The sequence below is a fragment of the Peromyscus eremicus genome, chromosome 13, assembly GCF_949786415.1.
Source record: "Peromyscus eremicus chromosome 13, PerEre_H2_v1, whole genome shotgun sequence".
In the NCBI taxonomy this organism is placed as follows: Eukaryota; Metazoa; Chordata; class Mammalia; order Rodentia; family Cricetidae; genus Peromyscus; species Peromyscus eremicus.
In genome coordinates this window covers 31,603,297-31,747,475 of record NC_081429.1, presented here as the reverse complement: position 1 = coordinate 31,747,475, position 144,179 = coordinate 31,603,297, and the positions used below count along the sequence as shown (strand labels likewise).

The window sequence follows — 144,179 nt, the reverse complement described above, 5'->3', positions numbered from 1 at the left end:
CTTGAGGAGGAGGAGGAGGAGGAGGAGGAGGAGGAGGAGGAGGAGGAGGAGGAGGAAGAAGAAGAATTTCTTTGATGTTAGTTTTCCCTTTATCCCCTTTCCCCCATTTTCTCTGGAATTAATGTAGGCATCCAACATCTTAGACCAGCCCTCAATTTTTGTTATTTTTCTTACTTTCTAGTATGCTTCCTTGACTTTATCCTCCAATTCTTTTGTTGAGTCTTTCATTTCAATGACGATATTTTTAATTCTAAAAGTGCATCTTTACTCTTTAGTGCTTTGGGAGAGGGGCTATTGTGCTGCGTTTTATTCTATTTTAGCATGTCTTCTTGTTGCTTCATTTATACTACATATTTTCTTTACAGTTTTTAACTAGATTTACTTACTTGTGTGTGTACTAAGGCATGCATGTGGAGATCAGAGGATAACTTATGGGAGTTTTTAAAAGTTATTTGTTTGTTATTTTTAGAGCAAGCAGTCAAAAGTTTAAGTGAGAGCAATCAACTGTTCTTTGTGTTGATTTCTCAAATGAAAGTTGTCAGGATCAAAATGGAGTCACTGTCAGTTTAAGTAAAAGAAGTAATCACGCCTGAAGGCTCTAAAGGAAGAGATGTTACATATGGTTGCCTGAGAAAAGAAGCTATCACAAGAGACTTTGCCAGAACTACAACCCTGCACAAAAGCCATCACAGCCTTACATAAAAATAATGCTGGCTGGGTGGTGGCACACGCCTGTGATGTCAGCTCCTTAGGAGGCTTTGCTGAAATGCATCTCTCACTGATGCAACTTTCTTCAAAAGCAAAACCTTACTTTAGGTTCATATACTGGCTGTTTTTGTGTGTGTGTCAACCTGACACAAGCTAGAGTCATCAGAGAGGAAGGAGCCTCAGTTGAGGAAATGCCGCCATGAAACTCAGATGTTAAGCATTTTCTCAATTAGTGATCAATGGGGGGCGGGGGGGGGGCGCCTCGCCCATGGTGGGTGGGCCATCCCTGGGTTGGTGGTCTTGGATTCTATAAGAAATATGAGCAAGCCATGGGAAGCAAGCCAGTAAACAACATCTTCCATGGCTTCTGCATCAGCTCTTGACTCCAGGATCCTGCCCTGTTTGAGTTCCTGTCCTGACTTCCTTCGGTGATGAACAGCAATGTGGAAGTGTAAACCAAATAAACCCTTTCGTCCCCAACTTGCTTTTTTGTCATGGTGTTTTGTCACAGCAATAGAAACCCTAAGACAGTCCATAATTTCTTTATCCATTAGTTTATAGTTTTATATTTGTTACATAATTTTCCTGTCTTTTGATTCATTTTGTGGTTATTTTATTACAGGCTTAAAGTGAGTGCTTAATTTGTTTCCTACTTACAAATAAAAGCATTGAATTCAGATTTTCTTCACTGGATAGCTGTGGCCAATTCCATAGTTATTAATAGCTAACAATTCTATTGTATTGAATTCTAAGAAGTATCTTCTGTTCTATTTTCTGACTGTTTTTGCATTTTTGGAAGAGTAATGACATCTTCCTATGCAGAATTCTTGTCACCCTTTCTGTTTATTAATGTGTACCGTTGCTTTACTGCCTCCCCAAAGGAGACCTGTGAGCATTTTACTAAAATATTATTCTTATATTATATTAATCATACATTAAAAATAGCTTTAGCTTTCTGTCAATTTCATAACTACTGTAGGAAAATTATTTTTGATCTACTGTAAGTTTTAAGTGGCATAAAAATATTAAAAAAATTGTACACTTTTCTCTTCTGCCTTCCCACATATATGAGTACCACGTGTTCATCTACCACCAAGAAGAAAAGTGAGGAAATGGGAATTATTAAGATTCCTTTGTAGAAAATCATAGAAGAAAACTTTCCCAACCTAAAGAAGGAAATGCCTATGAAGATACAAGAAGGTTACAGGACATCAAATAGACTAGACCCCCCCCCAAAAAAAAAAGTCCCTTCCCCACATAATAATCAAACCACTAAACATACAGAATAAAGAAAAAAATATTAAGAGAAGCAAAGAAAAATGCCAAGTGACAAGGCAGACCCATCAGAACAACACCCAACTTCTCAATGGAGACTCTGAAAGCCAGAAGGTCCTGGACAGATGTAATGCAGACACTAAGAGACCATGGATGCTAGCCCAGACTACTATACCCAGCAAAACTTTCAATCACCATAGATGGAGTACACAAGATATTTTAAGACAAAACCAGATTTAAACAATACCTATCCACAAATCCAGCCCTACAGAAAGCACTAGAAGGAAAACTCCAACCTAAGGAAGTTAGATGCACCCACGAAAACACAGGCAATAGACAATCCCACAGCAGTAAATCCCAAAGAAGGTAAATAAACACACTACCAACAAAAAAAATAACAGGAATTAACAATCACTGGTCATTAATATCCCTTAACATCAATGGACTCAATTTGCCTATAAAAAGACACAGGCTAACAGAATGGAAAGGAAAACAGGATCCATCCTTCTGCTGCATACAAGAAACACACCTCAACTTCAAAGACAGACACAACCTCAGACTAAAAGTTTGGGAAAGGCTTTCCAATCAAATGGAAAGAAGCAAGTTGGTGTAGCTATCCCGATATCTAACAAAATAGATCTCAAACTAAAATAAATCAAAAGAGATCAGGAAAAACATTACATATTCATCACAGGAAAAATCCATCAAGATGAAGTCTCAATTCTGAATATTTATGCCCCAAATACAAGGGCACCCACATATGTAAAAGAAACATTGCTAAAGCTTAAATTGCACATCAAACCCCACACACTAATAGTGAGAGACAACACTCCACTCTCACCAATGGATAGGTCTGCCAGACAGAAACTTAACAGAGAAATAAGGGATCTAACAGATGTTATGACTCAAATGGATTTAATAGGTATCTACAGAATATTCCACCCTAACATAAGAGAATATACCTTCTTCTCAGCACTCCATGGAACCTTCTCTAAAACTGATCACATACTTGATCACAAAGCAAATCTCAACAGATACAAAAAATTGGAATAACCTCCTGTATCTTATCAGACCACCATAGCTTAAAGTTAGATTTCTTTTTTTTTTCTTTTTTCTTTTTTTTTTTTTTTCTTTTTTTTTTTTTTTTGGTTTTTCGAGACAAGGTTTCTCTGTGTAACTTTGCGCCTTTCCTGGAACTCACTTGGTAGCCCAGGCTGGCCTCGAACTCACAGAGATCCGCCTGGCTCCTTCTCCCGAGTGCTGGGATTAAAGGCGTGCGCCACCACTGCCCGGCTAAAGTTAGATTTCAATAACAACAAAAACTACAGAAAACCTACAAACTCATAGAAACTGAATAACACTCAATTGAATCACCAATGGGTCAAGGAAGAAATAAAGAAAGAAATGAAAGACTTCCTAGAAAATTCAATGAAAATGAATGTACAACATACCCAAACTTATGTGACACTATGAAAGCAGTGCTAAGAGGAAAATTAATAGCACTAAATGCCCACATAAAGAAGTTGGGGAAATCTCAATAATGATTTAACAGCACACCTGAAAGCTCTAGAACAAAAAGAAGCAAACTCACCCAAGAGGAATAGATGCCAGGAAATAATCAAATTGAGGGCTGAAATCAATAAAATAGAAACAAAGGGAACAACACAAAGAATCAATGAAACAAAGAGTTGGTTCTTTGAGAAAATCAACAAGATAGACAATCTCTTATCCAAACTAACAAAAAAGGCAGAGCGAGAACATCCAAATTAACAAAATCAGAAATGAAAAGGGAGACATAACAGAAAAGAAAATCCAGAGAATCATCCGATCATACTTCAAAAACCTGTACTCCACAAAATTGGAAAGAAATGGACAATTTTCTGGATAGGCACCACATACCAAAATTAAACCAAGACCAGATAAACAACTTAAATAGACCTATAACTCCTAAGGAAGTAGAAACAATCATTAAAAGTCTCCCAACCAAAAAAAAGCCCAGAGCCAGATGGTTTCAGCATATAGTTCTACCAGAATTTCAAAGAAGAGCTAATACCAATACTCTTCAAATTGTTCTACACAATAGAAACAGAAGGAACATTACCAAACTCCTTTTATGAGGCTGCACTTACCCTGATACCCCAAACTACACAAAGATGCAACAAAGAAAGAGAATTACAGACCAATCTCCCTCATGAACATTGATGCAAAAACACTCAATAAAATACTGGCAACCAAATCCATGAACACATCAAAAAAAATCATTCACCATGATCAAGTAGGCTTCATCCTAGAGATACATGGATGGCTCAACATATAAAAATCTGTCAATGTAATACACCATATAAGCAAACTGAAAGAAAAAAAACCCACACAATCATCTTATTAGATGCTGAAAAAGCCTTTGACAAAATCCAATACCCCTTCATGATAAAGGTGTTGGAGAGATCAGGAATGCAAGGAACATACCTAAACATAATAAAGGCAATTTACAGCAAGCTGACAGCCAATATCAAATTTAATGGAGAGTAACTCAAAGTGATTCCACTAAAGTCAGGAACAAGACAAGGCTGTCCACTCTCCCCATATTTATTCAATATAGTACTCAAAGTTCTAGTTAGAGCAATAAGACAACAAAAGGAGATCAAGGGGGTACAAATTGGAAAGGAAGAAGTCAAACTTTCGCTACTTGCAGACGATATGATAGTATACATAAGTGACCCCCAAAATTCTACTAGGGAACTCCTACAACTGATAAACATCTTCAGTAATATGGCGGGATACAAGATTAACTAAAAAAAGATCAATATAGCTCTCCTATATACAAATTATAAACAGGCCAAGAAGAAATCAGAGAAACATCACCCTTTACAATAGCCACAAATAATATAAAATATCTTGGAGTAACTCTAACCAAACAGGTAAAAGACCTGTATGATAAGAACTTTAAGTCCTTGAAGAAAGAAATTGAAGAAGATATTTAAAAATGGAAAGATCTCCCATGCTCATGGATAGGTAGAACAAATATAATAAAAATGGCAATCTTACCAAAAGCAATCTACAGATTCAATGCAATCCCCATCAAAGTCCCAACATAATTCTTCACAGACCTGGAAAGAACAATACTCAACTTCATTTGGAAAAACAAAAAACCTGGGATAGCTAAAACAGTCCTGTACAATAAAGCAACTTCTGGAGGCATCACCATCTCTGACCTCAAGCTCTACTATAGAGCTACAGTAACAAAAACAGCTTGGTAGCATAAAAACCGACATGTGGACAACTAGAATTGAAGACCCTGACATTAATCCACACATCTATGAACACCTGATTTTTAACAAAGAAGCCAAAACTATACAATGAAAAAAAGAAAGCATCTTCAACAAATGGTGCTGGCATAACTGGATGTCAACATATAGAATATCGCAAATAGATCCATATCTATCTCCATGCACAAAACTCAAGTCCAAGTGGATTAAAGACCTCAACATAAATCCAGTTACACTGAACCTGATAGAAGAGAAAGTAGGAAGTAGCCTTGAACATACTGGCACAGGAGACCACTTCCTAAATCTAACACCAGTAGCACAAACACTGAGAGCAACAATTAATAAATGGTACCTCCTGAAACTGAGATGCTTCTGTAAGGCATAGGACATGGTCAATAAGACAAAATGACAGCCTACAGAATGGGAAAAGATCTTCGCCAACCCCACAACTGATAGAGGGCTGATCTCCAAAATATATAAAGAACTCAAGAAAGTAGACATCAAAATACCAAACAATTCAATTAAAAAATGGGCTACAGAGCTAAACAGAGAATTCTCAACAGAAGAATCTCAAATGGCGGAAAGACATTTAAGGAATTGCTCAACATTCTTAGTCATTAGGGAAATGCAGATCAAGACGACTCTGAGATACCATCTTACACCTGTCAGAATGGCTAAGATCAAAAACACTGATGACAGCTTATGTTGGAGAGGAAGTGGAGCAAGGGGAAGAACACTCCTCCACTGTTGGTGGGAATGCAATCTTGTACAGCCACTCTGGATATCAGTATGGTGGTTTCTCAGAAAATTGGCAATCAATCTACCTCAAGACCCTATGATACGACTCTTGGGCATATACCCAAGGAATGCTCAATCATACCACAAGGGCACAACTATGTTCACAGCAGCATTATTCGTAATAGAACCTAGATGCCCCTCAACTGAAGAATGGATAAAGAAAATGTGATACATATACACAATGGAGTACTACTCAGCAGTAAAAAACAATGACATCATGAAATTTGCAGGCAAATGGATGGAACTAGAAAATATCATCCTGAGTGAAATAACTCAGACTCAGAAAGACCAACATGGTATGTACTCACGCATAAGTGGATACTAGATGTAAAGCAAAGAATAACTAGACTACAACCCACAGCTCCAGAGAAGCTGGCTAACAAGGAGGACTCTAAGAGAGATGCATGGATCCATCTGGGAAGGGGCAATAGATGAGAGCTCCTGAGTAAACTGGGGATGAGAGGTGGGCAATGGAGGGTAGGGGACGGGGGATGATAACAGGGAACAGGATAGTCGAGCTGGAACAAGGGCTGAGTGGGAGAGCAATGAAAGATATCTTGGTAAAGGGAGACATCATGGGGATAGGGAAAAATCTGGTATTAGGGAACTTCCCAGGAATCCACAAGGATGACCTCAGCTTAGACTACCAGCAATAGTGAAGAACTACCTGAGCTCGCCTACCCAGATAATTAAATTGGTGAATACCATCATCATAGAGCCTTTCTCTAGTAACTGATGGAAGCAGATGCAGAGATCCACAGTCAAGCACTAGGCCAAACTCCAGAAGTCCAGGTGAAGAGAGGGAAGAGGGATTCTATAAGCAAGGGGCATCAAGATCATGATGAGTAAACCTACAGACAATCAAACCAAGCTAGTGGGAACTCACGAACTTTAGATCAACAGCTGTGGAGCCTCCACGGGACTGGACTAGGCCCTCTGCATAAATGAGACAGTTGTGTAGCTTGGTCTGTTTAAGGGGCCCTTGGCAGGAGAATCAGGATTTATTCTTGATACATGAGCTGGCTTTTTGGAGCCGAATATCTATGGTGGGACACCTTGCACAGTCTTGATGCAGGAGGAGGGGCTTGGACCTGCCTCAACTGAATGTACTAGGCTGCTGACTCCCATGGGAGGCCTTACCTTGTCAGAGGAGGAAATGAGGGATAGGTTAGAGGGGAGGCTGTGGGGAGATCAGGAGAAGGCATGAGAGGGGGATCTGTGGTTGGTATGTAAAATTAATAAAAATGTATTAATAAAGAAAAAAAAGACCAAAGGGGGGAAAAGATTCCTTTGTAGAAATGAAATGTAATGATGACAGAGTTTTTCAGTTTCTGACATTTAAATGGGATTTTGCAGTAAGACAATAGGCAAGTATGTGTGAAAGTTAGTTGAAAACAAATGTCTTTGTGTCTGTTTAATGCATCAAATTCCTGGCCCAGAAGTTTGCAGAAATCCTTCTAGAACTCATAGAAAAATCATCCTGCTTGCCAGCAGAGATTAGCCAGGAAGGCTTGACTTCAGAAGGGCAGAGGGGATTAAGCAGAACTAGTATATAAAAAGCCTGCTTGCCCTTTCTGGTCCTGTGAAGATCAAGACAAGGGAGTGGGGCATGAGACCTAAAAGGAGAAAGTCAAAGAGGTTTTGTAGTTCCTCATCTTGGAGCCCTACTTCGGTGAAGGAATCCTATGATGAAATGTTAGTGGGGACTCTATTTCCCATAGGTATGGGAGGAGACTGAGGTGTAGACCACCTGGTTTAACAAAGGAAGGACCAGGGAAGGGAAGATGGATGTGTAGTGACACAACCCGTATTGTGGTCTCAGTCTTGTTCAAATCTAAGAGGACACTGAGGATGCTGAACTGCGCTGGGCTGGTAAAGGAGCAGGTAAAGTCAATACTGTAGCATGAAGTGTGACCTCCAGCCAGCTTCAGTGAAAACAGGAGCAGGGAGGAGCAACTAGAACCTAATAGAGTCTAGTGGGTTTCTCTCCTCCAAAAACCAAAAGTAGGTATCTGCAGTTTGCTCAGAGGAACACGGGCTGCCACAGTTTACCAGGTTCTGGTCAGTGGCACCCAAGGTCTAACTTGAAACCAAGCCATTTCTTTTAGAAGCCAATGAGTCTCTGAGGATCTTGTTATCTGGACCCTGTAGCTGGGGAGTTTCTCTCCAGGTTCTACCAAGTCCCCGCAGTTCCACAGCCCGCTTATAATCAGACGCTTATACTACTTATAAAGTGTATGGCCATGGCAGGCTTCTTGTTATCTAGTTCTTCTATCTTAAATTAACCCATTTCTATTAATCTATATCTTGCCATGTGGCTCGTGGCTTACCAGTACTTTACATCCTGCTCCTCATCACCGCAGCTGGCAGCATCTCTCTGCCTCAGCCTTCCACTTCCCAGACTTCTCCTCTCTTTGTCCTGCCTATACTTCCTGCCTGGCTACTGGCCAATCAGTGTTTTATTTATCAATCAATTATCCACAGCAGGACCCCCGTTCTGGATAGCATGGTAGGCAGAACAAGGGAGGATGGGTGAACCCACAGCCTGCAAACTCTACTCACGCCACTGTCACAAAGTTAAGCCTAGCTATTGCATAAATGATTGTTTCAAACCAAATTGGCATAAAATCAGTTTAACTAAAATTTAAAAGTGCTCCTAGGCTAACTTATTAGAGAGCTTTTCACATATGAATCTGTCAAATCCCACACTCTGATTTAGTCCTTCTGAGTGTGACATGACCTTCACTGTTCTTTGTTATCAAGAGTTTTTACTCAAGTTTTTCAAATTGAAATTAAGATTCACACTTACTTTAGGCTGAAGGACTTCAAAGGAATTCATTTCAGAACATTGTATGCTCTTTTGTCCTCAGTGAGGACCCCTAGATCTTCCAGTATGCAGTTCTGAGATGTCTTAAATTCCTCAAGTGCTGTACCACAGTTCACTCTGAATTGGGATTGCAACAGTAATTCCTGTGCCCGTCTGAGTTTCCATTCCTTGTAAGCAACTCTTTATTACTGTGTTGCTTAGCTTGCAGAACATGTACTTTGTTGAGAGAGGCCAAGTGAGTGATTTCTAATTTGTTTCAACTTTTTAAACAACCATACTCAGCATGTATGATGTGTTTGGAGCAAGTGTTCATTGGTTCTTAAACTTGAAGAGTCTCTTCTAAGTTCTTTTTCCGCTCCAGCCCCCCCCCCCCTGTTGTTTTGGACTCCTGGAGTTTGTTACTCTTTGAACCATTATTTCACTTTTGGGAATATACATTCCTTTCAGTGTCTCTATTGAATTGAGACTATTTTGACAATTTTTTAATTTTCAGAGATAATTTTTGTTGTCAGAGCCTTTTCCCTGACAATATTGGTTTATTGTTCCAATATCCCTGAATCAGTGAGTCTGAAACACAGTTTTTTAAATACTATTCCATTGTTCTCTTGTTGCTGTGTTAATTCTGTCCGGGAGCCATTTGCTGACAATTCAGTTTGTCACTGTTTCACATGGCTAATCCTGCTCAGGGAATTCTTGTCTGTCCCATGCCCACCTAGGATGGTAGAATATAATTGTACTGTAGGAGACATGGACTTTGTAAAGGCCACGGAGGCCAGATTGCAGCAGCCCAGCTCACAGTCTATGTCAGGCCAGGAAATGTGTCTTCTTCCTTCTGAGCTGGCAAGTTCTGCTGTAGGCTTAGGAAGGTAGTATGTTCTTTTTTTTCCCATGATGGCTAGAAGGAAATCACCTCGTAAGTGACCTGTCCTCTCCAAAATGACTGATGAGAAATACATCAGCCCCATTTGTCACGTTCAGTTAGACACTTGGGACCACTGGTTGATACTGGAACCTAGTTCTCATTTTTCAGGATTGAGAGAGTGAGCTTTCTTTACACTGACTGATATACATGGCTAAAGGGCCAGGAGAGGGAGGTCCCATAGTAGGTCCTTAGTCTGAATATATATGTATATCTATCTATCTATCTATCTATCTATCTATCTATCTATCTATCTATAGTTATATAAATATAACATTTTTATATAATACATTCTGATCAGTTTCCCCTCCTCGAAATTCTCAAAGATCCTCCCCACATCCCCACCCACCCAACTCCACACTTTTAGTCATCACAGCTGCTTGACAATTACCAGGCATGGGATGGACTTAGGCTTGTTACACTAGGCACAATAATCTGTTTCATGCAAACAAACACAGGTTAGAGAGAAAGAGAACCTTCTGGGTTTCCTACATAATCATGAAATGTAGCACGATGACATTCACTATGTACATAAAATAATAATACTTTCAAGATGGAACTTCATCTAAATAAATCACTGGTTGAAAACCTCATGTGTAAATTACAGGCCAGATGCCCTGCCTTCAAAACTTGTTATAAACCTCTAACCACAGAGATGACAGAGAATAGACAAGTCAATGGAGCAAAAGTAAGGGTTGAGAAATGAATGCAGTCAAATAAATCCAACTGAAGGAGAAAAGGCAATTCAACAGAAGAGGACAGGCTTTCCAACAACGGGAGCTTTAACAAAAACATCCATGTGGGAAGCAAGGAAGCAAGGAAGGAAGCAGGCAGAAAAAAAAGAAGAAGAAAAACCTTGAACCTTTCACAGAAAAAAACTCAAATGGGTTATATGCCCAAATTTAAATTGAAAACCTTTAGAAAATTACTTGGAAGAAAAGCTCTTTGACCTTCGACTTGGCAATGACCTTTTCAACTGAAAACAAAAACTATTCTATGAAGGGCATGAATGCTGGTGACCATGTCAGAGGAGCAGCAGGTGGCAACTGAAATTCAATGTGTCAGTCCACCAGGAAACTCTGTGATGGGTCAATCTCAGACAGGCAAGGCCCAAGACCACAGACCCTGGAATGTCTTTTGCTTCTGTTGTGCCTTTACGAGTTTGCCCCTGCCATCTTCCTCTGGTATCTGGTATGGTGTGAATGGATGTGGGGAGATCCCCACTGCCTGTAATGTAATGTGTTTATCTCATGGAAATATTCCATTCTACTGGGCATTTTTACTTGTAGATATTATGAAGATGATTTCTTCCTAAGCTATACTTTCTAAATGATAATGTTAGTTTAGTTTAAATAGTTTTGATGATTAAAAATATAAACAAGGAAGTGTCACACTGCTACAACACATGAATTTTTATTAAGGAGCCTATAGACTGTGGCTCAGGTTAATGGTTAAGAAAAACAAGTGAGTCCCAGTTAGCCCAGCTAGCTTAAATTCTTTTAACCTTAATATTAGGAGGTGTGTTCACAGCTTTTAGAGTGTGTCACAACTGAAACAAAGCTTTGAAAATAACTTAAAGTTAGACTAATATGTTTTTGTCAAATAGCTTTGAGGTTAAAAAAAAAACCAAGATGATAATCTAAAGTTTTAGAAAGGCACATAGTTGAATGTATAACTCTTTAAGGTCAGGAAACAAGAACAAAGCAGTCCAATTATTACTAGATGATACGCTTTTTCTTGCTAGGATTGGTTGATGACCAAAGGTGATGATTAATTCCTTATACCCATTTCTGCCCTCAATTTCCTGATATAAAAAAAAAAAACCACAAACTATTGGTGAGTGCGTATGTACCTTAAAGATTTAAAGTAGAGCTGACTGATTTTTTTCATATATAAAAGTTTACATTTGTGATTCCTTTAAGATTCCTTATAAGATTACCTTTCAAGGTAAGTAAGAAAGTAACTGCGAAATGCAGCCTGCCAGCAAAAGACTTGACTGAGAAGAATAATTTACTTGCCCACTGCTTCATCTATGACAAGTTGCTTGGGTATGAATATATGTAGGTTCTTGGGATAATTTGTTTTTCACCTGTAATACATAGAATGTTTCATCATGTAAAGGATTTACATGCTGTTTTTTACTGTTTTGTATTCATTGTAATCATTCACTTGAAAAACAAAATGTAACCACACTGTAATTTTTATATTGCCTGAAAGATTTGTTGGGGTATATAAGCTGTAAGGGAAAGAATAGAGATGGAGTTAAAGAGAGATTTTTAACTCTCAAGAATTAGAGTTAGAAGGAAAACAAGAATGGTTTAAATGAGTTAGAAGGAAAACATCAGGAATGAGAGAAGGAGACCACCAGGACAATAAAGAATAGAGAATGCAAAAGAAGACTAAAGAAAAGGTCTGAAGGAAACTATCAAGACAGTTCGTGTCTTTTTCCCTAATCCCCTCAGACAGAAAAGTCTAGTATGTGCTGATGCTGTGCATTTCCCTTTGATCCTTCAGGTGCCTGGAGGCTGGTCCCTCAGGAAGCAATATATGAAAGTTGGACTTTGCTAACACTGAAAACCCATACAATACTAGAACAATAAAAAGATAAACCACATGCATATGAAAATGGATATATCTAAAATACAGGAAGAAATCTTAAAGGAAACAATCCAATTTTAATTTATTTTATGTGTGTGTGTGTGTGTGTGTGTGTGTGTGTGTGTGTGTGTGTCAGAGGACAACATTTAGGAGTTGGATTTCTCCATTTGCCATAGGCTCCAGGCATCCAACGGACTTTTGTTGTCATGCTTGTGCTATATTAACCACAGTTCCTGGAAAGGACACCTTACAATGAGCCTCCTGCAAGGCTGATTAATCAATGAAGACTTCAAAAACTAGGAAGTTTGGAATATTCCAAGTCCAGAGCCCAATTCTCTTGGGTTAATCTTTTGTGCTCTTACTAACCAGTTACTGCCCTCCTCTGTATGTGTCCTAACATCTTTGTGACTATGTGACTATTATGTAAATCCTTTGAAATGGACAAACAGTTCCCTAGCTTTTACCAACCAAAAGGCTAAGAATGCATTCTGATAGCATCTGAGGCTTATAGCAGGGATTTCCCTGAGTTTCTGGAAGTTGCCTCACTATAATGTTTCCACCTAGGCCACTGAAATGTGCTTGTTTGTTACAATAAAAATTTCATGAAACTGCTACCACGTTGGAACACAGAATTTGGGGTAACCAAAATCTGTGTTCCTGTGCCAATTTCACTAATGTTTAGCTCCAAAATCAACCTATTTCTTAGCCCCTTTAATGTAAGAGTTGTGGTTTCATGCCAATAGTGGCAAATGCTTTTACTAGCCGAGCCATTTCTCTGGCACTAACCCAATTTTAAAATGAGCAAAATATCTCAAGATGACTTACCAAAGCATACAAATGACAAGCACATGAAAAGCTGCCCCACATCGTATGTGATTAGGATACTTTACATTAAAAACCAAGATACATGTCTTTTAGGAAAAAAAACCCATAAATTGATGATAACAAAGGTAGACACAGACACAGAACAAAATGAACTCTCTCATCCAATGCTTTCAGTCACCATGAAAGACAGTTCAGCCGTCTTTTGAAGCTCAAAATATTCTTACCATATGATCCACCCAAATGAGCTGTCATATGATCCTGGACATCCACCCAAATGAGCTGAAAACCTATGTCCACACAAACCCTGCACACTAACACAGCAGCTTTGTCCACAACTGCCAAGCTTGGAAACCACAAGGGTGTCATTTGATGAATAATGAACAGACTGATAGCTCCTTGCTGTGGAGTACAGCAATTTCCAATGACAAAGGAGTGAGCTATCCACACAAGCAAAGTGCATCTTGCTAAGTGAACAGAGGAAGCCTGGGGAGCCACTGGCTGTGTGGGTCCAATGGTATGACAACAGAGGCAGTAAAAAAAAACAACAGTTCTTTGAGTAGACAAGGGGAGGAGTGGAAGACAGGACTACAAGGATTCCACAGGGCAGTGAAGCTGTTCTGCACAACACTGTAACAGTAGGTACACAACAGTACGCACTAGTCAAAAACCATAGCAGAAGCAAGAAGGATGGATTTTTGGGAAGTGATTGAATCATAAGGATTCTGAACTCACCAATGAATTAGTTCACTGACAGGTTCATAATTTGATGGGCTCTTGGATAGAGATAATATTTAGGAAGCAGGATCCTTTCTAGTTGAAAGGAGTGGGGCAGTATTTTGTGAACCATGGCATGTGTTCACAGTCATCCTCAAACACACACACAAATGTAAAATTAAAAAAATTAAGGCTACCCTTTTCTGTAGTTGTACAAGTCATTTAAAGAAGGTCACCAAAAGTATTTGACCACTAGAAAATGAATGTCAAGGTCTAGAGTATAATGTCTTTTTATGTCTTAATATGTTCGTGCTGATGAAACATATGTGACAACTTACCATCTTTGCATTTGAAAAAACAAAAGCAATAAGAATTGAAGTAGATTTAGATTAGTTTAGCAGTAGCTGTTAAGAATCCCTTACATACATGAAGATGCTTACACAACCCTCTTAAGGAATATACCAACTCTGAACCAAAACCACAAATGGAGTTACAATAAAAGCAAAGGAAAAAGTTAAACAAAGGGGGTCAGGCCTGGTGGCACAGGTGGGAGGCAGAGGTACGTAGATCTCTGTGAGTTCAAAGTCAGACTGGTCTACATAATGAGACCCTGTCCAAACCCCCTAAGTTCAGTGAGATGGCTCCACAGATAATAGCCAATCAGCCAAGCCTGATGACCTGATATCTAACCATAGGACCCCAATGGTGGAAAGGGAAAACAGACTCCCACAAGTCCTCCTCCAACTTTCACAGACACAAATGAAGCATATTTCATTTGTGCATAGAAAAGATTTGCAAACTGAGAGATACAAGTCCTATTAGATGCCAGTTGTTCCATTTGAGGTGAGGAATTAAGATCTTTTTTAACAAGAAAAAGGCAACATAGTATATTCAGCTCAGCTGATTTATGGGACGACTGGAAAAGTCCAGCTGTTGGAAAGTTGATACTAATCAGGATAGTGATAAAACTGGAAAATGTTGATCCTGGTGACTGAACTCAGGTCAGACATGGTAGCAAGCATCATTACCCTCTGAACCATCTTGCTGGCCCAAGGATGGTCTTTTAATAGGTCATAATAACACTTCCTGTTATAATGCAACTGGAACAAAGAAACTAATCAATGTGAAGGGAAGAAATGGAATCTACATCTCTCTTGATGTTTTTTTTAATCAACACCTATCACATTATTAAGCAGAAGCTGTTAAATCCCTCAGGTTCCCATTTGAAACAAAAAATAATAAAGTTTGACCTTATTTTAATGTTTATTTTTCATAAAAAGTAAAAGTAATTAATTTACTTGGTATAATATACTATATAATGGTTTCCCCAAAGCACATGACTACTCAGCAGCTGCGATTAATTTAAATAATTTTGAGCAGGAAGAGTATCCTGAGTTACCTAGTTGGAGCTGACATAGTATCTTGGGACTCTTGAGAGAGGACCAGGAAGGGTAGGAGTCAGAGAGAAAGGCACAACAGAAGGAGCAGGAGATGGAGGTGAAGATGCTACATGGCTGCAGGAAGAGGCTGAGGCAAGAGAGGTTGTGAAGGAAAAGGCATGAACTCTCTCCCTCATGCCTTCAAATGTATGAGACAATTCATGGGGTAGTAACTTTCGTGTGGGACACACTGAAAATTAGGAAAAAACAGTAACAGAAGGGTTGTGTGGATTCAGTCCATCCATAGACTCAGGAGACTACCTAGATTTGTGTTCTACATAGGAAGCAACTCATACTTAAGTGTAAGAATAAAATTAATTATAAATTCATATATACATGTATTTTTATAATTGTCATAAAAACAGATTTCTGCTACGATCAAGACCTGCAAATATTTGTGATGACTTATATGTCAGAGTTTTCAGCAGGAATCAGTAATTAATGGATGAACTAAAGTGACTAAGGTACCAGGAGGCTGCATTGGGAAGTGGTTCCCTTTAGACTTCCAAGTTCTTTTTTTTTTTTTTTTTTTTTTTGGTTTTTCGAGACAGGGTTTCTCTGTGTAGCTTTGCACCTTTTCCTGGAACTCACTTGGTAGCCCAGGCTGGCCTCGAACTCACAGAGATCCGCCTGGCTCTGCCTCCCAAGTGCTGGGATTAAAGGCGTGCGCCACCACCGCCCGGCTTAGACTTCCAAGTTCTTATCTTCGTGATGAGAACATGTTTTAGTTTGCTCCAGTTACTATGACAAAATGCCATAAACTGGGGAACTTAGAAACTGTAAAAGAAATTGATTTGTTGAGTTTCTCGGAGGCAGGGAGAACAAAGTGACTGTACAGGCAGGTGTGCTATCTGGAGAGAACTCACGGGAGGCGTCATACAGGACACTTGCGTGCTGTGTCCTTACAGGTTCTGCCCTCACAACTTACCCCCTTTTCAAAGGCTGCAGCAATGCAAACATCTTGGAGATAAGGCTTCAACACAGGAATTTCTAGAGAAGACAAACATGGTAGGATGGATATATTCTGTGGGCATACATTTTCTGTAAAGGAGCACCTCCCTTAAGATGCTTCAGCTTAGCTGGACACACAGGAACACATATAACTGGAAGTAAAACAGGAAGAATAGGGGGATAAGCAGTGAGATAATCTTTAAGCATGAAAGGAAATTCTCATGGGAAAGTTAAAACCAAAAGTGTTGGGTGTGGGGGGTTCATGAAAGGTCACAAAACACGAGCCACATAGGGTCCAGCTTTCTGTCCAAGGCAATAGTTCACCCTCTCTATATATGCCCATCACCCTACCTTCTGTCATTTCCCAGCCACTAATGTTTTCAGTTGTCTTCTCTCTCTGTCAATGGTCTCTACAAAGCCTCTCCTTTTATTTGCTATACAGTCTAGCAAAGACACTCTTTGACCAGTTCTGTTTGCCTCTGTCCATGTTTAGGTTTCAGCCCATATACTATTTCTTCCAAAAGGACTTCCTAACCATTCTAATCTCCTCCTGCCACTCCTGTCATGTCCTTTGCACAACTCCTTCAGAAAACATACTCTTTTATGTACTTCTTTTCATGTTTACTGTGTGTTTCTCCATCCATCATAGGTGCTTTGTGATGATAAGCTCCTTCCTATTCTACTCACTAAACGTTCCAGTTCTTAGAATAACAGTAACATACTAAAGTCATACAAAGAAACATCAGGAGACATCCTGATATCTTACACTTTCTCTGTTTACAAAAACTGATGCTTCCACTGAAAAATCACACAAAACCCAAAGTTTACACAACTTAATTAGTGATATTCCAAAGTTGTCTATTCCTACACATAGGGGGAGGTTTGTCTCTGGAGACCTGGAAAGCAGCATTGCTTTGGGTTACAAGTTGGTTGACTGTCCCAGCTTCCAATTAAGTGCCTCACAGGCCTTCCCCTACCCCTTCTCTCTATTCTCAATTCCTCTGTTAGTCTGGGTATAATAGGAGACAGTTTCGAAACAGTAAATTATCCACAGCTACTTTAACATGGAGAATTACTATTTAAATGATTTAACATAAAGAGTATTTAAGCTGCTATGGGAAAATACTCATAAAACAAGAGAATTTTGCGAGGTACTCTAAGGCTTAGGCAGAGTACTTAAGGACAAACTCACAAGTATGTTGGAATTCACACCTCTCTGTGAAGAGGGGGGAAGAAGCACCTGCTTGTTTCTGCTCACAGACAAGCAGGGGCAATCCTCTGAGAAGCTGGGGAGCCAAGGGTTGTGGGGAGGTATAGAGAAAGAGGTGCCACAATGGGATCAATGTCTGAACAGATGCTCTCCGTGCTGGGAGACCTTGGTGAACCAAGTTCCAGGTTTAGGCCAGTGGAGACAGGTGGCGAGTTAACAGAAGGAACCGAGCCTGCAGAAGGTTGGGGTATCTCTGCAGACATTGCTGGAATCAGGTACTAGAGGCAGCATCCTGCTAATTTAGTGAGCTTGCTCCACATGTGGCCTCACATAGGTAGCTCCAAAAGCTACAAGGGGCAAAGGTCCAGCAGCCATTTGACTATAGCTGCTTAAAATGCCTGCATGCGTGTGTGCGTGCGTGTGTATGTGTGTGTGTGCACGCGCGTGTGTGTGTGTGTGTGTGTGTTGTGTGCATGTGTGAATGCGCCTGTGTGTGTGGCATGCCCAAAAAGGGGTGGGGCAGCAGCTATTTTAGCTGGGGTGCAGGCCTACACTGGCAGTATCTAATAAGCTGCTGAACCAACATTAAGGGCTTAATACCAGAGCTAGGACTGGAGAGAGGGCTCCCAGTTAAGAGCACTGGCTGCTCATCCAAAGGACTTGTGTTCAGCAACTGGAAGTGCACAGAACCATCAACTACAGTGGCTAACAACCATCTGTAACTCTAGTTCCTGGGGATCTGACTCCTGGCCTCTGGTGGCACTGCACATAAATGGTACACAGACACAGAAATAAATCTTTAAAAGAAAAAAGAAATCCATGGCTAGAGAAAGCTATACTTAGTTGGCACCTAGTGCTGGGGAAACTGCCTGACTGAAAGGTAGTTTGTGATCCAGCAGAGCTGGAACCAGACCAGAAGTTTTCCTTGCTTCCCTGTGGTGACTTACTATCTTCCATTAACAAAGCTGAGTGTCTGGTCAGCAGGCAAGAGAGCATCCTCAAGAATGCCGGTGGCCAGTACACTTGGAGAAAGGCAATGCATCATGGGTGTGCAGCACCTTCAAAGGTTCTTCCAGCATGCCCATATGGTGATGGTTCTGTGCACTTCCAGTCCTATTCCCTTTCCCCAGAACCCAGGTGCACAGTGCAGTACTCGGTGTCTCTTTGGCCACAGAAATGGCAAGGATCCACACTGACCTCTTGATTCTTCTCTCTCAAAATGATCAATTTTCCCATGCATTTAAAACTACTCCAAAAGAAAGTCTATAAAAAAAAATAAACAAGTAGGGGCTGCAGAGATGGCTCAGTGGTTAAGAGCACTGACTGCTCTTCCAGAGGACCTGGGCTCAATTCTCAGCATCCACATGGCAGCTCACAACTGTCTGTAACTCCAGGTCCAGGGAATCCAACACCCAACACAGGCATTCATACAGACAGACTACCAATGCACATAAAATAAAAATAAATTGTATTAAAATATGTTGTAGAATATTATTTGCATATTTTTAAAAACTCTGTGAAGCTGTGTTACTGTGCCTGTCTGAAACACTTGACGGTCTAATAAAGAATTGAACAGCCAATAGTGAGGCAGGAGAAAGGATAGGCGTGGTTGGCAGGCAAAAAGGATATAGAAGGAGAAATCTGGGAGGAAGAAAAAAGCAGCAGCAGCCAGAGAAAGAGAACTCCAGGGGCCAGCCAACCAGTTACACAGCAAGCCACAGAGTAAGAAATAATGAAAGGTACACAGAAAGAGAGAAAGGTAAAAGCCTAAAGGCAAAAGCTAGATGGGTTAAGGAAAGCTGGCAAGAAATAAGACAAGCTAAGGATGGACATTCATAATTAAGAATAAGACTCCGTGTGTGATTTATTTGGGAGCCCTTAATGTTGGTTCAGCAGCTTATTAGATACTGCCAGTGTAGGCCTGCACCCCAGCTAAAACACAAACAACAAATATCAGTAATAAATAAATGCAAAAAGAGAAATGAAATAAACCACTTAAAACGTCCTTAAAGATAATGGCAAACTTGTTTACAGCCAATCACACCAAAAGCCTTTAAACGACATCTTTTTCTACCACATCCAGGTACTGTTTGGCAGCGTCCATGTTCTTACAATGGCCACTTCTTGACCTGATGCCAGTATTCATCTGCCGTCAGCTGGAGATTGTGGCAATCGCCATGCCCCAGCAAACAATGGTCTGTGGCACTCTGCTTATAATCTTTGCAATGAACTAAGAGCCGTAGTCCTCCCTGTGGACTTCATAGCCTTGTGCTTTGGAGTTCTTCCTTCTTGTCTGCCTATTCTGCCTCCTTCTTGTATTCTGCACCTGGATGCCAACCTCCCCTAATCCTCTCTAGATGACTCGTCTTTCTCTGCCAGAACTTTCATACCGACAGGACTTACTCAAGGCCCACCCCAAAGTATCATCTTTTCATTCATTAAAGCTCTTGTCATCTTGTCTAAAGTGACAACTTACCCTTTCCACCATGCAGTAACTCCTCACTCCCTTGAGCTCTTCATGTGCCGTAACAGCATGTCCACAGAATTCTATCCCCGTCTGTCATTCTTCTCAGTATGTTCTTCTTGTTCAAGATTTTTTGTCTATTTTGTTCCTGTTGAGTCTCCAGTAGCTAACTTCTAACAGAGAAAGTGCCAAAGTGACAAATAGGGTAACATGAATTCTATGGAAAAACATTAGTCTAATTGGTATTTCATTACACTAACGTCCTTTAAAATTAGGCTATGTACAACACACAAATCAAGTAACAGATTGGAGATGTTTGTTTTATAACAGCGCAGTTACACCTGGGAATTCATACCGCCAACAGAGGCAACTTCCAAAAAAATAGCTGTTTGTATGCACCGTGTCTAGAACGAGTAAAGAATGAACTAGAACTTGATGAGAGCCACTTGTGCTCTAATGTCCTTTTGACTTCACTCCTTTTAGAGTCCCTTGTAAATCTGGATTGAACTTTAAAGGATTAGAATTTAATCCAGAGAGATGATTTTAAATTAGTTATATAGTTGCCTAAAACTAGTATCAGAAATTATGACAGGAATACAAATCATATCAATCTCTGGCTGCAATGGATAAATGGAACAGTTTTTGTAAAGATGTTGATATCTTTTTATATTCATGCATTTGTAGTACATTTTAAGCAAAGGAGGTATAAAACTTGATACAATTAACAATGGGAAATTAACTTACATAATTCCTTAGTAAGTAAATTTACTGTAAAGTTCCAAGTATGTGGGTTTGTATGTTTGTACACATTTTTTCTTTTTCTTTTTGGCCTAGTAGAATTTGTTGGTATTCATAAGGGTTTCTTAGCAAGTTAAAACAAAAAAAAAAAAAAACCCAACTAGGGCTTAAAGTCATTTTATTATGGTCTGATATCCAACTAACTGTATAAGACATAGCAAAAAAAATCCTTTCCCCATCAGTTACCTACTAACCTTTAAGATCTATTCTCTAATCAAACATATACAAATATACTCAGATCTGTGTGTCTCAGTACATAGACATACATGTTCAAAAGCACTTACATGCAACTAGATTTCAGCATAATTGTTTTATAACTATTTTAATATCTCATATTTTGGTCATGATTCTAAAAAGCAGGGGAAATGGGACTTTAGGTAAAATTTAGGAAGTTATACTACCTTAAAAACGGAGAGCCAGGCGGTGGTGGCGTGCACCTTTAATCCCAACACTCGGGAGGCAGAGGCAGGTTGATCTCTGTGATTTTGAGGCCAGCCTGGGCTACAGAGTGAGTTCCAGGAAAGGCGTCAAAACTAGAGAAACCTTGTCTCGGGGAAGAGAGAAAAACTATGAAGGGAGACTTTAATTTAGTGTATAAATAATTTCTAGGTGACAAGGTCAGTTGATCAGAGTATTATAGCAAAGCTAATGGGTAGCTTAGGCTCAGATGCAGAGTTCCTAACTATAGAAGTGGGGGCACTCAACTTGTTTAAGTGTTTCGTAAGTGACTGCTACCATCAATGGGTAGTAGTGAGCAGTTACTGCAAACTGACTGACTAGCAGGTACCATACTAAGAGCTGTTCCAGTGAGAGCATGCTACCAGCTGCCCCTTAGTAGATCAAAGCTTCAATCTTCTAGAAGAGGCGAGATGGAAATTAATCTCCCATGAGAGTTGCAGTGCCACCTACTCCAGACTGCCACTGGATCCAGAGTCTGGAGAATGAAGTCATGAAGTAAGTAAACACCAGGCTGTGCTTTCATGTAGACTGAGAACAGCACTGTCTACTGAGTAGTCTATGAAGGGCAGAAACAATTTGACAACAGTAGGCTGGAAGGTGGTATTAGAGCTAGGGGGAGTCTCCCATTCATTAACCTTGAAAACCGGAAATGGATTTTAATAGCTTGTAGGTTTTATATACTTAGATTATACAATATGTGTACCAATCTGATGAGGGAGCTAACATCTATTTACTTTTACTGGATAATTCTATGAATGCTCATTACTGAAAAAATAACCCAAACCTTACACTGGGGAATTAGGGAATCAAGAGTATTACATTCTTCTGGAAGTTACCTTAATGTTAGATTATATAGACACTCCAAACCAAAGGCTAAAAACAGAATCCCTTCAAGCCATCTTGATTGACAACAACCAGGTTAGTAGTTTATACTTATGGTCATAACTTGCAAACTTGGCTATACAAATTTCAATTTCTGCTACCCAGACTAAGTCACTTCATAACCTATGGTTCTAGTGGAACAAATTCCAAGCCCATTCAGTAGGCACTTGCTTTTTTTTACTTAGTCACTGGTAGAAGTTACTAAGCTGTGGTTTCCAAGCTCACTTTTCTCTTAGTGACAATACTTAATTCAGACACCAATAGGCTGTGTTGCTTTTTGACTATAGAGGTGCCATGACTGACGTTACTCTCTCAATAAGGACTAACAATAGCTTGCTTGTTATGAATGTGACCTGTGACCATGAGCCCATTTTGTTACGAAATTCCTTGAGAAACATGATGTTTTAACCAACTGGTCTAGTAAGAACAAGAAAGATATTAAAGGGTCTTACAACTTATCACATGAATATTCTTAGCTAATGAAACTGGGAGTAATTTTAGTTTAACACAAATAACCTAAACAATGATTCCCAAACATAGTTGTCCCAGAGTCCTCACCTTGTACCTATAAAAACATGAACTTCAGATGGAGGAACCCCTACTCCAAGCTTCTAGAACCTGGTAAGCAATTAGGGTAAAAAGCTTAGGCCTGGCTACTCCCCTTCTTGAACTGCCTGTTAGAGCTTGTGGCTCTCTTCTCTAACCTTGGGGACAACAAACCTTCACTCCCTTGAAATTGACTGTTCCTCTAATGGGCTTGAGTCAGCTGAATATAGAAACAAACGAATAAAAATTTTTGCTTAAAAAATGCTTTTTTAAGGAATATTACAAAAATGCTTTGTGGGCAACCTGAGAGGAATTTCTGAAACTGGATCAAGATCTTCCCCAGCCTCTCCCCCACCCCCTTCATTTAAACATCATAGTCACAATGTCTTGTTTTGTTACACACATGCTGTGCCTCTTGCTAGAGCTGCACTGGAACACACTGAAACTATTTCTTTAGCTAAACTTCTCACTCTTGTTTCATCTATAATTCTACCTTTAAAACATCAGGGTAGTAGTTATTTCATAGACCTAGGCTAACAGAAAACTATTAACTCCATAGGTGTTGCTGACAGTTCTTTTTGCAAATAATAGTAAATATGTACATACCATATATACCAATATGCACATTACACGTTTTTGTACATGTTTCTGTATCAAGGACACTATAAGCCAACAAAAACTTTCACCAAAATATATGCCAAGAAAAGACCCAAATTTAACTTGCAAAGTTCTGCCCACTGGTTCCTGGAGATGGTACTTAACAGTCATTAAAAACACAAGTTTTAGAATGATCGAGACTTGTGTCCAAATTCCAGCACTGCACTATTAGTGGGATGTTACACATTTTTTTTTCAAGCCCTTTCTTATTTTCCTTGTTTTTAAATCAGTAAAAGAAACTGGGACCTAGAAGCCGCAGTGATCTCAGCAGCAAGTTTGTGCATTGGTCTTTTAATACATTTAAACCACCACACTACCAGCACACTTCATTTGCATGAAATTCTGCACCATACACACTAACTGTAGTAAAGTTATTTACCCCCATACCTGGTGGTGGTGGGGAAACTACTTTAGAAGCTTTTCACTGAAACCTATTCAAACAAGATTATAAACAATATAAAAATAACATTTTAACTTTTGACCATCAACCTAAAGCCATTTGCTATATAAATTTTTGCAGTTTTTTCAAAGGTAATACATTCTACCATCATATGGTCCTCAAAATTAAAACATAATGAACAGGAAAGAAGAATGTGGCTCAAGAGCTAGGAAGTAATGAAGATAAAATATATACTGAGTAGACTGCAGAATCCCAGAGCCAACAAGGTGTGTGTACTGTTCACTTATACAAGTCAAGTGGATTTTGTAATTACCAGTTGTGTTAAATACACCAAATAAAGCTAAATCGGTACTCCAAGGCGCCACCCGAAGTTTTCCAGGTGAACTGTCCACATGCTCTTGTATCATGATGCCTGAGTGAGTTTTGTTTCACAAATTTTAACTTAGGAAGCTCAATGCTTCCAAGACCTGAAGCATCTGGGGTTTAGATTGCCATGCACCATACCAGATCCTGCTAAAGCACTCATTCAGAAATCAGAACAGGAAAAGAAGCTGTAGACTTAGGGTTTTAACTTTTCACACTGCAAGAACTGTGCACGTGAAAGTTTTATGCTATATGAGCTGTATGCTATTTAAAATGTTGAAACTTGATTTCATTAACTAGAAACACAGCACACACTACTTGGAGTTTCTCATGTACTTCAAGGCATTTCAATGAGGCAAACTCAAAATCAAGTTAGACCCAAATATCAAGGATGAAATTGCTTATGTCATGTTTACAAATGCACCATTTCTAAGAGTATTAAACGAAGTTTTGTTCAAGTTCTCCCAAGAGCTAGCTTCATGACCAATCATTAAATTCATTGTCATTTTGCATCCTCTACCTTCTGGATAACAAACTGATTTGGTATAAAAAACCATGCAATAAGGAAAGGAGTTTTTAAGTATAGAATTTAAATGAATCACTTACCTTGTAACCTACATACTAGGAATTTGAGTGTATTTTCCTTTAAATGGACATATTCCAAAATAACAGCCATCATTATCCTTGCTTCTGGACTGATGTTGGAATCAGCAAATATGGGCCAACAAAAACGTACACAATTCCATACTGAGATACATTTCCACATTACATCCATTGCTTCATGCAAATGAAGTACACAATGACAGATTTAAATGGAAAACCACATTCCTTTGCATGGGACATGGACAAGCTCCAGAGTCCTGGCTTAGAATTAAACCAAGGTCCAAATCTTGGCTCAGGCATTTTTTTTAGCGATTACTGTGAACAACTCTGGTATAATGGTCATGTCAGCTGATGATGACAACTCAATGAACAGCAAAGAGCTCACACAAGTGTTACCTGTGACTTGACTGTGTCTGCTCTTCGGACTATAAAGAATTTACAATTTCACTCACATCTCCCCTTTTTTACATTTTCCATTCTTATCAATAGAACAGGAAGTACTTACTAAATGAAGTACTACCATATAGTGTAACACATTACAAATGACACACAGAGGCTTTCCTTCTAACACTGTGAGAATCTTTTGTTGTTTAACACATAACACGAATACTTACGCTACTCTCTCAAAGTATAGTAGACAGACAAGGGTAAAATCTTGTATTATTTGTTTAAAGTGAATATCCAAAATTAAACTCAAGAAAGCATTGTATAGACTTAATATCAAACATTAATACTCAATAATAATAGTAATACAGGAAACAGTAAGAGGAATTAGGTATTCAGAAGCCTAAGGTGTCAGTCAGGGTACTAGTTTCTGGATATGTACCCATTATTTGTAAGAACACCGGTTCTTACCTAAGTCTTTCCATCTGTCTAGCATACTGTGAAAACAAAAGTCAACGTTTCTTCACTGTTGTCAAGATTCTCACTACGAAGTACTTTCCAGGTCTCGAAATGGTGCCTTCCTGCACTGTACTTACAATGCCCCATGCATACATCCCTTCAATTCCCTGGTTAAATTCACTGACATAAAGAATCCTTGCAATCACAACCATTTCTTTTATTTTGTAAGGCTGTTTCCTAATTGTAATAAATTTTCAATTTTTAAATGACAATTTAAAAATAAATGCTGTCCCCATGAAAAACAACAGCAAAGAATCACAACATAACAATTAATGAACAGAGGTGACATCATTTTTATAGCTGGAAAAATTATCCATCTTCCCTAAAATTCAAGTCACAAAAAAATTTAGTCACATTATTCTTTCAAAACATTAAAAGTGGGTAAAAATGTCAATGACCTATTGCTGAGGAGAAACCTCAAAATACATCACATGAATTCTGTAAGGTAGCAGAGCCAGAGTTCCCCAGCAAATCTATTTTAACCCAGAAGCAGGCATCTAGAAGCACAAGTATCAAATCTTTATATCTCTACATATATGCTAGATCTGATCTGTACAGCCATACTGAAGATAACAAAAATGGAATTCTAATGGTTTGAGCTAGTACTTCATTGTTTTCAATGTCTGACTTAGGAGACTTCATAATTGAAGCTTTTCATAGCTTTCCTGATTGCTGACAACCTGAAATTTCCTTACTTCCAAAGTGTTAAAGCAGCGGCTTCCTTAGTGAAAATTCAAACTACACCAGAAAGCAACCCTTCAGCATTCGGTGGTATCCATGCAGTACAGCAAAGTATACTAAGAACACTGTCCATATTCATTACATCTTCACTGTCTCATGTAAAGGTAGAAAACACGTAGAAACCAAGATCATAAAATGTAAAATTGTACAGTACAGCTAAAAGCAAATTTCAATGTAGTAAAAGCCTATTTGCAGGCCTAAAAGAAAAATTATAATCCAAGACGCATGGGGAAAATATTTACGTGGAGTTTTTAATCCATATTAGAATTCAGTTATTGTAACTTCACCATAAATTTAAACAGAAACCATCTTCTGAGACATACATTCCAAAAAGTATATCAACAGTATTGATATTAAATGGAGAATTGGTTACTTGAACTCAGTAACATTTTTCTGACAGAAATCTATAGTGGTTTCCCCCAATTACATCTCTAAAATATTAATCTTGTAAGAGAAAAAAAGGAACAAAATTAAATAAAATGGAAGATAAAAATACTCTGAAGTTAAAGCAAACTATAATCCTTGGAGATCAATTAATTGGGTAGAAAACAACTTCAGTGATGGTTGGAAGCACAGAGTAACGGACACAAATCTCCAGCACAAAGCACATCTCTGCAAACATGAAAATGACTCCTCAGAGGACAACGGAGAGCTAAATACCCAAGAATCATCACATTTGAAAAATATTGCTTAATCACTTTCCAAAACACAGCTGCAAGAACTGAAGACTTCCTTCAAACTATCAAGGTAATCTATTTATTGCATCTTTAGATTGCATTTTGAAACAGACAATTAATGGTGTACCACAGCTTCACCAATATATATATTTCAACTGTGTGTGTGTGTGTGTGTGTGTGTGTGTGTCTGTGTGTGTGTGGGGGGGGCGCAAAGGTATTTATAAACGAAGGGTAGAATGTATGTGCTTTTCAAAGGGACTGAATTAAATATAACCAGCTGCCACCTTTGTGCTCTGACATACTTGAGTTACTGTGTATGTGAATACTAAATTCATTCATTTTTTTGTCTACAATAAATGAAATAAAAACACCACCCTATACAATCCACTATTAGCATTAAGTACAACAGCAAAAAATTATTGTACAATTTATACATACTAAAATATTTTCTTTCTCTAGAAATAACTCAGAGCAAAACCTAATCCTCTTAGAACTGAATTTGGAACCCTCAAATTACAACAGGGACAAAACAACTCAGAGTATGTACGCATGTCCAAACAAAGGTTCCTGGTCATAAGGCTGGAAGATTAGTAAGTGCAAGTGATAGGATAAGCATGCGCCAATTGTATGCCTGGATCTTTGTATATTTATCAAACCTTTAAACAATACCAGCTAAGAAAATGTCACAAGCAGAGCAAGATTAACTGGGAATTTTGCATTTCTTTTGCCATTTTTGCTACCCAACTTACACAATGCGCAAAGTGCTAATAAGCAACACTACAGAAACACATTTACATCAACACTGAAGACCTGGGGAAATGAAATCCAACAATTTTATTTTAATGAGCTGTGTTTTCTAAATTTGTTTATTTTTTTCCTGTTTTCATACAATATTGAAAACAAAACGCGGCACATTCACATTTTCCCGAGGAACTGTAAAGATGATCTCTACAGGGATAACGTTGGAAAGCCTGAAGCTCAATCAACTGATGTTGAAAACTCTCAGAGGGAGGAGGCTTGATCTGAGTGGTCTATAACATGTACTGCAATTTAACAGAAGAGATGGTCGTCTTAATAGTAATGATTTAAAAGAACTTCCCAGTCCATGCGAAGAGTACAGTCCAAGAATAAATCAAATTTCTGAATGCATTTTATGCTACGTATGTGTATACTTTGCGATCCTCAGGGGTTCGTGCCAAATATTCTCTCTCAATAAGTCCTTCAATACGTTTCTTAATAACAACTGGACTTGGTAAGAATCGAGCCTTCAATTGTTGAGTTACCTGAAAAGAGAAGCCAAATTTTAACTAAAAGACTTCCACATAATCACAAAAATCCTTTTTACTACAGCTGACATGCCACTTTAAAGCTAAGAATATCAAAATTTAGTTAGTGACTGTGTAACTAAATTAGAAACTATAGGCATGGTGGCTAACGTCTATAATCACAGCACTTAGGAGCGTGAGGCAGAAGGAATACGCTGCGCCTCAATGTAACAGACACATAAAACAGAAAAAGTACAAAAAAAAAAAAATTGAAGCTTTTACTTGAAAATGTTATGGATGGTTAGAACTCACTTCCATGTGTCCAAATGTGAATGATAAAGAGGATTACTTGGATTTCACTAGTCTGACTACATACCAACATATAGTTGAATCATTTTGATGACGATATTACTAACTTCTGGGTTATTTTCCCAGTTCAAAGAATCTGGGTAGCATAGTGTGTTGTGTTCACATGCACAAGCTCTGGACCAGATTGCCTGGGTTCAAATTCCTGATTCATATCCATATCCATCCAGCTTTGGGATCTCAGAGATGAGTTAACATGACTTACAGCAATGGCACCCAATACTATGAGCAACTGCTGTCATTCTTTGCTCCAGTTGAAGTCAGAGCCTAAGTATGGTGCTTCCAGTACTAAATTAACTGTAGCAGCCACAGTCTACTGCTAGCAACACTGTGTGTGTGTGTGTGTGTGTGTGTGTGTGTGTGTGTGTGTGTAATGCTTTTAACCGAAATATAGGCTGTTTCATTTTATAAAAGAAAATAAGAACTTGGTATTAACAATTAGTACCAGAACCAGAGAGATTCTGAATCTATTTGTCCTCAAAGCTCACCAACATTTCAATAATCCACCCTAACTCATCCATTAGGTAGTTCTCCTTTTCTAACCTTAGAATCTCTGCATTCTCACAGTATACTTAATAATAAACCTAATTACAAAAAAAATAAAGTAACAAAAACAAAAATCTTGCTACCACCTACTTGAAATGGCCAATCCTTAATTATCTTCTAGAATGTAAACAGCTACTTTAGACAGTCTCCTTCCTTACAGGGCTTAGACTGCATTCAAGATTCCTTCAACTCTCAAAAGCATCTTTGACTCTAGATTCTTTGGTCCTATTTTATAAGCATTGTTTGATGAAATTGCTATCAGTATAAACTAGAAATCATCAGCTGCACTCACAGGCCAAATATCACCTAATACTTTGTTTTTATAAAATCACTTTTATCTAGTCACACTTGTATGTGCTTCTCACAGCTGCCCTCAGGCTAAACTTGGCCTTTTATAAAGGTTTGTGTTAGGAAATCCTAACACAAATAAAACCACCAGTCTGATGAGCTCCTTGTGTTTCCAACCTTGGTGCTGCAACCTGAGAACCACCACCCTGTTTTACACAGGGACCAAAAGCCATCTCATCTCCCTTTCACAGTCCTCATCTTCCTACCTTACATTGTGTTTCTCTACTTTCATCACTTCTTGGTCAGCACAGACTGTGCACTACTGTGTTCTCAGGAAATGGAACATTTTGTTAGTGCCCACTATTTCTACTACCAGCCACCTTTCCTTTCCCAGACTTCACTACCTTTGTCCTAATCACCTAGCACCTCCTCCCCACAATATAAACAATCGTCCATTTAAAAGAAAAAGCTAAATTCCAGAACTCCTAATTCTACCACTTAGTCCTCTAGAGCTCTTCTTTCTGCCTGTTACCAGGACCCACTGTCTCAAAAGTACAAACAAACTCTTGGTGGTTTCCACCTCCACTTACTTTCTGGGTGATGCATCAACTATCTACTCTTACTAGGCCAGTGAAAATGGATGGCAAAGTTAACTAGTCACATTTGCCGATATAGTCATTCATCTAAGCCTTATGGTTTTTATAATTACTAACCACTCACTCATGGTCACTCTTCTGCTGTGTAAAAACTGTACTTAGGGTTTTTTGTTTTGTTTTGTTTTTTGTTTCTTCTCTTTGGAAGGGCATCAAATTTGAACATACTTCATAATCACCTATGCAGAGCCTGTTAAAGGCCAGATTGCTGACCTGAGAATTTCTGATTTAGTAGGTCTAGGTGGACCAAGAACCTGTATTTTTAAGACTGGTTCAGAAAGAACCCCTTTAAAACCAGTGCTCAAGGGCTTCCCCTCAGTGTCACTGGGCATTCTCATTGTTCCTGAATGTGGCACTGTAAGGCTCTTTCTTGCAGTGTTTTCCTTCTGTTATTTCCCATGTTACCTCTGAGCAATTTAATACCAACCGTTTTGACTATATTCCTATATAATGTGAATTCCCAATTTAACGTCTGGCTTTCACTTTCTGACTTTTAATGCTTCAATGGACTCCTGACCTCACATATGCCAGTGTAAAATAAAGACAAGTGTGCAAACCATTATTAATTAAGATACGGAGCACAGAAGCACACTATTCTCTCTCACTTTATAGTTAGGGAGCCCAACCTCTGTCTGTCTATTCACTCAAGCCAGAAACCCAGGGGGCTAAACTCTTCTCATTTCTCAGTTAAAACTGTCAGCACTACCTCTCAATTCTTACACAAGGCTTTTGTTACTTATGTTAATGGGCCCTCATGGGCCTTAGTTTCCTAACTTGTAAAGGGGCCCTCAAAAAATGGTAACCATTACTAATGTTGAGAAACACAGGTGATTTGTTTACAATTGTATATTGATGTACAGGTGTTTAATTATGCACAGTATCTTGTTTTTAGTAAGCAGTGTGGTGTGATAATGATGTTGACCCGGCCTCAAGCGTCCTTACCTCTGCTACTAAAACATTGTGCTGCATCTTCTTCCTAGACTTCATTATTCGCACTATAGCAGCTTCTATCTCATGTTTTCTGTCATCATCTACTTTCTGTCTTGTTTCTTTCCTTTCTGGGTCAGATTCACCTTGTTTGGCTGCAACTAAAATAGAAATAAAGGCATTTATTAGATATACAAATAAAAATTTGGTTTAAAAGAAAATGTAATATAATTTAATATTATTCAGAGAAAAATCCATCTCAACTAGAGTACGCACATACACAATAAGAAAACATTCTCATTCATCTCAATTATAAATTATTCCTTTGTACAATTAGAAGTTAGTTTTAATGGGGAAAAATAAAAAAATAAAGCGAAAAAACTTTACAGAATCTCACTATGCAGCCCTGGCTGGGCTAGAACTCACTATTTGGACCAGGAAGTCTTCATGTTTCAGAGACATGCCTGGCTGAAATTCAATTATTCATAGACTAGGATAATTCTTATCCTGGAAGAAAAATGGTAGTAGATATCTCCAGTGATAAAATTAGCAGTATACAACTTGCAAGTTGTTTACGGCTTTCAGACCTCAACTCTTACTTTTCTGCCATGTCTTAAGTTTTATTTCAACCAAAATCTTTCAGGCAGTCAAGTATCTGCTATCTCTAACTCCTAACACACTGCAGGAGAGGGACCAGTAGGTACTGTCAAGATTCTATCAGTTAAACAATTAAAAAACACTACTGAGGTATCAGTAAAAGGAATTCTATATAGCACTGAAATACTTCTGTGTAGGCCTTGCCAACTCCTTGAGTCTATTACCTAACAAAATTTTCATAATCTCATCATATATTTACTCTGTATTCCAACCTTTAAGAGAGTCTTACTCTGTATAATGTTAAATATAATCAGCAAGGGTTAAAATAAAGAACTAATGTCCAACTGTGCTATAATTGATGTAGCAAAAAAAAAAAAAAAAAAAAAAAAAAAACCCAAACCATTTTGTTGTGTTATTTGTCCCTTAAAAGGAGATAAGCATGAAACTTTTGGAATCAAACTAGCAAACCTAAAAAAAAAAAAAAAAAAAAAAAAAAAGCTGACATGCACAGACATAGACATGATATAGTAGATTTATAATTTATAATATTATTTTGGTATGCATAAACATTTAGCTACTTGTATGAAAAGTTCCTTGATAATACTGCTTTCTGCTGGGGACATGGCTCAGTGTTAGAAGTACGTGGCCTAGCATATGTGAGGTCCTGGATTATAGCCCTGGTATCTTATCTAATCTCATCCATGCATCTATCTGATCAAAATCAAATCAAATAATATATCTTTTTCACTCAAAAACACACAGGGAGACACATGCACAAGAGAAACTGCATTCAGTATCATTTGTTAAGAAAAAACAATAGCAAAAAAAAAAGTAAAAGCAAATAAAAATAATCTATACAAAGAATCTACCTCCCCCATGAGGTCAATGAAAAAAGGGTATGGGTTTAGATTAAGAGAAACAAAAGAAATATAGTAAGTGATAACATGGAAATCCTGAAAGAACCCTAGTTCCAAAAGGTAAGACACAAAAGGAACCTTCAAGACAACCTGAGAACACACAATGGACACAATATGAAATCATTTTTCCCATGTGATATCATATTTAGAATGATGGAGAAAAACATCTTACTTCAAGGAGACATGTATGCTGAGGTATGTCTTTCTGTACTAATATTAACCTTGAAACCAAGTAGCAGAATGCTTTAATTCTAAACACTTTTAGAAGGGATTGGCTTTTTGCCATTTACAAACAGAAAATAAAAACCTTATACAGATTATATATATACTGAATAGTATTTTCAGTATCAACATAGAAGGCGGTACTAAAACTTGTTCACAATGGTGCCATCCATGCTTTTAAATTAAAGGTAATACTGGTTTTACAATTTCAAAACTTAGAAAATATCTGAAGACCAATCCTTCTGTAAGTAACAACCAATTTTGAAAAATCTGTAATACAGCTTTGAAAGACTTCTGACTACTAGTTTAAAACAATTACCCTGTCAGTGCTAAGAAGTCTGTAGGACTGTCTCTCATTTGCATTTGGGTTCAGCTGCATTTTGTATATGCAGGTATCCCTTCTCAGGACCAAGCACAATCATACTTTAGGCATTATTTTGTTAACAATGAAAATATTACTTTTTAAAAGGAAGAAATCCAGCAGATGAGGCATTTTTTTTCTATATAAAATATACATAATTTTTAGAGGAAAACTTGAATTGCAGGTACCTGTTTGAATCTTGACTCTGTGTAGTTTGGATGTGAACTGATCATTAACTGTAAATATGTGGCCACTTTCTATCTCCTTTGACTTGGGTTCTTTTGTGAGGACCCGCTGTGTTGGTTTACCACAGGCGAGGGACTGGAGGGCTCTAACAAGTTCTCTTTCAGGGATATCTGTCTCTTGTTGAATTTCCTGAAATTTCATTAGATTTGACATGATTAGATTTCCCCCCCAACAAAGATTAAAAGTACATTAGTTAATCAGCAAATAAATAGACCAAGCAGTGGCTAGAGAAAGGTAATTCTATTAAAGAATTAATTTACAATAAAAAAAATCTCCTGAATATGACTTGCTACTAATATCTCATTATTGGAATAAACTATAAAACTGTTAAAGGCAAGGGCATTTCTGCTTAAGGAAATACAATGTGCTCTCAAAAAATGCCATCTGCAGACACCACTAGGAAATTGATGGCATTTGGATAATATTGCTACATAGTCAGTCTCAGGAATATTTACTATGTTCCTTCCAAGTATATTTTCAAGATCACTTTGTTCAAGCTTTCATTATGAAAACAAACATTAGAACCTGAATTTGACCATATTTACTGCCTCTGGGATCAAAATAAGATTTGACTACTGGAAATTAACATTAACCACAAAAATCAGTAAGACATATATTCTGAGGTCTAGGTAATAGCTTTTGTATATGTTATGATAAGAATATAATGTTATACTGAAACAAATAAAAACACCTGGGGGTAAGAGCAGTAAATTTTAACCCACTATTCTCATGTCAATAGGATAACTAAAAGAACTGTACACTCACATGACTTAGTACACATATATCTATATGGAAACATGAATTAGGTAAAAGTCAAGAGTCTCTGAAATGCTATTTTACATGTCTTTCCTTCAAATAATTACATGTTTACTACTATTGTAGACATTACAAATACTATATGAATTAATAGAAAGCTAAATAGGTTTTATTATTACATCACAGATAATTATAACATATTTAAAGTTATACTGAAGGAACTGAAAAATATTTTTAAGTGGTATCTTTATTTATACTTACATATCAATTTTCAAATTTATGCATTTACCCAGAATCTATCTTCATATTTGATGTGATATAATGGCACCAAAGTCCTCCTACTGTCCTCTAACACCCCAAAAATATTTAGATTGACTTAAAATGATAAATTTACCACATCTCAAGTATCGAAAGATATAAATCAATTTGCTTCTGGGTTCTTATTTTATTCAAACAAATTCTTCATCTATGACTTTTATTATAATACCAGCACTTAGGAGAAAAAGGCAGGAGCATTATGAATTTAGATGCCAACCTGGGATACATGATAAATCATCTTGAAGGAATACATTTAAAACATAATAATTTTATGTTTTGTTATTAAGACTCCCCACCACCAATCAAGACCCATTTCCTTCCAATAAAAAGTTTTGTTTATGGCCTGGGCAGTGGTGGTGCACACCTTTACTCCCAGCACTTGGGAGCTAGAGGCAGGAGGGTCTCTAAGTTGGAGATCAGCCTGCTCTACAGAGTGAGCTCTAGGATGGCCAGGGATATACAAGAAACTCTCAAAAAAACAAGAAAGGAAAAAAGAAAAAAAAAAAGTTTTGTTTAATCTTACACACTTTCTTATCCACATAAATTCTGGGATCAGTATATCAAGTTCATAAAAGAATACTGAGTTTTAAAGTTCTTTTGAACTTATAGGTGACTTAAAAAAATGATCATATAATATGGAGTCCTCCCCTTCTGGTAATCATTTTCTCTTTTAAAAGCAAAGTTGATTAATCTGGTATAAATCCTCTATTTCTTGCTACAATGAGTATAAGTAAGGTTATGATTCTTGGTAATTCTTTTCTTAATGTCACAAACTATGAAAAGCTTGCTAACAGAAAGTGTAATTTTTCCACACAACTATTTTGAGAACACTTTCTCAAGTGATTGTCACACACTGTCAAGCTCACAATTACATAATGTCCATAAATGTAAATGCATTGGTTAATTCTTTCATGGTATTTATCACTTTTACTTCTTTTTCTTTTGTTAATAAACCTGAACAGAAACTGTGGTAGCAAAGGTAGGCATCTGTATCAGTTTCCGTTGGAGCAGGAAAATGTCTAGTGTTGGGGAATATTACTTTAAGGAGTGTTCCTTCTGTTTATGTTGCATTTGTTTAACTCTGTGAAGCTGTGTCACTGAGCCTGTCGTCTAAAACACCTGATGCTCTAATAAAGAGCTGAATAGTCAATAGCAAGGCAGGAGAAAATAGAGGAGGGACGGGCAGGCAGAGAGAATACAGAGAAGGACGAGCTACTTTTTGGGAGACACGAACAAAGAGAGAGGAGCTACTTGCTATTCAGACTCTCTACGGAGCAGACTTTGACTTCAACCTTTGAGTCTTGAGTTCTTTAAAGAGGTAGATTTAGAAAAATTCCCTTTGTAGCTTTCAAAGAGTCAGTGCCTCAAGGAATAGAACCCCCTCAGGTTAAGAGCCTTGCAGCCTAACAGCTGTTGGGTTACCAGCGGAGTTGCTGTTGCTAACTAGGACAGCCACTGCTTAAAAGGCAGCAACAGTCTAGTGCTGTCCTGTGTGTTTAGAACTCTCCTTAAATATAACCTTATGACAACTAAGAAAACTTTCATTCTACTTAGGTGGCTAAAACACCTACATTTCAGGAGTAAATATGAAAACTGACTTTTAAGCAAATACTTTCAGTGTATCTGTAGAGATCACCAACTGCTTTTTGTGTTAAAATGGTTTGTGGCAACTAAAAATCTGTTTAATATCCTACAATTACAATTTAACTGTCTTTTAAAACATTATCCTCATCATGCAGATTCTTCTTTGTATTCCAAGGAAAGAATTACATAGACACTGTACATCATTCTTTCAACAGATATATAATATTCATCTGTAACAGAGTTAACATCTTTTTCTTTTTGGTAACACAGTTGTGTCAGGTACAAATTTACTTCTATTTATTTCTATTTTGCTGAGTCTAAATTCTTTAACCAAGTTTCAATTGCACCTTCTGTTGTATCATGTAATCTTCTATATCCCTTTTAATTATTTTATTAGTTAATACATATATAGGGAATTACTAACCAGTGGATTCTCTAGGCTCAACCTGACCATTAATTGTAGCCTTTCCAAGGACCTTAAGATAAAAGGTACTTAAGCCAGGCGATGGTGGTGCACGCCTTTAATCCCAGCACTTGGGAAACCAGCCTGGGCTACACAGAGAAAGGCGCAAAGCTATACAGAGAAACCCTGCCTCGTAAAACAAACAAATAAAATAAAATAAATAAAAGGTACTTAAGCCACAGCTACCCAAGTGAGCTCCAGCTAAACACTCAACACAGAGAAACCAAGAGATAATAGATTGTTAGTGGGTATTTTAAGTCACATCAATTTGAGATTTGATATGTGGCTAAGGCATCCACCTTCCTAAACTCAAAGTATTTAATAATTTTAAAGGAAGATGACTTTCTATCTCCTCTAATTTCTGTAAAGAGCTGGTTAATGGAATTTAATCAACAGATGTAACACACAGTGTAAAAACCCAAGTCAACTGTCATGTATCTTTTCACAATGCCTTCGTCAGATTTCGAGGTAGAGGGAACCCAAAGGTTTTGAGGCCCATTATACTGCATGGAATTCTACACAGAAAACTCAATGTGTATGAAATAGCTAAAAGTAGCAATGGCAGAACAATATTCTACTTAACTTCTACCTAAAACTTGCTCATTAGCATCAATGGATCCCACGTTGATTGGGAAAGGGAAACTGCCTTCAATCATTACAGTTAAAACAGCAATTCCATAGTAGCTCTGGAAAATGAATTTGAACTGTTCTTATCCTGTCATACTTCTTAGTTCTTTAATAAATTAGAGCTCTCAAAAATCAACCTTAGTATTTATTAAGTATGACATACTCTTCATAAAATATTCATAAAAAAAATCTCAATTAAAGAGTATGTATTGGAGCTAGGCAGCAGTGACGCACACCTTTAATCCCAGCACTCAGGAGGCCAAAGCAGGTAGATCTCTGTGAGTTCGAGACCAACTTGGTCTACAGAGCAAGTTCCAGGACAGCCAGGAGAACACATAGAAACCCTGTCTTGAAAAAAACACACACAGGCCAGCCTGGTCTACAAATCAAGTCCCAGGATAGGCTCCCAAGCTAAAAGGAAACCCTGTCTCAAAAAATGGAAAAAACAAATAACTAAATAAACAACGGAGCGGTGGTGACGCACACCTTTAATCCCAGCACTCGGGAGGCAGAGCCAGGCGGATGGATCTCTTTGAGTTCGAGGCCAGCCTGGTCTCCAAAGCGAGTTCCAGGAAAGGCACAAAGCTACACAAGAAACCCTGTCTCAAAAAAAAAAACCAAAATAAATAAATAAAATAAAAATAAACAAACAAATAAAACACACACACACACACACACACACACACACACACACACACACACGATTCTAGGATAGCCAGATTTACATAAGAGAACAACCCTGTCTCAATTCTGTTCTTCAAAACAAGTAAATATAAACTGAAACAAACCTAAGAGAACTGGGGATATAGTTTAGTTGGCAGAATACTTGCCTAGCATGCAGGATGCCCCCCCTCCCCCCGGTCCGTCCCCGTCCCCCGTTTGATCCCCAGCACAACATAAAACTTGAAACACACCTGCAATCCCAGCATATCTAAAATATGACAACTGAATTCCTCCTCTGTAGAAAAGCTTTATGTACATTGCTTGACTAAGGTATACTCCATGTTTGCTTCATCAATATTATTAGGACTCAATTCCATATAATTTGTGCATGAAAATTCGTGTTATTCTTGAGTAGAATTTATTTGTTAAATATAAAGGAAAAAACTTCTTGCCTTGGCCACTGAACTAAAACATCTAAGTTTAGAAGCTTTCTTTTAACATATCATATAAAAATGCTCTCTTTTAATGTTTGCCAGAAAACAGAGGCATGACGGCGGGAGTACCAAAATAGATGTAGAATTTAACCTTCTTAATTTCAAACTCATACTCCTTCCTTCCTGTCACCTATAGCTAAAAATTGGCTTTCAATAAATATGAAGGCAATTTTAAAGCCTTTCAAAACACTTAATACCTTACTTTAAAAATTAAGATCCCACTCATTTCAATACCAAGTAACTCTTCACAGGTATAGAAAAGACTAGTACAATTTAATGTAACTGGGTTTAGAGATGGCTTGGCAGTAAAGGTGCTTGCTACCAAGTCTGGTGACTAGAATTCCATCCTTGATCCTCAGAGCCTACATGATAGGAAAAGAAACCTGCAAATTGTTCTTTTTCACACACAGATCCTAGCATGTATATACACACACACACCCCGCCACATACCCATTTAAAAAAGTTAATGTAACCAAATCATAAAGAGACAGGTGAAAAAAGAAAAATAAGTATGTACATTATAATAATAATAAAGGTTTGCCAAAGATGGAAAAAAAATCACCACTTTTAATAAATGATGATAGAATAAACTGCTTGAAGAGAAATAACTATTCAAACTTACTTTATTATTTTGTGTCTGCATGTACACCTCTGCATCAAATGAATGTCTAGTGCTGGCAGAGGCCAGAAGAGGGTGTCAGATCCCTTGGAATTTGAGTTACCGACTGCTGTGAACTGCCATGTGGGTGCTAGGAATTGAGAAAGTCCTTCTGAAGAGTACCCAATGCTTTTAAACAGCTGAGCCATCTCTTCAGCTCTAGAAAAATCAATTTTAATCCTTACCTCATACCATACATAAATTAACCTGAAAATTACCATATCTAAATATAAAAACTAAATTTATAAACTACTTAAAGAGCTAGAAGTAAATCTCTACATCTCATGGTAGAAAATAATTTCTTAGGACATCAAAATAATAAACCATAATGAGCCAGCAAGATGGCACATGCCTTTAACCCCAGCACTCGGGAGGCAGAAGCAGGCAAATCTCTGAGTTCTATCTAGGCCAGCCTGGTCTACAGAGCAAGTTCTAGGATAACCAGAGCTACATACAGAAACCCTGTCTCAAAAAAGAAAAAAGGAAAAAGTTACTAACTGGATTTTAAATATTAAAGAGTTTTCTTCTTCTGAAGATTTTTGAAAAAGCAAGCAACAAATTGAAAAAATATTTGTAGCATATTCATATGTGGTGTTTGGAATGACAATGTCACTATAAGCTCTTATGTTTGAATACGTGGTCCTCAGTTGATGGAACTGTCTGGGAAGTGTGGCCTTGTTGGAGGAGGGCTTTCCCTAGGGGTAGGCTCTGAGGTTTTGAGAGACTAGTACTTTCTGCCTCCTAGTTGTGGATCTGGAGCTCAGCTATTCCTGACATCATGCCTTTGCTCTGCCTTCACAGACTAAATTTGCTGAAACTCCAAGTCCAATTAAATACTTTCTTTTATAAGTTTCCTTGGTAATGGTGTTTTTGTCACAGAAATATAAGACAATGTGACATACATACATACACACACATCTCAAGATAATGTATTTACGTAGCTTACAAACACATAAAGGATGTGTAATATCATTAGTCATTAAAGGAAGATTAAATCCGTGATACAACTGAACACAAACTAAACTGACCAAAACTTAGACTGCAGAAGACATGGAGCGATTGGAGCTCTTGCTTTAGGGCAGTTTGGGTAGCTTCTTAAAAGTCAAGCACATAGTGCTTCTCTCTTCTCTTCTCTCCCTGTCCTTTCTCCTCCCCCCTCTTCTCTTCTCTCTTCCCCTCCTCTTCTCTTTCTTCTCTCTCTCTCTCTCTCTCTCTCTCTCTCTCTCTCTCTCTCTGTTTGTGTGTGTGTGTGTGTGTGTGTGTTTGTGTGTGTACACAGGTGAGTGTGTATGTGGATGTTAGAATGTGGATGTTATAGGACAACCTTAGGTGTAGTTTCCCAGGGGGTAGTCACCTTTCTCTTTCTTTCCCTCCCTCTCAATGGTCTCTCACAGGCTTGGGGCTCATCTCTCCAGTTCTGGGATTATATGTAAATGGCACCATGCCTGGCCTTTCTTTTTTTTTAAAAAAAAACATGGTGGTGGTTCAGGTGATCAAACTCAGGCAATTCAATGCCAACTGAGTTATCTTTCTAGTTCCATGGTTCTATTCTTAACAGATCAAGTCTGGTACAAACCCCAAAGCTTATCATCAACAAGAGAACTGATAAAGAAAATGTAGCAAATCTACATGCAGTAAAAAGAACCGGCTACTGATACTACACATCCTAGATGAATCTAAAAAAACACTGAACCATGAAACTTCAACACAAATAATACATATAATTATATTTATATAAAATTCTATATAAGGCAAAACCACCCACAGAAATAAAACATTAATCATTAGTTACCTGGCACAAAGAGTGGTTGGGGGAACTGACTACAGACAGATACAAAGAAATATAGAAGGTAGTATTCATGATTGCAATAATGGACAGAAAGGTGCCTTACTTTTAAAGCTTAGCAAGCTATGCACTCATATAATATGAAAACTATACCTAAATAATGTCAATTTAAAACAACAAAAATAAAACATGCCCCTGTAATGAATGATACTCACATAGGTCAATGGCTGAATTTTATGCAGTTTCTCCTAATGGTATTCAAAGAGTGTTTCTTAAGTTTACTCCATCAAGAAAGACTCAAGTAATAATAAGTAATAACAGTTAGAAACAACAGCATTGGTCAAAGCATTTATTACTATAAGCCATACCTCAAACGTGTATTTCTCTCTATTATTAAAGAGCATTAATATGGTCATCTGGAAAGTGGAGACTTGCAATATGTGCTTCCGGGTATTAGAACCAGTTACTTGTGCACCGCCAACACCAACCTCAGATCCATCTTCCTGTTGTATTTTTTCAAAAAATAAAAAAGACATTATCTCCTAACAACTTTAATCACAATCTCCTCCCCTATAAATATAAATAAATATACCTCATTCCTATATAATAGAAAACCTGCTTAACCCACATGCACTCACAGACACACACCCACCCCTTTACTAAGGACTGTCCCCATTTCCCCTACACAGTGAATACTTCAATGTAGCCAAGAAAAGTGTTTATATACCTAAGGAGTTAACAGTGCCAAGTATTTTTCAACTAAATAAATTATAAAGTTCTTCATCTTTGTTAATTATATAAAAATGCAACAATATTTACACATGTATTTAACAACACTAAAAATGCTTTGGTGTCATAGCAACTCATCGCATGAAGTCTAGGTTACAATCTAGATTAAGGCACCTAAGTTGATTAATTTTCAATTTTAAGTCAAATGACCTTGGCTTGATTAAAACCAAGTAGTAAGAATAAATCTAGACCTCAAAATTTTAAAAATTACTTTATGAAAAAGAAACAAATTATTTGTACATCATTTAAAAAATGATTCTACAAATATTTGCATGTCTTACAAGTATTAAGTGTTAATCTCCTGGTTTTGATTGATCAGAAGAACTAAAAGAACTTTAAAAAGGGGTACTTTGCTTTGTATGCCCTCAAATCAACTTATATTATGCTAGACTTGGCAACAGGGTCTCTGGCTTAATCTTATAAATAAAATCCGTAATTTCTCTATTATTTTATTCTTTAAAGAAGACATGATCTTCCTGTTTTGAAATGCAGTTAGCAAATAACACATAATAAATAAAAGCACAGATTTTAAGCTTTCCAACTTATGAGATGGAAGTAACAGCTATACTCAGGTCAACCAAAATGACAAATTCTGTACATGAATTTTAAGTTACTCTGCATATTGAAAGTGTCAATATTTACCTTTTTAACTGGACCATAAAAGGTAGCATTGAGATCTGCAGAACCCATGTGATGCTGGAGCGTGAGCTGTCGACCACTGTGTTTGGCTAAGTAGAACCTGTAGCAAAGCAAAGCAAGTTTTAAAAAAAATTATACAATTTACGCATTTGAAATTACAAATCGTAAGACAACAATCCTTAGCAAACATAGAGATAAGAGACATTAGAAGATGAAGGAGGCCCTCAGGAATTAAGTTCTGTTCCTGCTTTTTATCAGAAGAGGAAAGTAAGGGTTGGGTACAGGGTGTCGATGTAGGATCAATGCAACTTAACGAGGTACCAACACACTAAATCATCTCTCTTGTACACTCTAAGGCAGCTCTTCAAAAGACCTTCTCCACAGTCTATCCTAATCCAGTGATCGACACTAACAGTACAAAACAACCCTACTAACATGGCCCAATGCCAAAGGAAGGACATTGACACTCTTCTGAAGTTTTATTTAATCTGTTCTTACACGCTACAAGTTACTAACAAATTCTTCTGAATATGAGGTTTAAAGTGGAATATATTTACCATCAATAAGAAATACGACTAATGTGAAAACAAAATTCATTATTTGGTTATTTATATTCAGAAAGTGTCTTATTAAGGTGTTACCTTCTAAATATCTCAAAAGCATGTCTTGGTGCTGGTGGGATGTTGCACTTTGGTGTGGCTGACTGAGTGGGCCAATATCCCGTTGTGAGAACCCGGACTGTGAGATCAACACCACCTAAAGATACCTAAACAAACAGAAAGCAATGAACTACAACAGACTAGATTCATTATCTACCCATACAGTCTATTACAATTAGCAAAGTAGTTGTAAAGTGGATATCTTCACATCTAGAATGAAAGAGAGAGAGAGAGAGAGAGAGAGACAGAGAGACAGAGAGAGAGAGAGAGAGAGAGATATCTTCGTAAGAATTGATGTTTAATGTTTTCCAAGTAATAATAACTATTGTCTAAGCTGTTAACTTTAATGAACACAAGATAATTCTTACATGTGAGTAGAATCATTTTAGACAAAACTGTATCTTTCATGTCTGCTTTTAACATTTTTACCACATTAGATAACTAACTTTAGCTGTAGGTCCAGTGTTATGTATCTGCTTTCAATAAACATCTATCTACAGATATCAACTTCAACAGAATATATACTAGCATGACTGTAACCGTTAGGCTTTTTGCCCTCTTAAAAACAAACAGGAGAGAATGAACAAACACTTGTAACATTTTATAATACTGTAAACAATCATAGGTAGTATATTTTTTGTTTGTTTGTTTGTTTTTCGAGACAGGGTTTCTCTGTGTAGCTTTGCGCCTTTCCTGGAACTCACTTGGTAGCCCAGGCTGGCCTCGAACTCACAGAGATCCGCCTGCCTCTGCCTCCCAAGTACTGGGATTAAAGGCGTGCGCCACCACCGCCCGGCTAGATAGTATATTTTTTAAGAGCAAAATATTTGTTGTATGACTCTTGAAAGTAAATACAAGAACCCCTGTGCCTTCAACAGGTTCTAAATCTTAGCAGAGTTGTGTTCAGCATGAACATCCACAATATTTTAATAGAATTCAAAGACCTCAGGATGCTCACGTTTGCTTTGCAGATTCTGCTGCTGTCCTTCAACTGTTTCCAACACAGGGAAAAGCTTAGGAGATTTAAAGCTTATGATCTGCAGCATAAACAGTTACTTCAAAAGATTTCTTAAATTATTAGTTTTAATTATGTTTATATGTGTGTCTGTCTGTGTGAATTTGTGCACATAAGTGCAGTTACACTCACAATACAGAGAGGGTTTCAGAGCCCTTGGAGGTAGAGTTATAGGCAGTTGTAAGCTGGGAACCAATAAAAACTCTTATCCACTGAGCCACCTATCTGTCCAGCCCCAACAACTACTTTTAAATACACGTGTAGAGTGGCCTGAAAGTAAATGAACTGCCAAAGATATTATTTAAAATTAAGGAAGAGACTTCTGAAATATAAAAGCAAAGATCCAACATTTGAGAAAAGAAATTAATGCACACTCTTACCCCTGTTGCCTGTAGATGTTGCCTGAACTCATCCATAGTTGTGTTTGAGATGCTCATATCCCTAAACATTCCTTCCAGTTTCGATGTGAATTGACATCCACACTCAGTCTATGGAGACAGAGCACAAATACGTACAAATAAATAGTGGACTTTCCTATGAAAAGTGCAGAAACAAAGTCTTTCACGTTACTGCCATCCCTGATTATCTCCTCTGAAAGTCTTTTCTCTGGTTGCTATATGTGTATGGCTATTAAACTTCAAAGTGTTTAAGAATAACTTAAAGATTTTAGATATCATATCAGAGATTTAAATACACTCCAGAGAAAGTAGGGTCTAAACTGACACTTCTCCAAACAGCTCAGGGGATTCTGGTACAGTTTAGTTTAGAAACCACTCTATGTAGCAATACTCAGGAACTCTGACGTTCTGTACCTTGAACAAAGGAAAGCAAAGCCTCCTGCTGTAAACCAGACTACCTTGAGTAAGTCTGGAAGTAAACATTTAAAATCCAACAATTTCTAAATATAAGTTGATGTTGCTGGTGTTCAACCACACAATCAACATTGTTAAGCATACTACATTCATTTTTAAATACAGCTTACCTTTAATTTAGAAATCATATTTTTTTCAGAATCATCGGAAACACTTTTATTCGTGAGCAGTCTCCTTGCCAGGTGTTGTTTATAGTAACGTTCAAATACATCTTTTTCTTGCATAAACCTAAAAAGGACCATTGCCTTATCCAATATTGTTTCTACTTCTTGTTCTGTTAGCTGCAACAGTAATCAAAAGACAATTTAGTTTAAAAACAACCATATTTGGTTAAGAGAAAGGATGTGATTTGAGAATGTTCCCCTACTTTATCCATTCCTATACTCTCTAGTGCATTTTTAAAGAGCTACTACTACTCAGATGGGTCATTAATTATTACAGGGCTGGACTAAGAATAGATGAAATTTCATTAACAAGGCGTATATTAAAACTTTCTGCAGAAATTTACATAGCGATAGATTTTTTTTTAAAGGGTTCATTAAAAACCTCAAAATTGGCAAACAAATGGGTAAATTTTTGTTAAGTCCAAAGGATAAAAAGGCTTCTTTATCTTGTATCTTTAATAATGGAGGGAAAAAACACTGCAGGGGTTGTATTATGCTTGTGATTTTAGGAATGAGAGATTAAGCTGAATGTGGTTTCTTTGCAGCCAGTGACTTTATTTTCTTACTCAGCTACTGCCTCTGCCATCTGCAGCCAATTGCTGCTTTCTCCTTTGTCGCAGAATTTCTAACATGAGGTTTAAAAAGACCACTTGTCATCAAAATAGCTTAATTTAATTTTCTAGGGTTCCAAGTGAGCTCCCAAGGTCCCAGAGATGAAACTTAAAATTGAGCTTCAGTATACGGAACTTTCAAAGTATTTCAGAGAACTGTTCTTCCAAGTATGCCTTCAAATTCCTCCAAAATCAAGCCCTGCTTGATATCCTACATCCAGAACCAGATAAAAGCGAGCAACAATCTACAACTGCTAGCAAATTTTCCAGTTTTATCATCCTTCACTCAACTAACTCTTAGCTACAAAGGCAATCATTTTTAAAACTGTGTGGCACTAGTGTTTTTTCTTTAAAGTGAAAACTATACAACAAAACTGTTTAGTAGACCATAGCATATAAGCTCAGTAAAGAACCCTGCTTCATTTTTATCTGTAAAACTTAAGTTTATTTCCGAACTTTAGATCAGGAGGTAAAAGCTAAGGTACTTTCCAATGTATTAGTACTTACCCCTTTGACTCCCTTTTTCAGCTTATCATCAATAAATAATGAGAGGTATTCAGGAGACCTGGAGTTGAGGTTTAGAAAATACTCAAAGTCCCCAGCAATAGTCTGTTTAAAGAGCCGGTCATTATTGAAGGACTCTTGGAGGAAGCGGTCAAACCTACTCTTCAGGTCCAATAAACCCTTACAAATAAAAACAATTGAGGAAACATCATTGAAATGTTCTTCGAAGTAAAGTAATTATAAGTAAAATACCTTAACTTTGTTGGTAATTATGTGTTCAGGATTTGTGTATAAGCTCACATGTTAGTCATGGTGAGCATTCTACCTTTCACTTATGTGTAATAGATCAAAAATCAAACAGGGCCCAAAGATGGATCAGCAGATAAATGTACTTGTCAGCCCCACAGGACAGGAGGAGAGAAATGACTCTGTCCTCTGACATCTATATAAGGCATGCATGTGTGTGCATCCACTGCCACCTCAACTACATACAAATAAATGAAATATAAACATTTTAAAACAAACAAAAAAACCTTGCTACTGCTTCTCCTCACCCCCTTGTCTGGACCAAATGGGGTAGCCAAAGAGAATAAAGTTTAAAAAAAACACACAAAAACACTGATTATTCATATTAAAACAACACCTTAGATTTAGTCAAAGTACTGCTTAAAAACATTTTGAGATTAAATCATTTAAAACACAACTTGGGTTTTCCTGCATTTAAACACTAACACACAACAAAATACAGTTTTTTATTATTGAGATTAAACAAATCTTGACTAGGTTACTAAAATCAACAACAAACAACAACTGAGTAATATTCTAAAATCCTTAGCTCAGGTATTTAACACATACACTTAGTAAAAGTAATCCATAAAGTACTTGCAAAATGCTTACTGTGAATGTAAAACTTTTATCTACCTGGATATAGTCAACAGGGTTCTTCCCTTCTCCTTCCTCAGAAACAAGGGCTTTTCCTTGTTCCCTCAAGTAAGAACTCATACATTCACACATTGTCTTCAAACCATTTGGCACACGACTAAATAATTTGTACATGCAAGCAAGGTCTGGAATTAGAAAACAGACAAGACAGACTTGTTACATTCAAGATTAAGGTAAAAACCAAGAAAGATTATTTATCAATTATCATTGTCCACATGACAAATAAAAATCAGAGGTTAGCTGAAAGCTCCAACAATTTGTGAGCTACAGCGCTGACGAGATGTGGTGAAAGCTCCAATCAACTGTCTTCGCACATTTTCACTTCTAAGGAGGACACAGACAGCATACTAAAAAATGCCACCAAAGTGACAAATACTTGAATTTGTACATAATTCATCCTGTTACTCGAATGTAGAAAACAACAGATACTACAAATGTTTGCTAAAAGGTGTAATTCAAAGTCACAAGGAAGAAATTTAGAACCTATTAATATCTTAAAGATGAAGTGACAACCACTGTAATAAATGAAATGTATTAAAACAGGACTTATTATTTCACTGTATCTCATGGTAAATTTTGCATAAAATTTACAACCTAAAAATTTTTAAAAACATTATTTAAAAATGTTCTTACCGAGTAATTCTGGGCTATTATTAGTTATTTCCCAGTGGCACTGTCTATATCTCTACTTTAAATACTGGGCCCACCACACTACACTGTTTCAATTTAGACTCTGGTCTTCACCCACTTTTTTATACCATTTTCAACACCACCACAATGTGGAAATGACGCAATTTTCTTCCACGTGCCCAATTTTTCTCCAAAGAGCCGCTTACGGGAGACTGTAGTCAGAACTTTATGATGATAAAAAAATTTTTTTACTGTCAGTAACTTTTGAAAATGGCATGAGAGCAGCAACTCTTAGGTCAAGGTTGGCTAACAACAGTCTTCTATTCAGTACTAGGCAATAGATATTTAGACTAATAGGTCATAAGATCTTAGACACGCCTGTAAACAGTGGCACACGCCTTTAATCCCAGCACTGGGAGGCAGAGCCAGGCAGATCTCTGTGAGTGCGAGGCCAGCCTGGTCTACAGGGCCATCCAGGACAGGCACCAAAAAACTATAGAGAAACCCTGTCTCGAAAAACAAAACAAAACAAAACAAAACAAAACAAAACAAAAGGATGTTAGACACAAAATCAGTTTTGTCATTACAAGAAGCAAGCATTTAAAGAAAAAGCATGAATGATTGACAGTGGCTGTTCAATTAAAACTTCATGAATATTGAAAATTTATATAAATCCTCACATACTATAATCATTCTGTAATTTCTTTATTTTTAAAAAACTGTTAAGAAGCCAGATTTGATAGATGAACCATGATTGTCTATCTTGGGCCTTATTCACAAAAGCAAATAAATTAGTACCTAAAATTAAAGCTGGTGTATTTTAAAGATGAGAAGCACAGCTTACACAAGGTCAGTATTATTTGATTCACTGACTTAATCAAGTTACATTAACACTTTTTTTTTTTCTTTTTTTTTTTTTTTTTTGGGGTTTTTCGAGACAGGGTTTCTCTGTGTAGCTTTGCGCCTTTCCTGGAACTCACTTGGTAGCCCAGGCTGGCCTCGAACTCACAGAGATCCGCCTGCCTCTGCCTCCCGAGTACTGGGATTAAAGGCGTGCGCCACCACTGCCTGGCTAACACATGTTCTTATCTGTAATATATTCCCAGGGTAACCTATATATGGCAAATCGTGTGTTTGTTAATAAAATATAACCAAAATTTCCCGTATTAAAGTCATTATAAAATACAATAGCAATATACAAACTGCAGCAAGCTCTGCATGCCAAATACCTTCAGTAAACTCTTTCTAAAATCTATTTTGTTCATACATTTTAAATTTTACTTATCTGTACATTTAAGTTGTGTATAAATTAATATAATCTTACTGTATTATTTGATTCACTGTAGTTAATTACATGGAATAGTAGAAAACGTGAAAAAGTAACTGAAAAATGTTTGGCATTAAAAATTATGCATTATAATAATTATTATATTATTATAAGCCAATAATACAATACCATTTGAACTTACCAGTTCACACTGCTTTTACGTATCTAATGATTAATGAACATTTATTTTTCATTCACATTAAGCAAACTAGACTTTCTGATTTGTGAAAATTAATGATGAAATTGTGTCTGATTAACAATTGCTCATCAACAAGGCCCACCACAATCAATACATTCTTTGATTAAGCTTCTAATGGTAGGGAAGTTAAAGACAATTTAAAAATCTAACTCAGAATCACAGGTAGCTAGTTACCTGCTAACAACATTAAGAACTAAACAGAGCAAAACCATGGTAAGTAGCTTTTCTGCTATTCAGAGTGCTTGCCATAATGGGTATAGCTAACATATTCACGACACATGTCTCCATAAAACTTACAGAATTATTGTCATTCAAGCATGTCCAACGATTTCAAACACCTTCCAGCCCCTAACCTCAATTTCCATAAATGTAATTGTTTATACAAACAGCTAGGCTCTTTCCTTTGGTATCACTGTCAGTGGTTACTTTTTCAAGGTAGCAGCACATAAGCCTGAAATATCTGTTATCTATTCCTTTGCAAGAGGCTTGTTAGGAGCCTGTGAGATGGCTCAGGAGTTAAAAGCACCTGTCAAGCCTGATGACCTGAATTCAATTCCCAGGGCTCACATGATGGCATAACCAACTCCACAAGTTGTTCTCTTGACTTCCATGCATGTATATAATGCACACAATAAATAAATGCAGTAAAACTGTTTTTGAAAAATGTTATCATCTGATTTAGACAAGTATCCAAGAGTACTGTATTTTAGAAGACACGGCAAATAAACCAGAAAACTTGTTTTCTGAAAAAAAAAATAAATAAAAACAAAAACAAAACAATGAACAGTTCCACTAAAAAAAAAGGGCATCCTTGCTAATAAAAACCAGTAACTTTGTGTGTGTGTGTGTGTGTGTGTGTATATATATATATATATATATATAATATATTTATAATCTACCACATAGTTAAATCTATAACTAAAATATAAGCCAAGGATTCCATTAGAGATTAAGAGGTTAAGTCTTTTCCTGACAGTATTTATCTAAAACCCGCCAACCCCTTCTGGGTCTTGTCTTGATAATTCTGTTTTTAAAAAGCAAACAAAACTTTTTTCATTCCTTATCTAGCTCATACAAATAGACAGTATGTCTCCTTTCACTAATAGTAAGCAGCTAGAATACTAAGATTTTTTTTTTTCAATCAAGGAAGCAGGAAAACAATGGCTATTGAAAAAAAAAATCACCATTGTCATGTAAAAGGAAACTTCAAAGCAAAGCACCAGAAACCAAGAGTTTCTTAAAGAACACCAATCATTTACATAACCTTTCAAGCGCAAATACGGTAAATTAAAGTTAACAATGACTGCTATAGTTAATGCATTATCTTAAAAAAAAATGCTAACTTTTTTTTAACTTGTCTACTAGTTTTTCTAAATATTCTCAAACACAGACACAGGAAAGCAGGCAGACAGATGGACACAGACACAACAACCTTGTAAGAATGTATGTGAGACTAGAGAGCTCTCACACTAACTGGTATTTAAGAAAGCATACAAGGAGAAAGCCACTGGCCTATGGTTAAACATTAAACTTCTTTTGCACTAGTGAGAATGAAATGAGGAAACAAAATGTAAAAAGCATGGGAAACCCACTGAATTCACTAGAAATATGTTAACATTTTCATATATAATACAACGTAAAGCTCTATCATTAATTCTACCCTACTGCTAACTGGGATAAATTATTATTATAAAGCATAGCCTTTTGAAAACTGACATTTTTAAGTTAGAATTAAAAACGACTGATAGGGTAGAATAAAGATTTATTTTTAATTGATAGCACTTACCTTCTGTCTTTCCATTTTTCAACATATGCACTAGCCCAGAATTTTCCATTTCTACAATTGTCTTCATGTGCTTGGAAATGAGTTCCCTTTCAACCACCTTCACAATCGGCTCTTCTGTGGATTTGTCAAGGCAGTGCATCACCCGCTCTATTTCCTCATTAATTCTAGCTTCTACTTTCTTTATATATACCGAAGCACTGTTTTCTGCTAAAAATTTCTGGCTTTCCATCTGCAATTAAGAATTTTAAAAGCACAATAGAAAAACGTTTCTATTCTAACAGGATTTCTATAGCATTACAATGAAACATATTAAGCAGTATAACAGCTAAATATAGTTCATGCAATTTCTTACTACAGATTAAGTCTAAATTAGCGTTTAAAACATTTATTTACATAAAACATTAATAAATTACCTGTAAGCAGAGTGTTTTAAAGATCTGCTAATGTACTACATACAAATTTATGCATCTGACCCAAGTCAGCAGGGGAACTTCTTCCATTATATTGTAAACTGTAACTAGAAAGATTCACTGCGTTCGTCATATGCTTTGCTGACAGACCATTGTTACTGAAGTTCTCCTGCCACTCCACTCCCAACCTTAAAGTACACATATATGCAATGTGAAAAAAAGAGCATTTAAATAACTATTAATCTTGTCTATCAAACACTAGCCTTACTGCTTTCAGAATTACTAGTGTCATCCCAATAAGATTTTAATGTACCTGATAGTAACATTAATCAATATATCTAAGAATTGCATAGTAAGACATGTTGATATATGTTATACAAAAATGTACTAACATTCTCAACCTAGCAAAAGTTCCTAAGAACACTTATACTAAACAAAAATCCTGGCAAGACCATCTCCATTCATAACCGTGTGCATGTGTTTCTAAGTACACTTGTTATACACACATATGCTCATTACAGCATATTTTGGAGATGAAAAAAATTAGCACTAAAACCAGCTGATACATTATTTAAAAATAAGCACTGCTTCCAAGATTATAAACTTGTAAAGCATGACCCAGCCTCTTCAATGTGGCCAAAGACTTTTCTAATGGCTAACTACAAACCAATTAGAAAAAAGGCAGCAATTCCATTTTTGTTTGTTTGTGTATAGATAAATTATCAAGTTCTAATTTAATACACATCTAATGACTCTTATGAATGAATTACTGAACTTTTCTAAGATAACAGTAATTTCCTATTGACTTATTTTTAAAGCATATTATCAGAGTAAAAACTTAGTATTGTAGTAAGATGTCTAAAATTTGGGCACCATTACATTTTCTCTGTAAAACACAGTTACTGTATAAGGGAAGAATGCCTGGTTAATCAATAACACTCAGTGTTATTATCATACTTCATTATTAATTTATTCTAATATAGCCTTGCTTTTAGAATTTAATTGGTTTGGGGTAGCATTCAATTTTTAATCATTTTACTTTCTTGAAGTCAGCTTTTAATTTCTTAATCAGTAACCTTAAAGTTAGGCAAATATGCCATATGGAATCACACACATTGCTAATATTTATTATATTGATAACTGATAGAAAAAGCCTGTAGAGAGATTTCATTAGTGATATGTGTCTGTGAATTTACTGTAATGAAATAAATGCAATAAAATCTTAAGGGCACTTACCTCTAAGCTTAGTTTTTTAAACATACAATTTTAAAGTGGAAACTTCTTGATTATTAAATCAATGAGCAGCTCAATAGTGTGTAGGAACATAAAGTAGGGGTTCTAAAGAGTTTTTTGATGTGTGTGTGTGTGTGTGTGTGTGTGTGTGTGTGTGTGTGTGTGTGTGTTGTATCATCCTCTCTCCAATGGGTTCTAGCCAAAACATGTTAAAATGTTCAGGTTGGTTAACTACATTGAATGATGCTATGATCATCATAAAAGAGTATTTATCTATACAATCATGGATTACCTGAAAAAATTCTGCAGACATTTCCAAAAAAGGAGCCTCAAAATCTTCCTCATAGACTGATCTTCCTTCAAGGCCTAAAATCATTAACATCTGGCAAGCATTTCTTATTGCTCCTCTGTCAAAAGAAGTTTCATTAATTGATAATTGAATATATTAAAGACATGTAAAATATACAAAAATTTAATAGAAGTACCTTTATAACATTTAGCTTTTATCAAAGTGAACAGTTTTCCATAGGAAACTCATTAAGAATGGATATGGAATAATTTTAATCAAAAAGCCCATCTTTACTATGAAGCTCTTTATCAAGTCATCCTTACCCTGTCATACAAAAATTTTAAAGAAAGTATGCTTAAGAAAAATTTTTTTATTTACTTAAAAATACAGAGGTAGTTTAACGGGATATGACTGGAGAGGAAAAGGTACACAGGTAAGGTAGAGTAAGCTGGACAGCAGGACAACCTATGCTAAAACCAAAGAAATACAACATTTTTTACTAAATGACTTTAGGACAATCCTGATTAAATACCAAGTTCAATCAGTAAGAACTCTGCTAGTTCACTGCTCCTCTGAAACCAAAGAGAGAAGGAATCCCACAGGTTTCAAACCACTCCAGCAACAATATCACAAAATGGTCCTGTCATGTCAAGAAAAGTGATAGGTAAGACATGGAAGTGGTTCTAGGATATTTTAGGGTACATTCAATATTTTTCTATCAAAAAAAGAAAGAAAGAAAAAGACTCAAAGTTAAACAAAAGTCCACCAAGGCACAATGGTATATACCTATAGTTTAGGCTTTTTGGGAGACTGGAGAGGAAACACCTGTGTTCAGGAGTTCCAACATTGGTCTGTGTTCATAGTGAGACCCTGCTACTAAAATACGATGGGGTAGGCTATAGATGCAACATTGGCATAAGCAAGGTCCTAGGTTCAATTCCCAGGAATGCAAAGAAAACAAAATATTAAATAGGAGGAAGGAGAAAATTATTTAAAAAGAGCCCTTAAAAGGAAAAAAATCTAAGAGACTAAAAAGTTTATTACATAGTAAAAACAAACAAATGATGGTTTGTTTCTTCCAAGATGGAAAACCAACTATTTTAAAAAATAAAAAAGCTTAAGATAACTATCCTGAAATTCTGGGTAACTGAAAACAGTGAAAGTCTTTGAAGATTTTAATAAATCCTAAACATTGAAGTTTTTAATTGTTAATTAAATTATTACATCAATCAGTTCTTAAGATATAAACACTAAAAAGCCAAAACCAACAGGATAAATGGTATACCTGTCTACAACTTCTCCTTTCCGTTCTCTGGCAATCATATCCAACAAAGTTTGCCGAAGATGATCCCTAATACACCCATAACGTACAACTTGATCTCGAAAAATTATTAATCCCAAATTGTAGACATTTTCTACATTATTTTGTTGTACATATACACGGTCCTGCAGTTAAAACAAAATAGTATTAATCAAAATTGATGCAAATATAAAATAATCATAACCTATAATAAAAATTATTTTAAGCATGTCAGAACTTCTAATCTTCAAGTTATGTAAAAGTAAATCTTTACAATTTACCATGGTTAATCAAACAAATTTAAAATAATTTCTGTCTACTATACACCTAAAATGGATAAAATGGGAAGTCCTGGTAATTGTAACAAGTTTTTTTTGTTTGTTTCGGCTACATTATAAGCCTATGGAACATTAAACAATTATTATAAGAAGACACACCATAGAGCCAATGAAAGTATAAAAAACATACCAGAAACTTAAGTGTAGCTATATAAAATTAGTAGTACTCATTTATGGCAAATGCTTGACATGTATGGCTAATTATTATCAAGTAAGACAAAGTCTGCAATTTGTAACACTTATCAAAGGCTTACATGTGTTAAACTAGTTCACAAGACCTTAGTGTAAAAGGGTAGATAGTAAGGTAAGATACACTGAAATATTTGCTGAGTGGAAATACCAAGTGCTTTGTTTACTGCTTATTAGCACTGAGAAGGAATTAAACCTGAAGGTAAAGAGCATTTTCACAACTTACCCCAATAGGAATCTCCTTTTGTTACTACATTGTTGATTTTATGTAATACAGTAAATAATGTAGTTCTAATCATTTAAATCCCTGCAAGATTTCTATGTTTTTGCAGATGTTTCCATTAATTTAAAAAGACTCTTTACTAATCTTAAAAGGGGCCAAGACTTAAAAAGTCATCCCTAAGAGATAATACATTAAGGACTAATTTTAAATGTTGTAATCTCAGGATTAGACCAAAGTGCAATTATGTTTAAGCCCAACATTAGTAACCATCTACTGCAAAGAGTGCAAACAAAATTGTCTTGCTTTTAGCTTGCCTTTCAAAATCCAAAATTCAGGTATTTTAAATATAAAATATTATGAAAAGTATCTGAAAGTTCCATAAAGGAATGTGCATTTTATCAGCATAGAGATAAACCCCATTTTAAATCTATTTATAGTTTTCCCCCAGGAGTTACTCCTTGCACAAGCAGTCTATAGTAGACATGAACCTTCCTAGGCTTGGGAGGCAGACCGTGGGGGTAAAAGGAGGAATCAAAACATGGTTACCATCTCATACCTGTCCTTTCACAGAACTGGGCATCGAGTCAGATCTTGCTACTTACTTTGCTCATAGCTCACTTCATAAACCAACTTGTAAACACAGCATCTTTAATACAGTATCTTAGAAAGAATAGTTTTTCAGACCTTGCTAAGAACAACTATAAAGACTGGCTAGCAATTTTTAAGAAAGCACTACTGTGGGAGTTGGGTAGAGAGATACAGTCTATCTACAGCTTTAATCGAGTGATTTTCAAGCCAAATTCCTTCCTTCAATGTCTAATTAAGGCCTAGTGGGTACTTATTATTTACAACAGATAAGTACTTTGCTTTATCCACAGATATTAAAGCTTCTATCATTTTAGCAAAATTTATCCTTTTCCTCCTGATGGCTCAAATGCACCAAGACACCTGTTTACTATGATATAAAAGATCAAACTCAGAATACAAAAGCATGTCTAAAAGTGCCAAAACATACATGCCAAAGTAGTTTTTGAGAAAGCTAACCTAAAGAGAGTAAAGGAATACCTCCAAAAGTGAGCCAAATGGTTTTATTACTCAAAGAATGGTATTAGAAGTCATGCTACAAAAAAAGTCAGGGTAAGTGGCTACAGACTCAAAATCAGTGTACAAAAGGAGGGAAATTTCAGTTCTGCTATTCCTATCTAGTGTTCATTTGAAACAATGTTTGCTTTCAAGATTAAAAACAGTGGGGGTGGTGGCATAAACCCAGCACTCAGTAGGCTAAGGAGGGAGAATCCCAAGCTCTAGGTCAGTTTGGGCTATGAAAAAAAAAAAAAAAAAAGCAACCCATATTTACAAAAACAAACAAAACCAAAGGCGCGGCCTTGGCGATGGCGCAGTGGGCAAGGGTGCTTGCTGCCAAGCCTACCGACTGTGGAGTTCCACTCCCAGAACACAGGGAGGGAAGAGAGACACCCACACCCCCAAGTTTTCCTCTGACTCCACACATAGACAAAATAAATTAATATCATAACAATTTAAAAGCTCCAAAGGAAAGAATGACTTTACTGAAAGACCAATAGTTCTACAACCTAACTTAACAATCCCCTCCTGAGCCAGAGCAGTCATGTGTTACTCACCTACACTTTCCCAGCTGACCTCACTCATGGCCAAAGTTATAATGCTCTAAATAGTCTCTGTGAAAGGTGATGAATCAAGCTGTCAAGTGGGTTAATTAAACTCAATTTCTCACTTGAGAATCTATAACAATGTTTTCATTCATTTCTTATAATAGGAAAAAAACAAAAACATTAAAAAACTTTACAAATATTAAATATTTATCCTGCTAGTAAACAAGAAATAAACACTAAAAAACTTAAAACTCACACTTTTATTAAAAAGCCCCCAACAACAACAAAATACTCCCAAACTAAGCACTGGATAACTAGTCTGTCAGAACATGTTCAAACGAGCCTCAAATAAGCTTAATCATAAGGCAATCGTGTTTAATAAAAAGTAATATAAAAGTATTTTCAAATAAGGTTCCTTTCAAGCCATGAAGTAGAGGTTAAAAAGGCCTAACTCGGTGAAGACAGAAATAATAGTAAAAAGTCAAAGCACAAAAAAAAGGTTCTTCTACAGAGTCAGAAAAAATCTAATTTTAGCTCATAGTTTACAAAATGAACCAAGTATTTCATTCTGTACAAAGGGTACCAGGTCAGGTGTAAAGTCGTAAGCTGCACACTTACTGTGTGAATACATAGCACTACCTACTGATAAACTTAGAAGAAAAGCATAGGGTGCAGCATTACCAAAAACCTGGTGTGGAGACTTGAATGCCTTAAACTCGGCCATGGTTTCAACCACTGCAAAGTGAGCTCAAAATCTTTCACAAGGATGTAAATACTTTAAAATAAACAACATTCTAGTTATTAAGAAAAAATTCTGTAATTTTCACTCAGGAACTGTCTACCAAAATATAAGATAAATGAAAACCAGGTTTGTGTAAAGCTATATAAATTATACCAATTCATACTAAAATATACTGTTCTCCACTGTAAAATTTTATAATCTATGAGCAGAAGAAAAAAGATATCACTAGGAAATCATCTCTATTAGACCCATGTGAGTTCAGAAGACATGTATTCAAGTGACTTAATTCAGTGGTTAGGAACACTGGGTCAGGGGCTGGAGAGATGGCTTAGTGGTTAAACTAGCTGCTCTTCCAGAGGATCCAGATTCAATCCCAGCACCCACATGGTGGCTAGCAGTGAGTGGTCTCTAACGCCACACCTGGGCACTCTCGGGGATCTGATGCCCTCTTCTGGTTTTGGCAAGCACTGCACAAATGTGAGGCACAGACATCCTTGCAGGCACAACCAACCAACCAACCCAAGGAGCATAAACTATTTCTTTCCATCAGTCCTATTTCTGCCACTTAAATATGATCTTCATATCTGTTTCCTTATCCATAACATCTACCTCAAATAGCAACCATATGTAATATTGACAACAACAGAAAGAACTGCCAAAGCTATCACTTAGCCTTAAAATAAAAACCCACTATTAAAATAAAAACTAAGCCAGGTGGAATGGTACACTTTGAATCCCAACACTCAGGATGCACAGGCAGGTAGATCTCTGAGTTTGAGGCCAGCTTGGGAGTTCTAGGAAAGCCAGGGATACATGGAAATTCTGACCACCCCCCTCAACAAACAAACAAATAAAAACTCAAACAGAACAAGAACAAGTAAATAACAGATAGTAAGTGGTGGTCAGGATACAATAAAAATCAGCATCAATTACTGTCAAAATTAAAATCAGGGTTCGCCTATGACTGAGCAGTTGTACTTCTAGGTACACACCCTATCAGGTATAGAAAGCAGGGTCCTGGAGGGGTATGTGTATTCCAATGTTCACAGCAGCAACTTCCAATTAAAAAATGACTATTGATGAGTGGATAGGATAAACAAAATGTGGTGTATATATAAAATGGAGTATTATTTAGACTTAAAAAGAGAACATATTCTATAGCATGGAGGAGAAGGTGCTAAGTGAAAAAAAACAAATTCTGTATTGATTCACTTACAGAGGGTACCACAGTAATCAAATTCATTGATGCAAACAAAGATCAAAATTGGAGACTGGGGAGGTTAGTAACGGGTTAAGAGTTCCAGTTTTGCAAGAAGAATTCTACAGGATGGTGTTTGCCATATCTTAAAAATCCAAACCACCACCACCACCACCACCACCCACCCACCCCACACACCAACTCCAGTGTTTAAAATCACCATGGCAACTTGGACTTTTGGGGCCAAGAAAAGCAAGTACAGTTAGAGCAGCACTACATACTAGCACTAACACACTTACTGTCACTTAGTGTCCCGAGAGGTCAGGCACAATGTCACAGGTTAGATTATGGGGGCTGGCTATCAAACAGACAAGGGTTCTGAAGAGGAAAGAAAGAACCAAACTCGGTCAATCACGAGATGGTTACTGGAATGTGTGCTGCTGCTGACACAAGCACAGCCATGTCAAGTCACCAGGACTTCAGACCCATGGGAATTGACAACACCTTCCTCTGGTTCAAGTGTGGAAGTTGACGGGGTAACAACACAGCTTCCTGATCTGGGACAACTACAGCCCAGACTTCTCCCCTAGCCAGATGAGAGAAGCTAAACCACCCGCCTCCTCACTCAGCTGTGTACTATCAACCTGCCCTCTCCACTCAGATACATAAAATCAAAGTGCTCCGTTTCTAGATGGCTGCTGCTGCTGGGTCTCCATCAGAGAGCACAAGGCCCATCCTGTCTCAGCTTTTCTACAACTGTGGCTGTGTCCTTTCTGCATTCCCTCTTGGCCCCAGTCAAGTTTCCAGAACTAAGCCATGCAGGTCTTGGGCAGTTACTGACATAGACAAAAAAACAAACCAAACCAAAATAAAACATCCAAACACAACAGAACAAATCTCAGGCTTTCAGCTGAGATCTCAAAGGGGATACAGCCACTGTATAGAGAGCTATGGCCTAGAAAAAAAAAGAAAGAAACTAAAAACAGGTCAACACTAATAATTCTTTCAAGTAGTTTCCACTAGAACATGTTTTATTTTGTCAGCCTACTAAAACAAAATTAAATTTTCTTTAGAAGAAGGTATCACAGCCTTCAGTTTTTCACATACAGTAGTACTAGCACTCAATTCACAACTATCAACGCTGCCCTCCCCCAACACAAAACAAGTAACTCAGACACCACTATCTGAATACTATCTATAAGGGGGGGATGAGTGGGGAGGCCGCGACACAACCCAGGAAGCCAGTGTTCTAAGACCCTTATCTTACTCAAAAAAGTGGCTTCAAAAAACCAAAAACTTAAGGTGACAAGGATGCTCTAACTGCTCTAGTAACCACTAAATTAACAACTGACTATATAAATCTTAGCTAAACGAGTCTAAAACAAGGCCAAAAAAAAAAATCAATAAAAAACAATATAAAATATGAAATATATCAATAATTACTTTAAGTGTAAATGAATAGTAAATATTTAAAATTAAGACCAAATGCTGTCCTATGGCTGTGGTGGTCAGTGCTACCTGTCAACTTGACAGAATCTAGAATCATCTGGGAAACAGGCCTCTGGCCATGCCTGTTGGGATCAAGTTCACTGAGGATCCTGGACTGTGCAAACAAGAAGAAAACTGAGCAGCCACACCCACTTCCCATTCAGCTTTCTCTCTCCTGACTGTGGACGTTAAGTGATCAGCTGCTTCAAGCTCCTCTGCTCCCTGGACTTGGTGCTACAGTGTACCTTCAACTGCAAGCTAAAGCAAACCTTTCTGAAGTTGCTTTTGCAAAAGCAATTTATTACAGCAATGGAAAAAGAAACTAAGAGAGAAGGGGTTAGAAAGCATGCTACTACATGGTACAAATGATACACTTCAAATAGAAAGCAGCAAAGAAAATATAAGTTTGCCACGCAGATGCACTAACCAAAAAGCTAACAGCAGCATCAGACAACACAGGCTTATGATGTGTCAATAAATGACAGCATAACTGCCAAGGTGCCAATGGTTTCAGAGCTTAAGTATTCCCATGAAATGCTCATAACTGATCTTAGAAAGTGACTTACTTCTTCAGTGAGATTTTACTATCACTTTCAACATAAAAAGCAAGAAAACAATTTTCAATGTTTTCATAGCTTTAGTCATCATTCCCAAGTTAGGTATGTGAAACCAGAATTAACTGTTTTAAAACAATTGAAGAGAAGGAGCATGAAAACAGAGCCAGTTATTACTGAATCACAACACAAAGGAGAATGTTAGTTCAACTTGGGGTTTACCACCAATTCTACCAGACAGAGATGATTTGTATGACTGACTATAACATTCTAAGGTGGTATAGCAAAAGTGGTTAAGACCACAAGCACAGAATGAAAAAGACTGGGAATCAGCTCACTACTCTGTTGTTGTTGGTTGTTTTTTTACTCTTCCACCCAGCTCTCAAATCACTCACGGAAGCATATTCTTAATTATAAATGCCCGGCTTTAGCTTGGCTTGTTTCTTGCCAGCTTTCCTTAAATTATTCCATCTACTTTATGCCCCAGGGCTTTCCCCATTCTCTTCTGTAAATCTTACTCTTACTCTGCGGCTTACTGTGTAGCTTAGCTGGGTGGCTGGCTCCTAGAATCCTCCTCATTCTCTGGCTACTTCTTTTTTCTTTCCTCCCAGATTTCTCCTTCTATATATTTTCTCTGCCTGCCAGCCCCGCCTATCCTTTTCCTACCTTGCTATTGGCCATTAAGTTCCATCAGGTGTTTTAGACAAAATAGCGCTTCACAGAGTTAAACAAATGCAACATAAACAAAAGTAACACACCTTAAAATAATATCCTACAATACCCTGGATATAACTAAATAATCTTCTAAATCAATCCCTCTAACCCCAACTCTTAATTACTATACCTTAAATTTCTTTACCCACAACTTACTATCCAGGTATAATAAAGTAAAGAATAGAGAGCTATGTAATAAGAGATATTTACTGTCATATACTCAGTCAAGTATTTTATTTTTATTGCTTAACTACTTTTAATGCTATAACTACCTAAAAACGGTGATTAAACCATACATTATGAAGACTAAACCATAAAGTGCTTAAAATTAGTGCCTGTCCCCATACAGTTAAAGTGTTGTCATACAAGGTTGCTATCAGTCTACTTTTAAGAGTTCCTAAAGAAACTGTGATCCACTTAATACCAATCTACCTACGCTGCCTGTTTCCTTCCTTTTTCTCCTCCCTCCAGATATAATATCTTGCTGTTCATTTTCAGTATTAAATAGTTCAAAGCCTTAGAGCTGAAAGAACCCTAAAATTTTAATGATCTAACCAACACATCCTTACTATATTCTACAGATGGCTTCATGCCCCTTGCCATGAAAATAAAAGCAAGTTTTGTGTGGTACATAAACAAATACATGCCTATTTCTAGGAGAGGATCCAGGAATTCCAACCATGCACTAAGAATTCTCTGGCTCCCAGAAAGTACCAGGGCCCTTATACAATAAATCTGGTTCATAGATAAGGAAAAGCAGGCTCACTCAGAGGGTTAAATAAGTAAATTAACTTACACCAAGGAACTAACACCAACCAAGCCTCTCTTAATTCATCATTAAGCATTTTCTCTCTGCTTCAAACTTCCCACATAAATTGGCAGCACTCCACTCCAAAGTTAGCTTTATTCCACGTATTTTATCAAGAAATCTGTGCTATAAGCACAAGTCCCACACACAGTTTCAAACCAGACAAAATCCCAGTACTGAACTGGGAAGGGCACACCAAGTGCCATCCTTAGCAAAGCTATTTGCAATTGATATTCTGCTAGGAAGAGGGAAACTAGTTTTTTTCAATGGAGTGTCATTTATCACTTATATCAACCACACTCCAGGGGAAGGCCCCATGCCCAGGGGTAGTTGGCCAACACAAAATATACTCCAGGGTTTTTTGCACATTTTTTCTTCGTTATTTTTTGTCTTATTGGGTTTATTTTTTATTTTCTTTTAAGTGAGAGAGAGCATGAAGTCAGGTGGGTAGATCTGGGAGGAGTAAAAACATGATCAAAATGTGTGGAAATTTTAGAAAAGTTATAAATATAATACAAAATCCAGTTCTTAATACTCTAGTGAGGTCCAGACAAAGTGTAAAGGAAGGTTACTGTGATCCATGTGAGCCAAATTTCTTCTGCTCCTTGGAGGATAAAGACAAAGTCATCTGGAAGATTCTATCAACACTTTTTTCAAAGATCAACAGAATGTATTTGTTAGGATTAATGGCCATGGTTTCTGAGCACATTAATGTATTTTTGTCTTCCCACTAATTCCTTTATATACTCCCTAATCCCTTATGTGTTGTTTCCTCTTCCTCACCTCTGCCTTGATACATCTTTAAGAGGTCATATTAAATATGTTACATAGGGCATGGTATTTATAAATAAAATTCTCCCTTATTTATTTCCATAGTATATAGAAAAAAGTAAACCAAATATTAATAGTTACAATTAACACAAATAACTAAAACTGTTAATATAATATTATTCTATAAAACACTCAAATATGGTTAGAAATGTAGCTCAGTTGGTAGAGTACCTGCCTACCATGCAGTTAAACCTTAGGTTTCCTCCTCACTACCACAGGTATGATGGCACACTCTTGCAATTCCAGAACCCAGGAGGTGGGGACAAGAGGATCAGACATTCACGGTCATCTTCTGTCACACAGTGTGTTTCAGGTCAACCTGGATTACATCAGATTCTGCATCAAAAGAATTTCTTAATTTTTTCTCACTCAGTTTTTTAGATAATCCAAGCTGAAAATGAAACTTCCTCCAACCCCAAACTATCTTAAAAGCTACACATAAGGACACAATGAATGTGGAGCTGGAATGAAAGCTCAGCACATAAGTGTACTTGCTCACAACAGAAGGCTTAGGTCCCAGCACCCATAACAACAAACTCTAACTCCAGTTACAGGTGACCTCATGCCCTCTTCTGATCTCCAAGGGCAGTAGGCACAAATACATACATGCAGGCAACTGAAACACAAGAAGAAATAAATCTAAAACAAAACAAAAAACAACAAAATAAAAAGTGAATTTAACTAAAGTGGTTACAAACTCTTAACGCCTTCACCTGCCAAATAAGTAATGCGAATCTCACACCTCCCTGCAAAGACAGAAGGATCTATGTGAAAGAGAGAGTGGAAAGATTTTAAGAGCCAAAGGTAGTGGATGACTTCAAGGAAACTGTTTTCCAGATACAACAAAGATATATATCAAAGCAGTATGCACAAGACCTGAATGAGCTCAAACGGGGTGGGGGTGGGGGGGACTGGACATGGACTAGCTCAGGAGAGAATGTAGGCATGAAGTCCCATCCTGAACTGGTATTTGATGGCTGCTAGGAGAGAAAACTCAAGTCATCTTTAATGGTATATATGGATACATACACCAACACCCGGTGTATCGACAACTACTCACACCCAGGAGTACTTGGCCAACAGACTGGACTTAATACATAGAGAGAACATAAAGTTGGGTAGGTAAGGAGGTGGGGGGGGAATATGGGAGGAGTTGAGGAAGGGGATAAATACAGTCAAAATATATTATATGAAATTCTCAAAGAATTAATAAAATATAAATACATATTAATATTTCAAAAATTACTTCATTTCAACATACACATTTTTCTCAGTTTTAAAATGTCATTTCTGATATATCTGAATTAAAACCAGAACAGTACATATATTTAAAAAGTGTGAAATAGGAAAATGAAAGACATAAAGATAAAAAAATTGGCTATGGAATGGAGTTTTTTTTTTTTTACTGAATTTAAATAAGATTTTAAAAAGGCACTCAATTCAAAAAGATCAGGTACTATACTGCTTGTCTGTGTCTAGCTTGCACAAGGAGCTGCATTAGGTTTTATGACATATAATGGTTGTACAGGCATTCACTGTCCATGTCCTCAGTTCAGTATAAGTAGAAATCACACAGTACAGTTAGAATAATACCACCTTTTCTGAAGGTTTGTTTTGGTGGCTCCAAATATTAAATGTAAAATTTTGGAAATAAACAATTCCTAAGTTTAAAATAATACAGCGTTTCAAGGACATGAAACCTCACCGTCTCACTCTGACCTACTAGACTGAATCAATGCCCTGTCTAGAATTTCCAAACTGCATTAGCCAGCACCCTATCCCCAACCTCCACTCATGAACTCAGTTTTCAGATCCACAAGTAAGTCTTTTATTCAAATAATTCTTATACTAAATCGCAGCTCCAAATTTCAGTAAGTGATGGGATAATGACTGCTATGAATGTTGCTAACCACTAGAGCAAAACCCATCAGAGACCACTAATAAGAACTGGTCATTTTCCTTAAGACACGGTTTCAGGTAGCCTAGGCTGGCATCTAACTCACTCTGTGGCTGAAGATGATCTTCAACTCCTGATCCTCTTGACTATGTCTTCCAAGTGCAGGAATCATAGGTAGGTCACCACAAATTCCACCCCAGCTTTGACAAGAAATTTCAAAATTTCTAAGTCGGAACAATCAGACTTTGTCAAAACAGAGAATATGAGAACTGTCAGAGAATTTAAGTGATATGGTTTTTTTTTGTACCAAGGAGAAAACAACAAAAACAAAAAACAAAACAACAAAGGAACACCTGTGGGAGAAATACAGAAAACAGAATAGAGTGGTGCCTAGTGGATGCTTTAGGACTAGTATACACACACACATATACTTCTAAGATTAGTGCACTTTTTAATTTCAAGAAAGAAATGCAAGAGGATCAGTCTTGGCCAATAGACAGGAACGTAAGAAGATGTAGGGAGAAAAGAAGTGCCAGGTCTCTATATGAGCAACTAGAATACAATTCTAGTTCATTTGGAGATGCCAAGTCTGAGTGCCGTGCAGACAGACAATGAAGGGTGCCACAGACAAGGAAGGGAGCCATCAACTAAATAGACAACGTAACCGAACCTCTGAGAATAGTTGTTGTCATTTAGGCATCTGTACTGGCCTGCCCTTAGGGTCCTGACAGGATATATCCTCAGCTGCAGCCACTAAGAGCACGCACTGTGCGTATTTGCTTTTTCCTCATACAAGGCGGGCCTTGCCCACCTCCCGGCTGTCTCTTTCTTCCTTTGCTCTCGTCCCCAGGGACCAGTCTCTGCCCCCTTCTCTGCTCCTTTTCTCTCTTCCCCTCAATAAACCTCTCTTGTGGGCCCTGTTGTATGGTGTGACTCCTTCCTGCCGTTTTAAAAATACAACCAAAGTGAGATATATATATTTGGGAATCATGTACTGAAGCACAAAGAGTTGTAAGAGTAGTGCAGTATGAGAAGAAAAATCAAAAGTCCCAAATCCCTTGATTTACAGAGGAGGAAAAGGGGGATGTGGAGGAAGAGTAGTAGCTGAGGAAAAGGCAGAAGGTAGGAGGCATAAAGTGCTTTGTCACAGTAACCAGGGCCCAATATACTGAAAGACAAGTGCAGCCAGCTGTGCCAAATGCTGCTGAAAAGTAACAAAGACGAGGATTAGCAGTGCTGTGTTTAGCTGTGTTTAGAGAGTGTGGATATAAAAAAGAGAGCAAGTTTCCACATTTGCTAATGAGACATTTACCTGAGAGGTAGGTAAGAACTCTAGGAGATGGCGGTCCATCAGAAAAATTTAGTTGAACAAAAACAAAAACATTAGAACTCCCAAAACTTAAGGGTACAAAGTTCTAATGTTTTTGGTTTTGTTTTTAATTGATCTTATCAGCATTGGGTGTGTTTAAGCCACTCATGCTCAGGATAAAATTCAACTAGGTTTTCCTGGTCCCTAATACAAGTAAAAAAAAAAAAAAAAAAAACCTGGCCTATGACTAAGTAAATGCCTTCCTGCATTAACACAGGTGGGGAGACAAGAATACAAGTCCACAGGTCCTCCTACCTGATTCTTTCCCTTTTCTGAGAGGGAGATGGTAGTCTTTTACTAGGAGAAGAAGCCAGAGAGAGGGCAGAGCTAGAAGAGCAAAAAGCATTAGCCAGGAGAGCACTCTCACCAGAAAAGGAGTCTACAACTCGTTAAGCCAATGAAGAGGGCTACTAGGTCTGTGACAGTGGACAAATCCTGACACAGACCCATCTAGTATGAGGTTTCCTCCAGCAGAGCATAGGAAAGGGTAGCATAAGTCACTGATCAAGCCAGCATTGTGCTACTACTATATGGGTTAACAAAAGCATTAAGAGATTAGAAATATTAATACTAGCTAATTTTTACTGAGCTTATTACTATGGCCATGCTTTTCATAAATGGTTCATATAAGCCCTATCACTACCCAATTCGTGTTTTGTTTTTTGTTTTTTCATTTTAATGAGTAACATGTGACAGGAAGTAATACACTGACATGGTCATGTAAGAAGCAATCATAGACAAACCTTGAGATTTCATTAATTTGTAAACAGAAATTAAACAATTTTTAAAAATGAGAACACATAATTTTAAAATAGTTCATTAAGAGACAACGAAAATAAAATTCCAATTCCAAGTTGCTTTACAACTGTTAGCAACTGTACTGAATTTAAAGGCTCCCCCCTGTTAAAACTGTAATGGGGGGGCTGGAGAGATGGCTCAGAGGTTAAGAGCACTGACTGCTCTTCCCGAGGTCCTGAGTTCAATTCCCAGCAACCACATGGTGGCTCACAACCATTTGTAATGAGATCTGGCGCCCTCTTCTGTATACATAATAAATAAATAAATAAATCTTAAAAAAAAATAAAAAAATAAAAACTGTAATGGGAATGAGAGTGGCAAGCTTCCTTTACACTTGTGTATCATTTGGTTTTCATGTGCTATCTCATATATCCTAAAACTGTTATCACAAGGTGGACCCTAACCTAACAAAGAAAACAATGCTCAGAAAGCAGTTACTTTGGTAGACCTCTTATTTCATCCCAGAAAAATAAGACGGTCTCTCTCTTACCCTTTTGCCACTAAGCCCTCACAAAATCAGGGGAAAAGGCTTGCTTGCTTGAATTCACTCAGCAGAACATCAACAACAAAAACCAACTCTGGTTGCTTGTTCTCCCTGGAAATACTTTCCGAACGCAGCTTTCCTCTATTAGGTAAAGGAAACTAGGCAAGCTTTTGTTGCTGTACTGCAACTAAGGAACTGAAAACTGAAGAGAGTAAAGGGTTGAACTAAAATCACTATGTCCAGTTCTCCAACATAAACACTGATATCAACGGCTGGAGAGATAGCTCAGTGGTTAAGAGCACTGGCTGCTCTTCAGAGGCCCTAGGTTCAATTTCCAGCACCAACACTGTGGTTTACAACTGTAACTCCTGTTCCACAGGATTCAATGCTCTTCTTTTCTGGCTTCCATAGGCAGTGCATGTACATGGTATACAGACATACATGCAGGCAAAACACTCATGCACATAAGCAAAGAAACAAAAAACATGGATAACAAGTCATTAGACTTACTAATTTTGCAGTGATACAATAAATTAAATTGAAATAATTTAGTTTCATTCTATAAGTTCACAGGTATTTTTTAATTAAGAGTAAAATCAGAGGCTAGATGAATGCCTTTAATCTGAGCACTCGGGACACAAAGTTTGAGGCCAGCCTAGTCTAAAGAGTGAGTTTGAGGACAGCCAGGGCTACAAGAAGAGAAACCCTGTCTCGAAAAATAAAAAATGCCAAACCAAACCAAACCAAAAACCAAAGGGGGTTAAAAGGAAGAAGAGAGAAAAACCCAAGGTTTCTCAAGCCATCTCACTAAACACTATCTTTTTCTTGAATGATTAAGAAATGAAAAACAACAATACCAAGTGAAATAGATTATGTATCCAATGAAACTCGTAAGACCAACTGCAGTAATACACTGCCAGGAATTTACAGAAGAGATGGACAGCAGCTATGAAGAATATACCTATGAGAAATTGTTTATATTAATAAGACATTTTTGTCACTGTAAATATTTATAGTTAGCTTTCATAAACTTAGAGCATTCAGCTTTCAATTCATGCTGTAATTTAGCTACCTCTACCTCAGGAAGAGGTATTAAATAAGGCTTTTTAATACTTTTTATTTTGAAGCACAAGCGCTTGGTTTATTTTTTTCTTTCTTATGTATGCTCCCACCTGTGAATGCAGGGACATATGCATGTGCCTCTTGCTTCTTATTCTTTCGGAGGCAGAGTCTCAATCAAACCCAGAATTTGCCAATACAGGCAGCATAGCTAGACTAGCTAGCCAGATTTCTCTGGGGACCTGAACTCCACCTTTCAAGGCTGGACATACAGATGAGCCACTGCACCCACTCAGTCCTGGTATGAGTTCTAGGGATGCAACCCCAGCCCTCTTGCTTGCTTGGCAAGTATTTTACCAATGAGCTGTCTCATCTCTCAAACCCAACAAAACACTTTTTAAAGTTATGCCTTTTCAGTGTTTTAATATTAAATGAATGTGAATGATTAAAATTTCATTTACATAGGCTGACGATGGCCTTTACAAAGGAAGTATTTTTACTTAAGAAACTAAACCTGGGCCTAGAGAGATGGCTCAGTGGTAAAGAGCACTTGCTGTTCTTGCAGGTGACCCAGTCCAGTTCGTATTACCCACATGGTGATTCACAACTACCTGTAACTCTAGTTCCTGGGGACACAATGTCCTCCTCTGACCTCTAAAGGCACTGCAGCAAGTGGTGCAATACAAGCATGCAGGCAACAACACTCACACATAAAATAGCATTTGAAAGAAACAAAAACAAAAATACAAGCATGCAGGCAACAACACTCATACATAAAATAACATTCAAATAAAATAAAAACAAAAACCATCTTCTACAAAGATTTAGCCAGTATCCAACTAAAATTGACAGAAAGTCACTGCTTTGAAACGTTTGATTTTTTTTTTAAGGGAAAGACAGGAAAACCGTACTTACCATATACATTAGTATGTCTCTAATCATCACCATGGCTGTTTGATGATCATTCCAAGCTTGATTTAATGTTTGAAGAAAGTTGTTATTCAATGAATTTAGTACATCTTCTCGCACCTATTAATAGAACAATTCATTAGTTTATGCACATAACAACACTTACATATACATTCATGTATCAATCGTTCAATAAAGTAATCAAGTAGAATCTTTAGATTTAAATCAAAGAAGTTAATCTGTAACCTGCACACAGCAGACTACCAAATGTGCTTATAAAATCCAGATTTCTCTCCTGAACTCTAGAATCAAAAGCAACCTCCTAGGTAAAATAAAATCCCAAATGCTTATAGTGAACAAGGCTTTATTCTTGGCCCCAGGCTTCCAGGCCCAATATCCTCGTACACTTTCCCCGGGTATGAAGCTGAAGACCACTGATAAGGAGTCAAGCTGCCTGAGGGCCTGCCAATGCTAGGTCTCAGAGGAGCACTGTGACTTTGGAAACGTTACTTCACCTACAGAACTTGATTTCCTTACATATAAAATAGTATCCTTTTGCAGGATTGAAATGAGGAATATACTAAGAACAGTGCCTGTAAATTTCTAAACACAATAAATGTAAACCTCCAGCAGCAACCATAATTGGCCATTATCCTACTCACTCAAATCACAGGGTCTCACTTCACTTTCTTCTACTCAAAGCTCACCCCTAGTCTTCCCTGTCCTCCCTCTCCCACCCATACTACTTCAAAATCTCTCTGTATACATGTTCGTTTTATTTCCAGCTCTCTACTTCTTTACCTTCTGCTTCATTTTTCTTCCTACTACTCATTGCTCTCTGACTACATTACATAGTTATTTATTGCTTCTTCCACTAAAATCTAAATGCCTGTACGGTGGCAGAGTATTTCTTTAGCTGTTCCTCCTTTACAAATAGTACAGTGCCTGGTATACAGAAGATCGTATCAACTGTGAGTCACTTTCAACAAGTTAAATATTTTCATCAAGATTCCGTGTGTCTGATATGCCTTCTTACTTCAATCTCAGTAAAAGACCACTCAACCTGACAAAGTCTTTCCAAACTTACAAGCTTGCTACCACTTTCTCCAGTTTCCTACTGTGCTATCAGCCCAATGGTTATTTATTTGCCTAGAAAACAAACTTTCTCCACTTCTAACTTTAGAATGAAGAAGTAATGTGGTTGTGTGCCAAGGTCATATAATTCTTTGAAATTACAACTGGACCTTCATATCCATGTGTCTCACATCCACATATTCAAGCAACAATCAAAATATTTGGGAGAAAAAGCCCATTTCCTACTGAAAATATACACATCTTTTGTTCTTGTCATCATCCCCAAACACAACAGAAAAGCCTTTTCAGAGATTTGCACTGTACTTGCTATATGTGACTTAGAGATGGGTTCAAGTACAGAGGAGTATGTACATGCAGATTCCACACACAAGAACCAACTGAACACTTATGAAGTTTGGTTGCTATGGGGATCTGGGGATCTGGAACCAATACTAGAGGACAAAAAATGAATACTATGCTGCACACCTCTACAAATAAAATGCCTTCAACACACAACAGACTAAGTTAAAACCAAGAGAATTGTGTCTGATGTACTTTTTTAACTTTTGAAGTAACATTTATTTATTTAGAGTGTGCGTGTGTGCGCATAGATGCGTATGTGTATGGATGGGAGTGTGAGTGACACCCTGTCCATGTAAAGGTCACAGATAACCTGTGGGAATTGGTTCTCTTGATCAAGTAGGTCCTATGTATTGAACTCAGACTGACTTGACAGAAAATACTACTTCATTTTTTCTTATATGCTGGATAAATGTAAGTTATTATATTTCAATAGTGGGATCATAACCTACAATGTGTAATATGAAAAATAACAGCCTATATCATAAACCCAGAATATGACATATTTTAGCTTTTAAGACTGAGCACCTTAATTGTAAGGTATAGCTCCTGGAGTTGCTCCATCAATACACTGTGTGTGTGTGTTTGTGTGTGTGTGTGTGTATGTGTGTGTGTGTGTGTGTGTGTCGATAAGTTATGTTAATCAATTACTTTCACATACAATAGACATAATTGTAAAATTATTAATGAGTAATTAAATAATTTCAATCTATATATTTAAATATTAAGTGTGGGGCTTGTCAGTTGCAAATATCAAAGGTACGTAACACCCCCCCCCCCAAAAAAAAGCATCTTGAAAACATGCCCATTTACAAATGCATTCATCAAGCTCCATATACCTCACTGGATCACTATGTTTTGAGTAATAATTAAATGAGAACATGACAATGCAGGGCAGGTGTGGTAGTAAACAACTGGAACACAAGCACTGGGAGGAGATGGAGGCAGAGGATCCTAAGTTCCAAAGATAGCAAGACTCTCAAAAGTAAAGACCTCAGACAATCTACACATGAAACTCATGTATCCCAAATACCAAAACATCTAGCCAATTATTACTAAGAACTGAACTTTCATAACAATTATAAAATTGAGTTAAATGTAAACTGTATTAAATCACTCCAATCTGGGAAAACATTTCAAATCAGGAAATTATTTCTAAATGTACATGACACATTTGTTGAATAAATGAAAAACTGACCAATCAAGTAAGTTAGTATTACAAAGTATGTTGTCTAAAATGTACTGATTATACACTTTAATATATCAACAAATATTTCACCTAGTATAATGTTTACAATTTATATCAGTGTGGTAGTTTGATTGAGATGTTGGGCATTGAATACTTGGTTCCTAGTTGGTGGCTGTAAGATTAGGAGGCGTGTCCTTGCTGGAGGGAGTATATTGCTGGGGCTGCTTGTGAGGATTCAAAAGCCATGTGTTGTTTCTAATGAGCTCTTCCATGTCGGACATCTGTTGGTACACCGTCCCATCATTATCGACCCTAAACCTCTGAAACTGTAAGCCACAAATAAACCCTTCCTTCTATGTGTTGTTTTGGTCATGGTGTTTTACTACAGTAACAGAAAACCATGACAACCAGCCTCTAGGTAAAATTAAAAAGACATCACCCAGCACACATTGCAAATGATGCTATTTGCATCATTTTTCAAAGAACTATGCTATCAGTTAAATAGTGAGCTTTTACCAGGTAGAAAAATCTGACTAAAAGTTGTTTTATTTGTTAATTACTTATTTATATATATGAATAGTTGTCTGCATGTATGTATGTGCATTATGTACATGCAGTTCCCACAGGAGCCAAGAGAGGGTGTTTGAATCCCTAGAACCATTCATTGTGAGCCTCCTGCAGTGGGTGAAGGGAAACAAACCTAAGCCCTCTGCAAGAGCAGCCAAGTGCTCTTAACTCCTGCCTAACCTTTCCCCCCCAAGTCCCACGATTATTCTAACAAACTGGGCATACACACAAAACCTAACAGAAAATGAAGTCTCTTAGACATAGCTGTTATACTATTCTTAATTATTCAAGACTATACTATGAGAAACTTTTTAACAATTTCCTACAGAAACCTTTCTACCATTAAGAAGTAAAAGTGAAAATATTAATCCAAACACAATAAAAAGTAAAAATAAGATGAAAATTCAACCTTTATAAAAATTAACACATTTTTAAGAGAGAGTAAGTTGGCACACAGAAACTAAATTGTATGTAAGTTAATAAGAAATAACCGACCTACTTTTAAAATTAACACAAAAACGGAAAGTAACAGAGCAATGTGTACCTGTGCAGTAACACTGTTAATCATTACTTTTTTTTTCACCAGCAGGGCCAATGACCAGAACCTGCTGTAGAGGCAGTCCTACAATAAAGGGACTGCACACACCAAGTACTGAACGAAAACTTACATTAAGTTCTTCCAGGTGAGCTGGCATTTGAAGAGCAACACAAGAAGAAGCATGGAAGAAGTGATCGCATCGGAAATTAAGAGTAAGATGGAACCAACTGTGATAAGAAGGATAGAGGCAGTGGAGAACTAATAGCTGTGCAGTACTTGGGCTTGCAAAAGAATGAGAAAGTCTCACAGAACAGTGAATCAGTCTGCAGAAAATTAAAACCACTTAAAAACTTTGGAAAAATAGATAACAGTCAAGAGAACAAGAAAGAAGACCACTGCCAGCTAGAAGAACCTATTTACAAAGACCTATCTGATAAAAGACCAAAGCATACAAGAAAATTTTCAAATTTAATGAAAAACTAAGTAATCTTATTTTTAAAGGGGGCAACAAAAGGTGCCTAACTAATGATAAACTGACAGCAAGTAACTATGAAAAATGTTCAACACAATACTATCAGGATGGCTAAAACAAAACATAGACAAAACCAAACCAAACGTTGATAAATATGTGTAACAGGGGATCTTCTTATTCACTGCTGGCAGGAATGCAAACTTATTTGAAGAGAGAGAGAGACAGAGAGACAGAGAGAGACACAGAGAGAGACCTCTTTCCCTGCACCACAAAAATTGACAGACAGCATATGCAAACAGTGACGTACTACTAAGCACTAAAAGGAAATACAGAACCAGGCTGTGAAGAAGAAGAGACTTAAATGCATCACTCAAGCAAACACAGTCAATGTGAGCAGGCTACATGCTGTGTGATTCCAATTACATGATACTCTGGGAAGGACAAAATTAAGAAATCAGTGAAATATTGGATTGTTGGTTAAGGGAAAGGATGAATAGGCAGAACACAGAAGGATTTTTAGGGCAGTCAAAGTATTCAGAAGACTATAATGGTTACATACAAGCCCAAAATTATATCTTTAATGCAACAGAATCAACACACACTAAAGACTTATGTACGCTATGGGCTTTGGGTGGTGATGAGGCATCAACCAGTGTGGGTTAACAAACAAATGTACCATTCTGTAAGGGATGTTGGTCGAAGGGGAGACAGTGAGAGCCAATGGGAAATCGCTGTACCTTCCATTCCATTTTGCTAGAAATCTAAGATTTCTCTGGAAAACAAAGGATATTTAAACAAATTTTAGGACCACCCTTAATCCAAAGGCAGACAATCCATATAAAAGTCAAATGCTGCCTAGGCAGTTCTCCTATAAGGCCCAGGTACAGGAGACCACTGGCTTAAAGAGCCATGTCAGCCTTTCTGGCTTTTAACCCACTTCAACATCATCGTACTTACACTGCTGTAAAACGATGTACACAATTCTGACTCCTGGTTAAGACAATGGTTAATATTTTACATTATCCCTCACTTTAAATAATAGTCGTGGTTGTATTTGCAAAGCAATCAAAGAAAGAGACTTTATTATAATGAAAATACATCACTTGAGAATTAAAAGTAACTGTCACCCTGATTTGTAAAGGCATGGCTTAAAAGAGGGAAAAAAAGATATAAACTGAACTCCATCAGAAAATTTAAGTTTTGTTCTATAGACGCTGTTAAAATGAGAAAAGACTACAGAGAAGCAGAAAAATCAAAGAAAACAAAATACAAACAAAAAAATTCACACATCTCAGTACAGAATTCAATTTTAAAAATGGGTATCTTAGACACTTCACAAAGAAAAGCAAAAGGCAAATTTTCAAGAATATAGATTAAAACCAGGATGAGAAATTACTAACCATGCTAGAATTGCTAAAGTAAGCTGACAGGATCAAGTGCTGGCAAAGATTTGTAGCAAATGGAAGCAAATTAGTATAGCCACATAGGACGTTAAGCATTTTATAAAGTAATACATACATATCTAACATATGCCCCAGCAATCTCACTTCTAAATATTTATCCCAGAGAAATTAAAATTTATCAACACAAAGTTTGTACACATACATTTATAAGCTTTAATCACAATCTCAAAAAGCTGTATATAAGAATCATCTTTCATTAAGCACACAGGTAAATCGATGAGCAAATGGTGATTCTCTTGAGACAAAAAGAGTATGAGTTGGTCATCAACAAAAGGGATCAACTAATGCTGCTTCTAACCTGACTCAGTAGAAATAATTACACTCAAAGAAGCCAGTCACCAAAGGTAATCAACTGACTCCAGTTACAGGACATTCTTGAAAATACAACTACAGTGAAAAGAGAACTGATCAGTAGTTGCTAGAGATGAGAGGACAAGGAGGGCATAACTATGAAGGGGTACCACAGAGTTTTGGGGAGTAAAAGAACTGTTCCACATTTAAGGTAGTGGTGGTTGCATCAGAATCAAAAAAATGTGTGTGGAAATAAAGGCCCATGTTTATATAATCATTAAAAACTGGCAATACAATTCTCAAGTTGGACCTGTTTAACATAAACTACAATTCCACAAGTGTTAAAAGAACTTAAATGCCAAAAATTACTGGAGTTGTTAAATAACTTCAACATATTAAACCAATACTATTTATTTCTGTGAATCCAGCTTTTGCTTACATCTTAAAAAAATTTCAACTTTAGCTAAGACTGAAGGAGAATTACTGAGTCAAAGGAAATCTCTATTTTTCAATAATAAAACTTGTTTATGCACAAACTATGTTCAGGCTGTAACTGACATACTCTCAAGTCAATAAACTACTGGCAAAGAGCAGGACAGGGACCTGACAAGACAGCCAACAACACAAGAACCAGTCTTTGTTCTGGAATTTCCACATCCAAGAGTTCCTGCAGATGGACAAGAAAAAAAGGCTGAGGCTGGGCCACAACTCTTGAGTAGGAGATAATCTGCCGGGTCACAACTCTTGAGTAGGAGATAATCTGCCAGAATATTCCACCCTCCAATACACAAAATTTTAACCATCAATTAAACTCTCACTTTTAAAATTTTAATGCTTAAGGCAAAAATTCCAAAGAGCCAATTTCATTAAAATGTTTAGGTAAAAAAGAAATCATTACCCAAAACAATATAATTCTAAAGTTTACCAAAAGTATAACAAAGCCATAACTAGTAAGAAAATGGAAGTGAAAACTAAGGACTTGAAGATTCAAAATTCCGGGCGGTGGTGGCGCACGCCTTTAATCCCAGCACTGGGGAGGCAGAACCAGGCAGATATCTGTGAGTTCGAGGCCAGCCTGATCTACAGAGCGAGATCCAGGACAGGCACCAAAACTACACAGAAAAACCGTCTTGAAAAAACAAAAACAAAAAATTCAAGTCAATATTTACTCTAAATATAGACAAATCTCTTCCAATATTTCTATTCACCCACCCACCTATCCATCCATCATGAGACTATACATAGCTAAAATCCCCAGTACTCCAAATACTCTTAAATTTTTGTTAACCCACATTAGAGATTGTGATTTCTAAGTACATTACCATGAAAGAAAAGGAAGCTATATATAATATATAAGACAATACACCTATAATATATAAGACAATACACCTATAGTATGTAAGATACATATATATTATATATAAGATATTTATATGCTTGGCATTAAATTACATTGAAAATATAAGCATGTAATTAAAATGGGTCATGAATTATGTGGAATACATGCTAATTATAGCAAAAATATTAATACAACAGAGGCATAACTCTGGGCGTACTGTCCTTCTAGAAATTTGTGGTATATAAATCTTCACCAAGAAACCCAAATAACCAAAACCATCATTTTCAGACAAATTTAAGTAGGGTCTCTGACCAAATCACTTAACTGGTCTGCAGCCCCTTTCTCACATCAAGTGTGACTGTGACTGATCACACCTGTGACTTCATAGCATGCCTGACTGAGATGCCTTACTAATCAGATTTCCCTTTACCAAGTATGATTTTTGTGTATGTTTTTTTACAGGGGTTTCCTAGAATTTTGAAATAATAGACAGTAGATGCCTTTCTGCTTCTGAACTCTAGGACATGATCATTTTATCTGATGACATCAGTGTTATGATGACATCAGTAATAAATATGACGGCTAACATACAGCTGTATACCATATTCTTGCATTATGAGCCATGTCAGCACTTCAAATTACAGATGTAATCAGTAGCCCTCCTATATACAAATGATGAAAGGGCTGAGAAAGAAATCAGAGAAACATCACCCTTTACAATAGCCACAAATATAAAATACCTTGGAGTAACACTAACTAAATATGTGAAGGACCTGTATGATAAGAACTTTAAGTCTCTGAACAAAGAAATTGAAGAAGATATCAGAAAATGGAAAGAACTCCCATGCTAATGGACAGGTAGGAGTAACATAGTAAAAACGGCAATCTTACCAAAAGCAATCTACAGATTCAATACAACCCATCAAAATCCCCACACAATTCTTCACAGACTTGGAAAGAAGAATACTCAACTTCATACGGAGAAACAAAAAACCCAGGATAGCTAAAAAGAATCCTGTACAATAAAGCAACCTCTGGAGGCATCACCATCCCTGACCTTAAGCTCTACTATAGAGCTATAGTAATAAAAACAGCTTGGTACTGGCATAAAAACAACATGTGGACCAATGGAATCGAACTGAAGACCCTGACATTAATCCACACACATATGAACACCTGATTTTTGACAAAGAAGCCAAAACTATACAATGGAAAAAAGAAAGTATCTTCAACAAATGGTGCTGGCATAACTGGATGTCAACATGTAAAAGATTACAAATAGATCCATATCTGTCACCATGCACAAAACTCAAGTCCAAGTGGATCAAGGACCTCAATATAAATCCAGTTACACAGAACTTGATAGAAGAGAAAGTAGGACGTAGCCTTGAACACACTGGCACAGGAGAACACTTCCTAAATCTAACACCAGTAGCACAAACACTGAGAGCAACAATTAATAAATGGGACCTGTTGAAACTGAGAAGCTCTGGTAGGGCAAAAGACACAGTTAATAAGACAAAGATCTTCACTAACCCCACATCTGACAAGAGGACTGATGTCCAAAGGTATAAAGAACTCAAACTAGACATCAAAATACTGAGCAATCCAATTAAAAAATGGGCTACAGAGCTAAACAGAGAATTATCAAAAGAAGAATCTCAAATGGCTGAAACACATTTAAGGAAATGCTCAACATCCTTAGTTGTCAGAGAAATGGAAATCAAAACGACTCTGAGATCTGAGATCCTACCTTACACTTGTCAGAATGGCTAAGATCAAAAAACACTGTAGACAGCTTATGTTGGAGAGGATGTCGAGCAAGGGGAACACTCCTCCACTGTTGGTGGGAGTACAAACTTATACAGCCACTTTGGAAATCAGTATAGCAGTTTCTCAGAATCAATCGACCTTGAGACCCAGCTATACCACTCTTGGGCATATACCTAAGGAATGCTCAATCATACCACAAGGACACATGCTCAATTATGTTCAAAGCAGCATTATTTGTAGTAGCCAAAACCTAGAAACATCTACATGCCCCTCAACTGAAGAATGGATTGAGAAAATGCGGTACATATACACAATGGAGTACTACTCAGCAGAGAAAAACAATGACATCATGAAATTTGCAGGCAAGTGGATGAAACTAGAAAATGTCATCCTGAGTGAGGTAACCCAGACTCAGAAGGACAAACATGGTAGGTACTCACTCATAAGTGGATACTAGATGTAAAGCAAAGGACAATCAGACTGCAACTCACAGATCCAGGGAGGCTACCTAGCATGGGGAGACCCTAGGATGACTGTGGCTTATAGTAAGTTTTGGTTTTGACCAATCAATCACTGGGCAAGCTTTAGTGAAACATTTCACTATTAGGATAAGAATTTGTACTGTATCAAGCTGATGAAAGAATATGCTGGCTGTACTTTCAGGAGGGGAGGCTAAAATCTTTTCATTTTATGGATTACCCATAGAAAAATGTCTGCCATAAATCAAACAGTGAAGGGGAAGATGAATAGGAATCTCAATTATACAACTTAAGTAAAAAATAGCTCTGTGAACAGATGAAGATACGTTTCTTCTGTGTCCCAGAACCAAATCGATATTTATATGTATAATTCAGCTATTATTTGGCTTAAAAGGGCTTATTGGGAAATGTATTCATTTTTACTATTTTTTACAGAGAAAATATTTTCCAGTTTCAAATAACCCTGGACTTTTGAATTATAACCTGTTTTTATATTCAAGCTATCTGTGTATTATTTCTCCTGTAGTTGTACATAAAATGTTTTTACATTCAAAAAAGGACAAATACTATAAAATTGTATTACACAAAATATACAGAATATACAAATTCATAGAGACAGAAAGATTAGACGTTATCTCAAGATGGAGAAGAAAGGAATATAGAGCAATGGTTTCCTAAATACAGAGTTTCTGTTTTGTGTGATGGAAAAGCCCCACAGACAGTACTATCAGAACATAGTATCATAAATGTAAAAAAAAAAAAAAAAAAAAAAAAAAATCAATACAATTAATGTAATTAATATCATAAATATAGTTACTGAATGAATACTGCTAATATAATCGATGAATACCACAAATGTAATTCATATCATGAGTGTAATCAATGAATATCATGAGTGTAATTAATATCTTGAATGTAATTCATGCCACTAAATTGTGAATTTAAAAATGGTAAAAATTGCAAATATTAGGTTCACTTAAAAAAATAAGGTGGAATGTAATCACCATACATTATATGTGTGTATGAAACTGAAGACAGTGATGTTCTAAAATAGAAAGTGGTAAGGATGTCATGGGCCTATGAGGATGCTGGACTAAAGTCTATCAAATTGTGCAAACAGGCAAATTGTATACTACGTGAATTATTTGTCAATAAAGATTTTATAAAAAGTTAAAAAAAAAAGATTACAGGTATTGCTATCCTTCCCTCTAAAGAACAGAAATGCTAACATGACTAATTTTCATACTTTGTGGAGTTAATGCACAATAATGCCAAAACTCCAATCAATTGCATTTCATACTTTGTGGAGTTAATGCACAATAATGCCAAAACTCCAATCAATTGCATCTTCAACATGAACTTGGTGAATTGATGTTGCTATTGCTCTCTTCTTGCTTCAGATTTCTGTATCTCAAAACAAACATCTATCAAGGCTAAGAGAATAAAATGTACATTACGTAGCTATTTACGCTTTTCAAAACTCCATGAGTGAGCTTCCTGAACATCTGTCATAAAACTCAATGATTATTAGGTAGGTTACCATATTACTCTAATTACTTTTCATTAATTTAAAAATAAAGGTAGGAATCAAAGATACACCATAATTTAAAAAACACTACTATATTCACTACAAAAAATTTTTTCCGATGCCAGATTTTTCTAGAAGTAATTTTACTAACACAGTTAGTAAAACATCTTTTATGACTTCACAAAGACCACACAAACTTTGAAATATTTTAAATTTCAAACTGAAAATTTCAATCACTAGTTGTCTAAAAGCTTCCCCAAAAAACCACTAAGTCATAACATCAGATATCAAGTACTATTGAAAAGAATATACCACAATCCTTCCTTTTACTGACAGACTTATGCTGGCTTCTACTAGGCAAAGCAAGATGCTACAACACTGTAGTGGGATACAAAATGCATTCAATCACTTTATAATCTCTACAGTAGTAGGAGTCTAATAATTAGGATCAATTAGAGATCAAAGTAGAGATACAGAAATGTTTTGGGTAGTATATTTTCATAGTTTCACACATTAAGGTAATCTGTTGCATGCTAGGGCAATGAAACTTGCTTGGTATTTCTTTAGGAGCATTTTTTGGGGGGTGGGGAATTACATCTATTGTGTGCATGGGATAGTCAGAGAATTCTTGTCAAAGCCAGTTCTCCTTCCACCCTATGGGTCTCAGGGGCTGAATGTAGGCTATCAGAATTCAGGTTGTCAGGCTTGGCAGATGAACACCTTTACCGGAAAAGCCCATCTCGTCTGTCCTAAAAGCTTTCTTTTTCATTTTTCACTTTCTTCACTTTTCGTGTATATAGTTGTTTTGTCTGCATGTATGTTTGTGCATTACATATGTGCAGTATATGCACAAGCCAGAAGAGGGTGTCAGATACCCTGGGACTGGAGTTATAACTGTGAGTCACCATAATGGGTACTGGGAATCAAAAGTAGGTCCCCTAGAAGACCACCTAGTGCTTACTGAATCAATCTCTCTAGTCCCCTAAAAACAATCTTATTTTCAAATATTTTTTCAACTCTGGGGACACAACTCAATGGTAGAGCATTTGCCTAGCATGTATGCAAGAAACATCTACAATGCCCAGTTCAGCAAATATTCTTTTAAACTTGTGTTAACCCACGTTAGAGAATCATAATTTCTAAGTACATTACAGTACCATGAAAGAAAAGGAAGGGATTTTTTTGGGGGGGGTGGGGGTGGGGACTAAAGGAGATATACAAGGCCTGTAAGATGGTTCAGTGGATAGGCAACTGATGCCAAGCCGATATGAGTTCAATCCCAGAGACCCACACGATGAAAGTAAGAGAACTGACTCCCAGAAGTTGTTCTCTGACTTCCACATGCACGTCTTCATACACATGTACCCCATACATATACCTACACACACACAAAAATGTATAAATTTATTTTCAAAAGGATGCAGACTTTAAAAAAAATCTCCCACAGAGGGATTCCACTAAGATCTAACATTTTAAAAGCAATCATTTCCAATGGCTGAGATATCAAGAGAGGTGTTAAAAGCTATCACATCGCCGGGTGGTGGTGGCGCACGCCTTTAATCCCAGCACTGGGGAGGCAGAAGCAGGCAGATCTCTGTGAGTTTGAGGCCAGCCTGGGCTACAGAGTGAGTTCCAGGACAGGCTCCAAAGTTACACAGAGAAACCCTGTCTCAGAGAAAAAAAAAAAAAAAACAAACAAACTATCACATCACAAGTATATAACTAAAGTATGAACACTGTGATTGTCAGGTAACAATCTGTCTCCAGAAGATACATTCAAATCTCAGAACAAAAAAACAAAACAAAAAAAAAACTGAAAAGCTGAGAGACACAATGCCTCCAAGTCATATGATGCACTTATGTGGTTACTTAGTAATAATCTGAGTGGATAGAGGTGTAAGCCCCATCATATAAGGAACTGGTGGCTATAAAAAACATGGTTGTTTCCACTTTGCCAATTCCTTTCAACAGAGTCACAGAGATGAACAAAGGGGCTTAACTTACCTACTATTATTCATTCACTGAAAAGGTCACTTATTCACATATCTACTATTATTGAAAGACCACCACCACCACAACAGAAATGAGAGAAAGGTGTTAACTGCCTGACTGTGGTAGTTTACTTAACAAGTTATACAACAGCTGATGGGTACTAGAAGAAATGTTAAACATCATTTTAAACCTGGCTCTTCTGACAGCTCTTTTCTGAATCCTTCAAAGCAGTAGCTATTCAACTTCTTAAGTGTCTCATATCCTACAGTTTACTCTATACTCAATTCTCTAATAATCCTTTCCCTACCCTAGCTCCAAACACCACTTTGGGGTTACCTTTTTGTGTTCAGGTTACTGTCACCATGCAATGTATCAAGAGATTTTACTGCCTAGCAGGCAGCCTTTTCTCTGATCCTATTATCACCTTAAGTAACTCCAATATCAAACAAAATAGGTTCTTAGTTTCTCCCCAAAAACTTGAAGTTAAAGAAAAGTGTAAGATGGCACAAGAATTTAAGGTAAATGTCAAGGAAGCACTGAAACGAGTTGACACTAAGCATTTTATAATGTTAGCTCCATCTAAAGTCAAACTCTTAAAGTTCTCACAGTACTTTTCAGAGTCCAACCCACAGTGTCATTGCTACAGAGGTCTCTGCAGACCTTTTCTACTCCAGCCACCTACACAAATGCCTACCTGACTTCTTTCCCATGGAGTAGTTTCCTACTGCAAGTGTTATTTTGTCTTTGTTCTCATGGTAAATCTTTAATAATCTTTTAAGGATTGCCCAAAATTGACCTCCTTTTTGTATCTTGCCTTCCCAAGGGAAAGTATTTTCTCCTTCAATTCTGATTACCCCATTAGAGCTTCTTATTGGAAGGTACCCTTTCTCATTTAGGGTGGCTGAGAAGAAACAGGAAAAACTTCTGTGGGTATCTGAACTAAAATGAATGAAAATGAGGTAATGAACCTACAGATCAGCTAATGGAAATCTTTCCTCCATTGTTCCTACCAATAGTCCTCTTAAGAGTTGCTATCACTATATTTTAATCATAAATGCAATTAAAATTTCTCTCTACATTGATTTTCATTTGCCTAAAAATGACAGAACTCAGAAAGTTTTAATATGAAAGCTAAGTCTTCTCAACTGACCTACAAAACAGTTCAAAGCTTAAAGGTTACCAATTTCATTTCCACTAGTACCCTTACATAAAAATAACCTAAGTCATCTATAGACAACATTTAGTACAGTAGTTGTTCATCTCTCCTCTCCTAAATGAAGTGAGAAAAATCAAGAAAAATCAAAAACTGGTTTACACAGATACAATTTTCTACTACAGGATAACGAATTAAAAAAAAAATGGAAACAAGCAATTTGTTTCACAAGTAAGACTGCATTTACAAAGTAATTCAAAAAAGAAAGTCACCTAAAATTTTAAACTATGCCCTCTTCCAGGTTCCAATTTCCCTATCTGTAAGGTGAATCATCAAGAAAGTCAGATTTACAACCCACCGATCGATCCAAGTATGTGAATCTAGAGCTTCTAATGCACACAAAGGCAGTAAGGTCTGCTTGACAGAGTATAACTGCCTGAACCAGGGCCTGGAACATACAAGGTCCTCAATTAGCAGTTCTCTGAATGATGAAAAATGAGCAAGATAAATCTCCTCTTAGTCTCTTTCTTCGCATTCAAAGTAAAATAGCATTCAAAGAACAAGATGCTTACATTAAAAAAAAAAAACAAAAAACAAAAAACAAAACAAAAAAAAAACCACCACCGGAGTAAATGCTCTATATAGCAGTAAAAATCTAGATTTTAAAAGTTAACCCCTTTTTCTTCAGCTATAACCAATCCAAAGCTTTCACGGGTTCATTCATAAAATACATTATTCAATTATATTATTCAAGAATATTTAATACTAGAGGGTATTAATGAAAGTATTGCTGCCAATAATAAATAAACCAAACCCAAGAAATACATTGAGTATTAAAAACAGACAATAATAAAGTCACACCAAAACTAGTTTCTTCTTGGACTTACTGGAAAAGATCTTATTCTAAACACATTTGTGGTTCAAATATGAGTAGTAAGCATCACAAATTGTGTTTCCAAGTCTTAACCTAAATGTGCCAAACGTGGTGGCTCATGACTACTGTCCTAACACAGGAGGCTTAGATCAGCCAGTCTGAGGCCAACCTGGATTATACAGGGTGACTCTATTGTCAAAGCAAAGGAACAGCCCAGCATGATGATGCATGCCTTTAATCCCAGCACTTAGGAAGCAGAGAAGTGGAGCCAGAGGCAGGTGGATCTCTGTGGGTTCTACACAGCAAGTTCCAAGCCAGTCAGGGTTATACAGTCAACTCTGTCTCAACAAATAAATACGTAAATAAAGGATAAAATTTTAAAGAAAAATTGAAACAAGCCAAAGAAACAAACAACAAAACACTAGATTTATCATACAACCCTTATTTAACTAAAGGGTTAAGATTTAAAAAGTGCAAATTCTAACCTTGGCTTCATTTGTTCAAGATGAATAGCAGAAGAATTAGGCTTCTAAGTGCAGTTCTCATTTCTACTTAGTACTTTCCCAATGCAGCTACATGTAAGTTACTTATTCAATAGATGCTGAGAAGGCAGAAGGGTAATTTCCTTACTGCAGGACAATACTAGAGACTTGTCAGTTACACTTAGCATCCCAAATAGGAAGCATCTAAGGAAATTGGCTTCATCCTGATCCTATCTACAATTGCGGAAACTAATGATCACTAATTCTAAACACAAAGCAAAGCTGACGTTTAACATTTTTCTAAATTCCTTACACACCAACCAACAGCAGGTAACATTGCTTTTACATGTGAGATACTTTGGATCTGACAACTGTGCTGTGTAACTCTTACTATATTATTAGTATATAATATTACCATCACTGGTATAAATCAACTTCTGGATTACTTTGTTCTAGTCCTCTTCATTTCAACTCTTAAGCCCTCTAAATTCAGCACAAGTAGGACTTTAATAACCTATATAACAGCATGTCACCATTTTACTTAAACCACAACTGGCTCCAACATACATATAATTAAGAACCAAGCCATTCTGCCACAGCTTCAAAGCCTGGCATGGTGGCTTCTGACTCTCCAACTTCATCTTGTCCTGTTCCCAGCAACTACCAAATCTTAGACTTCTCCATTCTCACAGCAGATTGTCAGTATCTTTACTCTAGGAATTGATAAAGGATGTCATGCTGCCTATTAAAATGAAGTCTCACTGGAATCCCGCCGTAAGTATTTGCTTACATATGATATCTGCTGCTTTATGCCTTAGGAGAAGAGCTAAGGAGTGTGACAGAGACTGGCTGAGAAAAACAAAAATACTATTTTTTTTTATACCGAAAGACATGACACCTAAGCATTCTCTTTGTCTGGAGTGCTCTTCAACCCTCTCTTCTTTTGAGGACCTGCTCATTCTTTAAGTCCCAATTTAAACATCACCACTTCCTCGAAAAGCCCAACTTGACTCATACAGCTCCTCTTATTACTCTTCTTCTATCATGCTTTTATTGTATTTATTAACTAAGCATGCTTCATTCATGACTGGAGATCAAACATGTTCTGTTTATCAATACATTCCTTACACCCAACTCAGAGCCTGACAAATAAGAAATACCTCGTATGTTGAGTTCTGTCATGACAAACTATAAGGGTACTTCTGAGGCACTCACATATTGGTATGTAAAACTTCTTGAATACAAAGCATCAAGAATATTTTTCAGCCATGCTTCAAACTTATTTTCTTTAGAAAAGACGGGGAGAGAACAAACCTGTTTTCATGCCTACTAAAATAAGACAGTATTTTTCATATGTGAAGGCACAAAGACCTCATACCCAGTGTTCTGTTATGTTCTCAAGCATTTCACTAATTTCTTTGGGTTTCAGTTTCCTAACAGGAAATATTCTAGAGACGATACGCTACCAACACTAGACGAGAAATAGCACTTGGATTATTTGGACTTTCTTAAATCCTCACTCCATATAAAAATTCAATTTTCTTTTAACTCTTCAGTCTGAAAAGATGGGTCTTGATTACTTATACAACGGTACTAAAAGCTTACCTATCTTATGTAGATAATTCAGGTAACTATAAGCAGTAAGAAAAGGAAATGCAATGCAACAAGTAACACTGGTTTCCATTAAGGATATATTGTATATTACATCATATTTAGCATTACTGAAAAACACCTTCACTGAACCAGCTGATACTTCCGACATCCAGGGACAAACATTTTGAGCTACTATGTGCTGACCTCCCCTATCAATTAACATTTCTCTCTTGGTAGTGGTCCATTTGTATAACACTATTTGCAGCTATTTTTTTTTTCTCTAGGAACAAAAATGAATATAAATAGAAAGGACAAAAAACAAAAAAAAGCAAAGATACTAGCAGAGGCTCAAAACTGAATTCATTTGACATACAGAATGACAGATGTGCGGAATCAGTAGACTTCCTCACTAAAAAGAGCTGGTTAAGTGGGGGGGGGGGGGAGAGAATCATAACATTTCAGATGCTGGAGACATAAAGATTGTGTATAGAAAAAAATCAGAATAGGGTGTACACGCTTTCAAGTTTTAAATTTAAACTTTAGATCAACATGAATGCATGCCTTTAAGAACATACTGAGGGTAGAGCCCTCGTGAACATGATTCAAAGACTCTCTGCCATGTGAAGATATAGCAAGGAAGCAGCTATGTGCAAACCAGGCAAACAGCTCTCCCCAGGAAATGAATCTATGGATATCTTGGTCTTGGACTATATGGCATTGGCACCTAGAGCTGTGAAAAGTTGTTTAAAGCCATCTGGGCCATGATATTTGTGACTGCAGCCCAAGCTGAGACACGTTAGAAGATCGCATTAAGCCTAAAATCTCTTAACATTTCTCATGGCAGGAATACTCTAATGACTTCATTATGTACTTAATCACGTTTCAGATTCCAAAAAGTATTCACTTAAACGGGGACCTCATACTCTTCACTTCTCTCCTTACTTTTTCCATGAGCCAATTTTCAACAACACATGATTGCAGATTTTTTTCTGAGTCTGTGGCCAAGTTACAAAGCGTTGTTTAAAATAATAGTAATACTACAAATTACACCTTTTAACCAACTCCTACTAAAACCCTTCAGCAATTCTTTTTTTTTTTTCTCTATTTTTTTTGGAAGCTGAGGATCAAACCCAGGGCCTTGCGCAGCGCTCTACCACTGAGCTAAATACCCAACCCCTCATCAATTCTTTAGTATCGTCTCCACAAGGACCCTGTCAAGTACCTTTTCTCATTTTCAAAAGTCAGATTATTTATTTAATTCTTACATTCAACTAACCTGAAAGCCCCACCCACTATGGCTGGGCCTAACATACAGTAAATGCTGGTGGGGTGGGGGGGGGAAGTTAGGATCAGCTGGGTGGTGGCCGCGCACACCTTTAATCCCAGCGCTTGGGAGGCAGAGGCAGGCGGATCTCTGTGAGTTCAAGGCCAGCCTGGGCTACAGAGTGAGTTCCAGGAAAGGTGCAAAGCTACATGGAGAAACCCTGTCTTGGGGGTGGGGGTAGGGGTGGGTGTTAGGATCATTACTGTCATTCCCTGACAAATGTGAACATAACTTTCTTAATTTATTTCTCCATCATTCTGATCCCACATCTAAGAACTGGTATTCCAATCCTCCACACTTCAGTACCTTTAAGCAAAACACTCATCTTTCCTCTTTCTTTTAATGTCTACCTTCTTGAATTAATCTTCCTTATTCCGACAACTACCTATGAGTTTCCTCCTCCACATCTATCCCTTGACTCTGTCACTTCATTCTCTGAAACCTAATGCTTACTCCTCAGTACATACTACCAACCACCAAATCTTCATGTCTAGTTCTGAGTTTTCAATTATATCTACAAACATGTGCTTGTATTGAGTATATTATACGGGGATAATGACTTCTAAGGGATTTTCCAATAATAAAAACTGTCAGTAACCTAAAACAAAACTTACCCTTTCCTTTACCTGCTGCAAATCACGTTCTATTCTGACATCACAGTACTCCTACTGAATGCACCACAATTTGAGAAAACTAATTTTGCCTGCCTTTTTTCCAAATCTCCGCCATCATTCACTCTTTTCTAGTCTATCCTTTTACTTAGGTTTTGCAAGATTTTCTTCTGATTCTAATAAACATCTGCCCAATTCTAATTTTGTTTCTCCTCATTTTAGTAATCTCCAAATATTGTTACATTGTCATCCACTTGTACCTTTTAAACCCTTCCACTGTTTAAAATCCCTTTGTGAGGCATTCAAATTTTTTAATCTTTTCCTATGCTCTTTGCTATATAATAATTCAATAATCCAGTAATTATTATGCTCCTTAATTAACAACTCCTTTTGTCCTAAGAGTAACCAGTTTATGAAAGAATAAAAAAAAAAAAAGAGTAACCAGTTTTCTTTTTTAATACTATATACTAGTTGCTATACTGGAGTGCCCCCCACTGTTTTTTAATAAATTCCCCAATCATTTTTTTTAAAGACTTGATTTAATTTCCTCCTTTCTTATGAAATCTTATAGCTTACATTAACTTTTCCTCCACATAGTCCCTAAGCTATTATCACCTACACAACTCATTTGCCACTTAATGTCTGGGGTTTCACACTATTACTAAAAGTGTACCATCTCTCACATCAAAGTAAAAACAACTCCAGAAAGGGATAGTATACACTATCTCTGCATCTACTGCACTTGTATTGAAAAGAAAGAAGAGGTATTTAACAAAAATCTGACTACATGATGAACATAATGCTCTTAACGTCAGGAAATACTAAACTACCTAGCTCATGTAATCTCCCCAGCGCACCTTCCAGAGAAAGAAATTCTAGAAGATGGACAAGAAGACAAAGTTATTTTGCAACCCTACAGTGATGACTCAAAGAACCATCAATGACCGCTGAAACCACCACATAGAAGTTTCTAGAAGACTAGGACATTCATACAGTATCAAAATATCACTGAACAGATACTTAGGAATTACAAAGGGAAAAATGGTACCTTCACAGTGAAGAAATCTGGCGGACACCAAGTGATCAAAGTTAACATCACCAATAATGGGATAAACTGACAGCATGTGCCTCCTGATGTGATGCACTGAGGACACAACATCACTTATGTATTATTCCTGCCAAAAATGCACAACCTGAAACTAGTCATGAGGAAACAATCAGACAAACCAAACACTGAGGGACAATCTGTAAATCAACTGACCTACAACCTTCAAAATTGCCAATGTGCAGGCAGACGAAAAGTCTGAGGAACTCAGCATGTGATCCTGGATCAGATCATGGATCAGAAAAAGATTACTATAGAAGACATCACTGCTACATAGGACAACCAGTAAAATCTGAATATGGACGGCAGCATGGTACTACACTAATGTTAAACTTTCAGGTTTTCCTTATACCGCTTTGGTTACATAAGAGAACTTCCTTATTCACAGGAGAAATGCTACCAAATAATTTAGGGTAAATGAAATGTAAACCTTATTCGCTAATTGTTTGATAACAACCTAATAAATAAAAATCAGTAATAGAACGATTTGCAAAAAAATGTAGCAAAATGTATAGGTTAGAAATGTGAGTTCATTTTACTATCCACAAAACATTTCTGGCTTTTCTCCCCAAAATATTTAAGAAATGAATATCACATAAAAGTATCAATGAATCTGTGATATGTCACATTGTATTTGACAATCTTAAAGCAAGACACTGTAGTAAGGATATTTCATAAATGAAATTAGTTTTGCAGTCTGTTCAATGAAAATACTTTATAATGTTAACCACTAATTTATCTTTTTTTTTTTTTTTTTGGTTTTTCGAGACAGGGTTTCTCTGTGTAGCTTTGCGCCTTTCCTGGAACTCGCTTTGGAGACCAGGTTGGCCTTGAACTCACAGAGATCCGCCTCCCAGTGCTGGGATTAAAGGCGTGCGCCACCACCGCCCGGCCACTAATTTATCTTTAAAGATTTCACATTTACCACAAACTTAGCTAAAATGATTAGTCTACTTCAATTACTGAAAGTCTTAAAGAATATTTTTAAATAATATAGTTTTCTTATTTTCAAATATACAGAAGATAAAGCTAAAAAGGCTAGTTGAAATATTTAAAAAAGAATTATAACATTTAATAAGCATTTGTAATTCACTAATGTTTTCTTCATTATGATTATATATTCATTACAGACTACAAACTTCCTTTTTTTCTCAACTATCATAAATTGTGATTTAGTCAATTATAGGTTTTCAGTAAGGTTTTACAATACAGTGATATGTTAAATATAGGCTTCCTGTAGCCTTGAAAAGAATGTTAAACACAGCACAGTATATGGATTCTCTATAGTCAAAATTGTATTAGCAACAGTCCTTTAAATTGGGTACCTTATTTATGAGATGTTCAGTAACAACTTCTCTTAGTCCAGTGTAGAGCTTTTCTCCATGTTTATGCAAAACCATTGTATATGCATTTCTATAGAGCTCCTCAAAACTAAGACCACTGTTATTCTTACGCTGGATTTCTTGAATTGCATTTTTCAGAAGGTCCCAAATGCTGTTTACATATTTTTCATCCATGGTCATCTGCAATATCCAAAAGAGAGAAGGGGAAAAATCGTTAAGAATATTTCTGTATTTGTTCATATCATAAATGTTTCGACTATGACTACAAACTTGTTCGAATCTGAGATGGTGTTATAATAAAACACCCAGAGCCAGATATTGGGGTGAAAGTTGAAAGATCAGAGAAGCAGAGCAAGCCACAGACAACCTCACCTCGCCAACTCAACTGATCCTGTTTTCTCAGACTGAAAGCCTCTGAGTCCTCACCCAAAAGGATATCAGCTGAACTGCCTAAGTTCCTGTTTCCTCATGCCTTATATATCTTCCTGGGATTAAAGGCGTGTGTGCTTCCTATTCCTAGTACTAGGATTAAAGGTGTGTGCCACCACTGTCTGGCCTCTATGTCCTCTGATCCTCTGGCAAGCTTTATTGGCGTACACACTACATCACCACAGAAACCTGTATGATTTATAAAGGCATTAACAACTATTTTATTTTAGCAAACAAAATAAGATACATCTGAAGTTAGTTGAGCTAAAAGAAACATTCTTATTTATTCTTCTATAACCTCTTCCTCTATCCCTAAGTATATCAAAACTCTCTACTTTAAAATCACATTTACATAAGGTTATCACTTAACCCTTTATTGCTCCCTGCAAAATATTTGCCATGCTAAATTCCAACAGCCCATCCACTCCTTCACATGAACTCATGTAGTTAAAAATACTAGCCAGGCGGTGGTGGCCTTTAATCCCAGCACTCTGGAAGCAGAGGCAGGTGGATCTCTGAGTTCGAGGCCAGCCTGGGCTACAGAGTGAGTTCCAGGACAGGCACTGAAACTATGTGGAGAAACCCTGTCTCGAAAAAACAAAATTAACATACTACTTATATTTGACCTGTTTAAATTCATACCAACTAACTCTAAGTGTGACCTTCCTGCAACCCTACAAGCCCAATTTTCTAGTCTACTATTATTATACTTTTCTAGATAATTTTTTACACCATATCCTCACTTGAATGCTTCCGTTGCACTGAAAAATAGAAATAATTGGGAGGCACTATACAAACTGATCATATCCACCAACATTTTTGTTTCTATGCCAACATAATAATCTGTTAGTTCTTACACTACAAGTACAGAAGAGGAGCCAGAAGCAAACACCACAAATGCAAGATGTCAGGCTCCACCCCAGGCCTTCAGAAACAACCTGCATTTTAACAGGAAGTCTAAGCAAAATCTATACAGAACGAAGTCTTTCGTGTCCAGTCTCCCACTAAAGGAGATCCTTTTTAGTAGGACCATTGCTAATTTTCCCTCTCTACTAAATCATTCCTATTTACATGTAAAATTATTACTTTCCCATTTTAAAAACAAATCTTCACAATCCTTTAACTTCTTTACATTTACAATGAAATAATTAAATAGCAAGGGGTTGGAATGATCCTTTATATTTAGTGTCTCCAAATTCCATTTTCCCATTATATCTTTAATCCACAACAATAACTTTCATCCCTACCATTTCACTATAACTGTGAAAGTCACCAGTGACTTCTATATTCATAAATCTAATGTTCAAAGTTCCAGATCTCATTTTACTAGACTTATCTAGGAATATTTTGAAAGAGCTCACCAATTCTATGTTTAAAACAAAAATTTCACTTGCCTTCCAAGCACCACAGCCACTTATTTTTCTTCCCATTTCATTGGTTCCTACTTGTCAGTTTGCTTCTGGTTCTTACCATTATCTCCAATCCTAGACTTATGTGCTAGGGATTGCATTTATTTCTATGACATTAAATCACTCTCAAATTTCCAATACCCTATCTGGCCCTGCCTCTTGCACACTACTGGTATTTCAAGTGTATATTAAATGTTCCCACTAAGCATATCAAACTCCTCAAGTTTCAAAGACAACTCCTAATCTTTTCCCCATTCCACTTGCCCTGCAGTCTTTTCCAAATGAATAAATGTCTGCCTCTTTCTTCCAGGTATTAAGGGCAAAAATCACCATCTTTGGCTATTCCCTCACTTCAATTCCAACTCAAAATAGAAATCTTATTCTCTACCTTCAAAATACAAGCAGAGAGCACAACCCCTTCACAATAGTCCCATTAGTACAATCATGGTAAAAACCACCATCTCTCAGATAGTTCTAACAGCTACTTCACAATTCTTGGCTTGTCTCCAGAAAATGATCTCCTGAAAACATAAATCAAATCATGTCACTTATCTGTTCCCAACTCTCCGATGACTTTTCATTTCCCTTGGAGTTAAAGTCAAAAGCTTATACAGTTCTCCCACAAAGCCTTATTATTTATCTCATTCATCTCTCAACTTCATCTTTTCCCCCTTGTTCACTCTGCTCTGTGCACCTAGTTCCCAACTCTTCTTTGGAATACATAAATAAACTTACTTTATGTGTTTCTCAAATTCTCTGTCTGAAATGTTTTTCCCTCAGACATACCTGAATGTCTCAAACCTGGCAGCTGACAAGGAACTGTTAAGTACCCATCCTATTTACAGTACTAGCCTCCACTCACTACTAAACCACCCCACCCCAAATCTACCTCTATTTTTTTCTTTTTTCATGTTAGCTTTATGAAGGTAGAAATTTTATAACAGCCCCTAAATAATACTTGGTATATAACAGGTATTTGTAGTTGCTGACTGAGCAATCCTTCTGCTATACTTTTGTATTACATAAATCTACTTACTCAGCTCAGTATTTACAAGCTGAGAAACACTAGTCAGTCAGCACCATTCTGCCCTAACTGGGCTAGAATTACTGAGTTAGTGGAATTTTTTTACCAAGTCATATTTATGCAAAAAAGTGTTGAAAAGGAAGTACAGAAACTAACTATTTCACTTACCCTAGCTGAAAATAGCAGCTAAACTGAATCAAAAGGATCCTTAAGATGACTCAAACTCAGTCTAACAATTTGGGGTAAGCTTCAAAATGTGAAATGTTAACACAATATTTCCTTCCATCCACCAAATCCTTCCCATATACAAGGTCTAGAGACTTTAAAAGAATCTACCTCTATACCTAAACTACTATCTATTTTTATCAGATATCCTGATAGACAAAAAAGGCATGTTTGGAAAATGTAAAGGTGTGGTGATACGTAACTTTACACACGCAAAAAAAAAAAAAAGGTACAAATCAACACAGAAAATGATAGCTTCAAATACTTCACTCCCGTGCAATGAGATTTTAAGTCTATTGATACCTATGAGCACTGTAGTAAAACAAAGATATCTCATGGCATTAAATAATAAATATACAAGGCAGAATATAAAGAACAATTTCAATGAAAGGGAAAAAATGAACTTATTAACTCCAGAAATACTTCTATCAAAAAATATCTGTCAAAGGATCTTTTCAGGCTCTTTACTATCTAATATAAGGTAGACAAAGCACAAAGACAGATCTACACGGCACAAATTACTAAAGAAGCTTCCAATATTACCTAAATATTCTCACGCTATTACGACAAACTACTTTTAAAAACTATATATCTAAGAGTTGTTTTTTAATACCATAGTAGAATTTTCTATGTCATGCCTTATAAGTACAGCAAGGATTAGAGTTAGAGGACAAACATTACTTCTAGCGATTACTATGGCAAAAATATTAACAATCAATCAAATAAGCAAAAATAAACTAAGATCAATCACCAAATACTACAATATTCAAACCACTGGACTCACTTCACATTTCACATGTAGGGTAAATCAGACTGTGAGTCATTGATTATTATCTCGACCAACGTTAATATGCTACACTAGTAAAGAACATAGGTTTTGATATCAAGGGGGGGTCTTGATTTGTACCATGGCTTTCTCACTGTCAAGCTTAGGACCTTAAATCATTTAACTCCTTTAGATCTTGATTACTCATTTCAAAAGGAGGTCTAGTAACACTATTTATCTCAAAGACTGTCATAAAAAGTAAATGAGAATGTCAGTAAATTTAACACTGAAAACAAGAGTGTTTGCTGACAGAATCTCTTGAATTCTCCTGTGTTCTTGAAACAAAATTCAGAAATAGCTTTCAAACTCTCTGTATGTAAACAGGTAGGAGCTAAGACAAAAGTCCTTAAGAGCATGACTATGAAAAATGCCTATCGCCAGGCTGTGGTGGTGCACGCCTTTAATCCTATCGGTGTTAAGCAGCTTTTTTTTAAAAGCAGTATTTCTCTATACACTGTCTCTCAATACTACCAGTCATGTAAGTAATTCCTATCCCCATCACTCTTTGGCTTATGTCACTCTCTATAATGTGTCCCTTACATACCTTTACTCGTCATTTAGACTACAATTACTATCCATACATAGGGTTCAGATTCGATTGTTGCAAAAAGTATGAAGTTTCCCAAACTGTATACAATATTTTGCAAATATAACTTGTATGTATTTCTTTTCTGGAGGGCAAGTACCTAGAGTTTTTAATCAGAATTCCCAATCTGGGTTTATTTTTGTTTCACATGATTGTTAATATTTTTACCTTAATAAAATCATAAAGAAGACACTTGATTGGCTTATGTGGCCCAAATCCAGATTGCCAGCTCAGACTTTGCCCCAAAGCCTAAAACTCCAATGCTCAACTACCTGCTGCATATCTCCAACCAGCTCCAGAAACAAATCTAATCACGTGCATATTCCATGTAAAATCACCACTACACACATGCCCAAATCTTTGTCTTCTTTTTGTTAGTCATAGCATTATAAATCACTTAATTTTACAAACCAGAAGTATAAACTTGATCTTTTAAAACATTCTTTCCTATCAAAACCCTTCTCTGAGGTAAGATGGAAGAGGAGCACTTTAAAGAGCACAGACAGGCTGGGCGGTGGCGGCGGCGGACGCCTTTAATCTTCTTTTTAAAAATCAACATATTTGCTGGGTGGTGGTAGCCCATGCCTTTAATCCCAGCACTAGGGGAGGCAGAGCCAGGTGGATCTCTGTGAGTTCAAGGCCAGCCTGGTCTACAGAGCGAGATCCAGGACAGGCGCAAAACTACACAGAGAAACCCTGTCTCGAAAAACAAAAACAAACAAACAAACAAAAGAGCACAGACACATCCTTCTAGATCTAGTTAAGGATTCTCAGTGTATTTATAGTCAGTGGGTTTTGTTTGTTTACATTTTACTTACTTTATTTGTGTGTGCATGTCTGGAGGGTGGAAATGAACATCACAGCATATGTGTAATCAGAGAACAACTTGCAAGAATCAGTTCTCTCCTACCATGTGGGTCCCAGGGATTGAATTCAGGCCATGAGGCTTGGTAGCAAGCAGGAAGGAGTCTTTAACCACTGAGCCATCTCACTGGCCCTACTTCCCCCTTTCTTAATCTAATTCTTACATGATTCTGAATGCAGTACAGGTACCAAACTCTCCTGGATTTTTTTTTTTCCCTCACCATACCAAAATTCAACATTCTTCTTCAGATCTTCCCTAACACTTAGGGCCTATCTATCACTACAATCCCATATTGCTTTGTAACTATTATTTTGTTTCTTCCACTGGACCCTAAGAATCCCAAGAAACTTCCTAAGAAGTGTTTTTCTTCAATGTCACTTTAGTGGTAGTAAACCAATGATTGTCAAATAAAGATTATTTTACCCATTATTACACGAATGAATTTTGAAAATGTGAACCAGTACTAGGCACAAGGATAACGGGAGGACATTAAAGGTGCTTATCTGGAGAAATTAATCAAATTCTTTAAATATTCAAATGTCTTTTTAAAATGGAAATAAAGAATAGTAAGGGAGAAACAACAGATTCTAGAATCTACCAGGCACTATTTTCATATTTACTCATTTATCTTACCCATTATCAAAGACACTAGAAATCTGCTTAATTACTGCTTTCATTATTAAGTGTTAGCTGGGAAGAACTAGTGGACTGAATAAGCCATTCAGAAAAGGATCAACAAACTATAATTTTGCTTTCCCTAAGTAAACAAGTCTAAGAATAATACAACAAATGAAACAGGCAGTCACTACAGATTCCTCCATGATTTAGTCCTGGCACTAAGCACATCAACCCTGGCAAAATAATGTTTTACCAGTAAGCTTTATCTTTCACTCACTCATTTCATCAAATTTAACCATAGAAACATTTATTTTCTACACTTTACACAGGATGAGAAAAAAAACCCTTAAGGTTCTACCCTATGTACATAAAAAAAAATCCTTTAAAGTAACAATCTAAACTATCTGAGCAGAATTTCAGTAGTCTCATTGATAACACTTATTTGCCCTAAATTTGTTATAATAAACTTAGGAGTTTTTTGCAACCAAGGCTTTAGGGGGACAATGTACATGCGTGCATGAGTGCGCGCAAACACACACACAATTGCATTTAATGCCTACTATGTAATTATAAATACATACCATATCCCACCCCAAGTTCAAGCTACAGAAAATAAATTCCTTCAACAAAAAAAGCTTATTTTTAAAGGAAAGATATATAATTATTCTTAAGTAGTTTATGATTCTCTCATTAGGTAATAGCAATAGAAATTAGTGTCTTCAAAAAACTGTAATACTCATCTATACTATTTCAAATGGTGTAACCTCTGAAGGCCTGAGTTTGAGAAGATGTCTATTACATATTTAACACATGTTCTGGAAAGTGCTACAATTATTAAAAGCTTGAGTAGAACTGTATCATAAAACAAGTTAAAATTAAGATGAAGAGAAGTGTATTCTTTGTGTCCACTATGTACAAAGTACAAGTTTTTAGTCTCTTGTGAATGTTCTACCAGAAATATGCAACAGGGTGGTTGTGTGTGTAAAAATCTGAAATTCCAAGCAATGCCACAGATACACAAACACACACACACACACACACACACACACACACACACACACACACACAGGAAAATGTTTGAGCTTAGTTGTAAGCTTCAACCTCAATAAGGCTTCCTTAAGGAAATCACAGCATTCTTACCATTTACAACAGAAGCATTAATTACTAAGGTACCTCCCACTCAGGCTACAAAGAACTCAGACTAGTAAGGTGGTCTCTCCTCCTTTGTTATTGTATGCCCCATAATACACACACACACACACACACACACACACACACACACACACACACACACACACGGCATGATGACTAGGTGACATTAGCTAATACTGGTAAAGGATCTTGGCGACAAGATTCAATGACATACAGTATCAGCAATAACCTCAATTTTTTTTTAGCACTAATCCCTTAAATAATGTCAACCATTCAAAACATAGTCAAAGATCCAAGTTTTGAGGCAAACAGCATAGTGAAAAGACACTGAGCAAACAAGTTAATAAAATTTCCAAACTTGGCTTTCCTCATCTGTTTGTGGTGAAGAAAAGAGAGATGGTGTACTGAATGGCAATTAAGAACATTTATGAAAGCACGCAGAACCACAGCATTTGCTTAATAAATATAAATTTGTTTCTCCCATTACTGAACAAGACAGCATTGCTTAGTGACTTTGAGTATAAAATCACTGATGTTTGCTTAAATGCTTTCGTTTTAAAATAGAGAACATTTGGGAATAAAAGTGTGCTACCAAGCCAAAAATAAAACAACAACAAAAGAAAATTACCCCAATAACAAATGTCATGAAGGAAAAAAAATTATCAGAAAGCACAGCAGCCTGGGACAATTCCATGAAAGCACAAAACATGCCTATCTACACCCAACTGGCATCTACTATTAACTTATAGGACAGCTACATTTATAATGAAAAAGTTCAATCAATAGGAGGTTCAATTATGCCCAGGATTTCAATCTTCAACACATGAGTAGGATGCTCAGGTATCATGCTGAACATTTGGAAAATGTGCAACTTTTCAAAAACAGAAGATTAAGTTTCTATATTAGTCTATCAAAGCCCATTTGTTTATAGATCTTATTACTTTCATAACTCTACTTCAATTACATTCCTTGAATGATTTTTATACATGAGAAACATTTCATAATCCAACATGACCATAGCAAGATGCAACCATGTAAGTACATTCGTCTCTAGCATCTGTGGAAGACTGATTCCAGAAATCAATCTTGGGGATACCAAAATTTGAGACTATTCAAGCCTCTTTTCTAAAATTGTGTACATACATTCTCCCAATACTTTTAAGTCATTTCTAGATTACTTGTAATATTAATGCAATATAAATGTTATTATATGAATAACTATAACTGCACTATTTATGGACTACAAGTAAAGTCTGTAGAGATTTAATAAAGATGCTTCGGGTGAACAGACTGTCTTACCACTGAAGCACAAATCTGGCTAGTATCTCACCAATGGTCTTGTTTTCATAGTTGATACAGAAAAGATAGAATCTCAAAGTAGTTGTTAGGAAAAAAATACATGAACGCATGACTTAAATTCATACTTCTATAATCTAAAATTAGTTGTTTTAATAACAATGATATTACCATTATCATTTTCCCCTTTAGCTGAAATCACTATTTTTTTAAATAAATACAACAGCGTTTCCAAATAAAACCTCTATAAACTATAAGACAATACCAAATTGTAGTTACACAGGAGAATCAATTATGTAAACAAAGGGAGAAACAAATGAAAGTATAATTTGCCACAGCTATTAGCTTTGTCTTTGAACAGTCCTAACTGTAATCAGTTATGACAGCAAAAGACCCACCACATACATTTATTACAAAGGTGGATTCTGCTTAACCTTACCTAAAATGGTTAGCTATTTTTCCCACTGCTTCATATGGCAACTTAGCCACCATCAGTGGAAAACAGCATTCCCACTGTTGAGAAAAATTGAATTCTGAAAGGCTAAGTAATGTCTGCAATGTGAGACAAAATGTTTTACACAAATTCCAAGAGCACACAAGCATTGTTTCCTAGATTTACACAGAAAAGGAGCCAGAATGTGCCTAAGGTAAACCCCAAAGTAAAACCTCTTCATTTTACAAAACAGGAAATAGACTAAGTAGATTATCAAAGATCATAAAACTAGTTAGAGCAATGAAGGAGCCCAAGAGTCCCTCTATAGTATTATGTCAGCCCTAATTATCAAGCCTCTCCAAACTGAGAAAAATTTGTAATTATGAATTCTATTAAAAATTATGAATTCTATTAAAAAAATTCAATATTAACAATGAATTACTGTGGCTACATACTTATTTCAGTCTGGTCCACAGAAACAAGCTTTTAACAAAAAAATCAGATGTTAGTAGTTGTTCTTCCATAATTCAAGTAAAGTGCAAATTCCTAGGTAAAATCACCTTGTCTAAGTCTTCAATTTTTCTCATCTGTTAAATTAATAACCAATTTTCTCTAAAGTCTTTGGTATGGTTTGAGTATTTGTGTCGGCTCCAAAGCTCTTAATTCAATGAATACACCAATACTAAGAACTGAGGCCTATAACTGATGTAGGTTAGAGGGGTGGAACCCTCATGGGTAGAATGAGGTAACCTTATGAAAGGGCTTGATGAAGGGAGTTAGCCCCCCTTGGCCCTTCTTTTGGCCAAAAGAGGAAAGAGCATTCCTCTCCTCTGGAGTATGTGGGATCAAAGTGTCATCTTGGGAACAACGAACAGCCTGCCAAAGAACTGAACTTAGGAATATCATGATCATGGACTTTCCAGCCTCCAATTTGTTCTTTGTAAGTTGTCCAGTCTATGGTCCATTGCTACAGTTATTAAGACAGTCCTACCTAGCTTTTTAAAATCAGGAGCTAGGGAGATGGCTCAGTCCATAAAACGCATTAGGACCTAAGTCTGGATCCAGTGTGCATGATGATGTGTACCCCAGAGCTAGGAAGGTAGAAACACAAGTATCTCTGGAGCTCCCTGGCCAAGTCAATACAGCTTCATCAGGGAACTCCAGGTTCAATGAGAACACCTGGGTACTGGCTATTTTTATGTCAACTTGACATAAGCTAGAGTTAGAAGAGGGAGCCTCAGTTGAAAAAATACCTCCATAAAAATGGGCTGTAGGCAAGCATGTAGAGGATTTTATTAATTAGTGATTGATGGGGAGGGCCCAGCCCATTATGGGTGCTAAACCTTGGCTGGTAGGTCTGGGTTCTGTAAGAAAGCAGGCTGAGCAAACTATGAGGAGCAAGCCCTCTATGGCTTCTCCATCAGCTCCTGCTTCCACGTTCATGCTCTGCTGTCTTGAGTTCCTGTCCTGACTTCCTTTGATGAGGAACAGTGATAAGAAAGTATAAGTCAAGGGGCTGGAGAGATGGCTCAGGGGTTAAGAGCACTGGCTGCTCTTCCAGAGGTCCTGAGTTCAATTCCCAGCAACCACATGGTGGCTCACAACCATCTGTAATAGGATCAGATTCATTCTGGTCTGCATGAAGACAGAGCACTAGGGCTGGAGAGATGGCTCAGTGGTTAAGAGCACTGGCTGCTCTTCCAGAGGACCCAGGTTCAATTCCCAGCACCAAAGTGGCAGCTCACAACTGTCTGTAACTCCAGTTCCAGGAGATCTGGCATCCTCACACATACATGCAGGCAAAACACCATTGCACATCAAATAAAAATAAATTAATTAATTAAACACACACACACTCACTCATTCTCTCTCTGAAAAAATCGTTTAATTTGGCTAATTGAGTTAATTTAAAAACTATTTCATGTTTCATTTACATATACCAAGAGAAATATTAACTGAACTCTCTAATCCTTGTGCTTTAAACTTTTTTCACTGTTTACTACTTTAGCATACTCTACATTTCTTTAGAAGTAATTAAACATGTTAACTTCAAGGAATAGTCTAAGTACATACTTAAGATACACTGCACTGTGCTGCATACTCTGTACGAGCCCCTGGGCTCCGAAATCTGTCATCAGCCTATACATACATATATATATATGTATGTATGTATATATTTTTGTTTTTTGAGACAGGGTTTGTCTGTGTAGACCTGGCTGTACTGGAACTTGCTTTGTAGACTAAGCTAGCCTCGAACTCAGAGATCATCAGCATGCCTTTGCCTCCTGAGCCACCACCCGGCTATCAGTCAATAATTTAAACCCACCTTAGAATTATTTTTCCAATATATTTCTATTAAGAAAGCATATTATTCCAGAATCTAGAAAATATTTAACAACATAAGTACGTAGTATAGCATGCAGGATCAACCTATGTCCCATGGACTGTATGAAAGCATGCTAGGATAGCTATGAATATGACCCAGTCTTTTACAGATGACAATGCCATGAGGCAAAGTCCAAATGTTGGACATGCCTGGTAGTCTAATGAAAACAACATTGTTTTTCAGTTAGACATTTGGATATGAATCCTGCCTCTACCCTTTTCTATGTGTATATGTAGTATTACATACTTTTAGTGAGTCTCTCAGAATTCCCAACTAATTTTAAACAAGAGGAAAAAAAATGTCTCAACTAAAACTTGCCTTTAGGATTTGAGATCAGTCAAAATACTTCAAACAAAATCCAGAATTAAAGTAGGTGTAGGAAAACAAGGTTCATTACTTGGAGAGGATATAGCAGTGTAAGAGGGTAAAAGTTCAAGAGCTACTTTAGACACTAACTTGCAAGCAGTGTGTCTCTCTTAGTGATGCTGCCTTGCTGTTTGAGGGTATCTAACAAGAAATCTTGTATTTTCCAAAGGTAAAGACTCCCCTTTCAAGTTTTTGTCCACTTGCTCAGCAGCAACATTTCTCATTTAAAAAGTAAAATAGGTCCTCTCCTTTTTCTCTAGATTCTAAGTCTTAAATGTACACAACACAAAACAAGTTTTACTTAATTACTTCAGAATTTCAGTTAGCTTTAAAACAGCAAAAGCTATGGGCTAGTTAAGACTACTACAGGGCAGCCGGGCGGTGGTGGCACACGCCTTTAATCCCAGCACTCAGGAGGCAGAGCCAGGCGGATCTCTCTGAGTTCGAGGCCAGCCTGGGCTACCAAGCAAGTTCCAGGAAAGAGGCAAAGCTACACAGAGAAACCCTGTCTCGAAACAACAAAAAAATAAAATAAAATAAAAATACTACTACAGGGCTAGTTCTCAATTTACTATTATTACCTAGTTGGGCAAGTAGGGCCCTGTTAAGCAGGCTGGTGATTAGTGATATTAAGGCAGTGGCTAAGCTTTTTAAGGGAACTCTGTTACAGAATCTCCTATAAATAGCAATATAGAAGCAGTTCTAAATGACCATGGAGGTCAACTATGAGGATACCTTTCTACTACAAACCCTCCAGTCTGCTGCAATCTGTATCTGACTGTGACTACCCTACAGAAAAGACTAAACATTTTAAAATGAAAATTATGGCTTTACAATTAGCAACTCTTTCTTTAGAAATCTCCCAGTTACACCACTATTAGAATGTAATTTTTTATACTATCTCATTTACTCCTTATAATTAGAATCTGAAAAACCATCCTTTGGTGTACCATTTTATGTGAAGAAATGGACTAAAGAATACTGGCTGTATTATTTCACTTATTGAATATTGCCTACTCTGTGTTGTGTACTATTATATAACTAGACTGACAAAATCAATAGTACACAATACTGACTTGATGCTTCCTCAAAGAGAAAATTATACTTCTAAATAAAGAGATATAGACCATTCTATCAGGTGGTTTTTCAAGACAGAGTTTCTCTATGTAACAGCTTTGGCTCTTCTGGAACTCATTTTGTAGACCAGGTTGGCCAAAACTCACAGAGAGACCCTGCATCTATCTGCCTCCTGTGTGGTAGGATTAAAAGTGTGTGCCACCATTCCCAGCTGAGAATTTCTAATAAACAGTTTTATTTATGTACAGTGATTGAAATTTTGAAGCTGGAGAGATGGCTCAGCAGTTAAGAACACTGGCTGCTCTTCCAGGGGACCCAGGTTCAATTCCCAGCACCCACATGGCAGGTCACAACTGTAACTCCAGTTCCAGGGGATTCAACACCCTCATACATGCAGGCAAAACACCAATGCACATAAAATAAAATAAATAACAGCTGAGCAGGAAAGGTGAGAACGTACTAGCTAGATACACACACAAAATGCTTCAAGTCACCAAGTGTCTGTCTAATTTAGTGACCATTGTCTTTCAGTTTCTTCTGTACATCACAGTCTAGATAACATGAGCAACGAAAGAAAATAGGTGGTATCATTCAAGATGGGTTTTGCTGATACTTGTCTTTGTTCTGCAGAAGAAGAGAATAATGGGACAACTGGTAGCAGAGGAGATAGTGACAATACCATAGCTTGGTCTCCTTGAGGTCATGAACACAACTTGAGAAGCAACCAAGCAAAAAACAGGGCAGAATAATGAAATAACAGCTTACATCTGTTTATAATGCTTATTCTGCCTCCAGTACTATTCTAAAAGTTTTATGTGTATGAACTTTTTACAAGGGATAGAGAAAAGGTTCAACAGTTTACAGCACTTGCTGTTCGGTCATCAGGACTGGAATTTGCATCCCAGTACCCATGCCAAGTGGCTCACAATTACCTATAATTCTAGCTCCAAGGGATCTAACATCCTCTTCTGACCTCCATGGGCTCACACATGTGCAGATACACAGAAAATAAAATCTTTATAAAAATATCTTATGATGTAGTAATATTCTCTAGAAGTCCTATATCTAGTAAATGGAAGAGCCATGATGACACAATGTTAGGTGTTTTAAGATTTCTAACAGCTAACATAGTCCAAGAAAGGATGAAGTTCACTGTAATTCACGAGGCCAGGATCAATGAGTTATTAATGTAGATCCATTATTTGATTCACACCAGGAACACAATATAAGCATTTTTAATGGATAAAATTAAGACTTGAACTAGAGATAATTTATGTCTATGAAGGAGACACTAAGTTACTCAAAGTCTGAGTGATCAAGAACGAAAAGATGGTCAGAAAGGAAAATAATAGTTCTCAAGAGCCTGAGCCTAGAATGATGATGGCTATGGCAATAACTGCATTCTGGGCCCAGAATGAGCAGAAAGAATTCAAGATAAGCCTATCCCCTCAGAGCAAAGCCATGTCTCAGAAGGTGAGAAAAACAAGAAAATCCTGAGGACACTACAGAGTTAGTCCATCTAAGGTTAAAGCAGTGGCTTAGACTGTACAAAGAGAGCTGAGAGGAAGAGGACATGCAAGGGTGGGTGTCCTGGGAGAGGTGTTCTGGTGGAGTAGTGTGGAGTTCATTTGGATACAGAAAATACTGAACCACAGATTAAGACTCCTAATGCTGAATTTAGAGAGACCTTGGTAACCCATCATACTATTTACTTTCAAGTAATTTCTCTTCCAAACACTAAGACTGCCCTTCTAATAAAAATGATACAGGATCATTAATGATCTACTACTTCACTTACAGACCCAAACATTTCAAACATCAATTTGCACTAAATCAATCAATTACTATTGTTTGGCTTAAAGAACCAGTTTCTCATTTAATCAATCATTCACTACCCATACACACTCTGTGGTTCAAAGCTGTCTGGTATAAGCACTGGGCAGACCCACAATTTAATTGAAGAGTAATACCAAAAAAGGGAGGAGACAGGAAATAATAAACAAACAAAAAACTGTAAGTAGTTTTAGATCTGTAGTTCTCAACCTTCCTAATGCTGTGACCCTTTAATACAGTTCATGTTGTGGTGACCCCCAACCATAGTATTATTTTCATTGCTACTCCATAACTGTAAATTTTGCTACTGCTATGAATCATTAACGTAAACATCTGACATGCAGGCAACCCCTGTGAAAGGGTTGCTTGACCCTCATAGGGGCCAAACCCCACAGGTTGAGAACTGTTGCTTTAGTTGAGCATTTTAATTTGTGTGTGTTAGGGTATACACACACAGCAAATGAGTGTTTACATACTTGTATGAGAGTGACTACTGGAAATTCTCTCTTGAAGCCACATCCCAAGAACCAGTAGCATTCCTGTGCAGAGAACCACAGAGGTACTAACCCTATATTCTTCAGAATGCATTCTTGGGTGGTTCACAAATTGGTTCTACAGGCTTTCAGAAATGCTAACCTAGAGCTTGTATAAAATAGGGAGAGAGAGAGCACATCACTAAATAAGTATGTAGAATTTCAATCTAACTACCTACAAAAACATCACAATTTCAATACTCAAATTTTGGCAAAATCATGACTCTCTATTGACATAATTATAGTTAACGGTGTGCTAGGTAGCGTCTAAGTTTTACTTTATCACACAAGATGGTAAGGCAGGTCTTTTTAGTATTCTCATTTCATAGAGCAAACAGGCTAATTTAGGAGGCAGTGTAACTATAAAGAAGTAGGCCTGCTGGTCAAACCACAGAAGTACAGAGCCCACACTCATTACTGCTTGCTATTCTCTCAGCCTCTTTACTTTTTAGCCACACAACACATATGTTGAATGCTGCAAAACTAAAGTTCCCCAGGGTCTACACATAGTTCTATCCTTACTAATTAATAGTGAAAAATAAAACAAGACAAAAAATGTTCAAGTACTATTTTTTAACCTATTAAATAAAAAGATATATCTGGCCAAGATTCAACAAACTCAAACACCCTTAAAGTGTATACTTCCTATTCACATTCACACAGAACCAGTTATAACCTGGTTCTCATATTTACAGACTAACCTCAAGCAAATTAAACTCTCAAGCCCTCACTTCTAAAACAGATAATACTAAGATAGTATAAAACGGTAGTTCTCAATCTTCCTAATGCTGTGACTCCTTAATACAGTTCCTCATGTTGGGGTGACCCCCAACTATAAAATTATTTTCATTGTTACTTCATAAGTGTAATTTTGCTACTGCTATGAATCTTAATGTAAATATCTGACATGCAGATGCTCTGTGAAGGGCTGTTCGAGACCTAAAAGGGTCACGACCACCATAGGTTGAGAACCACTGGCATAGAGCTTCAAGAATTAAGTTTAGACTGTCCAGCACATGGAAAGCATTCAACAAGTTATAGCTATAATTCTACCTTTCTGAATACTCATTACATAATATATTTGAACTATTCAGCCCAGTAATTCTACAATCATAGATGGATTATGCAGATTCCAAGCTGCATTCTGTACAGAGAAAACAGGAATTTCCTAGAGTCAATCAAAATATGTGACAGTAGGTGAATGATTAAGCAAATGTGGGAATTTTAAGATACCAGTGACTAAAAATGTTTTCAAAAATATAACCATTATGTGCTGAAGGAACCATTATTAAAAAGGAATACAGGGAGCTGGAGACTTAGCTGTTAAGAGCACTTGTTGTCAAAGACCTGGGCTCAATTCTCACCTCCTCCAGCACCAAGCACAATGTGCTGCACAGATACACATGCAGGTAAAACACTAATACACATAAAATAATAAAAATAAAAATAAAAACATTTCAAAAGGAATACAGGATGGGGATATAATAGCTCAGTGTTAAGGGTGCTTGTTTAGCTTATCTGTGGCCCTGGGTTCAAACTCCAACACCACAACAAGAATCCAAACCACAAAGAGGCAATATACAAAAAAAAAAAAAACTGAGTTGAATTATGTAATCACACAGTGACATGAAACATTAAAAAAAAACACATCAAAATGTTAAAATTCTTTGTTTCCAAGTGGTACGATTATTGGAATTGTAAGCATGGATACTTATCAACTCTTCTTTCATTAGCCTAGTATCACTTTCATGACTGGAAAATCTCCTAAACTGTCAAACCATAATAAATCTATTAATTACATACCATACTTTATTTCAGTGATTCTTTCTACTAATATTTTTGGGTTCATTTTACAAAAGGCAAACAATAATTATATTAACTTATTTTAAAATAAATTATTCAGGAACATACAACATACAAGTCTATCTACTAAAGACCCTTCTGAGAATCCTGAAAGTAACAAAAATCTGTTCTAAGTTCTCCATATTTATAATATAAAGAAAGGTGATAATATTTCTAGTCATAATTCTATATTCTTCTATACAAATGTTATTGCTACCACCACTAAGCTACATTTAATGAATGAATGATCTTCAAATAAATGACTACTTTATGTGAATGATTCAACTTCCTGATTAATGTACTATACACAAAAGGCCAAATTTTCACATTATAGACTATTCTACTGTGTAACTAGGCTTTAAAATTTATGGGGCAGGAGGGATGAGATGTCTCAGTGGCCAAGAGTGCTTGCTTCATAAGGATCTGAACTCAGACCCCAGTACCTATGTAAAAAGCTGAGCATAGTTGTGTGAATAACTAACTATCTGTAACCCCAGCTCTATGGAAGGGTAGAGACAGGAGGCTCCCTGGGATGTACTTGCTGGCTGCCAGCCCATCTTCAGGTTCAGTGAGAGAACATAACACAAGGGAATAAGGTAATGATAGACGAGGACATCCAAAGTCCTCTGGCCTCAAACATACCCACAGACACATGTGCCCACACCACACACATATTCCACACTTACACAAGTAAATAACAGACACCATTTTCTCTTTCTCATACACAAACAAATAAAATTCAGCACAGGTACTAATTTTTCCAACTCTTCTGGACTGCTGTTATATGCAAACTGGAGCAAGACAGCTGACTCAGGAGTTACAGAGTGTGTACTGCCCTTGCAGAAGATCCTAGCTTGGTTCCCAACACCCAAGTCCTGGGTGCTCAACTTCCCATAACTCTAATTCTAGGGGATCCAACACCCTCTTCTGGCTTCAATGGGCACCTGCACTCATAGGCACAAGCATACACGTATAATTAAAAACCAAAGTAAGGAGCCCAGAGAGATGACTCAATGGTTAAGAACACTTGCTACTACTGCAGAGGATTCAGAGTTCAGTGTCCAGAATCCACATGGTGGCTAGCAACTGTCTGCAATTCCAGTTCCGGTGGATCCGATGCTCTCTTCTGACCTCTGAGGGCAACAGGCACACAGGCACACACGTGGTACAGACATACAAGCAGACAAAACATTCATTCACATACAATAAGAATGTTTTTAAAAAGACAATGAAAACATTATGCCTCTTTTTATTTTCTCTTCATTTTAAAGCAAAGATGCACTAACTCCTAACTACAAACGCTGTTCCACAACTACAAAGTAGAAAGCATAAGTCTAAGTGTAAGCAGCATTTTGATATACATTCCTCCATCATTTCTCTGTAAGAAAATAACACAGAGGGGCTATTGAGATGGCTCAGCGGTTAAGAGCACTGAGAGCTCTTCCAGAGGACCCGGGTTCAATACCCCACCTACACTGCGGCTCACAACTGTCTGTAACTCCAGTTGTAGGAGACCCAACACTCTCACAGACATATGTGCAGGCAAAACTCCAATGCACATAAATTTTAAAAAAGAAAAGAAAAACTAACACAGAATCTGCATTAGATAACTCCTGGCTTTGTGTGATTAAGACTGTTTTTCACTTTTCCTAAATACACAGTCCAGCTAGTTCACTGTAAAAAGTAAAAATCTGGCAAATATTTCTGTAACTAGAAATTAAAAAAAAAAAAAAAAAGACATTAACTCTCGCCAAGTCCTTATCTTATCTCTCCACGCTCTCGTTTGTCATGAATGATCTTAGCATTTCTGTCAGTCACTTTGTGGGCACCATCTGCTGACCATGTTGCACAGGTAAGACTCATCTGCAATCACAGAGCAGATTGCATCCAGAGTTGTCCCTGTGATGATTTAACATGCTTCATAAACTATTAACTGAAGGCACTTCCAGGACCTATGGGTGCTTTCTAGAGAGATGGGTCACATCATAGGAGAGACTTTCAGTGTCTTGTAATCCTCTAAGTGAAGCCAATGGCAAATGACAGAGGACAGCATTTTCATTCAGGAATCACATCTCCAATTCCAACCAAGATGTTAAAGCCCATGTTTTTTAACCAAAATGGTTTTTCAGAGAAAAGTTAACCCAAGAGAGTAGCTGAGCAGACAATACAAATAACAGCAGGAAAGAATCTCTGCCAGAATAATTACTGGCCCAAATCCCTTCTTAATAATACTCAAATTCGGACTGAGTTCAAGGCCAGTCTGGTCTACAGAGTGAGATCCAGGACAGCTAGGGCTGTTACACACAGTAAACCCTGCCTAGATAGACAGACAGACAGACAGGTAGGTAGATAGATAGGTAAATAAACAGATGAATGAAAAAAAAATAAACAGATGAATGAACATATAAATGAATGAATGAATAAGCAAATAAATAAAATAAATAAATAAATAATGCTCAAGTTCTGTGGCCCCGGCTGATATTTTGTGTATACTTTCTACAAAATTTTATCAACAGGGGCTAGATCAGTGGCTCAGTGGTTCAAAATGCCCACTGCTCTTGCAGAGGACCAGGACTTGGGTTCCCAGCACTGAAATGGGTAGTTCAAGACAGCTCCAAAGTATCTGACTCCTCTGTCCCCTGCAGCAATCTACACTCATGCACAAACCCAAACACATTATTTAAAAAGAATCTTAAAAAAATTACCAACAAAAAGATGTAAAATAAGCTGTATTTTATATAATGAAGCAGAGTCTAAATATTAAGAGTCAACATTTTTTCTGTCAACAATAAAAGCACAGAAATTTATCTTAAAATTTGTAGGTAAACTTATGTAAACTGGGCAGGGAGCAGAAAAAATTTAAACTGCATTAAGTTAGTGTGGTGTAACTTTCACTCTGCTAAATAAATGTAAAGGCAAACTTAAAATACGCACTAAACATATAAGAGAACCTGATTTATCTGGTTAAACTGTATTTGAAATACTCTTGTGTGTATATGAAATATTCTGTAAGGTAACTTACCACTACTGTACAGTGGAAATCAAACAAGTCTAAACCTACTCATTCCTTTTACACATCAATTTGGAAAAAAACCAAAACCTGAAAGGAGCAACTGATTAACCACAGTCTGCCATAACTTACAGCTAACTATATATCCACATGGTGTTAACATACACCAGTTGTAGGAATACACATATATATGAGCATAAATGGTATTTGTGTGTGTGAAATACTATTTACAACTTCTAACTAGCAGTTCATGTGGGCTGTGGTTATACAAGACCACTGATCTGAATGAAAGGAATTCTGACAGTCTAAGAACTTGGTTCCCACAAGTCAATGAAGTATCTATCACTGGAACATTAGCTATCCTCAACAATGCTGACTATTTTCAATGGGAACTGCGACTGTTATTTACTTATGAACTAGGAAAAAAAAACCAAAAGAGCAAACAAAACAAAAATCTCAGTTCCAGGAAGATGTATTATCACACACTATTATCATCTTCAGCTAATGGAATAAAATTCTCTCCTGCTTTTAATCCCTAATACTAGTTCCAGAAAACAAAGATCTTTGCCTTTCCATATCTATTGATAAATCCTAAAGCTCTAGGAACAAACAAACAGTACCTGCATATAATACTCAGTGTATCTTGGATCAATGAAGGAATGGGAGAGGAAAACAGGTTCTAGTAGGGAAATGTGGAGGTCAAAGAGGTGCGGAACACAGATAAGGAGAAAACTGGTTACTCTGAAAAATATTAACTCCTCAGATATAAGCTCTTCCACATTTTACCAAACAACAAAGACTTCAAGAAAGAATAGCACCAAGAGCAAACATTTCCTAGAAAACCAGTGTCACTGTTGATTTTAAAAACAAAACAAAAATCTAAAAAAAAAAAAAAAAGCAGGGGGAGGGAGTATCAGATTTGACAATCACTTGGATGGTTGATTCAGCAAGAAAGTTGTATCACTCAAATTCGTAAGTCCAGTTCATTACCCAATTACAAAGGAAAACACAGTGAACTTTATTAGTGCTGTCTTACCAGCATTTCTCATTTTCTCATGTAGTCTTTTTAAAAACCCATTCACAATGCAATTAATATCAAGTAAGTCATTCTCCTGATTATACCCTCCCAGTTTACATAGACCCCTTTTGTTTACATACAGGTGCAAATGGCTACACACTGACAATAATATGTTCCTTGCAAATCACAATTCTGCATCAGTTGCATACTTTTCGATATTAAGAATTCAGAGGCCCTCAAGTTCTCCAGGACAAAGCTACTAACTCGGACAATACTGTGGTCTGTCCTTTCCTCACTGCAAAGGGTACTTCAGGAAAAGCCTGTAAGAAAGTGATGACAGCCGGGCGGTGGTGGCGCATGCCTTTAATCCCAGCACTCGGGAGGCCGAGCCTGGAGGATCTCTGTGAGTTCAAGGCCAGCCTAGGCTACAGAGTGAGTTCCAGGAAAGGCACAAAACTACACAGAGAAACCCTGTCTCGAAAAACCCAAAAAAAAAAAAAAAAAAAAAAAAGTGATGACGAAACCCCCTTCCTCTCCCACATGACAGAATGCTTATGAACCTTAGAAGAGAAAACAACTTTCCTTGGTCTTAACTTTTAAAAACCTGCTCCACTGCCGGTGTGTATCTGACTGTTACCTGTTACTGTAGCGACATGAGCAAGTACGTCCAGTTTGTTACAACAGATTTTAATTGCCTGCCACTGGCTGGCTGTCTGATCGAGGCATGACATCCAAAGTTATACTCCATCTACTAAACACCGCAAGCCAATGACTCAACGTAACGCCAAGAGAAAAAGTTTCTCAAGAGAAAACCTTTGCTTGTCGCTAAAACACGTACAAGGTAAAACAAGCCGGCGTGGCGACTGTTCTTGGGGACTTCCTTGGCTAAGAAATGAAAGACCTGAGAGTGCAATTCATTCTCTGCCTGGGGACCACTCCGAACACGAGTGGGCAAAGGGCTCAGGAGGCTTTGCAGGTTCAAAGATGCTATAAATATTAGGTTCGCTGCTAGTGCTGTTTTGCCACCGGGCTATTTCGTGGCCTTTCTGTCACCGAGAGGGGCAGGCGGCTAGCAAGACCGCTGCTGATTGAGGAGGGAGGGCAGAGGCGGACAGTCCCCCCCTCCCCAGCGTCCAAGCCAAGCCGGGTCGCTCTGGAAACCACAAGCTAAAAGTTAGACACACGCCCCACGCCAGGGGTGCGGCGGCGGCGGCGGCGGCAGCAACGCGCATCCCCTCTGGGCCGCGGCACCGAGGCCGGCGCGAAGGAGGGCCCCGGGGCGGCCCGGGCTCAGGGAACGGCCCGGGAAGCGACGGCGCCGGCCCGCGCCGCCCCGTTGCCGGGAAGCCTCGCGCCCCGCCACCGGCGGCCGTGGGGGGGGGGGGGGAGGGGAAGCGGCCGCGGCCTGTTGGAGGAGTTCAGCCCCGGCCTCGCGTGCGGCTCCCGGCCGCGGCTCCGGGTCCCGGGCGCCGAGGACCGACTCACCGGAAAGGCCCGGATCCGCATCTTGGTGTCCTTCCGGCTGCCCGTGCCTTTGCTCAGATTCGACATGGTGCTCGGCCCCTCCCCGGTGGCGGCGGAGGCTGCTGCTGCGGCGGCGGCGGCGGCGGCGGCGGCTGCGGCTCGCACTCCGAGGCGCCGGTGTCACATTGAAGGCGGGAGGGCGGCCGCGGGGCTCGGCGGGGGGCGGCGGCGGCGCGGCCCCCGGGCTGGGCTGGGCAGCGGGCCGGCCCCTGGGCGGCCGCGGCGGCGGGGGCGGCGGCGGCTCGGGCTCGGGCGGCTCGGGCTCGGGCTGCGCTGGCGCGGCGGCTCCGCGGGCTTCCCCTCGCGCCGGGCTCGGCTCCCTTTATCGCGCTCCTCCGCGATGGCGGCGGCGGCGGCGACGGACAAACATCTCACTGCGCAGGCCGAACGTCCTCCTCCTCCTCCTCCTCCTTCTCCTCCTCCGCCTCAGCGAGACGAGATCCGGCCCAGAGGGTGGAGGGGGGAGGAGGGAGGGAGGAGAGCGGAGAGTGGAGAGATGGGGGAGGGGGCAGGAGGACGGGAGGGGAGGCGGGAGGCCGCGGCGGGCACGTCAGATCTCGCGAGATCCGGGGGCGGGCGCGCGGCCCGGGGCGGGGCGGGGCGAAGCCCGGGAAGGGAGGGCGGGCGGGGGAAGAGGGGGAAGAGTTGAGTGTGGGCGTGGTCAGCGTCCTGGGGGCGGGGGAAGGGGCGGGGCCGGAGGCTGGAGGCCTAGGCTGCGTTTTCAAAAGAGGAGCGTCCGAGACCCCGGTAGGCGGAGGTGGCCGCTGATTGGTGGAGGGCGAAGATGCTGTGTCACGTGGGCAGTGGGCGGGGGAAGTTCCGGGAGCCAAGCTGGGAGTGTTCTGCGGTGGGCTGGCCCGGCTGAGCTTGGCTGGGGAGGCTTGCAGGTAGTGTTGGGAGAGGGCGTGGGTTGCGAGTGGGACGGGTGTACGTCCTAGAACTGTTCCTGTGTTTTTCTAGGGCACGTGGCCTAGGGATGGGTGCTGGAGCCCCAGCCGGAAACTTGAAAGCCGGGTTTGTGCCTGAGTTACCTGCGGAATAAGAAGCTAGCGCCCTGTGTTTAGCGAAGTGTTGCAACGCCTCTGAGCTGAGGCAACCAGGCTTCCTTACACAGGGTTTGCTGGCTAATTGATATTTCCTGGAGGATCCAGAGCCCACCAATGTTAAAAGCCGGTTTTTGTTTCTATTGAAATAAAACAAGTGCCTAATGTAGTGCAATAATTTGTGTTAAATATGATAGACACCTGCCAAACAAATCTTTGGTACCATTACCAAGAGCAATGTGGATCATTAAAACAAAACTCACCGCGGAATTCAGTCTTCTGTAGATTTGGAAGCGTTTTTTTTAATTTATTTGTTCGGGGACTCTTATCATCCTATAGTGGAAATGTCTAACTTGAGTGCCTTTTGCCTTTAATTTAGTATGAATCCTACTTCCTAATTTATCTGCTTGTTCAATTGCTGTTTCCAACTCCTCAGAGAAATCTGAGTTTATCCCACAGTTTCAGATCTTACCATTTTGAATGAACTGTTGTTGGGATGTGCATCTACGTCTGAAAGCTGAGCTCTAAATACTTTTTAAAATAGAAAACAATAAAACTTGTTTATTTATGGTTGAATTCGCCCTAAATTATTTCTAATGTCTAAGGTTACAGTGCTATGCTGTCAACTCTTCTTGGTTGAAAAGCCCCTATTGAAAAATAAACATTAACCGGGCGGTGGTGGCGCACGCCTTTAATCCCAGCACTCTGGAGGCAGAGGAAGGCGGATCTTTGTGAGTTCCAGGCCAGCCTGGTCTACAGAGCGAGATCCAGGAAAGGCACAAAGCTACAGAGAAACCCTGTCTCAGAAAAAAAAAAAAAAGAAGAAGAAAAATAAACATTAAAAAGGGGTGGTGGCACACGCCCTAGAGAGGCAGACAGGAGGATCTGAGTTCAAGTCCAGCTTGATCTACAAAGTGAGTTCCATGACAGTCAGGGTGGTTACACAGAGAAACCCTGTCTTGAAAAACAAACAAGCAACAAAATATCTATATATTTACTAATCAAAACAGAAGCTTAAGGAGAATGTTGCTTACACTGAGCTAAAAATAAGACATCAAGAATGGGTTAAGAAAAACCAGGAAGGGCTCTGATAAATATAAGAAATGTTGTGTATAAGTTTATAATTTGTATGCTAATTGATCTCCATTTTCATAATTATCAGAATATAAAACTTGTATTGACTGTCCTGTCACATAGCTCAATTTCTTTTTTCTTTTTTTATTATTTTTTTATTTTTATTTATTTATTTATTTATTTTGGTTTTCCAAGACAGGGCTTCTCCGTGTAGTTTTGGTTCCTGTCCTGGATCTCGATCTGTAGACAAGGCTGGCCTCAAACTCAGAGATCCACCTGGCTCTGCCTCCGAGTGCTGGGATTAAAGGCGTGTGCTACCACCGCCGGCCATAGCTCCATTTCTTAGTAAAAATTTAATATATGTTCTGGAGCCATTGGTTTGATTCTAAGCTCTGCCACTCTATTAACTATGTAATAAATGTCTTTGTGGGCAAAGACTTGGCTGTTTTGCCTGGAAGACTTCATCTTTGAAATGGAGACAACACTTCCTCCTGAGTTGCTATCAAATTTGAATGGGTGAATACATTTATAAACCATCCAAGGGTTGACCAGATGGCTCAGCAGGTAGAAGTACATATGCTTGCTCTACACAAGTCTAATGAACCTCAGGTCTATCCCTGGTGCCTACCTAATGGTTAGAATAAAAAGAGAACCAGCTCCCGAAAAAAAATTTTTTCTGACCGCACACAAACACACAGAGGATGTCAACATCCACATATTTACAACAATAATAAACTTTAAAAATAATATGAAAGCCATCACAGGAGACATGCAATGCCTGCTGGCTATCACTGTAATATTCATTACAGCCAAAGTTATACTACTTACTTCCTTTTTTTCTCGTCTCATAGTCGTCGCTGTTGTTGTTTGGAGACAAAGTTTCTTTGTGTAGCTTTGGCTGCCCTGGGACTCACTCTGTAGACCAGACTGGCCTGGAACTCAGAGATCTGCCTGCCTCTGCCTCCCCTAGTGCTGGGATTAAAGGTGTGTGCCACCACCGCCCAGCTTGCTCCGAATGGCTATACTACTTCCTAAAAACAAGTAAATAAATAAATACTGGTATGCTTTTATAGAATGGATCATATCTGAAAACCAGCCTGCAGCTCAGATTCCACAAACCAGGGAAATGTTTTCAGAAAGCTGGAGAGCCCTTATAAAGTTATCAATTTTACTTTGTCAAATAAAAAGGTACAACCAGATAGATGAGTGAGATGGCTAGACAGATATCCATCAAGCTGAGCTTGATCTCCAGTGCCTGTAGGTGGAAGAAGAGTTTATTTTGTTTTATTTTAGTTTTATTTTTTTACTACTCAGCTTGAAAAGTGACATTAAATTTGCAGAAAATTAGATGGGCTTAGAATGTATGGTATTAAGTGGGGGTCACACAATCTCAAAAAGAAGGAAACTGCATGTTCTCTCTCATAAGGAGAATCCAGCAAATAATATATATAATATATATGTAATATGTAGACACATGTGCTTGTGGATATGAAGAAAGAGAACAAGAAAAGGCAGCCAGGTGGTGGTGGTACACGCCTTTAATCCCAGCACTCGGGAGGCAGAGCCAGGCAGATATCTGTGAGCTGGAAGCCAGCCTGGTCTACAGAGCGAGATCCAGGACAGGCACCAAAAAAAAAAAAAAAAGAAAAAAAAAGATAAGGCTGAATATAATGGGATCAAGAAGTACTGAATGCAGGTAATGGACACGTTTGGAGGGAGGCTAAGGAGGCTAGGAAACTAGTTTGGTTTTTTGTTTTTGTTTTGCTTTTGGTGGTAAATAAGTGCATAAAATATATTCAGTAGTAAAAAGTATAAAATTTAATATGAAGCTCCACAGCTTCCATTCTGAATGTCAATTCTAACTTTTGAGTCCATGTATGTGATGTTCTTCTTTCTTTGCAAGGGTTTTTTAAATAACAAAAAATATTTTATTTAAATTAAAAAATTTATAAGAACAACCATCTTCACAATTTTAATAAACAAGAGATATTTTTGACTCAGAAATTGGGAAGATTTAAGTTTTGAATAAAGACTAGTTCTTTCAGGAAGAGGGGTCTGGGATACCTCTCAAGCCTGTTCACTGCTCTGCCAGTTAAACTGGAGGTGCCAGGAGATGAAGCAGTACTGGGGGGCAGGCTTTGGGGCCAGCTCTCAGCCTGCTCTGCCACCTACCTTCTCCACTGCTTCCTGGCTATGCATAATGTCTCTTTCTCTGCACAGCCAAGCTAGATTCTCTTCAGTTTAGGGACCTTTGTATAGAATGAGGCAGGTAGAAAACAGGCATTGGTGGCCTCCGAATCTCTCTCTCTCTCTCTCTCTCTCTCTCTCTTTTGAGACAGAGTTTCTCAATGTAACAGCCCTGGCTGTCCTGGAACTCACTTTGTAGATCACGCTGGCCTTGAACTCACAGAGATCCACCTGCCTCTGCTGGGATTAAAGGTGTGCACCACCAAAAAAATAAAGAATAGTTCTTTATATTGATTGATTGATTTAGCCTTATGAAAAACAGTACATTGACCTTTCTCAGTTTTCCATGAACTTGGGAAAATACAAAAGGCCAGACTAGAGGAATTAACTATACCTTAAGACCTATCTCAGCCGAGTGTGGTGGTACACACCTTTAGTTCCAGCACTTGGGAGGCAGAGACAGACAGATGTTTGTGAGTTTGAGGCCAGCCTGGTCTACAGAGCGAGATCCAGGACAGCCAGGGCTGTTACACAAAGAAACCCTGTCTTGCAAAACAAAAAAACACAAAAACAAAGAAAAAGAAAAGAAAAAAGACCTAACTCTATTATCTATTCAATTGTAAATTTTTTTCAAACATAGATACTCATGTTTGTGTTACTTAAAATTTAAGTGCATTTAAAGGAATCACTATCAACTGTTTCACAGATTTTTTTGCATTCCACCCCCACCCAGGGTTTCTCTGTGTAGCCTCGCTGTCCTAGAAGTTGCTCTGTAGACCAGGCTGGCCTCAAACTCACAGAGATCTGCCTGCCTCTGCCTCTGGAGTGCTGGGATTAAAGGCATGTGCTGCCACCACCACCCAACCCTGTTTCTTAGATTTTAACTACCAGGAAAATACAAAAATGCTTCAAAAGGAATTGCATAAAAAAAATTGATTTGGAGGTAGAGAGAGATGGTTCAGTGGTTAAGAGCACTGGGTGTTCTTCCAAAGGACCTGGGTTCAATTCCCAGCTGCCTGTAACCCTACCTTCAGGGGATCCCACACCTTCACACAGACATACATGCAGGCAGAACACTAATGCACATAAAATAAAAACAAATAAATCATTTTAAAGAAAGTTTGATTTATTTGTTCATTCATTTCTTGATTCAAGTATTTACTGAATGGCTACTATATATGTGAGATACTAGAGTGAACAAATGAATTGAGAGCCAGCATCACAGAACATAAAACTTCTTTTTTATATCTCAAAATTAGAAACCACAAACCCAGGTTGAATTGAGTAGTAACTTCCTGTATATTTCAGTCCAGAAATCAGAGATTTTTTTTTCTTTCCAGGGAAGCAGCATCCTCAAAATATATATGAAAAAACTTCTAAGCCTCTGCAGACTATTGTATGCCTCATGGTGGCCCCTGACTTGCAAATAAAAGATGACCTTTCAGGATATTATCTTTTGTGCAAGCAGCTAGCTACCTTCCCAACAGAGCAAGCACGCTGCAATAGGAACACACTAGATCTTGCACGCCTGACAGTTATTATCTCTACTCCTGCTGACAGTGTCCTGACACAGGGAAACGGTGGCCCCGTTTCCATTATCCACACGGAGGAGGACGTGCAGTCAGACAGGTCAGGCCAGGCAGCTGGGTGGGCCAGCCCCGCTTCTAAGTCCCAGTCTGTAAAAAGCACCACAAGGTGTGAAGAGCCCGTAAAAGGGAATAATAGCCTCTTCTTGGCCATGAGTTTCTAGTATCCAGGAAACCAAGCCCCGCTAATCACCACTGCAGACGCACCTTGTTTGATTGTAAAGATATTGGTTATTAAATCAGCTCACAGCCTACCAATTCAATTAGAATGTAATGGTTTTGAACAGACCAAGACCACGGTAAGGGAAGTTGTATGCTTTTCAGATTAGAAGACAGATGTAGAGAGTCCCAGCTCCTTACATGAAAGGGCTAGATCTTTTCCCTAATAAGTATCACAAGTCAGTAGACGTGGAGTTGCTCAGATGCCTGGTAACAGCATGTATACCTGCATTGTACGACGCCATGTTATTAAAGGAAACGAGAATAGACTGACCATCAACAAACTAACCGCTTAAACATGCAACAACTATACATCTTTTCTGTGTACTTTTTCTTATGTCCTGAGACAAGAAGTGTATGAGACCTTCAAGTTACAGCTTGAACTAAAGAAAATTTCTAAATGCCTGATTACTTCATCAAAACACATCTCCATTTTTCCATCACACTGTCATTGCTAAATATCGTCTTATGGACAATTCTAGAAACTGTCATTGACTTAGACAGTGTTCTGTTTATTTCACTTTTACCCAGGAAGTGTGTAGCACGAATCTAAAAAGGTCTTATTAATAAAAACAAACCTGGGTATTGGGGTAAATTCTGAAAGATCAGAGAGACAGAATAAACCACAGCTTCCTCACCTTGCCAGTTCCTCAGCTCAGCTGATCCTGTTTCCTCAGACTGGAAGCCTCTGAGTCCTCATCCAAATGAATCTCAGCCAAACTGCTGCTCAAAAGCCTAAAAGCTTAACCAGGCTCTAGTTCCTGGTTTTCACGCCTTATATACCTTTCTGCTTTCTGCCATCACTTCCTGGGATTAAAGGCGTGAATCACCATGCCTGGCTGTTTCCAGTATGGCTTTGAACTCACAGAGATCCGCATGGATCTCTGCCTTCAGAATGCTAGGATTAAAGGTGTGTGTGCCACCATTTTCTGGCCTCTGTATCTAGTGGCTGTTCTGTGCTCTGACCCCAGATAAGTTTATTAGGGTGCACAGTATTTAGGGAACACAATATCACCACAGAAATGAATATTTTAGAAATAAAAATATGTATACATTATCTTGGCAGAATATAAATTCACAATTAAAAATCACAGGCATTGCAGCCATCTGCTTTTTTTGTTTTTGTTTTTGTTTTGTTTGTTTGGTTGGTTGGTTGGTTTTTCGAGACAGGGTTTTTCTGTGTAGTTTTGCACCTTTTCCTGGAACTCACTTGGTAGCCCAGGCTAGCCTTGAACTCACAGAGATCCGCCTGGCTCTGCCTCCCGAGTGCTGGAATTAAAGGCGTGTGCCCCCACCGCCCAGCAGCCACCCGTTTTTTTTAAAAAAAACTTACTTATTAGCATGTGAGGGATGGACATATGCTATAGTGTATATGTGGAGATGAGGACAACTTATTGAGTCAGCTCTCTCCTTCACCTTTACGTGGATTCTGGGGTTCAAACTCAGATCACCAGGCTTGTATGGCAGGTGCTCTTTTACCTGTTGAACCATCATGCTAGCTTCCACATGATTTTATTTTGAAGGAAAATAATTTTCTCTTACCGATAGCATTTTAACAGTAACCATCCCAAGAAGCCTCCGGGGGACAATTATATTCTGCACTATTTTCATTCATGACAGCTAAAGTATATGTTGAAATTTGTAATTCATCAGCTCATTGTTTGTAAGGTAATTTTGGAGTTGAAGATAGAGCACGGTGCCAGAGAGCCATAAAAGCAAATAGTATAAATTTTATGCTACATTTAGTAATTGTATAAACTAGCCCACCAATAAGTGTAATAAAATAGCATTATCTTTAGACTTCTTCAAGCTCTTGTCTGTCTTGTTCAGAGTGAAGCCGTATGCTGAATTCTTCTTTGTAGACCTGGTAGAAGTCGTGAGTGAATGAATGAAAGCAGCCCTGGTAGAAAAGAATTAACAGGAATGGATGAAAACACATCAAGACCAACAGAGCCACGTCTAGCCCCAGTTAGTACAATGAAACAGAGAGAAAAGGTGACTTTATGCCACCACATTCTGGATCCTGTCATTCTTTCGTGGCTGGTTTTGGAATAAAGGATCCTCTGAATGGGCTGTTCTGAGATGGTGGCAACATGGACATCTTTTTAAGATGAATCAGACTTTACATTTAACGGGGTTAAAAAAAAAACACAAGAATTTTTATGTATGAGTCTATCAACAGTGGCATTTCTCTGTGGCTGACATTCTCATTGAAAAGTACCTATCCCTATATGAACCTACAGTTTTCTTAGAAAAACTACTTCAGATGATTGGATTGTTAAGGTGGCTACACGTTTGCTTAAATTAATTATGACAGTGATAACAGTGGTATTTGTTCTTGGGGGAAGGGCATGTTTCTTTTTTTTTCTTGGGTGGGGGGTGTTGAGACAGGGTTTCTCTGTGTAGTTTTGGTGCCTGTCTTGGCTCTCTCTCTGCAGACCAGGCTGGCCTCAAACTCACAGAGATCCGCCTGGCTCTGTCTCCTGAGTGCTGGGATTAAAGGCGTGCACCACCACTGCCCATGGGCATGTTTCTTATTAGCTTACCAGTCTTTTGTTCTAAGGGGAATTTCTGACTGGGGGCGGTCTTAGTGGATAGCAGTTATCATTTCCAACCATGTTAACCACAGTGGCTTGACTGGTGCTTCTGTATAAGGATGTATATAGATGATACAGGTAATCAGATCCATTCCTCAAATCGTGAGTAGATGACTAAAGGACACAGGTAGTCGAACATTCAGGGGCAGCGGCAGTAATGAAGTGGATGACCTTCATTCATTGTCACCTGCTCCTCAGCTTCTCAGGTTATCACGACTGCACAGCAAGTTCTCTTACCCGCTGAGCCATATCTCCAGCACCCTAAAGTACTTTCCATCTCTATTGTGAAGAAGATAGCTCAGTCTGACCTATCTTCCTTCCTTCTCTCCTTCCTTCCTTCTTTGCTCCCTTTCTCCCTTCCTCTCTTCTTCCCTTCCTTCTTTTTGTTTGAGCAACTTATCCACCTCTGTTTTAGATGAAGTTACACAGCTACCACTTCATGTTATGTCGCTATGGGTAGGTATGGAGAAGGTTTGAAAATAAAACAAGCCAACAAACTCTTTTATGTATAACTGGTGTTTCTGGGAACACAAAGAAAATGATCAATTATATGGTTATATAACAGCTATAGAGTAGATGAGTACCCATAGACAATACATCAAATTAGATGATTATTTTTTAAAGATTTATTTATTTATTTATTTATTTATTATGTATACAGTGTTCTGCCTGCATGCCAGAAGAGGACGCCAGATCTCATTACAGATGGTTGTGAGCTGCCATGTGGTTGCTGGGAATTGAACTCAGGACCTCTGGAAGAACAGCCAGTGCTCTTAACTGCTGAGCCATCTCACCAGCCCCCTAGATGATTCTTAACTATTAATATTGTCTTTGAAAAGTATAATGTAGCTGGGCGGTGGTGGCGCACGCCTTTAATCCCAGCACTCGGGAGGCAGAGCCAGGCGGATCTCTGTGAGTTCAAGGCCAACCTGGGCTACCAAGTGAGTTCCAGGGAAGGCGCAAAGCTACACAGAGAAAACCTGTCTCGAAAAACCAAAAAAAAAAAAAAAAAAAAAAAAAAAAGAAAAGAAAAGAAAAGTATAATGTATCTGAATCAGCTAAACTGTTTTTCACAGCAAGGAAGAAAACCCATCTTTGTCTCATGTAAGAACAACCAGATCATTGCCTTGCATAAAAGAAGCCCAGAGTTAGCTTGCAACCCAGATGTAGTACATTGAGGTTCTAGGTCAAGTTTGTGGCAGTTTTGGGAGCCTTAGCCTCCTCCATTGGCTGGAGGCAAGGCAGCTATAGTCACGATATGTAACATTTATAAGCTAGAGCCCAGTATGTTTCATTTGAAGCTAGAGCAGTGGTTCTCAAGCTGTGGGTCACAACCCCTTTGGGGGTCAAAAATCACATATTCTGCATATCAGATATTTACATTACTATTCATAACAGTAGCAAAATTACAGCTTTGAAGTAGCAACAAAATAACTGTATGGTTGGAGTCACCATGACATGAGGAACTGTATTAAAGGGTCAAAGCATTAGGAAGGTTGAGAACCACTGGGCTAAAAGGAAGAAAAGCAACAAACTTTTTTTTTTAATCTTTTGTTTGTTTGTTTGTTTTTGAGACAGGGTTTCGCTGTGTAGCTTTGTGCCTTTCCTGGAACTCACTCTGCAGCCCAGGCTGGCCTCGAACTCACAGAGATCCACCTGCCTCTGCCTCCCAAGTGCTGGGATTCAGGGAGGAGGTCTTAAATACAGGCTTACAGCACAATGGGAGAACCCCAGAGGGCAGAAGTTCGCTACCGATGTTTTACAATCTTGCATCTAAGCTGTTAACACCCATTATGCAGGATACACAGACAAGGAACTTCCCTTAAGCATTCAGGAGGTTGAAACCTGGTAGGGAATTAACATAGGGAGGATATCAAGGTCACGGTCAGCAAGCAAGGCAACAGTTACCCAAAACGGGGGCCAGGGACCTACAGGTCCCCTTTTTACTAATAAATGAGCTTCTGACTTAGGTTGCGTGGGACATCAGCAGGTCACCTTACCCGTCATGGAGACGCCTGCCCAGGCCACACAGGCGCTCTGTCTTAGGTTGATGAGCGCCCCCCAGGCATTACCTGTCTTTGAATACTCATTATCATACAGGCTTAATCGTGTGTGAGCTGCAGAATTAACTGCTGCCAAAGATCTCAAAGTGGCGCTGGGCTTGCAATCTGTGTGTTTGACACATAAAAGACCAACAAAAGTCCTAACCTACCCATAGCCAGTAGGCTAAAGGCAACTGAGCCATTCCCTTCCTTAACGAGCCTTACTGCAAATTGGAGTCCTTGTAAGATAGTATCCCAAAAGCAAATGGAACTTGAGTTTATAAATTTATAATTTTCAAAGCCAATCGAATTGTGTATAACTATTGAATTAAATTTATCATGCCCAATAGAATGAAAGATTAACTAACTGTGGTAGCTACTTTTGCTGCCAGGGTCTCCACTGTGCTAGCTGTAGTAGCCAATTATGAAATGGTAATCCCAGAAACAGTAGCAGTGGTGGCCGCCACTGCTATAACAGCAACAACGGCAGCAGCAATGTTAAAAAGAAACAAACTCTTAGAGGTGCTGTGAGCAGGGAATCGTTCCCAGAGGCAGACTGTGGAGACAGTGCCATGGTTCATTGGCCAAGAATAGGTTACATGCCTATCTATCTCATTAGGTGGCAGGGGGAATGAACATGGCTAATTCTAGTCATTGGAGAAGAATAGGTCTTATAAGTAAACCAGTTTCACCTATTTAGTACAGCACACATTTATATTTATCTCTTTTTGAAAAGATTTCACATGGCAATCAATGCGTTGAAGGGTTATAGGTAAGAGGTATATGTGTATTAAACTAAGTGGTTAGCTAATGAAAATGCATGAGCTTGGGCCCAACCACACTGAAAGGAAAGCTGTCATACAGAAATGATAAGACCAAAGAGCCATAACACATAACAGCCACAAACCCATGGAGAGGTGAATCCTACTGCGACATAGGTATCCATGTTTTCACAAACACCTTCACTCTCTGGGCTTCAGAGGCACTTAGCAAATCCTTATTCCCTGTTTCCTTTTGTCATGTGGCCTATAGACTAGAGTAGCCAGAGGCAAATGGAAGCAAAGTGATTGCTCACACACTGGATTTGGAAGATGATGAAGTAGCCTCTTTGCCTACTTCTTCTTTTTAAAAATCAACATATTTGCTGGGTGGTGGTAGCCCACGCCTTTAATCCCAGCACTCGGGGAGGCAGAGCCAGGTGGATCTCTGTGAGTTCAAGGCCAGCCTGGTCTACAGAGCAAGATCCAGGACAGGCACCAAAACTACACAGAGAAACCCTGTCTCGAAAAAACAATATATATATATATATTATATATATTATATATATTAAATAACTTGTAAATTAAAAATAAAACAGCCGGGTGGCGGCGCACGCCTTTAATCCCAGCACTCGGGAAGCAGAGGCAGGCGGATCTCTGTGAGTTCGAGGCCAGCCTGGGCTACCAAGTGAGTCCCAGGAAAGGCGCAAAGCTACACAGAGAAACCCTGTCTCGAAAAACCAAAAACAAACAAACAAAAAAAAAAAATCGAGGATCAAAAAAATGAGGGATTATCTCAAAAATTCTGTACCTACAAGTCACATTCTAGATGTTGCATCATAAACAGAAGAAGAGGAGGAGCAAGAGGATGAAGAGGCAGCATTGGCAGAGGCAGCTGCTATATCTAAGACACTAATGGAGTCCTTTGCACTTTTGAGTGATGGGTTCAAAATAGTGTAATAGACATAACTCAGCAAAGTGAAGGAGTTTGCCCAGGCTCATACAATGGACAGATGGTTTGGAACCCCAGCAGGAAGCATGCAAGTGGCCTTCACCAAGCTCTTGACCTCTCTAATAAATAGATCATCCCCTTGCTCTGAAAAAAGACTCTCTGATCCAGAGTGAACTTAGCATTAATACACGGTATAGCCAAATCTTAAATGGCCAGAACCTCAGAAACAGGATAAGTTAATCTTGTGAGATAAATGTCATGATTGTGAATGGATAAAGTCAACGAGATGCCACAGCAGACCAAACTAATATGCTATCAGCTAAAGAAAACACTCTTGTGGTCCTGGCTTGGGACTGGGATGTGTTTTGTGCAGCCGGTCCATTTTCATATTATTTGCATCCTTGTGCATTTCCGTTCACTGTTAGGATTTTTATTCACAAAGACCATCTCTGGAAGGTGTAGTTTTATTGAATATATTCTCAGCATATTAGAGAGAAGAAGTAAGTTTTCATGTTTTGGAGCAAGCTGAATTTAATTTGCCAGAAAAAGTAGGTACATCTGAGCATATATGTTTAATTGATGTTTTTCTCACTAACTACAGTGGCACTTCTTTTTACTGAAGAGTGTGCATTTTATGGATTTGGATAAGCTGCATGTGCCCCGATGGGAAAATTACAAAAGAGAATCTTGATGTGGTTTAGCTAACCTGTGAGATTGCCATTCAACATCAGAATTTTAATTCTCCCTCCCTCCCTCCCTCTCTCTCGCTCTGTGTGTGACAGAGAGAGAGAGAGAGAGAGAGAGAGAGAGAGAGAGAGAGAGAGAGAGAGAAGAAAGAGATATGTGTGCACATACATTTGTGTGAGTATAGGCATATGCATGCCACAGCATGTGTACTGAGGTCGGAGGACAACCTTGGGTATCAGTCCTCACTTTTCGCCTTGTTTGAGTCATGGTCTTGTTAGCTGCTGTGTATGCCAGATTTAATGGTCTGTAGGCTTCTGGGGGTTCCCTTGTCTTCAGCTCCTATATTCCAGTAGGATTCTTGGGGTTACAGATGCACACTGCTCTGTCTGGGTTTATGTGGGTCTCAGGGTATAGCAAGCAAGATGCCCACTGAACCATCTTTCCAGTCTAACAATGAAATTTTAAAGGCATTCTGAAATATTGTATAGCCAATATATTTTTGAATTGTTAAATAACAAACTCTGAAATACAAAAATAAATACATGATTTTTGTATCTTAAAATTATCTTCAAAGGAAGAAAAAGAACCACAAATGAATTATAAAATCTCTTTAACATGTGCAAGTCAAAACCAAAACCTTAATATTCAACGCTGTTAAGCACTGTGTTCTAGAAGGGGGACATTTCTCCATGCCTTGTTACAAATGACACACACAATCCATTATCACTAGGATCCCAGAGTTTCTAGAAAGTCTCTCACCAGGACTTTTTCCACTCATTGGGGCATTTATTTATTTATTTATTTATTTGTTTGTTTGTTTATTTATTTATTTTGGTTTTTCAGACAGGGTTTCTCTGTGTAGCATTGGAGCCTGTCCTGGAACTTGCTCTGCAGACCAGGCTGGCCTCGAACTCACAGAGATTCATCGGAGCATTTATTTAAGTGCAGTTTTATTGTTGTTTCTCTCCAAATGGATTCGCTTTAGGATTTCTTAACATAACAAGTTCACAAGGCACTTTCACTATAATTTGATGGAGTAGAACTTCGTCTATATCCTTTCTCAGTTAGCAATCATGCCATAAACAGCCATCCTGCTGCTATCCACAGTGTGTCTGGAAGTGTAACATTAGCTCAAGCTTTCAAATGTGTTCAAATTATGCATATTTTTCTCCTGGAAAATGTATGAAATTCTGAAATAAATGTATATTACCCCTATGTGAGTGAAAATGCTATAACCCTGATAATTCTCAGAGGCTTATTTGAATCCGAATTCTAAGACCATAGCTTTCCTTTGTCTTCGGCTTCAACTGATTTACATCATGCAAACCACCCTAAAAAGACAGAAAAGGGGAAATTGAACATTAAAAAATGAGTAGCATATTTCTGAGGTATTCCCCTGAATTATAAAGGTCTAACCTTTATTGCAGTTGTTAACAGGTTTACTGTGAGCATTAAAGAAAAGTCTGGTTTTTTAATTAAAATCATAAAACCTAAGAACAATAAACACTCTTAAACTTTTGCAGTTTGTTTTCCCATTTCCATCATGCACAGTATATGGCTTTACTTTGTCATAAAACCCTGAACATATTTCTTGATTTTAGTGTTGAAGGACAATTTTCCACGAGTCTGGATATTGCCCTGCACTTTCTTCTTTCTTTTTCTTCTTTCCTTCCCTCCCTCCCTCAGTCCCTCACTCTTCCCTCCCTCCCTTCTTTCTTTTTTCCTCTTTTTTTATTAAGTATTTATTGCTTGTATATATTGTATATAGTTATTGTACTTTTTTATTATTTATTTATTTTTCTATTATCAGCTTGATACAATATAAATTCTTATCTTAATAGTGAAATGTTTCATTGAGGTTTGCCCAGTAATTGAATAAAACCAAAACTTATTATAAGCCACAGTCATCCTAGGGTCTCCCCTGCTATATAGCCTCCCTGGTTCTGTGGGTCACAGTCTGATTGTTCTTTGCTTTATATCTAGAATCCTCTTTTTCCCTCTGACTGTATCTCAGGTATCCCAGGCTAGCCTCACGCTTACTGTGTTGCCAAAGATGACCTTGAACTTCTGTTTGGTTTGTTTTTATTTTTGGAGACAGGGTTTCTCTGTGTAGCCCTGGCTGTCCCGGAAATCCAGTTGTAGACCAGGCTGACCTTGAACTCACAGTCACAGAGTTCTGCCTGCCTCTGCCTCCCGTTTGTTGGGATTAAAGGCATGTGTCACCACGCCTGGCAACCTTGAATTTCTGATCCTCCTGCTTTTCCTTCCTGGTGATAACAGTTGTGTATAAGCACTCCCAGTTCTATTTGGTGCTTGTGATCAAGCCTAGGCTTTGTGCATGCTACATCACTAGCTCATGGACATCTTTCAAGAGGAGGGACTGACTGCTTTTATTACAGGTGGTCTTTGTATGAATTTATGAATAACAGTCTTGAAAAATGAACGGTCTCTTGTGCTCGCTTCGGCAGCACGCATACTAAAATTGGAACGATACGGAGAAGATTAGCATGGTCCCTGCGCAAGGATGACACGCAAATTCGTGAAGCGTTCCATATTAAAAAAAAAAAAAGAAAGAAAGAAAGAAAAGAAAAGAAGAACGGTGTCTCCAGAGCAAAGAACAGCTATACCTGTTCATATATGGAGTGAGATTGGCTCTCTCAGAGGCACATATGTTTGAATGCTTGGTCCCCAGTTAATAGAACTATTTGGGAAGGATTAGGAGCAGTGGCCTTTTTAGATGAGGACTGTCACTAGGAGTGGGCTTTGTGGTTTCCAAAGCCCACACCAAGCCCCGTCTCTCTCTCTCTCTCTCTGCCTGCAACTTGAAGATCAGTCATGAGCTCTCAGCTACTTCTTCAGTACCATGCCTGCTGCCTGCTGCCATGCTCCCCACCATGATGGTCATGTACCATCTGAAACTGTAAGCAAGGTCCTACTTAAATGCTTTCTCTTATAAGTTGCTTTGGCCATGGTGTCTCTTCACAGCAATAGAATACTCACCATACACTCTATTAAAGAGTTAGGTTCCTTAGCTTAGGATTTCTTACCAGTTACACAATATTACATATCCAGCTGTCTACACTCATTTGCAATGCCCTGCATTACCCTATTGAAAGTAGGTGTTGGGGTGCCAATGCAAATGCTGATGCTACCTATAGAGTAAGATAAAGCCCTCTATACTTGACCCAGGAGCGTCATATTATCTAACAGCCTTCATTGAATTGTGGCATGCTAATTCATTAGCCAGTGTTGATATCCACAATCAAACTGACTGGATTTGGAGTCACTTGGGAAACAAACCTCTGAACATATCTGTAAGTCCCTATCCAATGATGTCTAATAGAGGAAGGAAGACTTATCCAGAATGGGAGTGGCACCATTGCACAGGCTGAAACTCCAGGATGAATAACAAGCTAAGGACATAGTGAGATGGTGTGGTGATATTTTATTTGGGCTTTGATAGATAAATCTTGACTGGAGATCAGGGGGAAAAGGCAAGCCATTTTAAGAAAACAAAGTCAGGCAGCACATGCCCTTAATCCAATCACTTATCAGGCAGAGGCTCTGTGTGTTAAAGGCCATGCTAGGGAACAGAGCCAAGCATGGTGACACATGCCTTTAATCCCAGTAGCAACCATAGAGACCTGGAGGTCTGTACAGACAGACAGTGACAAGGAAGTGAGGTAGCTGGGCTAAGAGCCAATGAGAGGGCAGAAAAGCAAGGCAAATAAAGGTGTGGGTAGACAGGAAGTAGCTCACATTTGGAAGCTGCAGAGCTGGTGAGGTAAGGTTGGCTGGTGGCTATCCCTATTTCCCTGATCTCTCTGAGGCTTTCATCCCTATATTTAGCTCCGTGTTTTTTATTTAATAAGACCATTTAGAAATTTGTCTACAAGATGGCTCAATGAGTAAAAGCACTTGCCCCCAAGCCTGACAACATGACTTAGATTTTTGGGACCCACAGATGGAAGAGAATGGACTCTTATAAGTTGTCCTCTGACCTCCACTTGTATGCCTTATGTATATGTATATGGACACACACACACACACACACACACACACACACACACACAAATAAATGTTTAAGGGGGGAAAAAAGGATGGGGCTGGAGAGACTGCTCGCAGATGAAGAGCACCAGGATTAGAGTTCAGTTTCCAACACCCATGATGGGTAGATCATAGCTGCCCATAACTTCAGCCCTAGGAAATAGGACACCCTCTTCTGGCTTCTGTGGACACCTGCACACACATGCCACACACAGAGACACACAATAGAAAAATGATGAAAATAAATCTAAAAAAAAGAGAAGAAGGAGAAGGAGAAAGAGAAGAAGGAGAAGGAGAAAGAGGAGGAGGAGGAGGAGGAGGAGGAGGAGGAGGAGGAGGAGGAGAAGAAGAAGAAGAAGAAGAAGAAGAAGAAGAAGAAGAAGAAGAAGAAGAAGAAAAAGAAGAAGAGGAAGAAGAGGTATACCAGCATTCATCTCTCTCTGCTTCCTGACTGCAGATGCCATGTGACCTGCACCTTAACACTCCTGATGCTACGCTTTGCCCACCAAGATGGACTGGACCCTTGAACTGGAGGTTAGAATAAACCCATCCTTCCTCAGATTACTTCTGTTGGGTGTTTTATCACAACACGAAGAAAAATAATAAATATAGACAATGAGGAGGCAAAGTTCAGATTGTTCATGGATCTTGAAAAGAAGTTATATGTTGTGTGGGGGACAAAGATTCTTCTTCCTGTCATTTCTTGAGAGAGTTTTTGCAACATATGCACTAGATTTTAAAAAATAGGTAGCATATCACAATGATAAAAAACACAGACTCTGCAGCCGGGCTGTCTTAGTTTAATCCTGGCTAGGGCCTTCTTTTAATTTCTGTTCCACCAGAAATTGACTCTGAGTCAAGACTATGACTGCAGCAATCTTAGAAATCACTGTTACACAGTGAGAAAGTAAGGAGAATAGAGATGGCTCAGTGGTTAAGAACACTGTCTGTTCTTACAGAGGGCCCAGGTTCGGTTCCCAGCACCCACATGGCATCTCGCAACCTCCTGTAATTCCAATTCCAGGGCTTCTGATGCCCTCTTCTAGCCTCTATGGGCACGGCCTCCACACACATGGTACACATATATGCATATATGCAAAAAACACCCATATAGATAAAATATAAATAAATAAGTCTTTTTTAAAAATGAGAGGAATAGATGAAAGTGAATAAATGATGAACTTTCAAGGAAGTTATGATGGTGGATATTCAGCTTAATTCTACTCAAGAACTCTTGGTGGCCAATATAAAATGAGAACTTTAGAGCTATCTTACCAGAGGGTGAAGGAACTGGGAGGTGGTATACCAGTTCCCACATGTCGTTGGTTGAGGGCTCCTGGGGTGAGTAGGTTTTGATTCTAACCCTGAACTCTGACCAGTCTTGCATAGCACAAAGATGGTTGCAACAGGCCTTGTCAGTTAGAAGTGAAAACTGGGTATTTATCACATGGATAAAGCATGAAGAAATAATAGTAGGCACACTTACAGACTTGGCTACATATTTCCTCTTATGGTTTATTCTTAGGATATTATTCGAGGCTGTTGAATGTTCCAATTTCCTCATCTGTAGAATGGAAATGATAATAGTACCATTACCATTACATAAGGTTGGTAAAAGAATGGCATATTGAAATAGTGGAAAGCACATAAAACAGGCCACAGAGTTTAACAAGAACTTAGTAAATGTTGGCCATTATTACAAAAGAGTACACCATTTATTCCCTGCTTGATATTTGCTGTGTACTATTCTCTGACAGGAGAGTTTGATTTTTTTTTTCTTAAAATTTTTAGGGGAGAGCACGAACGCAGTCCCCCACTACCACAAATTATGCAGTCGAGTTTCCTGCATTTGGGGAAATCGCAGGGGTCAGCACATCCGGAGTGCAATGGATAAGCCTCGCCCTGGGAAAACCACCTTCGTGATCATGGTATCTCCCCTGCCAGGTAAGTATGAGAGTTTGATTTTTAATCATGACATTTTATTTTACTAAATGTCTGTGATGGACTCTTGGAGATTCAAGGTGTATTTATGTTTGACATGTGTCAAGGGGCAACTTTGGCTGCCACCTGGGAAGCACCAGGGATGATGTATTTAAAGCTTATGCCTATTTAAATTTCCTTAGAGAATTGATGGGGCTAAGCACTCCTGAACTCTCTAATTTAAAGATTTACTGCTCTTCCAGTGAAACTAATTAAAACTTATTTGAAGTATCAGTAACACAGTCTCCATTTTTTCCTTCTAAAATGTGAATGAGAATATAAAAGAGAAGCGTGTTTATTCATTTATTAAAATTGTATGTTTATGGCTGCTTTGCCTATATGTATGTCTATTCATCAAATGTCCACAGAGGCCAGAAGTGAGTGTCTGATCCTTTGGGACTGGAGTCATAGATGGTTGCGAGCCACCCTGTGGGTGCTGGAAATTGAACCCAGGTCCTCTGAAAGAGCAGCCAGTGCTCTTAACTCCTGAGCCATTTCTCCAGCCCCTGAGAAGTGTGTTTTGAATACAGTTTTCTAGCATTATATAATATCTGTGTAAGACTCCTATGAATCCATGTGATGTTAACTACAGAATTCACCCAAATGCTCCGGACTTTAAAAAAAGGCTACTAAACTTTAGATTAGGATAAATTCGTACGGTTAGCCAGACAGCCCTGGTAGGAAATCACCAAGCGTTTGAAAACTATGCATAAATTAAATCCAAATTTTTATCACTTTTAAGCATTTCAAATGTCCTTTTAGTGTGTATGTGAGCATAAAATAACATGATAGCAACAACAGATGTTTCAAGTAGTCTTTTGTTAAATATAAGTGATTAATAAAAATAATGCAACAGTAGTAACAGATTTGAGTTCTGTGTCTTCATCCTTTGTCAGTTCCCCTCTGGAGAGACTAGCCTGAGCAACTTCAGGAACCTAAGGACCTCCCAGTGATGTTGAAGACCACTGCCTCAAATGAGGATAGGGAACTGGTACAACTAGGGACAGTGGCACCGTCACAGCTCAGAGTGCATCAGCACAATAGAGCAGCCATATCCCATCCCTCCTCCATACCCAGGGTCTGAGCCCACACCCTAATCACCCCATGTTCCGTGAAATCTCATCTCTTCTGGACACACTCTGAAGCAAAATAGAGCTTATCTCACAACATAAATCACTCTCCTTTTATTCCATTCCCCAAAGGCCCCATTTTTTTTGGGGGGGGTGAAATGTAACATTTAAAATATCTATTTCTACCAAATGATTAATGGTGATAATGATTCCAGCACAGTGTCTGGTGTATAAATGTTCTGAAGACTATAAAACATCTGGTGATCTTTGCAGGATATATATATTCTAACAGGGACAACTTGGAGTTCTTTCTTTTTTTTTGATTTTTCCATACAGTGTTTCTCTGTGTAGCTTTGGAGCCTGTCCTGGAACTCGCTCTGTATACCAGGCTGGCCTTGAACTCACAGGGATCCATCTGCCTCTGCCTCCCAAGTGCTGGGATTAAAGGTATGTGCCACTACTGCCCGGCCTTGGAGTTATTTCTTAAACCACGGAGAGTGACACCAGATTTTAAAGACTCCACCCTAGGCTAGAGTTGTGTTTGGGAGCATGTTACCCATTTATATCTATTTTTAAATCAATGACTTAAAAAAAAGTAGTTGTTATTTTATATGTATAGGTATTTTGCCTGCACGTATGTTTATGTTCTACATGTGTGTTGGATGCCAGCAGATGCCAGAAGAGAGCATTAGATCCCCTAAGAACTGCAGTTATAAATAGCTAAAAGCTGCTGTGTGGGTGTTGGGAATTAAACTCAGTTCTTCTGGAAGAGCAGCCAATACTCTTAACCAGTGTCATCTCTCTAACCCCCTTCTTTATAACTTTGCACCCTCTTGGATTCGATGCATGTGGCTTACTGGGCCCAGTCTTATGGGGCAAATCTGATATTATATAAGTTTTCCTGGAGTCCAAGCCATTGGTAATTCAAGGCTTGTCAAAGACGCTGACTGTTTCTGGGCATGAGTACAAGCCCTAAGAAGAAAGATCAGTTACATGTTTTCTTTAGTAACGACATGAGTTAAATAATGTACCCTCAGATTGAATGTGTCACCTACATTCTTTTGATGCTTTTCATATGAAGTATAAAAACTGGGGAATGTTAACAGCTGCCAAGCTGCCAAGCATTATGCTTACACATTCTACATGCTGAGCAAGCATGTCCCTCCGTTTATCTGACCTAACTGTACTCCCTTCTTGAGAACCCATTTCCATTGTGTCTAGTAAGTGGGCAGCAAACCGTATGGCGACACACTGTTGATTACAGCGATCTGGTGGAGTCGTGATAGACAAATGCAAGAGAAAGAAGGCTAAATAAAACCAGGCGAGGGGGTGGAGCTTGAGAGAGAGTTCAGTCGGTAAAACGTTTGCTATACAAGCATGGGGACCAATGTCTAAGCCAGGCGCAATGGTATCTTCTTGTGATCTCAGCACTGGAAAGACGGAAGATGGGCACATCCCTGGGCTACTGGTCAGCTGGCACAGTCTGATCAACAAGCCCCAGGCAGGGAGACCCTGATTCAAAGAAGAAGGTGGATGGTAGATGAGGAAGACAGTGATACCTGAAGTTGTCTGTGGTCCTCTGCAGAACGCCCACACAGGACACGCCCATGTATGAACACGCCCACTCAAGGCACACCCACAACAGGCACGCCCCCTTCCCTCCCATGCGTATCCACAAAAAGAGGTAGCAAGACGGTGATCATGTATGTGGATCCGGTGAGTGGAGAAGTACTAACACACATCTCGTTTTGTATGTTTGAGACACATTTGTGTAGAGCAGGTTGCCTTGGAGTTTGCCATCAACATGCAGAGTGCTCGGGTTACAGACCAACGTCATCACACCCACCTATACAGCTTGACTCTAGGGAGCTTTACAATTCCTTCTAGTTTGAGAGTGGCCCAGATGTGCTTCCTGCCTGTGAAATAGGTAATAGGTAATCTGCCTAACATAGACTGCTGATTCCCACAAGAGCACGATCCAAAAAAGATAACATGTGAGCCACTTAAGTAATTTTTTTTTTTTTTTTTTCAAGACAGGGTTTCTCTGTGTAGCTTTGCGCCTTTCCTGGAACTCACTTGGTAGTCCAGGCTGGCCTCAAACTCACAGAGATCCGCCTGGCTCTGCCTCCCGATTGCTGGGATTAAAGGCTTGCGCCACCACCGCCCGGCCACTTAAGTAATTTTTTTTTTAAAGACAAGGTCTAACTATGTAGTTTGGCTGTTCTGGAACTCACAGAAATCAGCCTGTCTCTGCCTCCTGAGTGTTCAGATTAAAAGCCGTGTGCCACCATATCTGGCTTACTTACATAATGTAAAGTTTTCTAGAAAGTCGTGTTAAAGAAGGAAAAGGAACAGGTGACATAATTTTAAATAATATAATTTATCTCAATATATCAACAAGGTTATTTCAATGTGCAATTTAAAATTGTTGAAGTATTTGCATTCTCATTTCTACAGTAAATCCTCAAGTCTGATGTGCATTTTACACTACAGCACGTCCTCAATTTAAAAAACAAAACAAAACACCCCACATGCTCAATTGCTACCTGTGGTTGGTAACTACCTTACGGCCAGAATAGTTGATGAAAAGCAGGCGTGCTAGCAGGAAGTGCATTTCCTGGTTGTCTTGTATCCAGCATGTCCACGCATGTTAATCAGATTTTCACCACTGTGATAAATACTCGAGAAAACTTACAAAGAGGAAAGATTTTTTTATTTTATTTTATTTTATTTATTTACTTTTGGCTTTTTCAAGGCAGGGTTTCTCTGTGTAGCTTTGGAGCCTGTCCTAGAACTTGCTCTGTAGACCAGGCTGGCCTCGAACTCATAGGATCTGCCTGCCTCTGCCTCCCAAGCGCTGGGATTAAAGGCATGCGCCACCACCCCCTGGAGGAAAGACTTGTTTTGATTCATGGTTTCAGCCCATGGTTTTCTCACTCACTGCTTCATGCTCAAGGTGACACAGAATTGTGATGATGCATTCATGTGGCAAAGAAGAGTTGCTCTTTTTTTTTTTTTTTTTTTTGAGACAGGGTTTCTCTGTGTAGCTCTGGCTGTCCTGGATCTCACTCTGTAGACCAGGCTGGCCTCAAACTCACAAAGATCTGCCTGGCTCTGCCTCCCGAGTGCTGGGATTAAAGGCGTGCACCACCGCCCAGCCAGGAGTTGCTCACCTTAAAGCAGCCAGGTAACACAGAAAGAGACAGAGGAGGGCCTAGGACAAAGTATATCCCCCAACAGCATGCCTCCCCTGCCCATGACCTCTCTAATCCAAATAGATATTCACCTCTGAAAGCTTTGGAACTTCCCAATATAATACCATCAAATCATGACTCCTTCCATGAGTTAGTCTATTGGTTAAGTCAGAGCCTTCATGATCCAGTCAGCTCTCAATGAATGGAATCCACCAGCTGAGGACCAAGGCTTTTAGGTGGACATTTCATAGTCAGACCCTAATACCAGGTGACTAATGCCATGCCAAAAACAGGAGAGTCCAAGCTATTTGTGACACTTCCAAAGTAGCCTGCTTAAGAATCAGCTTGGCTGCTTTACTCTCTTTGTCCCTTTCTACCAGCTTGACAGGAAGGACACACGAGCCTTCAAAGCCATGTGTGACAGATGGCACAAAAAAGGAGGAGAACATATCTTCTGAATCATCATTTGGAGGATAGCCTACTATTCATTTTGTATATTAAGCAAGAAATAATTCTCCTTTCTTTAAAAAAAATTATTTTTTATATCTTTGTTCAGCTGTTTGTCTGCCCGAATTAATATACCTATCTTTTCCTATATTGCTATTAAAGTCTTTTTCTATTTCTGGTACTGGTACCCTGGACACTGTGCAGAAGCAGGTACATGCTCAAGGATGCATATACCACATAAAGGCATCCTCAATGCTACCTGCCTTTTTGTGTTTCATCACCAAATAATACATCTGTGTGTATTTTAACCTAGGCATGCTTAGGCTACAGATTTTACCAGGAAAAGATAAAACTCTTTAAAACAAATCAAGTTAAAAATATGAATAAACTATTATATAAAACGCATGTAAGGGAGTTGGAGGTACAGATCAGTGGTTGAGTATTTGCCTAGCAAGTACAAGGTTCTAGGTTCAGTCCCCGGCACTGACTGAAAAAATTAAACAAAAGGAAATAACAGTGCAAACTCCTTCAAAACTGGAGTTTGGGCTTGTGAGATGGATCAGTGGGTAAAGGCGTTTGCCACCAAGCCTGGTAACCTGCACTCGCTCTCCAGAATCTGGCAGAGGGAGAGAACCAACACAATGTGTCTTCTGATCACCACATGTACGCACAGGTGTGCTGTGCACCCATCCACCCACACAAATAAATAAGTAAATAAATTGTAAGCAACTCTTTCCAAAAGCAAAGGTGAAGATTCACAACTTTGACTTGTTTGGCAATCAGTTCTTGTAGGTGACATCAAAGACCCAGGTAGCAGAGGACAAAAAAGAAAAAGAGATAAATTGAACTAACATATATTTTTTTGTTGTTGTTGTTGCTGTTGTTCATCAAAAGACACTTTCCACAGAGCGAAAGGCAACCCACAGAATGTAAGAAAATAGCTGGTAAGAAAAGAAGTGGCCAGAATATGTCGAGGACTCCTAACCCTCACAAACAACTAAGCGAGCAACCTGACTCACAAATGGGGAGAGTACTTAAATCGACATTTCTCTACAGAAGAGAGACACACGCTGATAAACACATGCAAAGATGCTCATGTCGTTAGTCCGTGGGGAAATTCAAAACACAGCCGTATACAGACGCCATTAGGATGGCTATTACACACAAACAGGCATCATTGAAAACAGCAACTGCTGGAAAGGAGATGAAGAAACTGGAACCCTTCCACGCCGCTGGTAGGAATATAAAACTTTGTCGCTGCAATAGCAAGCAGTTTGGCAGTTCCTCCAAAGTGTGAAGTGGATTTACCATGTGACCCAGCAGTTCTAGCTCTACCTCAAACGACTGAAAGCAAGATCTTGGAAGACGTGTGTGTGTGTGTGTGTGTGTGTGTGTGTGTGTGTGTGTGTGTATACCTTACCATGTTCGTAGAACCATTAGTGTCAAAAGCTAAAGCATGGAAGCCACCCAGAGTCCACTGCAGATGAATGGCTGAGGTAAATGTGGCAAATATAAACAATGGGATGTGGCTCAGCTGTGGAAAAAAAAAAGAAAAGAAGGAAATTCTGAGATACCATGCACTATGAATAAACCTCGAGGACAATATTCTAAATGAAATAAGCCAGCTGCAAAAGAACCACTTATATGAGGTACTTGGCATAGTGAAATTCATAGAGACAGAATGCAAAATTTGGTTTGTACCGAGGGCCTGGGAGGAAGAAACAGGGAGTTATTGTTTAGTGAGTCCAGGCTTTCAAATTAACAATATGAAAAGATTTCTGGAGATGGATGGTGGCAATGGTTACTCAGCAATATGGATGCATTTAATACCACTGAACCAGACATTTAGAAATCATTAAGAAGGTAAATTGTATTCTGTGTATGTTCTAATCAGAGCCTTCAGAATCCTAAAATGTTTGATTGGTAAACATGTAATCCATTATTGCCAAGAAATTTTCAACCTCAGTATAGCTAAAATAAGGAAAAAAATAGTTCTACAGTGGCATAATGATTAAATGAGATTTATTTTTTTCATATGTTAATATAACTATGGTAGATTAGTAAGGCCCCAGGGCACTATATTAACTCCTGTGAGATCCCTGTAGGCGGTACATCTATTTTCATGGAAGGAGATTTGGAAGCATAAAGTTAAATAACTTTTGAAGGTCGTATGCCCAGTACTCTGTAATAGAATTTTCCACCTTCTGCATGGACACAGAGACTGATACCACTGCTATACAATGCAGGATAGTTCCCAGCATTCTCTGGTCTCTATCCATTAGTGCCTTTCCCCATTAGGCTTTGTAAACAGAGGGCACCTAACATGCCCATAAAATTACTCCAGGTTGAGAACTCTGCCCTAACATAAGCAGATTCCTAATCCAAGCCTCTTTATGTGGGGGTAGTGATTGGAAGACATTGAGAACAGGAAAGTAGACAGGTCACTAGCAATAGAGCATAGCAAGGCAAGGATCTATCAAGCTGGGATAGATTTCAAAGTCTATCACGAACAACTTGTCTGCTGAGTGGGTGTGCTGGCTGGTCTTATGTCAGCTTGACACACAAACTAGAGTAATCTGAAAGGAGGAGACCTTAATTGAGAAAATACCTCCATAAGATCTGGCTATAAGGCATTTTCTTCATTAGTGATTGATGGTGGAGGAGCCAGCCCATATCAGGTGGTTCCACCCCTGGATTGCTGATCCTGGATTCTGTAAGAAAGCAGGCTGAGTAAGCTATAAGAAGCAAACCAGTACGCAGCACTCCCCCATGGTCTCTGCATCAGCTCCTGCCTCCAGTTACCTTGTTTGAGTTCCTGTCCTGACTTCCTTGAAGATGAACAGTAATAAGGAAGTGTAAGCCAAATAAACTCTTTGCACCTCAACCTGCTTTTTGGTCATGATGTTGCAGCAATAGAAACCCTAACTAAAAAAAAAAAAAAAAGAAAAAAAAAAAAGAAAAAAAAAAAAAAGAAAAAAAGAAACCCTAACTAAGACAGTGGGCTAACTTTTTTTTTTTAAAGGCAAAGTTGAATGATTATAAGTGACAGAAACCCTCTCCAATTCATCCTAGTTGAAAGGGAGTTTATTTTTAGGCTGCAACACTCTCTTGTAAATGAGGCGCAGTTGGGAAAGGAGATGCAAACTGGAGAAGCTGCCATAGACAACAGTTGCCTTTCAGTGGCTGCTGGACCTTTCCATGCAAGGTTTTGCAAATACACTCTTTCTGTTCCACAAACTAAGCCTCTTCGCTATCTCTTGGCATCTGATCCCACATACGTGTGTTTTATACTTGACTTGAGCTTGCTGTGGTGTTCAGTCAACACCTACTTGAGCTTTTACATAGGTTCCCACATTGAATGGACTGTGGATTCCAGATTCTCAGAGAAGAATCAGATTGGTCAACTATAGATTCCAAATGACTCATTCCAGGAGACCAGGAATGAGTCCATATGATAAAATGCTTTTTTTTCTGTCAGCCCTGATGGGGTGGGGTGAGTGATGGCACTTCTCAGGGAAGGGAATTTAGGAGGATATATCTCCCCAAACACAGTTAATATATAGCCTTTGGATAGGGGTATGGCATGGGAGCAATTAACTATTAGAAAAATAAGTGGTGTAAATAAATGTATTGTATATACATTGAGAAAATTCCTCAAATTAATTAGACCTCAAAGTTCAAGCATCATTATATAAACTTGATTTATAGAAGCTCAAGTTACATAAAGATAAGTAGGCAATAAGACTAGAAATATGAACTGGTAGTTAACTGCCAAGGGCATTAAACGCAAGTTGAAACATTTAGATCTTTATAACCAGAAAAAGAGCTTGCTTAGTAAGACACTAAAGAAAATAGACCTCCTATTATTTTAATTCTCAAAAAAATTAAGTTAGTGGATCATTTTTAATTAAACCTTTTAAAAGTTAAATTATAATTATACCACTTTCCTCTTCCCTGTCCTCCCTCTAAACCCTCCCCTCACTTCCTCTCAAACTGATGGCTTCTCTTCTTCTTGTCACACACACACACACATACATTGACAAATATATATTTATAAATACAGCTTCTCAGCTTCCAGAGTCTGTCCAGCGTGGTTTGTACAACTATGGCTTCAGGGCTGGCAACTTTGTGTTGGATAACCAATTAAGAGGCTCATCCTTGGGGAAGGCTGATTCCTTCTTTTCCCAGTAGATCCCTTCTTAGAAACGAATTGAAGTAGCAAGCTAAGGCACCTGCAGTCATTTTACTATAACTACAACCAAGCACATTAACCAGGATTTTTCTGTGGGCCAACAACGGCTTGAAGCAGTAATTGTTTGCATGAATGTGTAGAGTAAGTGAACTAGTGTTCCATCCACCATTGAAAATGCTTTGGCTGTGAAGAAAAATGGAATCATAAAAATTTCAGGAAATTGAATGGATCTGAAAAGTACAATATTAAGCAAAGTGAGCCAAGTTCAGAAAAACAAAACCTGTGGGCTCTCCCTCATCTACTGATCTTAACCTATAATTCGTGTGTGTGTGTGTGTGTGTGTGTGTGTGTGTGTGTGTGTGTGTGTGATTAAAGTCTAAACAGGAAGGACCAAGAGAGAAAAAATATTAAGTGATGAGGAGGGATGAGGGGTGGGTAAGACAGATGAATGTCAAAGAGGGAAAGAATCTGCAGGGGAGGCTGTGAGGCGGGAATAGAGGTAGCAGAGGGTGAGGGTGGGGACAGAGAATCATAAAGACCCACTTTGGTAGAATATTTCACAAAAGCATCAAACACATTAGATGCTGCCTAAAAAAATAAAGATAATTTAAAAAAAAAAAAGAGAGAAAGATCTGTCCTCCAAATTTACCCGTGAGACTCTTCTAACAGAGTCAAGATTTCCCAGCGACTGGCCAAATACCTACATCCAATGGATTCCAATGCTTCCCATCCTCTTAGTATGTAGACTGGCTACTCTGAACTGGCCATAGAGCCACTGATGGTTGGGATGCTATATTTTTTGACCCTAGAGTCCACCTGGGAATATCAACATGTTTTGTAAAAGACAAATCTCTATGGAGAATAAAAACCTAGCATAGGGTTTAATAAGCCTGTTTCGTGCTTCAAATGCACTGCTCATGGTAAACGGAATAGATTCCTAGCGACAGATAATTAGTGGTAATGGTGATTACTGACCTTATGCAGTCTTTCACTCAAACAGATGGCAGAGAGCTTTAAAAAAATAAATGAATGCTTTAAGGCATGATTTCTCCCCCTTCTTAAATAAAAGTTCCTCTAGGGTCAGCAATAGTTTGTATTTAACACACTGTATTATGTTACACAAAACTAAATAACAATTTCTGGGCAATTCTGTTAGCCTGTTAATTTACTAAGCAATTAGCGTTGAATGGATTTCCACCCTGAATGTATTGTAAGTGTATGGATGCATGCCATCTCTATTTTCCTTGTTTTTTTCTTATTTAAATGAAGTAGGTGCTATTACATGGAAGGCTTTCAGAGCACGGGGCACCTCACTTAGCATGCCCCTTTCTGGCCCACAAGTCATCCTCCCAGAGCTGCTGTAAGTTTCTTCCAACGCATGTGAGTGGAGCCAAAGTTGAGATCTTCTAGAGTCCTAAGACTGTAGGATGTATTTTCGGGGGTCTTTCCTCCATTTTATATAAAGTTATAAAAACATTAAAAAGGTACCAACTTTTTTTTTTTTTTTTTGACACAGGGTTTCTCTTCTCTGTGTAGCCCTGGCTGTCCTGGAACTTTCTTTGTAGACCAAGCTGGCCTCAAACTCACAGAGATTCTCCTGCCTCTGCCTCTGGGTGCTGGGATTAAAGGCGTGTGCCACCACACCCGACTAAAAAGGTACCAACATTGAAGGTAATTTATCAAATATTTAATTTGTGAAAAGGAACATTGAAACTCATTTTCTTCAGCCTTCCTTTCCTTGTTTCCAAAGGTGATTTGGCCCCCATATTATGTAATTATTTTTTTTTAATGAAAAAAAGTTTTGTTTTTTTTTTTTTCATTTTACATACCAATCCCAGTTCCCTCTCCCTCTCTTTCTCCCGCAACTCCCCCATCCCTCGCACCTCCCCCATCCACACTTCAGGTCTGGGGAAATGTCAAGGCAGTGCTCCTGGACTGGTTAGTTTTCATTATCAGTTTGACACAACATAGAGTCACCTGGGAAGAGACAACCTCAATGGAAGAATTGCTTTGATCAGATTGGCCTGTGGCCATGTCTGTGCCAGTCTGTCTTCACTGATGATTGCTGTGGGAGGGCCCATCCCATTGTGGGTAATACCACTCTGATGCAGGTGTTAACAACGTGTTAAGAAAGTGATCTGAGCCACAGTGGTGGCGCACACCTTTAATCCCAGCACTCCAGAGGCAGAGGCAGGCGGATCTCTGTGAGTTCGAGGCCAGACTGGTCTACAGAGTGAATTCCAGGACAGCCAGGGCTGTTACACAGAGAAATCTTGTCTCGAAAACCAAAACAAACAACAACAAAAAAAAGTGAGCTGAGTGTGAGCCAATAAGCTAGCAAGTAGTCAGCATTCCTTCATGGATGCACTTGCGTTCCTGCCCTGATGTTTTTCAATGACGGACTGTGACCTGGAAGTGTAAGCCGAAATAACCCCTTTCCTCCCAAGGCGTTTTTTTGTTTTTTTGAGACAGGGTTTCTCTGTGTAGCTTTGCGCCTTTCCTGGAACTCACTTGGTAGCCCAGGCTGGCCTCGAACTCACAGAGATCCGCCTGGCTCTGCCTCCCGAGTGCTGGGATTAAAGGCGTGCGCCACCACCGCCCGGCCCCTCCCAAGGCTTTGAATCATGGTATTTATCGCAGCAACCGAATGAAACCAGGACAGCTTCAAGGGCTAATGTAAATTGGGTATTAATGGGAAGAATATGAATTTCTATGCAAGACTCTCAATGTTTCGGGAGGAA

At 38.2% G+C, this 144,179-nt stretch overlaps 1 protein-coding gene and 2 non-coding genes across 4 annotated transcripts; 1 reads left to right on the top strand and 2 right to left on the bottom strand.

The window, feature by feature from the left end:
* Positions 1 to 27,842: 27,842 nt before the first annotated feature.
* Cul3 (cullin 3) lies at positions 27,843 to 113,471 on the bottom strand. Of its 2 annotated transcripts, none has more exons than XM_059277938.1 (16): positions 113,325 to 113,471; positions 90,894 to 91,091; positions 69,368 to 69,481; positions 54,115 to 54,275; positions 52,833 to 52,947; positions 50,898 to 51,126; positions 46,935 to 47,080; positions 46,017 to 46,193; positions 44,845 to 45,015; positions 44,243 to 44,350; positions 42,830 to 42,954; positions 42,192 to 42,288; positions 41,129 to 41,263; positions 33,354 to 33,540; positions 31,084 to 31,229; positions 27,843 to 28,306 (listed from the first exon to the last, which is right to left on the bottom strand). In XM_059277938.1, exons 1-16 carry the CDS (start codon positions 113,388 to 113,390, stop codon positions 28,175 to 28,177), a joined length of 2,307 nt encoding a protein of 768 aa, XP_059133921.1. In that variant the 5' UTR covers positions 113,391 to 113,471; the 3' UTR covers positions 27,843 to 28,174. The 2 variants fall into 2 exon arrangements, with proteins under 2 accessions (XP_059133921.1, XP_059133923.1); XM_059277940.1 differs by lacking the exon at positions 113,325 to 113,471 and adding an exon at positions 112,477 to 112,603.
* Positions 113,472 to 128,960: 15,489 nt separating this feature from the next.
* Positions 128,961 to 129,067, top strand: LOC131923742 (U6 spliceosomal RNA). The gene has a single exon (XR_009382677.1). It is a non-coding gene; the product is annotated as a U6 spliceosomal RNA (small nuclear RNA).
* A 3,276-nt stretch (positions 129,068 to 132,343) lies between these two features.
* On the bottom strand, positions 132,344 to 132,507 carry LOC131923747 (U1 spliceosomal RNA). The gene has a single exon (XR_009382682.1). It is a non-coding gene; the product is annotated as a U1 spliceosomal RNA (small nuclear RNA).
* Positions 132,508 to 144,179: the final 11,672 nt, after the last annotated feature.

Bases quoted from the DNA above. Each gene is read 5' to 3' on its own strand.
- Cul3 (XM_059277938.1), bottom strand. From the start codon at position 113,390: ATGTCGAATCTGAGCAAAGGCACGGGCAGCCGGAAGGACACCAAGATG. The intron at 54,276-69,367 runs GTAAGTACGGTT...TTTTAACTGCAG, and splicing joins GAGACATACTAATGTATATG to GACCGTGTATATGTACAACA. The intron at 51,127-52,832 runs GTAATCCATGAT...TCTTAATTGCAG, and splicing joins TGTCTGCAGAATTTTTTCAG to ATGGAAAGCCAGAAATTTTT.